The following is a 131,237-nucleotide window of genomic DNA, read 5'->3' as shown; positions in this document are numbered from 1 at the left end:
TGCACTCTGTCACACCATATTGTCATTGAACTGTAGCAATAAACCTGACTGATATTGGCTGTTTGGGCTGTTGCACATATGTCATAACGAACCAAAGTGCAGTCGAGCAATTGACTATACAGTTTAGTTCAAGTGGTGGAGGACTGTGCTATAGGTCTGAAGGTCCCAACCCTGCTGATGCCCCATGTGGGGTCACTATAGCTCTACATGATAAAATTTCTGTTTTTAAAATTTGTATGTTTTTTTAAACATTAGGACATTACATGTAAAAAAGTATGTTTAAAGGAACATTAAGGTTGCAAAGTCAAGCCCTCTGAAGTTAGGAAGTGCCAAAATTAAGGTTGCCTGTTCAACCTTAACTCTGCCCCTTTGCGTGTATCCCTTATGACCATCTTTAATTACACAATCACATTTTTTTCCACAGCTTCCCTGCCTCCTTCAAGATGAATTCAGACTTAAACCACAAAGTCCCAAAAGCCTGTCCCAGAGCATGGCTCTTACCTCCGAGCCTGGGTGAGCGCAAGGGATCCTTGACAGCGCCCTTTATCAGCTCCTAGGAGGTGTCCTGTTCTGGGATTTGGCTTATAGTTTCCCAGAGTCAGCTGCCTCCAAGCACTGCTTCAGCTATCTTCTAAGGAATCAGCTGCATGGGGGATGGCAGGAGAACCCCCATTTCAGGGAGGCTATCCTGCCCCCCCGACGCCTTCTGCCTGAGGCCCCGCCAGAGACCCGAGTGCCCCCACCCTCAGCCAGAGGAGCCACGGCCCATCCACCCGCCCCAGCCAGCCCCCGCCCCCCAAGCGCTGGGCCGGCCCCAGCTGTTGGCCCCACACTGGCCCCAGCACTGCCCCAAGGTGCCCCAGCCATTGGCGGGCCCAAGCTCAAGGTGGCTGGCTGGAGCTGAGTCCCTGGTGCCCCTCTGGCTTCAGGTAGAGAGGGAGGGTGGGGCCTCAGGTTGCAACGTGGGTGGGGCGACGGCCTAGGTCAGTGGAGGTTTAGCCTGCCCTGGCCTATGATACCTGCCACCCATGACCAGCTGCCTGAGGTGTCCTCCCCGCACCAGGTGTTTCTGGTTGGCTTATTTAGCAAGCCAACTCCAGGCTTCCTTCCAGGCAGCTCCTTCACACCCTCTCTCCCCCTTGCCTTTGCTCCTCCCAGGCACCCAAAATGAGTGGACATTTTTGACCATTTGGGGAATAATCCCTGCACCTCGGTTCCCTTTGTGTGAAACGGGGGTAACACCCCCTTGCCTCAACAGATGCATTCATTAGTGTCTGCAAAGAGCGCAGACAGTACGCTGTGAGCATCACAAAGAAGCCCATGGGGGAATTAATAATTCTTTATTCAGAGCAGGGTTTGGACAGTGAGCAGAAAATAATGGATTGGGCCACACGCTGAATGAGGAGGATATAAAGAAAGACTGAATGAAGGGTCATTCAGTCAGCACTGTCCATTCTGAGCACTGAAGGAGGCAGGGGTCCTGTGGAAAAAATACCCCATGATCATGTAATTAAAGGCTATAGCATAATGCATACACACAGGGAGGCCTGGGCACCCTTAATACAGGCGTATCCTAGCTTTTGAGTGCTTGATTTTGCAACCTTAACGTTCTTTTAATGTAATTTGTTTTGGGGCTGTAATTCCTATCTGCTGCCCAGTAAATGCCCAGGGGAGCTGCTGCGTAACAGCTTCCTGACCAGAGCTGTGCGGTGGCCACACGGGCCAGGGCTCGTACATTCGTCTCACTTCATAGACTTGACCAGCGCATCATGGGCCACAGACCAACCCTCCCTTCGAATAATCACATCATTGGCCATCACAGATAACCCCTTTCCTAAGGATCCCCAAGACCTTTCCAAGCTACCTCTTCACCCGCCTCCAAAATGCGGCCACCTCTAGGGTGGAACGCAGCAGCGGGGGAACCAGCGCACAGCAACACTGCACTGAAGTTTAGGACAGGATGTGGAGAACCCCTCACCCCTGGATGCAGCTGAAACACATGGAGACTTTTAGGGGAGTAGAATATACTTAGCCTCATGGGAACTTGGCCAGGACACTGAGGTTAACCCTACAGGTCTTCTAGAAAGGAAACTCCTCTTTGGGCCAGCTGGCCCCCATCACACAGCATCTGGGCAACTCATGTGCACTCCTGGATTGTATCCCACAGCCGCCCCCCGGGAGGGACCATCCCCAGCTATAGGAACAGAGCAGCAGGGTAGGTGAAGTAACTTGGCAGAGATCACATAGGACGCCTGGCACAGAGCAGGGAATTGAACCCAGGCATCTGCCTACTAGACCGTCCCTCCATTCACCACTGCGGTCACCACAAAACCCCTCCTGCCTCCCACTAGCTGGGAACAACTCTCGGTAAATGAGCACCCTGGGCTGGGTTTGAACGGGCCATCTGGAGTTTAAAAAGCTCTATAGCCTGTTACGGTCTGTGACTCCAGCCGCCTGGGTCTAATCACACCTACAGCACCTCCCAGCTGGGGTGCACCAAGGCCTTTAGTAAGACATCTTAGCACATATTTAGTGTTGGTCTCAAAGCAATTTACATGGTTCGGTACCAGCCCATTTCACAAGTGCGGAAACTGAGGCACAGAAAGGCAACGTGACTCATCCAAGCTTGCACAAGTAGGAACAGAACCCAGGTGTCCTGACCCCCCCATCCTTTTATTCTGATCTGCCCAGACCATGTTTCCATGGGGAAGGACTAGCATTCCCACCCATCCTTTATTTAAGGGTGGCCACTGGGATATCCCATTCCCTGTCCTTTAGACAGGCATCTGTAGCTGAAATAATCCATTCCCAGACTTCAGTTAAGGATGGTCTCTGGGCTGGTTCACTTTACGGTAGAAGGAAACAATAGCTTCATGATCTATGATATTATACTTCCCTACAAACCACCTGTTCGGCAACGTCGAGGTCAGATTATATGTGTTCCGCTGCCCTCTACTGAACAGACCCAGAACTCAACGGTGCATCATAGGCCCTATACTGGGAGAACCAGAGGACATTCGCTTTCCAGTACAAACTATTTTACCTTTTGCCCTTGGACTTTCGCTGCCACCACCAAACGTCTAACACCGGTTACTGAGAAAGAGTTCGTTTGGAAGCCTCTTTCCCCCCAAAATCCTCCCCAAAACCTTGCACCCTCCTTCCTGGGGAGGGTTTGATAAAAATCCTCACCAATTTGCATAGGTGAACACAGACCCAAACCCTTGGATCTTAAGAACAATGAAAAAGCAATCAGATTCTTAAAAGAAGAATTTTAATAGAAGAAAAAGTAAAAGAATCACCTCTGTAAAATCAGGATGGTAAATACCTTACAGGGTAATTAGATTCAAAACATAGAGAATCCCTCTAGGCAAAACCTTAAGTTACAAAAAGACACAAAAGCAGGAATATCCATTCCATTCAGCACAGCTTATTTTCTCAGCCATTTAAAGAAATCAGAATCTAACACATCTCTAGCTAGATTACTTACTAAGTTCTAAGACTCCATTCCTGTTCTGTCCCCAGCAAAAGCATCACACAGACAGACCCAGAACCTTTGTTTCTCCCCACCTCCAGGTTTGAAAGTATCTTGTCTCCTCATTGGTCATTGTGGTCAGGTGCCAGTGAGGTTATCCTAGCTTCTTAACCCTTTACAGATGAAAGGGTTTTTCCTCTGTCCAGGAGGGATTTTAAAGGTGTTTACCCTTCCCTTTATATTTATGACAGCTGTGCACTGCTAGGTGGCTGTAGATTTTTATCAGGTTATAGCAGGGATTCTCAAACCTATTTGATCGGACCCCCTTTCTTTGCATCTGTCATTGTTTACGCCCCCCCCCTGTCCCCCAAATTCATATACCACCACCCAGCTCTGAAGGCAGAGTGGAAAGCAGCAGCTGCTGGCTGGGCGCTCAGCTCTGCCAGCAGCTCTGCCATCTGCAGCAGCACAGAAGTAAGGGTGGCAATGAGAAAAGTGATATTTGTCAATATAGAATCCTAGAAGATCAGGGATGGAAGAGACCTCAGGAGGTATCTAGTCCAACCCCCTGCTCAAAGCAGGACCAACCCCAACTAAATCATCCCAGCCAGGGCTTTGTCAACCCGGGCCTTAAAAACCTCTAAGGAAGGAGATTCCACCACCCCCCTAGGTAACCCATTCCAGTGCTTCAACACCCTCCTAGTGAAATAGTGTTTCCTAATGTCCAGCCTAGATCTCCCCCACTGCAACTTGAGACCATTACTCCTTGTTCTGTCATCTGCCACCACTGAGAACAGCCGAGCTCCATCCTCTTTGGAACCCCACTTCAGGTAGTTGAAGGCTGCTATTAAATCCCCCCTCACTCTTCTCTTCTGCAGGCTAAATAAGCCCAGTTCCCTCAGCCTCTCCTCATAAGTCATGTGCCCCAGCCCCCTCATCATTTTTGTTGCCCTCCGCTGGACTCTCTCCAATTTGCCCACATCCTATCTGTAGTGGGGGGACCAAAACTGGACACAGTACTCTTTTCACAGCAGACTTAGCTTACTAATCACCCTTACTTCTACACTGCTGTTGCCACCCCTGGGGCTGACAGCCAAGCCTTGCAACCTCCAGGTGAGAGGTTGGGGTGCAGGGAGGAGAGCCTGAGCCTGGGCTATCTCCTGATGAGGGACTTGGGGAGGAAGGAGAGCCCGGGTGGTGGGGTGCATGTGTGCATGGCCCTTCCATGTGTGCATGGCCCTTCTGCATGAGCTCCAACCACCCAGGGCTGACGGCCTGAGCTCTACACACACAAAAAGAAGCACACAGCTCGCATCTCCTTTGACACCTTCCTGCGCCATAGTCTGAGAACCGCGGGTTAGAGCCCTGCCTCGCATCTGGCATAGGAGTCTGATGTTCTCACAAGTGTGGCCCTGGCATCAACACCCCGCCCAGACACAACCCACTTAGCCCAGCGTGAGTGAATGTACCTCTGTATTCATACCCTACATGCAGCTGCAAATAATCTTTGTGCAAAATATGCCTCGGGAGGTATCATTGGAAAACTAATAACTTGCTGGGCAATAATATCATGGTGTAATGTGTTTAGCAGCATTGTATGTAAAGCTATGAACATAAGCTGAAATCACGACTGAAGTGTGTTTACCAGATAAGTCTGGGGAGAGGGGTGAACCTGTTTCTCAAAGACAAATGACACGCTGATGCCTCTAGCCAGGTGTCATCAAAGGCCATCACCTATCAAGTGGCCATCACCTATCAAGTGGCAAAGGGATAGCTCAGTGGTTTGAGAATTTGCCTGCTAAACCCACGGTTGTGAGCTCAATCCTTGAGGGGGCCATTTAGAGGTCTGGGGCAAAAATAAGGGATGGTACTTAGTCCTGCTGTGAAGGCAGGGGACTGGACTCGATGACCTTTCAATGTCCCTTCCAACTCTGTGAGATAATAATAATCAGGAGATATACCTACTATAATAAAGCAATTGGAAAAACACGGAAAGGAAAAGGGTGTATGAAAGTGGTTGCTGGGGGAGAAGGAAAATCAAACCATCAGTTCTTAAGTTTTGGGGGAGGGATAGCTCAGTGGTTTGAGCATTGGCCTGCTAAACCCAGGATTGTGAGTTCAATCCTTGAGGGGGCCATTTATGGATCTGGGGCAAAAATTGGGGATTGGTCCTGTTTTGAGCAGGGGGTTGGACTAGATGACCTCCTGAGGTCCCTTCCAACCCTGATATTCTATGATTCTTTGGCAAGGAACGGGTGCAGAAACAAACAGGTCTGCATCTTAGCAAACAAGAGCAGGGAACCTTTATCACCACCAGACTTTTTGCCTCCATCCTCACAGCAGGAATGAACTTTATCTAGGAGTAACCCTCAGGAAAATGCATTTCAAAGGGGGAATGAACTATAAAAGGGAGGGGCAACCCCCCTGAAGGGATCTCTCCCTGTCCATCTCGCTCTCATTCAGGACAAAAGGAACAGCCTATACACTTTGGGAGCAGATCCTGGCCTAAAACGTAGTCAGCAATGTTCCTGGGAACCCGTGGTAGGGATTTCACCTTGAACCAAGTTTAGTTTGTTAAGCTTAGTACTAGGAAGCCTTTTATCTTTATTTTTCTTGTGACCATTTCTGACTTTCATGTCTTAATACGGGCGCTCCCTTAAAACCTCTCTCTCGGTAGTTGAATCAACGTGTTTTATTCTTTCATCAAAACTAATCCAATATGGTGAACTGTGTGGTTAGCTCCATTTAGGGTGGCAGACTGTTGTATCTTGATCTCCGTAGAGAGCAACGGACCTACTATATCTGGACTGTCCAGGAGAGGGCTGATCAGTGCAGAACACACTTTTGGGGGGAAATCCAGGACTAGGAGTGTGTTGGGGCCACCCTGCTGGTAGTAACCAAGGCTGGTGGAAGACAGAGTGTGTCTGGTGTTTGCTGACAGGCAGCTGGGGTCATAGTTGCTGGACCAGGGCTGTGGCTAGACACAGACACTCAGGGTGTGACCTGCATGCTGTTTGGCTGCTTGTGTGGAGCCCAGGTTGGGAGCTATAGCAGCAAAGCATTGTGGGACACCCCAGGTGGCAGGGCAGGGGTGACACAGCCCTTCACTGGTCTGGATTGCACCCCAGAATGTCATATCAAGGGCTTTAAAAGAAACCCAGGGGAAACCTGTGTGTGACTCACAAGCCAGGCAATTCAAGGGATCTCGGGGAGAGTCAAGGGCTGCAGCATTTTTTAATTAGCAGTGTTCAGCTAATGAATTAGCTGTTTGCTTCTCCCATTAGCAGTGGCGCTGGATTCTGAAAGTAACTGCAGCAGGTAGAAAGCTCCCTGCTGGACACAGAGAGAGTACACAGGCCGCGACATTAATGCAGGATTCTTCTTAAGCCCTCCTCTCTTCAGTGCATGAGGGCCCCCCCCCAAGCCTCCCAAGAGCACCTAGGAGAAAGAGAAAGTCGCCTATACTCAAACCTTAGCCAGGATTGCGGGCCTCAGACTCAGATGAGTCACAATAATGCAAAGCTCCAGAGTCCTGCTGGGTTCCTTGCTGCATCTGGGTGCCCACTTCGCCCTAGGCTTGAGGAACACCTTCTGTATGTACCTGCCCAGAAGACCAGGGCCTTTTCTCTAGGACAAACACGCAGCAACTTGGACCCACATTTCTACCACCTCCAGGGTTCGGCAAGACAACTCCCCCTGCCTGAGGCTGAATGCACCTGCTCCAGGTGACACGGCTGCGGAACCTCAGCACTGGGCCTCAGAAGAACCAAAGGCCGACGTCACTGTTTCCCATGCCAGCTCCACGGCACGCTGAATTCAGCGCTCTGGGTTCAAAGGATGTGGAAAAATTGGAAAACATCCAGCGGAGGGCAACAAAAATGATTAGGGGACTGGAACACATGACTTATGAGGAGAGGCTGAGGGAACTGGGATTGTTTAATCTGCGGAAGAGAAGAATGAGGGGGATTTGATAGCTGCTTTCAGCTACCTGAAAGGGGGTTCCAAAGAGGATGGATCTAGACTATTCTCAGTGGTAGCAGATGACAGAACAAGGAGTAATGGTCTCAGGTTGCAGTGGGGGAGGTTTAGGTTGGATATTAGGAAAAACTTTTTCACTAGGAGGGTGGTGAAACACTGGAATGCGTTACCTAGGGAGGTGGTGGAATCTCCTTCCTTAGAAGTTTTTAAGGTCAGGCTTGACAAAGCCCTGGCTGGGATGATTTAGTTGGGGATTGGTCCTGCTTTGAGCAGGGGGTTGGACTAGATGACCTCCTGAGGTCACTTCCAACCTTGATATTCTATGAGTCTATGAAAGGCCCTAATGGATCAAAACCTGGCTACCTCAGGGCGCAGCTCATCCTCCATGGGGCAGGACCAATGCAGATAGAGCCCTAGATACGGGGAACAGGGGTGCTCAGCAGCTGGTCACCTTGCCAAAGGTGGAAGCAAGGGAGGAATTCCTTGCCAGCAGAGATCGGACTCGGCTCAAACCTGCCGGTGTGCAAATCCCACCTTCTCATTCTAGCCTGTCCCCCAGAAAGCCCAGGAGAGAACAGCAGTGGATAAACCATAGTCCAGTTCTTGCTCTGGTGAATCGGCTCATGCGCACGAGACGAACCGCAGCATCATCAGGAAGCCAGTCCCTAGGTGACGTTCCACCTTTCCGCGAGAGCGTGGAGTCTCGCCCCTTCCGAAGGCACCAAGACACTTTGCGCCCGACTGCGCCCTCACTGGTGCTGTGCTCTCCCACGGGCGTGGCTGAGTCTTCTGCGGGCACATGCCCTGGCTCTTCACGCCACTGTGAGCTGAGCTGCTCTATGGTTCTTTCCCCCCGTGAATTGTGGGACAACTTGTTCGTCCTGCTGGGCATGCAGGGGGCATGGTGGGAAGGCGCTGGAGGACCTCAGCACTGGAGTGGTTTACCTTTGCCCTCATTGCAAAGTGGGCGGGTTACCCATCCGAGTGGAAGCCACGCCCACGCTCTCACCCAGCCCCACCTGGGCCAGCTAGCGCGGTTTGAAAGCACCACTAAACTCAGGCAAGAGGGTCTTAGGTAGGGGTGGGAGGGCATCCCCCCAGGTAAGCGCTAATTCTGCAGAGACGACAAACCATGGAAACTCTCTGGGACAGGGGCTATGTCACTTTGTTCTGAGTTTGGCAGCACCCAGCAGGATGGGCCCCTCTAATCCATGACTGGGGCGCCCAGGTGCTACCACAACAGAAACAGACAAAACCATGGGGAGAGAAGCTGCACGTTAGCAAGAACTCCCCCGGCTCAGCAGAGAGGGTTTGCACCGGTGATGGTTTCCAAGCACTCTCTCCTCAGGCTCACCAGGACCAGCAAACAGGGTTTGGAGCCCCGCTGCTGTGTCTGCCTGGGCCAGACCATTTTGGTCTGACCAAAAAAAAAAAGGCTTTTTAACCCAAACCAAATATTTTCAGTGACAATTTTCATTTTGATCAAAACTTTTTGTTTTTTTTAAAAAAACGGGGTCGGGCAGCCAAACGTTTTGGAGTTTGAGGGATTTCCCCACCTTTTCCGGGGGGGGAAACAAGAAAATGAAAGGAGGGGAAAGAAACGTTGTGGAATCCCCATCACTGGAGGTTTTTAAGATTAGATTAGACAAACCCACATCAGGGGTGGTCTTGGTGGACTCGATCTGGCCTTAGCATGGGAGGATGGACCAGATGACCTCTAGAGGTCCCTTCCAGTGATAAAAAACTGGAAATTTGTCATTTTATTGAAGAAAAAAACCACAAGGAATTCAGGGGAAAAAGTCAAATGAGATGATCTTTTTGGTTTATTTTGAAATGCCAGCCCTTGTGTTAATTAACATGCTTAACCAACATGTTTGCGAAGGACACATCAATGTCCTAGTCTGGAGAGAGTCTCGGATCTGGGCATGGGTTAGTATCCCCTTGTTTCAAAGGTTCAGCAGGGCTAACTTAGCTCAATGCACATGACTGCAGGCATTCTCCTGAGTTCAGTGCAACCAGTACTGACAGGTCAGAGCGGCCGATCCCTACCTCTGACTGCAAAAAAAAAAAAAAAAAAAAAACCCCGTTAAAAAAGGGAAATCCAGTGGAGAATGATTAACAAGCGGCTGGTGGGACAGCATGATGTGGATGTGGCCAAGTCCAGCTCCTATCTGGGTGCCTCAGAAAGGTTGAGACACTTAAAGAGGGAACATTCTCCTGTGCTCAGGGTGGAGAGCAAGGCTGATCTAATGATTAGGGTGCTTGGGAGACATGGGCCCAAGGGTCTGCTCCACCACAGATGCCTGGTGTGACCGTGGACAAGCCACTGAGGCTGCCTTGTCTCAGGTTGCCATCTGTACAATAAGAATAACAGCACTGCCCTGACTCACAGGGGTGCTGCGAGAATAAATACACTAAAGAGGGAGAGGCCCTCAGAGACGATGGTGATAAAGGTCAGACCTAAGATAGACAAATGAGGTATGACCAGGGGGCAGTGAGATTACTATGGAGCTTTGATGTTCAGTGAACATAAGAACGGCCACACTGGGTCAGACCAATGGTCCATCTAGCCCAGCATCCTGTCTCCAACAGCAGCCAATCCCAGGTGCTTCAGCGGGAATGAACAGATCAGGGCAATTATTGAGTGATCCATCCCCTGTTGTCCACTCCCAGCTTCTGGCAGTCAGAGGTTCAGGGACGCCCAGAGCATGGGGTTGCATCCCTGAGCATCTTGGCTAATAACCATTGACGGACCTGTCCTCCAGGAACTTATCTCTTTCTTTTTTGAACCCTGTTATACTTTTGGCCTTCACACCACACCCTGCTAACTAATTCCAGGGTGTGTCTGTGCTGCAATAAAAGACTAGAGGCTGGCCCGGGTCAGCTGACATGGCTCGCAGGGCTGGGGCTGCAGGGCCGTAAAATGGCCGTGCAAATGCTTGGGCTGAAGCCCGAATGTCTACACTGCTATTTTTAACCCTGCAGCCCAAGCCCCGTGAGTCCACGTCAGCTGATCCGAGCTCCAAGACTCGGGTTTTTTTATTGCATTATAAACAGACCCTCAGTGCTTAAGGAGCTTGCCAGGGATCTGCTTTATTTTGTGGCTGCTTCCAACTGGCTGCACGTAACAAGAGCTTCACAGCACCCTGGCAAGAGCCTATGGGTGAAGCTCGGCTGTTAAAGGCCAGGCCCATCCGCGTGGTCGGAGCCTAGGAACAGAGCTGTGGGAGAGCTGCTGCCATGCAGCTGAGGCAGGGGATCAGCGCCAGGGGCCGCACGGCCAGAACTGGGGGCCAGAGCCAGGGGTCAGCACCTGCTGCCCTGCGACCAGAGCCAAGGGGTGGGTGCCCAAAGTCCCGTGGTTGGAGCTGGATGCCGTGTGGCTGTGGGTCGCCGCCGGGGGCCAGTGACTGCCACTGCACGGCCGGAGCTCGGGACCGGAGCCAGAGCCTGCTGCCCCGCAGCTGGAACCAGGGGCCGGAGGCTGAAGCCTCGCAGCTGGAGGCCAGGGCTGTGTGGCCAGAGCCGGGGCAGGGGGTCAGTACCCGCACGGCCCGGCTCCTGACGTCCCGCTGCTGGGGCCTGCTGCCCAAACCCCCTCCCCACAAGCTGGGTCAAGAACTCACCTTGCTCCTGCAGTGCTGTGCCCCACCTCTCCCCAGAGGCGGTGCCGGGGGCACATCCAGGAGCAACAAGGATGGGGGGAGGGGCCGATGCTTCGCGCCCCCCCATCATCGCCCCGAAGGCTGTCGGTATGGCACGAAAACCCCGTTGGGTGGCAGCGTGCGGCCGCATTTGAGAAACGTTGCATGGGAGCGCGTGCCAGGAAAGGGAACAGTGGCAGAGGTAGCCGGGGGTGCCATTCGGATGCATGGGCCTGGCACGGACTCTTTGTTTACATGCCAGGAAAGTAGCTGAAAGGGCCTCGCCGGTGGCCTGGATGTCAGTGCAGGAACTTGGGGGAAGGCTGGGTGCTTTGTGTGGGGAAGAGCGGGGTGCACGGGGGTGGGGGAGAGCCATCTATCACTTTGCTACAAAACAAATCGGAGCTGGCCCAGTCCAGGCTGCGGCCAGCCCCATGCAGTCTGTCTCTGCTGCAGAGCTGGATTCAGTGGGTCTGAGCTGGGCTCTAGGGGGACTGGGGGCGCCAGCTCCTTTCATCCCAGGAGTGCCCTCTCTCAGCTGCCTATCACCCTGGGGGTGTCGCAGAGCGTTCAGAGGCATTAATTAAGTCTCTCTGCCCACCGTGGGAGGTAGGCAACACGCTGGGAGATTTGAAGGAACTTGCCCAAGATGATACAGTGAGTGAACGGCAGAACAAGGAACAGGAGTTGTGACTTCTCCTAGCTCTAACCACTAGACCCCACTCCATCCCCAGAGCCAGAAAAAGAACCCAGGAGTCCTGACTGCTATGCCCAGGCTCTAACCACCAGCCCCCATTCCCTCTCCTGGAGGAATTGGTAAAATAGTTTCTCCCTCCTGGGATTTATTCCCCATCCACACCCCCAGCCCTACCATGCTGCCTAGTGCTAAAGAGAAGCCAGGCAGACAGGAAGTGGGACCAGGATTTCAACTGTATGGCAGGCTGCTCTGGTCCTGCTTAGTACAGACTGTTCTCTCTGTCATGCAGGGGCATCCCCCTGTCCCGCTCGAGTGGCTAGACAACATATAGAGCGGAGGTGGTCCACAGATAGTCCCCTCTAAGGTGCCCGCTTGGGGTGGCCGCACACGAGAGAATGAAGGGCCACCCACCTAATTAGTGAAGCCATGCAGGCTTGGCTCCACTAATTAGGTGCCTGGACCCTGGAGAAAATGCACATGTGAGGTGAGGTGGTGGCCTCGGAGGGAATGGGGGTAGGTGGGAGGGAGCAGTGGGGTGAGAAGAGGGGTGGGGGAATTTGGGATGTGCAGGGCTGTGGCAGCCAGAGAAAGAGGCGACTTTCCCCAGCTCCAGGGCTGCCCTCCTTCCCAGCCCCAGCTCGGGGGCTGCCACGGCGGGGGAGAGAGGGAGAGACCCCCCCTCCTTCCAAACCCCAGCTCGGGGGCTGCCACGGCGGGGGAGAGAGGGAGAGACCCCCCCTCCTTCCAAACCCCAGCTCGGGGGCTGCCGCGGTGGGGGAGAGAGGGAGAGACACCCCCCCTTCCAAACCCCAGCACCGGGGCTGCTGCGGTGTGGGAGAGAGAGAGATAGACCCCCCTCCTTCCAAACCCCAGCTCGGAGGCTGCCGCGGTGGGGGAGAGAGGGAGAGACCCCCCCTCCTTCCAAACCCCAGCTCGGGGGCTGCCGTGGAGGGGGAGAGAGGGTACATCCATTGCATTAGAAAGGGGAGACTATTGATATTAAAATATGAGTTGTCTGCTTTTATTTGTAGAACAAAAAAGCGTTAATTCTTATTAAGGGTTTTTTTATAGCCCTTTTACGCAAAGTACTTTACAACAGTTAGCCAATGGTACAAATAACATTGGGAAAGATCATTAAGCGGCCTGCCAAGACCCACAGCAATTTTCAAGTGGTCCGTGGGAAAAAAAAGCACTGATGTAGAGGTCTGTGAGCCCACTGATGGCCCGGGATCTTTCGCTGTTAGATCCAAAGGTCCTGGGTTCAACTGCCACACACGCTCCAAACCCCGCGGTGTTGCTGCCCAGGCTGGATCTGCCGCCACAATGAAGCACGAAGAAAACTTCCCTGTAGGTTTGCCCGTTGCTCACGCTCATCTGGCCCTCTCCCGGACAGGACATGCCATTACCCAGAGCCCAGTCCAGCGCGGGGGCTCAGCTGCCACCGAGGCAGGTGGCTCCCAGTTACACATATCCCTGCACAGCCTGGGAGGGGGGTTGCATGGGGATTTGGCTCCCCAGCCTGCCCTTTCTCTTCCCCACGCCACTGAACCAAGGGGCGGCCAGCCGTGCTCCAAAGAGAAGAGGAGCTGCGCCGTCATGTGGCTCCATCTCGAGATCACCAGCCGTCTTCCAAGGAGGGCAGGTGCTGGGCCACATTCCCCTGCCCAGCTCCGCTAGTTCACTTCACTTGTGCCCTGTGACCCTTTCCCTTTCCTTTCACCCCCTCCCCTGGTTCTTGTCATGCAGCCAGAAAGCAGAAGATCGGACGTCCGAAGTGCAGGCAATGCCACGTTGATTGGGGTTAGTTTTAAGCAAGCGTCTCCATAGCTCTGACCCCGCAGAGCCTTGTTTCCCGGGTCCCAGTCCCCAGCTTCTTAGCAGGCATAATTATACCTGAAGTGCCCGCCCTAGGTCCCACCCCTTACTGTTTACGGTTACGTTCCGTCTTGAGGGGTTGCGAGTCTGGGAGCCACCTCTTTTGGATCCCATGGGAGGGGTGAGGAAGCAGGCTGTGTTTTGATCAGGGACAGGCATTTCTTTGGCTTTTAGTGTTTCTTATACCTCCCCCACATCCCCCTGGCCCCTCCTAACTGGTTGCTTGACCTTGGCTTGAGAGAGGCGCCAGGCAGCCTTCCAGTGTACGCTTGTAGATTACACTTCCACCATCCCAGTGATACTTTTGTTCTGTTTCTTATTTTTTTCTCATTATATGAACAAACCCATCTGGCTGGGCAGAAGCAACACCCAGCGTCTTTGTTCACATGTTAGTAAGGATATAAGAGTATCAGAAATGAAACCCCAAATTCTATCTCAGGTTACCAAACAGACCGTCCTGGCCTGGGGCGCCCTCCCTCGCTCTACCAATGCACTCATTCCTAGTGGCCTCCCTTAGATGCTGAATGGGAGACCAGACGGACCTTCAGGGCCTCCGCAGCAGAGGACTCCCATAAAAGACAGACAGATCAGAAAGCGCTTTACAAAGGATGTCAGGCTCATCATCCCCATTTTACAGAAGGTGAAACTGAGGCACAGAGCTGCAAGGTGACTTGCCCAAGATCACCCAGCAGGGCAGTGACAGATCCGAGACTAGAACCCAGGTCTCCAGCTACTAGGCCACTCTGCCTGCATGGATCACTCCTCTCCCTGGCCCAGGAGAGATCACCCATCCATGGAACCACACGCATAGGCTCTGGGTGATCACCCGCCAATGGCCCAGCCCCCAGAGGAGCCTAGGCTAGGGCGTGTTACTCAAACCCTGCTCTAACTCTGATTCTTGTTGGGCAGGGCCTCGAAGGACAATGGGCTACCTGCAGCCCTGGCAGCATGGCAATGAAAACGAACGGGTGACAAGCAGCAGGGTCAATAAATCATTTGAATGGGTATTTTCCGGCTCATTGTCCCTCTGGCCTGTGCTGCGCCTTTCCACGGCTTTCAGCACAGACACAAATAAGGAGCTCGTGTTTATATAGGACCACGAGCGTGCTGGCACGTCACAGACAACTGGGTAAGCAGGGCTCAGGATTGGGACCCAGCAGAGACCTGGGCTCTGTTCCCCGCATAGGCAGACAGCTGCTGTATGACCCTGGGGAAGACACTTCCCCCTCCTACCCCCAGTGCCTGTCTCCACTCCCACCCTGTGTCTGTCCTCTGTTTAGCTGGGGAGCTCTTCGGAGCAGGGCTGCGCAGCACAAGGGGGCTCTGAGCTTGGGCAGGGTCTCAAGGAGCTTCGGATCAGAAATCAACAGGACTACTCCAGGAGTAAGGCACGACTCAAGGCGAGCAAGGGTATCGGGCACAGACTCAAACAGTCTGAATAGACAACGCAGGGAGACGGACGTCCCAGCATTTCGCTCCCCTCAAGCCACCCCGGCTACAGGAGAGCCAGGTGGATTCTCTTTCTCCTTGCACATCAGCAGCCCACGCGCTTGCTACATTCCAGTCTGGGAAGGCAACTTGATTCCTTGGGATGACGTGAGAAGGAAAGAGCCCAGCTTGGCTCTCAGCTTCAGGGGCAGGGCATGTTAGGAAAAGAATCTTTTGACTTATCAAGTGACTACTGGAGACAAACATGGACTCGGACTTGCTTCGGGGGCAGAGCCAGCCTTTAGAGGGGCTGGAGGCTCAGCGGACCGATCAGGGGCAGGTGCTCCAATCTAGCACCGGAGGCAGCGTGGAAGGACACAGATGGTGACAGCAATACCTGGCTACTTGTCTACCAGCTCTAGGCCCTGATCCTGCTGTTGGCTTTGCTAGTGAGCACCCCGGTGGGGCCTGGGCCATACCCATCGCACCATGGAAAGAAGCTGTGAGTGATTTAACACGGAGCTTGAAAGGTTCACCTCCCTCCCCGAGGGACACAGCAGAGGCGTGGCTGGGGAGTTCGCTATTAACAACCGTTAATTACACATTATGGTCCTGCTCCCATCTCCTCGGCTCAGAGGATCACGAATGGAAGGAAGCGTCCCCTATGGAGAAGTGTCGGGGGAACAGTTACATGCCAAGTATCGGAGCAAGAGCTTGTTGCTGACAGAGCCCACGGCCTATGAATTTGCTGGAGGTTTTTTGAATAAAACAGCTGGTTTGCTTGGTGTTTGTGGTTTTGGCAAAATCCCAAGCTGAGCTCCCTTCCCCCTGCTGATTTATCACTGGAAGGCAGAGCCCTTACAGATAAGACATCAGGCTTTGAAAGGTCAGACACACCCACTCACCGTAGCGTGAACCTGCTCAGCTTTCGAAGCCAGGAGGGTGCTGGGCGAGCCCAGCCCCAGGAAAGGGAGCTGAATTTGGATCACCCAAGTGAAGCTCGAGCCTTAGACCCCAGCAAGGTGCGAGAGGAGATGCTGCCCAGTGCAAAGGTCTGACATTAACAAAGCCAGTCTCCGGCGAGACAGGAGGTTAAAGTTCAACTCCCCGTTTCCACTCAGTCCAAACTTCTGACCCCAAGTAAGTCACGCCTGATGGAATTTGTAAAGCGTTTTATTGTAACTTTACCCTCACAACAAGCTTTTATAAAAAAGTAGGTGACCTCAAATGCAGAGGGAAGAACAATATTAGTCTGAACCCGTCCCACGGAGTGGCTGGATCAGGTAGCTGGGAATCAGGACTCCCGGGTTCCAGGCCCGGCTCTGGGCAGGGGGTTGCTGGGGCCTGATTTTATTCACAGCTCGTGGGGGTTTGTTTTCGGTCCCTGGGCTAACCTTAACTTCTCTGGCTCAGTTTCCACAACTGTAAAATGGGGATAATATAACATGACCTACCTGAGAGGGGCATTATGGGTTTTAATCCACGTTGGTAAAGAGGCTAGAGGTGGACATAGGAATAGTCAACCTCAGCTTGTAGCTAACTGAGAAAAAATGTAGGCGACAGCGTCCCATTGGGGTGAGAGGAGAGGAATCCCGGATAGAAACGAAAGGGAGCACGGCACGGGTGGGGCGAGTTGCGGGGGATCCCCTAGAAGGGACACGCATGGTGGGACAGCGACAGTAAGTGGTGCCAGCGGGCACCAATCCTGCACAGATTGCGAGGCCTCTGCTGGGGTGGCAGCACCGAGGGAGATGTCACGTGGCCAGCGAGCCGGCTGTTTGATCATGAATCAGCCGGAGCCAGGTCTGTCCATGACCACGCCCCTTCTTGTGGAAGAGGTTTCCGGGGGAGGGCGGTGTTTACTCGGCTGGCTCTTAGGATTCGTGGTTGGCTGCATTCAGGGGCTCGAACACAGGTAGTTTCCATCGTGTATTTTGGGGGGCCTGTGGGCTCTCGTGCCACCATTTGACCGCATATCACCTTGGCACCGAGCCATATTCTGATTGATCCAGAGCTGGGTGGAGCAAAGAGCAGTGACAACAGATGCAGTGAGCACCTGGGGCAGGCAGGAGATACATCAAGGGCACATGGACCCTTGGCCAAAAGAGGCTTGTCAATGAACTAGTCTATAAAAGTCTTTCAAGACAGCTGGACATGTCCAGATTCCCTAGAAGCAGGAGTTCAGATCCCAGCAGGGGCAGCTTAGTTTGTCGTCTTCCAAGGCAGAGTTCCATGCGGGGCAGATGTGAAATGCAGAGGCCCCAGCTGTGCGGTGTGGCTATTAGAGAGCCTTATAACTTCCTTCTCAAGAAGGTTTGCTCAGTGTCCTTGAACAGCCTCTGCCAGCGCTGTGCATTGCACTGGCTAGCTGCCTTGCGCCACACCAGAGGTAGCTGCATTTTAGTAACACCAGGGGGTATAACAAGTGAAGCATCCTGGATCTATGGGATGAGTGGCACCATATGAATTCAGAATTATTACCACTTGCCAGAGGGAAAGGAGTGGGTGGAAGAAGAGACACTAACGGGGGTAGATTTAAGGAACCAGTTCTGGCTCCTCTTTCTCTGCATTGACCTGCTGGAGAGGGGTTAATCCAGCAGGGCTTGGGCAAGCTCCTGCACGTTTAGACACTTCTTCAAACTTCTTGGGTTGGCCAAACTGGGCTGGATGCTCATGGTACGATTCCCGGGTCACCGTGAGCACGGCCTGGGCCTCCCAGTCCCAGCAGAAGTGTGGCCAAGGCATCACAGGTTCCATGGGGCCTTGCAGAAAATGACCTATGCAGCCATGATTGGATCCTCCCCCTCCTCTAAGCTCCCTCATGCCTGCCTGGAGCCCCCCGACCTGTGGACAAAGCCAGCCTGGCTCTTTCCGAGGTGCCAGAGCTTCTGGTGCGACACCCTGCGCCTGGTGGTGGAGCAGGAAAGGTACTGTGGGTCTGCTGGCAGGGAATCGGGGGAGGTGTTGTGCCCATGTGCGGGGAACAGGGACCCCAGCAGAACAGAACTGTGTAACACTGCCCAGGCCTAAGGCTGCGTGTCACTGGTCAGCCCCACCCCTGAAAGGAAGGAGTGCCAGACAGCTGAAGGGGAAAAGAAAAAAAAAAGTGAAAGATTTTATTACTACCTGTCATCACATCCCCAAGCCAGCAGGGCCCTGGCGCATAGGCCCCTGTATGGTGTGCAGTGAGGGACAGGCCTCGGCCCCCGTTGCACTCACCAATGAAATGGACGTAGTTCCTTGGCAGAAAAGATCCTCCCCGCATGGAGCCTGCTCTGGTTGGAGGTGGGGGAAATGCAGACCCGGTGGGGGGCTATCCAAAGCCGGTGGCTCCAAGAGCTGCAGTGGCAGCTTGCAAGAAGGGTGTAGGCTTCGGCAAACGCGCCCGTATGCTCACCCGGGATTTCAAATCAAACTGCTGTCGGCTGCGGTTTACAGCCAGGGCCGAGCGTGGCCTTCACACTGTGCTTTGGCCACCCCCAAATTACCTGCATCCCCAAGGAAAGGGCTCCTGCTGCTCGCCGGGCCTGGAGGAGCATCTCCAGGAGCTGCCTGGCAAGCAACTGCCAAGCAGCTCTCTCTCTAACCCAACCCAATGTCCCATGCTGCCCGTCTGGCAGGCATTCCCTGGCCAGGGCCAAGCGTCTTCAGGAGGAGCACGCGGCTTCCCACTGCCGGAATATCCGGAACACCTTGCAGGATTTTACCGAGAGGCTCTGCAACAAGAAGGAAACAAGGGGACAATCAAAGGTCAAGTCACTCCAGCAGGGAGTCGCACCCCAATGGCCCAGTTGGGGGGGGTTCCCTCTAAAGCCACAGGAGAGAGGACACACTGAGAAAGTGGTACCGGACAGAACCACCGGTCCTTTCATCCAAGGGTCACACTTGCTGTACAGACATGAGCCCTTATTAGATAACCCATTTTACTGAAGGGGAAACTGAGGCATGGCATGGGGCAGTGATAGAGTCGGTGCCAGGAATAGAACTGAGACCTCCTGATTCCCAGGCCTGGGCACTAACCTCCAGCCTATGCTTGTTCCACCAGCCTGATAAAGTATCTGTCCAACTCTAGGAGCTTTCAGCGGCTTGCCCAGATGACAGCTGGACAGACACCCAGCAATTCTGCCCATGACACAAATCGCTTGAATCTTCAAAGACAAATGCTAAAACCCCAACCCCCATGGCCCTGCCCCAAGCTAGAACAAAGGCCATTCTCCAGCACAAGCGGTTTGTCATTTTACTCCCCCCGACGCCTGCCTTTTGGGGTAGCTCGGGCCAGTTTTGGCTAAGATAGAGGTAGCGATGTCAAAAACCAGGCTTATAATGGGAAGCTAGATTCAACCTTCTCTACAGAGACTATCATCTCTCCATAGCTATGCCGACAGTCCCTCTCTGACATGGTGGATTTATATACGCATGTGTGCTGCATACGGGGTTGCTGTAAATATCTTCAGCACCTTCTACACTGTCCGGGCTCTGGTTTCACCTTCACTTTCCTCCTGGATAGACAGACTCATCTGACTCCATCTGTGTAAGTTACTAGCAGCTTCAGGCTCCTGCTAATTCTTCCCTTAGAGAGCTGGAGCAGTTTGAGTCAGTGGGTTTGTGGAGCTGGAAAGTGGATGATGCTCCAGCTGCTTCTGAATGGACATGCAGACGCCAGCCAGCATGCGTCAGTCAGGGCTACTAGAATCAAAACCCTTTCTGGCGGATCAGAACCAAGCTGCCCCAAATTTTGTATGTAGGATCTCAGCCCAAAGTAGAACTTTAATGCCAAGTTTGGAGCAAACTGGAGTAGGCCTTTGGGAGATCGGGGGGGGGGGGGGTTCAAAAGTTGAGGTGGGTTTCAGTTTTGGGATCTCAATTCATAAAATCATAGAAGATTAGGGTTGGAAGAGACCTCAGGAGGTCATCTAGTACAATCCTCTGCTCAAAGCAGGACCAACCCCAACTAAATCATCCCAGCAAGGGCTTTGCTAGAGCTCTCACCACAAGCTCTGCGTCAGCTGCTCTGTTTGATTTCCTGGCCGCCAGGAGAACATTCAGCACCACCCGCCAGCCAGGCTCCGCCTTCACAGACGTCAGCTCCAATTGGTCGCTGATGTCCCCTGAGATAGCCTTCTCCTGGACTGGGTTGACCCAAGGGCACCAGTCGCGGTGCTGAGAGCTGGGATCAAAGAAGCTTCTAGTGGGAGTGTCCTGCAGGGAGAGGAGTGACGACTTGTTTTAAAGAGACGTTATTAACAATAATACAGTCAGACACTGATTTAAAATCACCCCCAACTCCAGCCTCCAAAGCCATGCTGGGGAGCCCTCTCCAGGGCAGCAGAGAACAGCAGAGCACCACCACCTAGGACACGGGTGTCATTCAGCTCCAGGGATGTCTGGGGAAGGATAGTAGGTTCCACCCCACAGCCTGGGTGGAAAGTATTTGATAACTGCCAGGGAAAGAAGCACATTCAGTGGACCCTGCAGCAGCCCTCTCAAGTCTCCCATTCGTGCACCTGAGCACTGAGCTGGAGGGGCCGTCTTTAAGAGTATTTCCATGGCCCTTCTGTTGAGGTTTAAGGGAGCAAATTCACCGCAATGATGGTGCTTTGACAAGGTGACACCTGTCCCACCAGCAAGGATACCACTCCATGACCCTGATTCGTTACACAAAGGCCACCAAGTAGCCACCAGAGGGAAGCGACTTCCCATCACAACCAGGCCTATCTGGATTCAAATCCACAACCTAGAGGTATCTTCCTTCCAATCCCGCCTGGGCCTGCAAAAGGATCTGACTTTGCCAGATTTGAGAAGAGGCAGAAGGTCTACTTTCCCCAAGCTGGATAGAAAGATGGAAACTAACTGGAAGGGGTGGTGGTGATGTTCTCTCTGCTTCAGGGGATGTAGCCAGGACAGAGTAACACATGGAAGAGGAAGCCAGTTGCAAAGACATTGCCAGCAGCAGGGAAAACCTGACCTGGGTTCTTGAGAGAGTGGCAAATCCTCTCGGGCGCGTGGCCAGGCACTCACCGAACTACTGGAAGAGCAGAGGCGTGCCCGCTTGGCTCTCCTATGGGGGCTGGATGGCACCTCCACGCTGTCCCCCTGCCCCATGCTGCGGGTTACTGGGCGGCTCCTCGTTGACGGGCTTGATGCCTCTGGCTCGGCCCGGTCCACGGGGCTCGAGCTATCCCAGCTCCGCATACGGGCTGTCACGGGGGACGGGCTCTTCTCGTGCTACCAGTGGGAAGGAGGGAGGGGAAAGTTAGCTCCTGATGGACAGCAGAGTTCCCACGGCCGTCAGCACTTCCTCAGCTGCTGGAGGAAGGGACCTGCACTCGAAGCACAGGAGATCCTCGTGCCTAGTACTGCTCAGCCCAGCTCTAGAGCCTGGTTAGGTGCTGTAGGGAGCAGATCCGAGTGGCTGGCACATCACTTACCTCTCTTCCCCAGTCCGACCGATCCATACACAGCCAGCCTTACCCAAACGCAGCTTGACGCTTTCGGGGAGACCTTTGTTCGGAGAGCGCGTTTCCAGGGCTGGCCCCAGACAACCAGCCTGAAAAGACCCCTGTGTGCGGGACGAAAGACAGCACAGGCCACTGCCCACAACAAACACGGCTTGCTGCCCCTCGCCTTCCACCTGCAAGGCCCTGCTGAGGCTTCCTGACCTCTGACGCCAGCACCATTGCAGGAGAGGTGGACGTGCTGCACTGAGCCTAGCTGTCATACTTCCTCCTGCACAGGAGGTGGCGCTGTGCCCGGCGTAAGGGTTTTAGCACTTTCGGCAGAGTCCACGCCAAATTAGTTTGCAGCGACGTGAGTGACGGATCCTAGGGCGTGCAACTGTAAAAATGCATCAAAATGCAACCACCACCCAGCCAGGAAATGAGCGTTTACACGGGCGCTACAGAACGCCCAGGGATTTATTCCGCGCTCATCCCCAGGCATCTGAACGCGGCTAGCCTTCGGACTCCCTGAGCAAACGACAGCATTCGCATCCCCACTCCGCAAAAAAACCCGCTGGGGCTCTCGAACAAAGGGGATTCTCCCCACCCTCTAGGCTTTGCCCCAGCTAGCTCACCAATGGCCTGGATACAACTTTAGTGCTATTCCCAAAGCGGGCAGATGCAACTAGACACTCCCAGAACGAGCCTGCTAGCTGAATTTTCAGGGGTAGCTCTGGGATGACGGACAGAGCGCACGTTGGAGGCGTTTTCCCTGACTCATTGCGAGATTTTGACCGCCCCAGAGAGGTCTATAAATAAAAACAGTCAGAGACCAACATTTTCAAAAGCCGCATTGGAGGTGCCTGGATTTCAGAGACCCATGGGGGCGGATTCCCATTGGCGCTGAGCACCTACAGCTCTGAGTAGGTCACTGAGAGCTGAGGGTGCTCAACACTTTGGCAAACCTGGCCTAAGATGCAGGCAATCAATGGCCACTTTGGAAAGTTTGGGCCGTAGAGAAAATTCCAGCCTGTGGGGCCCACAGTCAGGCACCTCCCACCGGCACTTTAAAAAGAGACAGAAGTAACCCCTTCCTCCTCTTCCCCAGTGGTCTCTCCCAGGGACCTGGCTTCAATCTGCACGGGTGAGAGGGACCGGTGCTCACAGCACACGATGCTCCCTGATTTATAATGAAATCCTTCAGTCCTGCTGTTTTCGCAGCTTCATCTCCCGTCACTCTGCAGCAAAGCTGGGGCTGCTCTGTGAACTTGGTCTTGATAACGGCACCAAAGCTCTCTTTCATGCCATCACACAAGAGAGGGATGAAAGGATGCAGGTCCCACAGGCCTGCAGGGGGTCGCCCCAGAAAAGCGGCGAGACTGGAAACATGGCAGCGCGACAGAGCCCAGGCTGGGGGAGAGCTGCCTTGGAGCCTTGAGGAGACTAATCCGACCCTGAGCGCAAAAGCGCCAGGGTATCAATAACCAGCTTAAAGAGATGCCTGGTGCTTGGGCATCGGAACCAGATTCCACTGGAAAGAATGCTCATGTCTGCAGATCTGGCTCAAACAAGGCGCCATCTTCACTGGGGGGCAATGGCAAAAGGAGGCTGCCAGCGACTGTGTTGTAAATCAGAAATCCACCACAAGTACCCACCTGGGACCAGATCCTGACCCCAGTTAAAATGGTGCAAATCTGGAGTAGCCGCAGAGCACGGTGCTGTAATATAGTCAGACACTTCTCTACCTGCAGAGTCCAGGCCAAAATTTAGGGAGACCCCCCTGTGATTAAGCAGCATGGGCTAGGTTTAGTTTCTGGAGTTGGGAGCCAGAGAAAACTACTGGGTTTTGTCCACATTCAGTGGCCTCTTTAAAGAGTCCCCGGCACGTTCATCACAACTGAGCCCAGCCTCTTGTCTAGCACAAGGGCCAGGACAGTGGCCATTTGGGGGGATTTATCCTCTCAGCAGAATGCGTGATTCCCACAGCCTCCCCCCCATCAGCCATCCCCACCAGGTGGCACTTGGAGGCTGCTTTCCAGCACGATTACAGCAGTGCTAAGGGAAGTCCCTACCTGGCCTTAAACTACCTGATCATGTCGCTTTAACATTCCCAAGAGGGATGTTCTAATTTCAGATCTATGCAGGGAGCTCCACCCCAGCAAACCAACTCGCTGGTGGAGGGCTGCCTGAGCTCTTTGCAGGCAGGGACCTGGCTTCAGTTGGCCAAAGCAGAGGGGGGTCACTAGAGTGTGAGAAGCCCACTCGTCTTTTCTGCTGCAGCCGTCCCAACCCACCTGGCTCAGCGGCCATGAGCAGGACCCAAACCAAGATCCCATGAGTGGCAACACATGGGGCTGTCACTAGACCAGGGGCGGGTGAACTTTTTGGCCTGAGGACCACATCGGGTTTCCAAAATTGTATGGAGGGTTGGTTGGGGAGGCTGTGTCCCCAAACAGCCAGGTGTGGCCTGACCCCTATCCAATGTCTCCTGCTTCTCACCCCGTCGGGACTCCAACCCCATCCACACTCCCTGTCCCCTAACCGCCCCCGGAGCCCCTGCCCCTAACTCCCCCCCCACTGCCCCATCTAACCCCTCCTCCCATTCCTGACTGCCCCCCCATGACCTCTGCCCCATCCAACCACCCCTTCTCCCTGACTGCCCCCAGAACCCCTGCCCCCCCCACCGCCCCATCCAACCCCCCCATGACTGCCCCCCCAGGACCTCTGCCCCCATTCAATCCCCCTATTCCCTGCCCTCTGACCCCTATCCACAGCCCCTCCCCCGACCACCACCTCAAACTCCCCTGCCCTCTATCCAACCCCCCATGCTTCCTGCCCCCTTACTGCGCTGCCTGGAGCACCAGTGGCTGGCGGCTTTGTACCTACGCTGCCCGGCAAGAGCTCGCAGCCCCGCCGCCCAGAGCATTGAGCTGAGGCTACGGGGGAGGGGGAACAGCGGGGGAGGGGCCGGGGGAGCCTCCCAGGCCAGGAGCTCAGGGGCCGGGCAGGAGGGTCCCGCGGGCCGGATGTGGCCCGTGGGCTGTAGTTTGCCCAGCTCTGCACTAGACCATCATGCTGGCCCAGACATTTTTCTCCTTCCCTAGGACGTACATCTCACTCTATACAAACAGTACGTCTGAAGCTGGGATAGTAAATACACTGCCATGAAGGTCTTCGATACACATTGCAATCACAGGTCTTTTCACAGGGCCACAGGGCTTCAGCGCACACAGATTTGCTAGTTGTCTCAATCTCTCTCCAAACCTCCTTCCCAGAGAATCCTGGAGGGACCTCTCCGACCGAGAGAGGTGAAGCTTACCTGCTCTGAGCCCGGAGGAAACGTCGTATCCTGGCTCCTCGTGATCATCCTGCGGGGAGATGTGGGCACCAGTGGGGCTCGGTCCGTGCGCACCTCTGTGGGCGTGGTGGGAGTGCTGCCGAGTCCAAAGGAAGAGTCCAACTCGGGCATGGAAGACTCAATCTGATGGAAACCCCACAGCCCCACCTTCCTCATGCAGCGGGAACACGTGATCACCGGGAGGTGCATGGACCCTGACGAAGGGCTGTGGGTTGGAGGCAGGGTAGAGCGGGGTGAGGAGAGAAAGTCAGGAACAAATCTAGGCACTCCCTCAAAATGGATACCGATTTTTAGAACAAGCAGCTATATTTGATCGACTAAACATTTAGTCCAGTGGTCCCCAAACGTCTGAAAGCTGAGCTCCCACTTCCGGGAAACCATTGCACACCCCCGTCAGGCGTTGTTAAAGCCTGCACATTTTAAATCTATATACCAACTTGCACACACACCTCAGTTAGCTCTTCGCATGATCCTTCCTTTCCTTTCTTCCATGCTTTGATGATCAGTGAAATAATCAGCAGTGTTGACATCTTTTTGAAATACCATCATTGGCATCTAAGTTAACGGGGCAGTTGACAGCTCAGAGCTATAGTTTCAGGCTCTCTGTCAACTCAGGCAGATGTCTATCTCTGCAGCAATTACCTCACTTCATTGTTTGGGGGGTTTTCTGTGCAACCATAGCAGCTAGAGGATGACACTCGTTAAACATTGGAAGCTCAGGCCCTGGAGAGGCAATATTGGAGAGGACAGTCCTTTGTGTTCCAGACCCCTCAGTTTCTGATAGGTTTCATAGCAAATTACAGCAACATGCTACCTACAGTTTGAAGCACGTGTATGACATTTACAAACAGCATTTTAGCTTTCACCATCAGATATTAGTCACCTACTGACCTGTAAGCCCAGCCACAGAGGGCCAGGATGCAGGCAGGGACGTGTACTTGAAAGATGTCAGAGCCCAATTTCATTGATGTTTTCTCCCCTTCGGTTTTGCATTCAAGTTCCTCCTCGATCAGATGCAGGAGAAGGCTGATTTTATCTTCTGTCAAGGACTGCAGAGGACACACAACTCAGTCACGGTCTGGGCGGGTCACAAGCCATGCTTGTGCTCCCTCAGACAGAGTTCCAATACACGGGACACACTTGGAGCAAAGACTGTCTCTATTTGTACAGTACCTAGCACAGTGGGGCTCTGATCTCAGTACTACTGTACTATAAATAAATGATTATAATGTTGCAATCAGGAAAATGGCTATGGAAAAAATGGCATCTTCTTACTCCTCAGATGAGTTTCCTGGGTGTTTCCAGAATCAGAGCGGCTGACATTAGCGACCATTGTAAGTTTCTACTCCTGTTAGCTCTTCAGAACCAACACAGAGAGGGGGATGGAGTCTATCCTGCCTCATGCACGATCAACAGAATCATCAACAAAGTTCTGAGCGCTGGACTAACCTCCACCCCCCAGAAGGCTGCACAGGTAAAATGGAAAGTGGAATGTGGCCTGCAGAATCTTCGTTACTGGCGATGATGCAGGAGCCAGAATGAACCCAGCTTGACTCTCAGATCCCAAAGGGTAGGGACAGTGCGTGTGTGTGTGTGTAAACTGAGTACATTGATGGGGAATTGCTGAGACGCAATAAGGAAGGAGCCCCAGGGTCCCATTGTCAGGGAGGCCCTTTTCAGAACAGAGATTTAGAAAGGAGACAGGTGAGATACAGAAATGTGTTCATTGCCCACTGCCTATGTCCCTTATGGATTTTAAGCCTAAGCCAATATATATACTATCCATGGAGGTAGTGAAGTCAACCATTTCCACTGTTATTCCTTTCCACCCAACTGATGAACCCTTGGTTCCAGCAAATAAGTTCCACCCTGGTGTCATACTGAGAGACAACCAAACACCCGAATATAGCAATGGGCCTTAGCACATGGCTGATGGGCACTAGACCCAGTGCTCTGGGCAATCATTAGAAGATGAGCGTTTATAGGCTGCTACTTTCTGGTTGCTCTACCTTACAATCCCTGTGCAGCTAACGAGACAAGGCTGGTGGCTACTTCCTGCTCAGGACACCTCACTGATTCATGCAAGTTACTGTTATCGAGGTGAGGGTCTGCTGGTAGGCCTGGCCTCCTTCCCTCTGCAGCTAAGAGCATGCTGTACAAAAAGGAGTCCACGGCCTCCTTCCCATGAAGCGTTTCCACATGGAGCAGTGGGAACCTGAGGCAGATGACATCTTTATGCACATTTGCAACATTGTGACACAAAAACCCACTTTCGGGGGCTGCCTCCCCAAACTGTGCAATTAGTGGACACAATTTTTAAAACCATCTTGAAAAAACCTGAGGAAATTCCACACCAAAACCTTTGTTAGGAGAATGCTGCGGTTGCAAAATTAAGCACTCAAACATCAGCGAACACCTCGGGTTACCCATGCAGACTATTAAAACTGTAGGATGATGCATGTGCAAGGGGCAGAGCTAAGGTTACCCAGGCAACTCTCAACTTTAGCCTTTCTTGGCTTCTGAGGTCTCAACCTTAATGATATTTTTTATATGGATTTATATAATGCCAGCATGCCAGGCACTTTCATCTAACCCCCGCCCCACCTTTCTCCCAATGGTGAACGCAAACTCACCATATTTTTCAGATCCTCCGGTTTCAGAGAGGGCAGCTGAAGTTCTAGCTGACACAGGCTTTGAAAGCGATCCAGGAAGTCACTGATAAGGGCTATGGGCTCACCAACCAGTAAAATGGCAAAGCGATCTATTGGGAAGCAAGAAGCAGGAGGCTTCAGTTTCGATACAGATCCCTGCACGCTCGTCATTTCAGACAGAAGAGGAATCAGTGATGCCAAATTAAAAATAAGGGTCTTCCTGCCATTAGAAGGCCAAGCACAAAAAGGAGCACGGACCTACTATTTTGTTCTTTTTCAGGTCACCTTTAAGCCTGATCCATTGCTGAAACGTGGCCCAACTTTTAGTGAAGCGAGGGCTTTAAAAAAAGATAAATTCTCTAACCCCTTTACAAATGCCCTGAGTCCCGCAATCCCCTCCACGTCCCAATTACAGTTTTTAACAGTCATCTCTCTCTGTAAAAAGGGACTGTAATAACCTTGAAGGTACTTAGAATCATAGAATATCAGGATTGGAAGGGACCTCAGGAGGTCATCTAGTCCAACCCCCTACGTTCAGATGTGAATTTAAACAGCTCTAATGATAGTGGTATAATCCCCGTATGAGTATTCTGGAATTTGAGCACCTTTTGCAGTTTAGTTTTTGCTGCTTTGGACGGGGTTTAAACTGAACTGCGAAGTGCCACTCTTGTTCCAGAATAAAAATAATAAATAGCAATCCCTAGCTCTTCTGGGGCACTCTTCATCAGTAGATCTCAAAGCACTTTACAAAGGAGGTCAGTATCATGGTCTCCATTTTACAGGTGGGGAAACTGAGACAGAGGGCAGGGAAATTACTTGCTCAGGGTCACCCAGCAGGGTGGTGGCAAAGCCAGATCTCCTGAAGCCCAGTGCAGTGTTCTATCCACTAGGCAATCCTGCCTCCAGAATAAGAGTGTTCACACAAGGAGTTAGAGCTTATTTACATGGGGTAGTTGACCAGAATAGTCCCCCAGGTGGACATTCTTGTTCCAGAATAAGGCCTTTCCTACAGGGAGACACCCAGGAAAGTTTATCCGAATTAACAAAAGGTGTGAATTTAACCTGCTTTAACCTCATGTGGGCATGCTCATTTGGAATACGAAGCAGCCCACTTCTCATTGGAAGTGGATTAAGCTATGCCAGAAAAAGGCACCCTCCTGCTGGAATGAGAGCGTCCACCTGGAGAGCTACTGTGCTTTAAATTCACAGCCAGCCTTACTCTGCAACAATTTCCCCTTGTGTAGACAAGCTCTTAGAGACACCTCCCATCCCAAACCAGATCTGTGCCAGGCCAGGTCATGGCATCAAGGGACCTTGTGGGTGCTGGGGTGAGGCAGCCACTCAGCATACACAGTAACCCCCTAAAGTGAGGGACATGGTCCAGTGGCTAGTGAGAGTCAAGACTCCCGGATAATGCTATTGAAGGCAATGCTATGAGAAGGCCAGTACAAAAGGAGAGGGGAGTAACACTAGAAAGAAAGAAAGAGAGCACATTCTTGGACTGTTGGCCAGGTTAGACTTAGTGACACCTACCTGGGCAGGGGCTGTCGGGCCAGAAACAGAACTTCTCATGGGCCGTACACAAAGCTTTCTTCAGTTCCGCACACCTCTCCTTGTCTGAAAGGCAAACAGCACTAAAATTTACGTAGCTACGGAATAATCTTCCACAGGAAGCATGTTGAATGTTTCAATCTAGTTGGACAAAGCTCAGGAGAAGAGGGATGGCTGGATGACAGCTAACAGCTGTAGCTCTAATGTCTAGGGTGCTGTCATTTTGATTGATATTTGCATGGATGGCTGCATACAAATCTGGCCTGCAGAAACCCTGAAAAGTTACTTACTGCAGATGTTAACATCTCATCTTAAACCATCTCCTGTTCCCTTCCCCTTGTCCTATAGCAGGACCGCATCCCGTTGGGGGCAGACAGCCTCATACTCTCTGACCCACCAGCTCTTCTTCCCTGCAGATAACTCTACTGGGCCCCACACTCATTTCTCCCTGCCCTGTCTTACCTTCGGACTTGCTCTCTCTTCCCACACTGGTTCATTCTCTGAGGGAGCAGTCAGGAACCAGCAGCAGTGGGGAGCAGGGCAGGTTACGAGAGAAAGAAGGGGAAATTCTCAGCCAGGCAAAACCTATTCCACCTCCCTGCAGCCACAAACCCTCCCTCTCCCTTAGCACATTGCCCCCAGTGCTCATCATGAAACAGTAGGAGTTTGCCAGTGTCCAGGTGATGGGGACTTGGAAATCAAGAACTTGACCAAAAGAAGCAGAAAGCTCCAGTTTTAACTGCGGGTGTAGGTTAATATGGTCTCAAGGCAAAGGAATGTACAGGGAAGGAGAGCAAGTTAAAGGGCAGTGAATCCATCGTACTCCAAAGCTAAGGGAAAAACTTGAGATTGGTTGCTAGACTAGAAAAAAACAACATAAAGTGAAGATAACAGGTAGAGAGAGTTTAACTGCTAACAACTCCCCATAAATTCTTTGTTACAAAGGAAATGCCAGACTGGCTCAGAGCAGTGGCCCATTATTATTTGTATTGCCATAGCATCTAAGAACCCAAGGCATGGACCAGGATATCTTTGTGTTAGGCGCTGTCCAAGCATAGAACAAAAAAGATAGTCCCTGCAGTGGGCAGTACCAGCTGCTTCAGGACATGGTGCAAGAAACCCTGCAGTAGGCACTTATGGAATAACCTGCCCCCAGGGAAATCTCTTCCCAGCCCCTAGTAGTAGAGCTCAGTTGATGCCCTAAAGCAGGAGGTTTTATGATCTTTAAAACCCAAGGGTGTTTTTAAACTTGGGTGCATGAACTTAAACCTGCTAAATAAGTGGCTCCATTTTCAGAGCTACCGAATAGCCCCAGCTTCTATTGAAAATACCAAATGTATATGCCCAAGTATGAATTTAGGGGCCTGCTCTAGGTACTTTGATGTGAAATCTTTAATTTTATTTCCAGATTAGGAACTAAGCAATCATCTGTATGGAGAGACTGTTGTACGTACACTTGTTTAAGTCAAATGCCAGCTGCAAACTTGCACAAAGGAAGGCCTGGCAGCTGGAGCACTTCAGCATGTCACTCTCTATATTGGTCCATCCATATTTGGCACATATCAGAGGGGACAGGTCATGAGGTTTGCCTGCCCACTTCAAAGAGTGCTCATGTTAAGGACAACAATACAGAGATATCACAACTGTATTCAACTAAATACTTGGGCCAACCAAACAATTCACCTGGGTTTTTATTGAAGGACACCTTTTCCACTTTTTAAGAAATGGAGTGGCTGGGTGAAGAGAAATGCATGGAGGTTGACTGACATGAGAAATTCAGGGTTGGTTTTTGGGGGGAGTGTATGGATAGGTCAGCTTTTGACACAGAAAGCTCAGCACCAAAAAGGATATAGTAAACGTTTCTACTCTGCTGAAGAAGGCTTCTTTACTAGTTGTCTCCAAAGGAAGAGCATCTGTTTGTGAAGATCCATTAGTTGATTCTGACAAGGCAGATGTGTCCTTTCTAAAATAAAGCAACAGGTCAGCAAGCAAAGTCCCTTTGTCTTCTGCGTAAAGATTTAATTAATGTTCTAGAAAAATGCATATTACAGCAATGAGTCCAGAACACCTCTACCAATCTCACCCTTCAAGTTTAACCTCAAAACAAATTTCTTCCAAAAGTCCTACAAACCCTAGATTCTAAGAAGTGTTAACAAAACAAAGGTCAATTAAGTGGAACAAAGATGTACACTAAACATCAGCGCTCAATCTCCTGACACTGATCAGTAACAGCTGGTGACATGCATTTTCCATGAGGGTTCCCACACCTCTTTTCCAAATCTGGTGAAGTAATATGGAAAACTGATACTAAATCTGAGAACTTTGTGATGAAGCAGCATGAGTCTGTGGCTTAAATTGCAGCAAGGGAGGTTTAGGTTGGACACCAGGAAAATCTTTCTATCAGGATAGTTAAGCACAGGAACAAATTGCCTAGGGAGAGTGGGGAATCTCCATCATTGTCTAACCTGTTCTTAAAAATCTCCAAACACCTGTCAGGAATGGTCTAACTCAGTGGTTCTCAAACTTTTGTACTGGTGACCCCTTTCACATAGCAAGCCTCTGAGTGTGACCCCCCCCCTATAAATATATAAAAAAGTGTTTTTAATTTAACACCATTATAAAAGCGGGAGGAAAAGTTGGGTTTGGGGTCGTGGCTGACAGCTCGTGACCCCCCCATGTAATAACTTCATGACCCCATGAGGGGTCCAGACCCCCAGCCTGAGAACCCCTGGTCTAGCTACTACGTAGTCATGCGTTGAGTGCAAGGGCCTGGACTTGATGACCTCTGAAGGTCCCTTCCAGTCCTACAGTTCTATGATTCTATGACAGGGCACAAGACTGGGAGCAAGATCACATTGTTCTCTTCCCATCTCAAGGCTACATTAGCTTCTGGGGTGAACAGAAGACTGAGAGAAAAAGTGTGAATTTTGTATTTAATATTTTCTTTTGGTAGCATCCAGAGGCCTTGACTGAGCCTGGGCTGCTTTTGACACCATCAATAACGCCCTCCTTCTTAAAATCTTGTGCTCCCTTGGTTTCTGTAATTCTGTCCTCTCCTGGTTCTCCTCCTATTTCTCTAACTTTTCCTTTCGACACCTCCTTTAGTAGGTCTTCCTCCTCCTTCTCCATGTGAGAGACCCCCTTATCTTGTCCTCTTCTCCCTTTATATCTTCTTGCTAGATGGTTTCAACCACGATCTTTTCACTGATGAATTACAAATCTTTGTCTTCATTTGTGAGCCTCCATCCAATTCCACATCAGAGCCTGATGCATAGAATTCACCTCCTTAATATGTTGCTGCCAATTCTAAATTAACCGTTGGCCAAACCTGAACTTTTAATATCCTCTCGGAAACCTTCCCCACTCCACCCATTCTTGGTCACCTTTAAAAAAATACCACAACCCTCCATGTCACCCCAGCCAAAAACTTGGGGGCCCATCTTCAGCTCCTACACTTCCTCACCACTCATAACCAGGGCCGTGCTTAAGACTAGCCACGCAGGGAGTCAATTTTGATTCACAATGGGAAAAGAAATCCACTTGAGAGCCAGCCACTGTAAACACAGAGGCTAGTGCAAACTGGACCCAACCATGGGGCTGCGCTGACAACGTGCCAGCTACAATCGGGCCCATCGCAAGGCAAACACCGGCCTCCTCCGAGATGCCAGGGACGAACGGGCAGACGCCTGCCTTTGGCCAGGCAAATAAGAGGCCCAGACTACAATGCTCCTAAAGCCCCTGCCAGGTTCATCGCCCCCCCTCCACTCCCCGGACCGTGAGGGACGGGACCACCCGGGGGCCCTCGCTCCAGCCCGGCTCGAAGGGGACACCTCGCCTGTCTGGGCCCATGTGGCCCGAACGGTGCCCGCGCTGGCGGCCCGGCTGACCCGGTGTGGGGCTGCTGCCCCCCGCCACTGAGCCCAACGCAGGAGCCACGGGGGGTAACCGGGGAGATGAACCAGGGGCAGCTGTTATGTGTCCCCCCCAGATCCCCGCTCACCCCTCCGGGCCGGCCTCCTCCGGGGCGATCCCCCCGTCTATCAGCTCCCGGATCTTCTGGGGGGTGACGGCTGGGGACTTCGGTTTGCCCCCCGGCCCCTCCTCGCCCTCCGGGGCCGCAGCGCTGGGCGCCGCCATCTTGGTCCCGCACTGTGTAATCCTCCCCCGCGGAGGAGGGAAACAAGGAGCCGGGGAACTCCCGTTCCGGGCCCACATGGCGGGCGCTCCAGGGCCCTCTCATCTCCACCCCCACCCCCGGAGTAAGGGGAGTCGCCTCCCAGGGCAGCCACTGAGCCAGATCCTCCCGCCCCCCTTGCCTAGGGTGACCAGATGTCCCGATTTTATAGGGACTGTCCTGATATTTGGGGCTTTGTCTGATATAGGCACCTATTACCCCCCACCCCCGTCCCGATTTTTCACACTTGCTGTCTGGTCACCCTACCCTTGCCATAGGGGGAAGCCTCCAGATCCATCCCCACTACAGGGAGCCTCCCGGAAAAGGAGACAGGGCTTGGGAGGAGCATAAGGGGAGTAAAGAGGAGGGTGTGTCTACACTGCCGGCTCTATAGCGGGGAGCGAGGGCTACAGCGGGGAGCGAGGGTTACTGAGGGTGCGTCTACACTGCCGGCTCTATAGCGGGGAGCGAGGGCTACTGAGGGTGCGTCTACACTGCCGGCTCTATAGAGGGGAGCGAGGGCTACAGCGGGGAGCGAGGGTTACTGAGGGTGCGGCTACACTGCCGGCTCTATAGCGGGGAGCGAGGGTTACTGAGGGTGCGTCTATACTGCCGGCTCTATAGAGGGGAGCGAGGGTTACTGAGGGTGCGTCTACACTGCCGGCTCTATAGCAGGGAGCGAGGGTTACTGAGGGTGCGTCTACACTGCTGGCTCTATAGCGGGGAGCAAGGGCTACAGCGGGGAGCGAGGGTTACTGAGGGTGCGTCTACACTGCCGGCTCTATAGAGGGGAGCGAGGGCTACTGAGGGTGCGTCTACACTGCCGGCTCTATAGAGGGGAGCGAGGGCTATAGCGGGGAGCGAGGGTTACTGAGGGTGCGGCTACACTGCCGGCTCTATAGCGGGGAGCGAGGGTTACTGAGGGTGCGTCTATACTGCCGGCTCTATAGAGGGGAGCGAGGGTTACTGAGGGTGCGTCTACACTGCCGGCTCTATAGCAGGGAGCGAGGGTTACTGAGGGTGCGTCTACACTGCTGGCTCTATAGCGGGGAGCGAGGGCTACTGAGGGTGCGTCTACACTGCCGGCTCTAGAGAGGGGAGCGAGGGTTACCGGCAATGCAGAGGTACAGCTGCACTGCTGTAGCGTAGACACTATGGCGATGGAAAAGGAGTTTTTCCATTGCCGTAGTTCATCCCCCCTGAGAAGCAGTAGTTAAATCAATGGAAGAATTCTTCCATTAACCTAGTTGCGTCTACAGTTGTATTAGGTCAACCTAACTATGCCGCACTGAGATGTTTTACAGCCCTGAGCAATGTAGCTAAGTCAAATTAAGTTTTAGGTGTAGACCAGGCCTTAGAGTCACCTGTGCCTCTAGGGACAGGAGGCAACCTGTTTCTCCCACTGCTGTCTGTCCGGAGCGAGATGTCTGACTCCATAATAAATTGTCTCCATGACAGCAGCATCCTTTTTAATAGGTCATCCCATGTCCTCCATGCCTTCTCTTCCCTCCAGATGGGATCCAATCTAAGATGCACCTGGTGCTTTCGCCCCAGGGTAACCTGATGACAGACCCACACCACTGTAGCCATCTCTGTCTAATTACTGATTCCACAGTCTGCTGACCTGCTCTGCACAACACTTCCACATTAATTACACAATCTCTCTAATGAATTCCCAACATTCTAGACCCACAAAGGCGTTCTGGTTCCTAAGTTCCATTGAGATCAGTCCGTAGCTCTTCTTCAGGTCTGGGTTGGTCCAATAAAAGATATTACCTCACCTACCTTGTCTCTCTCATTGAAATCGGTGGTACTAAGGAGCCTAAATACCTTTGTGGATTTGAGCTGAAGCCCCTAAAATCTCCTCCTGCTTCCTGGCCCTCTCTTTTTGTGGGAAGATCGCTCCCCTTACTTGTGATTAAGGCAGAAATCCCCAGATCCCCTCGATCCCAGTATTGCTGACCCCAAATCATGACTCAGGCCCCAAAAACTCATGAGTTTTAAAAATGATAATACATGTTGGATTTGTTTTATTTGCCTTCTGGTTTCCAAGCTTTTAGGCATCACATTTTCAAGCTTTTCCCTGCAATCACAAAGGCTAAAAACTTAAAATTTTAAAAAGAGTCTTGGATAGTTGCATGTCTCCAGGAGCTGGGTGTTTAAGACAAACAGCAACTATCATGAGACTCCCAATACAATCAGAGGAGTTTGTGACACTTTGGAACTTTGGGGCATTCAAAATCCAAACCTGGATTCTAATTTTGCACAACCCCAATTTCCTGAACCAAAACTAGATCAAAATGTCACTGACTTTGGGGAATTGGAATCCTGGACGCACAGCTAAATTATTTGTTTGTTTGTTTAGCCTTTTAAACCCATTTCTGCTGTCAGTGAAAGGAATTTGCAAATATCTGCTCATCAGTTTTAGCCTTCCTCCATTCAAATGGTCTAGATAGAGTATCCCTGGAATACAGTGTGACCAGAGTCAACTTTGTGTGGGAGCTGAGCTCCATGCAGACTGAGATGGATAGAACTAGGGAGATTTTAAATGTCATTCAGTGAAATACATGACAAAGATCCTTCCCCAACAGAAAGAAAGAATGTTGAAAACTCTCTTAAATAAATAAATAAATTCTTTCAGAGCTTGATCCATTCATTGTGATATTTTACTGCTGATGTAGCAGCACCGGTGTGTTGTTGTGCCTTATGGACTTGTTAGAAGATACTGTCCCTGACCTATGACTACCTGAAGAGCAGACAATCTAAGGCCCAGATTTTACAATGACCTCAGAAAGGTTGGACTTCTGAGACGCACATGGAACCCCTTTGACTTCAGTGCGGCTTTGTGGAGGGGTATGGGTCTACCAGCATGGAGATCCTCACAGGGTCAGGGCCTATAAAGATAGATAATACAGCAATGTGGGCATCAAATAGAGGCAACTGAAGGATAGAGGTGTTGAGTTTCTATGTCAATGTCTGCTGCACAAACGCATTGCTAAATTAGATTAACTAGGCAGGCAAGGAAGGAGGAGAGATGTTGCCAGATGCTGATGCTTTCAAATCCCAGGAAGTTGAGAGCATTCAGTGCTTGGCAAGGGCTGTTCACTGCTAGCATCACAGCCATTACTGCCCCAGGGATTCAGTTTCTAGGAAAAGACCGGCAGTAGGAACAGAGTCTTGTATCTGCAGTAACTCGCTATCCTGGGATATCATTGAGGCCAGGAAACTAGTTGGATTCAGAAAAGCATTAGACATTTATATGAATAACATCACAGTTGTGTAAGAAAGGATAACAGTATATAAAGGATGTAAACACTGAATCTTCATGGCATAAGTCAACCACTAATGAAAAGATTAGGAAGAAGCTTCCCGTACGGGCATTTGATTGTGTTGCCGGCACCCAGTGCCGAGAGGCTGAACAACAGCTTGAGTTGGTTCGTTACCCGGTTTGCTACACCCAATAATCACAACGGGGTGGAGAAGCAGAAAAGTTTATTTGCAGCTGCAAAAAGGTACAGGGAGAATAAAATCTCAAATCCTGCACAACAGAGCAGGAAGTTACACAGGCTTTTATACATCCTTTTTTCCAGCATACTTATCCAATAGCAAGCTGCTCCAAGTATCCATATAGCCAGCCAATCCAGTTCCCAGCTAGTTCCCTGATTCTCTGTATCATTTGTTAAACTATACATAAAGCTGCTTTATTCAGCATTGTTCTTCCATATCTCCCCTGTTTGGCCTTGCTTAGTTTCAGGCAGTCTGACTCTGCAACATACTGTTGCAGATTCTCAGCATAACTGCTGTGTGTGCCTCCAGGCGGGGGGGGGCCAAGGACACTTGGGCCTAGCACACAGAGCTGCTGCGAGTGCCTCCAGGCAGGAGGGGGGGCGCCAAGGACACCGGGGCCTAGTGCGAGGGGGCTGCATCAACACTCGTGGTCTTCCATCCCCTCGAGTTACCTAGTGGCCATGCCCCAGTGTTCCCAACAACTCCCCCCTTTGAGAACACTCAACAGCCTTGGCTCTGAGTTTTCTCACTTGGGCTGCTTATTTCTTTACAATATGACTTTGCATAAGCACTTTGTGATAGCCCTGAAGAGAATGACTTATTAACTTTTGCAAAAGGGCCCTGACACATGATACCGCACAGCATAATACCAGTAATACAAGCAGTACAGGAAAGAGAAATTTCAATAGCAGGCTAAATAAACCACCAAGCCAAGACGACAAACCCCAGCCTGAAAACAAGGTTTGCAACCAATTGTTTTCTGGGGCAGTATAGGCAACCTGTGCTCCGGCTCGGGCATGGGCCTCAGCCTGTACCACCTTTTTATAGATCTTATAACTGCTATCATTTACATATACACAACATCGGGGCCCGATGAGGGCACAAACCCCTCCTTGGGATGCCAAGAGATAGTCTAAAGCCAGCCTGTTTTGGAGGGAAAACGTCCTGAGCTGCTGTACCTCTTTATTTAAAGTTTTTACTGCTGACCCTAAATTACTAACCGAGTCCTCTAACTCTAAGGCCACTTTCTCAAGTACCATCTGCAGCCTTACAGTATAGCGGCCTATGCATGCCATGGCTGGCCCAGTAAACAGTGGTGCTATTCCCAGTACAGAGCACCCTACCAGCTTCTCGGTCGTGAGGGGATTTTTCATATTGCCCGCCAATGCCTTAGTCAGTCGCCGCAGGGTCTTTTCTCGTGACTCAACAGAGGTGTCTCGGGCATTTCTAATCTTTCCTTTGGGCAGTGTGGCAGTTATGGAAAAATGAGGAACTCCATGAGCTATATAACAGCTACCTGTCCAGTTGGCTGGCAGCACCTTGTAAGCCTTTCGGCCACATACAAAATAGTGACCCTGTAGGGCCCAATAAGGACTGTTTCTTAAGGGGATTCCTGGGATATTTAAGGCTGCTTTGGCTGCTTTTTTAAATGTAAACAGAGTCAGGATGAGCTCCACCCTGACATCTGGTGGTGAGGTGTGGCAAGTTGTGGAAAAGAACTTCAGGGGCTGATCTCATTTGCATAGGCACACCCACCCTGCCTAGAATGAGGCCATAACTGCCCAAATCGTCACTTTGGCTGCTGTGGGATCCCCAGTGTCTCTGTTATTGGGGCGGGAAGAATAAATTGTTAGTACCCTGATTATGGGAACTGTGCTTGGAACTGTACTTGGCCTTTTTGTTATGATGGAGGACTCACCATCAACTGAGTAGCACTCACTAGGCAAGGGACATGGGTTCCAAAACTCTGTGAATTGAGAGAGACTTGAGACAGGTATTAGTGCCTGGTGGTGTAGGCCCCTTTTGTGAGGGCCTGAAGCACCAATTGCACCTCTGTCTCTCTCCACTGTGGAATGTCAGAGCTAATTTTGGGTCTATTAAGAGTTTTGTTACAGGTATTGTGCTGAATTCACTTCAGCCTTATAGTGCACCAGCACTAAGGCTCCCACTACTATGAGCTGAAATCACTGAGCACTGTGTCAAGTAGGGGGGAGCCGGAAGTTCTAGTGTGCAGTGGAGCCGGTCGTGAGACAGCAGTGTGTTCGTGAGACGGCGAGCTGAGCGGAGCCGGTCGTGAGACAGCAGTGTGTTCGTGAGACGGCGAGCTGAGCGGAGCCGGTCGTGAGACAGCGGTGTGTTCGTGAGACGGCGAGCTGAGCGGAGCCGGTCGTGAGACAGCGGTGTGTTCGTGAGACGGCGAGCTGTCCGGAGCCGGTCGTGAGACAGCGGTGTGTTCGTGAGACGGCGAGCTGTCTGGAGCCGGTCGTGAGACAGCGGTGTGTTCGTGAGACGGCGAGCTGAGCGGAGCCGGTCGTGAGACGGTGAGCTGTGCAGAGCGGAGCCGGTCGTGGTGGAGCGGAGCAGAGCCCTGTGGGGCAGTCAGCTTCAGGACACGTAAGGTGCCCCTTACCTCTTTCCCCCACACCCAGGCACATTTTAGCCAGATTGGGGAGTAACACTCTGCAGGTGAACTTTTGAACTCCGGGGCTGGACTTTTTTTGGACTTTGGGCGATTAGTGGATTGCTGGACTCAAGAGACGTTTGGGTTCTGGGACTCAAGAGCCTGAGGGAAAGGATGTGGCCCAAATTTTCTGGGGTGGGTCAGTGTTCATGGTTTGGTTAATGAACACTAGTTGTGGTGTTTCCCCAATTTAATGCTGATGTTGTTTGCCTCATGTTATTAAAGATTCTCTACTACACCAAGACTCTGTGCTTGCGAGAGGGGAAGTATTGCCTCCTTGAGGCGCCCAGGGGGTGTGTAAGATTTTCCCAGGTCACTGGGTGGGGGCTCGAGCCAGTTTTGCATTTGCTTTAATGAGAGGGAACCCCTGTGTATTGAACCCGGCCCTTGCTGCTATCAACTTGGCCTGGCAGAAGGGTTACATAAACAATTCATATGCCCCTAGGGGGGCATCCCATCCTCCTGACTGGGTACAAGTGGGGGCATTTCTAATTGTGCCGTTTAAATTACACTCGCCATAGGGACCACTACAAACCCACCATTGGCTTGCTACATTGGAGATATTAACTGGACGGCAAGTTACATTTCCAAACCGCTTTTTTGTGGTAAGATTATTTGTGTTTCCCTAAAAGGGGAGGAACCATTACACCCACACCGTTGGCCTCCCCTGTTGGTCTTTATCCAATACCCATCAGCCCACTGTGTAATAACACAGGAGCTCTTTCCCACAGGATGCCCATAGTGATTAGATTGGTTTTGGGTAAAACATAACACTCCCTTAGTGAGTACTGCAACTGAATACTCCTGGTCCTGATAGGTGGCTTGCTGTAAAGAGGTCTTGTTCCAGAACGGTGAGTCCGTTCTTTCCTGCTCTTTTGTGGTGGCTAATTCTGCTAGGGTCAAGGGCAGCATGTCAAGGGGCATTCCCGTTTTGGGGGACAGTGGAGTTGGAGCACATACCCAGCAATCAGTCTGGTTTGTTAAATTAGCAACATGGTGCGCAAGCAAAACAAAGGAGTTATGCTCCCGATATGCACAATTTGGAAATACCAATACAAAGAATAACAATGTTACCCAATTAATTATTACCAGAGTCTTTCCAACCCAGGGTCTCCAGTACCTGGGTGGGCCCATTTTAGCATTAAGGTGCCCGCTATTTGTGTCTTTTAAACAGTAGCTTTAGCCTGAGATCGTCACTAGATGAGGAGTTAGCAGGTTGGATGGTCCACTGTTCTGCTGACGAGGGGGCAGGTACTGCCTTCAGACGAGAGTGATGGATCCAGTTCTTGTGTCCCTCGATCTTTGCCGCTGTATGGGAGATCAGCAGGACGGTATAGGGTCCTTTCCACTTTTCCTGGAGAGGCTCGTCTTTCCAGGTGCGAACAAGCACAGAGTCACCGGGCTGTAAGGAGTGAACGGGAGAGTCCAAGGGGAGAGGCTGGGAATCCTTGGTATACCTGTGAAGAGACAAGAGAACAGCAGACAGGGAACACATATACTGTGACAAAAAAACATTACCCAACTCCCATTCCCCTGACAGAACCGGGGTGCCATTCATGGGCCATGCCCTTCCAAACATAATTTCAAAGGGACTGAGCCCTAATCTACCCTTTGGGAGAACGCGGATACGGAGTAGGACGAGGGGCAAAGCATCAGGCCATCGCAGTGAGGCTTCTTGGCACACTTTTGAGAGATGCCGTTTAAGGGTCTGATTGGTACGCTCCACTACCCCACTGGCTTGCGGTCTCCAGGGCGTATGGAGTTTCCGGGGGATCTGTAAGGCATGTGAGATGCTTTGGATGATTTTTGACGTGAAGTGTGTCCCGTTGTCAGATTCCATCCACAGGGGGAGTCCAAAGCGAGGAATGATCTCCTTAACAAACTTGAGGGCCACTGTCCTGGCAGTGCAGTTACAGCAGGGGAAGGCTTCTGGCCATCCGCTGAACCGATCCACTATGACAAGGAGATATTTGAACCCTTGAGTCCGGGGAAACTCAGTAAAGTCTATTTGCCACACTTGTCCAGGGCCCGGAGTGGGTTCTAGGGCAGCTGGTGGCACAGGATGTCCCGGTCGGGGGTTATTCTTTTGGCAGACTAAGCAGTCCGCTTGTACCTGGGCAGCCAGGGGTCGGAGTCCGGAAGTGATAAAGTATTTTCCCATTAGCTGGATAAGTGCTTCCCTGCCAGCATGAGTGGTTTGATGTAGTTTCTGCAGCACTGGCCGGATTGGGCCCTTTGGTAAGAGGACCTTCCCTTCTGGGGAATGGAGCCATCCCTCCTTTTCCCGGAGACCGAGTTTGTCAGTTAGCTGTCTCTCCTCCCCAGAGTACTGAGGGGTTGGAAGCTCCCCTACTGATGGGATAAGGGCATGCATATGGGCGTTCTCAGTCTGAGGGGATGGCAGGGTGGCAGCATGCTTAGCCTCTCTATCTGCCCGGGCGTTACCTCTGGCCACATCTTGATCCTCCCTTTGATGGGCTTTACAGTGTACCACCGCCACTTCCGAGGGGAGTTGTACAGCTTCTAGGAGCCGGAGGATTTGGGGCCCGTACTTGACTGGGGAGCCCTGGGCTGTCAGCATTCCCCTTTGCTTCCATAGGCCAGCATGAGCATGCAGCACACCAAAAGCATACTTTCAATCAGTAAAAATGTTGACCCGCTTTCCTTTTGACAGTTCAAGTGCACGGGTCAGGGCTATTAGTTCGGCAAGCTGGGCAGAGGTCCCAGCAGGCAAACCTTCAGCTTCCACAGTGTCATGGAGGGTCACAACAGCATAACCCGCCCTCCTTTGCCCATCTATTACAGTACTGCTACCATCAGTGTACCACTCATAATCTGCATTTGGGAGAGGTACATCCTTTAAATCCGGACGGCTGGAGTACTGGACATCTATGATCTCTAAACAATCATGTTTCTGTTCCTCTGTTTCTGGCAAGAGAGTGGCTGGGTTAAGGGAGGGGCAAGGCTGTAGGGTGACTTCAGAGTTCTCTAACAGCTTAGCCTGGTACCGAGCAATCCGAGCCTGGGTGAGCCAAAGCCCTCCCTTTGCATCCAATAAGGCTCGGACCATATGGGGAGTATAGATTTGCATAACCCCTCCCAATGTTAGCTTCTCGGCTTCCTCAAGCAATAGGGCAGTAGCTGCGACCGCCCGTAAACATGCCGGCCAACCCTTTACAACCTGATCCAATTGCTTAGAAAAATAAGCCACAGGACGCTTCCATGCTCCTAACAGCTGTGTAAGCACTCCTAGGGCCACCCCCCTTCGTTCATGTGCATACAACTGAAACGGCTTAGAGAGATCCGGCAGGCCCAGAGCTGGGGCTTCCATCAATTTTCTTTTTAGGATTTTAAATGCCCTGTCAGCCTCTGGGGTCCAATAGAAGGGGTCATGATCTGCTCCTTTTACACAGTCGTACAGGGGTTTAGCCCACAGTCCAAACTCTGGGATCCATATCCTGCAAAAGCCTGCCATACCCAGAAATGCCCTGAGCCGCTTACGGTTACTTGGGGTAGGAACTTGACAGATAGATTCCTTTCTTTTTTTCCGCTTGAACGCTGACGCTCCCCTTGCCTTAGCTGTAACCTGATCCCTCTCCACCTCAGACAACAGGGTTCTCAGGAGGATATTACAGTCGTCTCAATCGGCTTTTGACTACTGAGGCACCCCTTAAAGACTGAAATAAACCTGCTTGCGTTTGTTGAGAATTCCCCAGCCTGTGTTTTAAAAGCTGCTAGGTCTATTGGATTGAATGGCACATGGGTGTAAACTTGCATAGTGGTAGCCTGACGTCCGTCTGCCCCTGGGCAAGCCACAACCGTCTCGGTAAGCAAAGGATAGAGTCCCACTGAGGGGGCAATCTCTGTAACCCGAGGCATCCTACCCTTATACGGTGGGGGTGTGGGGGCCGAAGGGGACACTGGCTCTGCCATTACAGTGGGGGTGGGGGTCTGGGGACTAACATTAGCTGCTACCAAACCAGTTGGAGTCAGATTACAGCGCTGTAAAATATCTGGTCGAGTACATAAAGTCAGAAACAAATGCGCATATATATGTTCATTCCATTTCCTTGTTCTCTGACAGAACAGGAGTAACTGAAGGATCGTGTTGTAATTAATTGACCTTCCTGGTGGCCACCACTCCTGGTCCTCTAGTTGATATTGAGGCCAGTCAACTGTACAGAATCGTTTTAATTGGCTCTTAGTCATCGGATCCGCACCAAATACCTTCCAGTTTGCTAGAATGCACTCTAGGGGCGTACACCATGCCCTAACCTCTGAGCTCTGTCCCTGTCCCATACCTACAGGGTAACTCTGGGCGTCCCCAGGTTCCAACAGAGCATATAATCCGGATTTTAAAAGGATCCTACCTTATCCAAGGGACCGGTTCTTCACCGTGGCCCTGCACCTGCTCCTCCCCCACGTCTAAGAGACCGGTTCTTCACCGCCATCCACAACAGCTTCTCCACTATATAAGTGCGTTGCACCGTTGTGCCCTCTGGGGTCGATCAAATCGCGTCTCCTCCGAGGCCCCCGATGAACTCACCGGTGCGCGCTGGGCGTCGGTTCTCGCCGCAATCCTTGACCTCCAGGAGGGGTCCGGGCAAGGCTAAATTGCAGCCTCGTCGCCCACCCAGGGACGCCAAAAGCTGTTGCCGGCACCCAGTGCCGAGAGGCTGAACAACAGCTTGAGTTGGTTCGTTACCCGGTGTGCTACACCCAATAATCACAACGGGGTGGAGAAGCAGAAAAGTTTATTTGCAGCTGCAAAAAGGTACAGGGAGAATAAAATCTCAAATCCTGCACAACAGAGCAGGAAGTTACACAGGCTTTTATACATCCTTTTTTCCAGCATACTTATCCAATAGCAAGCTGCTCCAAGTATCCATATAGCCAGCCAATCCAGTTCCCAGCTAGTTCCCTGATTCTCTGTATCATTTGTTAAACTATACATAAAGCTGCTTTATTCAGCATTGTTCTTCCATATCTCCCCTGTTTGGCCTTGCTTAGTTTCAGGCAGTCTGACTCTGCAACATACTGTTGCAGATTCTCAGCATAACTGCTGTGTGTGCCTCCAGGCGGGGGGGGGGGGGGCAAGGACACTTGGGCCTAGCACACAGAGCTGCTGCGAGTGCCTCCAGGCAGGGGGGGGGGGGGCCAAGGACACCGGGGCCTAGTGCGAGGGGGCTTCATCGACACTCGTGGTCTTCCATCCCCTCGAGTTACCTAGTGGCCATGCCCCAGTGTTCCCAACAATTGCTTAAAGGTCAATTATAGGGGTTTTACACTTCCCTCTAGAGCATCTGATACTGGCTGCTATGGGAGACAGGAGACCAGATACAGCTGTGTGACTAATGTATTGCAGGTATTTGCAATATTTTTCTCTTCCGTCTCCCATGGAATAATTATTAGTGAATAATTTTTTCCATCATTCGATCAGCTCTAATATGGCAACTACAATTAATAATTATTTTATTTTTTATTATTTGCATTGTCGTAGCCCCTAGGAGCCACAGTCATGGATGTGGGCCCCATTGTGCTAGGCACTGTACAAACTCAGAACACAAAGATTGATCAGGCTGCTGCTATGATCAGACCTATACTAGGCCTACACAGAGTGTGGCATTATATACGAATATATATTCAACAACTGCCACAAGGCAGGAGGGAACCCAGTGAATGCTGCTAACAGTGCTTGGTGTGGGACATGCCCCCCTGCCTCAGCACCCTGGTTCTCCTAGATAGATACCAGCCCTACAGCTGAAGACAAGGTTCTATGGTTGGTGATCATTTAGGAGTCGGCTGCCGATTGCTCCTGCCTGATTCCGTAGTGGCGCCCAGAGGACAAGAAAGAGTCGAGGGGGGCGGTTCGAGGACCTCGGTTATCAATTGCTCAGGACTGTCTCTACCCCTCTCTTTGGTGACGTTCCTCTCTTTCCCGTCCACCTGCCAAGACGCCGGTCTCCTATTGGCTCCGGCTATTGAAAGCCGCTGCTGATTGGCCTTCCCGTGGGCGCAAGCGCGCGAAGCCCTTCCATCCTCCCCCCAGCGGAGGAGGGAGGGAGCGGGCGGGGGGCGGAGCCCGAGCGGTGCGGGGAGCGGAGTCGGTCGGGCCATGTCGGCGGCGGAGGGCGGCTGGGACGGGAATCGGCGGCGGGGGGGCGCTGGAGGCAGCGGCTCGGGCGGAGGGTGCAGCGGGGACGGGCCCGGGGCGGCGCCGGCCGGGGGGCTCCTCAACCGCTTCGTCCAGCTGCCGGCCAGGCCCCACCTGGCAGGTGAGTCCGCTCCGGCCTCCCCCACAGCGCCTGGGGCAGCTCCGTCCCCCCTCCGTGAGGCAGCTCCGCCCCCCGCGCCCGTGGGGCAGCTCCGCCCCCGAGCAGCCTCCAAGCGGGGGGGGGTGACCCCATCTGGGGGTCCCTGATAATGCGGGGGGGGCGCCCCACCGCCATGGCACTGCCCCACCTGGGGGGGTGGGGGCTGTCTGTGCTGCCCCGAAAACGGGGACACGCTGGGGCGCGATCGGCTTGAAATGGGGTGGGGCTGTCCGTGCTGCACTCATGGGTCCCTCCATCTTTCAGCGGACACAGGCCTCCCATCCAATCCCTAGGGTGCTGCTGGGGTCCTGGTTTCACAGCCGGGTCCAGGGAAGTACTGAGAGGTCCAGTCACTTGCCCAGGGTCTCTCACAGAATCCTAAAAACAAACCCTAAGGACTGAGTCAAGCCCTTTAATTGCATGAGCTGTGAACAGACTGTGTTTGATCTCAAAGGTGCTTTGCTACTACAGCGATGGACCAAGGGAAAGTGCCTGGTTAGAAAACCAGACACTGAATCTGCGCAGCTGGAAGCAGAATCTATATGCTCTGACTTTAAGACTGCTCTGTCTTTGGCTACAAGATCATTCTTTCATTGTATTTGTCATTAATGTAACTGACACCAATTCAAATGATCTCTTTCTGATGCCAGCAACATACAGTAGTAACACTGACAGTACCAGTGTGAGCTGCAAATTTAGGTGTAAAGAATGTTGCATCTACCAAAGAATGAGTAAAGCAGCTACAAATTACCTTCATACATACTACTGTTTAAAAGGCCAGCACTTTTCATAAATATTTTATTAAACTTTAAAATCAGCTCTACTAAATTTGTCTTATAAGACAATCATATACGTTTGGTTCCCTTTAGGAAAAAGAAGAGATAGTATCCCTGTTTCTTTCAGTTGAAACCAATTTTGCCTAATAATGTGAAGTCACTAACTTCCATTGTTTTCAGTGGATGTCAGGAGCCTAAATACCTTTGTGGATCTGGGCATAGGTGGCTTCAAAAGAGTTAATCTGTTTGTAAAGGCATTCCTTGTCTTTTAAAAACAAGACTTATTATTTTCTACAGTACTATCTGTTCTTTGCAAATGTCAGAGATCAGGTTGAGCTGTCTTGGCAATGCACTCTTCTGATGGTCCTGTTGATTTCTGCTGAATTTAAGCTTTTATAGTTTTGGGGGAAAAAACTGAATGTGAACTGTTGGAGGGCTGTCTTCCTGAATCTGTAGAAAGACAAGCAATCATTATGGAGAAGCGTGAACTATCCCTGTTTATCTCAATGTAGTATTTGCTCTGAACGTGATTGGTAAAAAATGTCAAACTTATCTTGGCTGATCGCTCTTGCAGAAACATCCAGTGATTGTGGATATGGTTTGGGGGAAAGTTGTGATAACCTACTCAGTCTGATACCTACCAAATGTTTCCATTCACAGATCTCAAATGTTGGCTGGTATGTAACTATTTGCTTTGAGGTGTTTGTACATCCAGCCAATTTGCATCTTCTCTCTACCATGACATCATCTGCCCTGATTTAACTGCCCTAGATTTCCATAAAGTAAGGTGGGATCCTTTTTTGAGTAGAGGTCATTGACATGAATTTATGCCAAAGGCTCTTAGCACACTGTGGAAGGTGGCACATTTGCTAAGGCTTTGCAAATCTTTCTTCACCTTCAGTAAGCCCTGTATTCTGTATTATTTCATACAGTTGTGTGTTTTTTTTTCTTTTGTTTTTGTTTTGCTGGGGGAAGGAGCTAAATTGCAGAAAGTAGAACTAACATTACAAAAGTGAAAGTGCTCTGGGATATTTTCTATTCCTGGCTCAGCTGCTGATTCATTGTGACCTATGGAAAGTCTTAACCTTTATGCCAGTGTCTGCATCTATAAAATGGGAATACTTTTCTCTTTTGAGATCCTTTCAGGAAAAGACTTGGGGGAGGAAGATTAAAATTGTACTTATAAAAGTAACTTGTTCAACAAGGGAAAAACTCTTTGAAGTAATAAAGTAAAAATTCTTTAAAATCCATTGTAAAAGGATTATAAAAAGAGTCATACTGTATCTAGAATCTGATGCAAAAGTCATGCTGATAGACCTGTATTAAGAGAGCAGATATTTGTCCATACAGCAACTGCCAAAAGCTGTACTCGTAGCTTAACAGTTAAAGCTGACTTGAAAAATTAATCCTTTTTGCTTCTCTTACATATAAAGAAGGCCTGAGGTCTTAGAAGGTGGTGGGGGGGGGGTTTGGGGTGTGTGTATGTATGTGTGTGTGTTTGTTTTCTTGGAGGATTTCTTGGCTGCGGGTTGGGAATATGAGTTCTTGTATCTTAATTGAATGTTTGGCATGTGGAGAAAAATTGTCTGTGTTAAAGATTCAGGTATTTGCTAGGCATGGAAGATTGAGATATTAACAAAGAGTTTTAAATGGTCTGATGAAAATGTCTTCCCTTCCTCAGTCTTACTTGGCTTTCACTTTCTTGTGATGACACGTCACTAATTCAGTAGTCAACATAGTCTTCTGTGGCAGACAAAATCTGAATATCTAATGTGTCTTAAAAAAAGAAAGAATGTCAAGCCCTTCAGACTTTCTGTATATGTCATAAGGAAGGAGGAAAATAGAGACCACCTTGTTTGCAGGTCCGGTTTAACATTCACAATACAAATTCTTCCCTGTCCCTCTTTTTAGACCCTAACTTACTCCTGTTTATTACTGTATTTACTTGGTCATTCTTTTTGTAACTAAGCATTACAAATACTGCCTGACCTGCTTTATGACGGGATGCAAGCAGTATCCTGTATGATCTAAAGTTTCTTGTTTCTTTTTTGTTTCCCATATTTGGGATTTTGCCAGTGGAATGGGATTATATAAAATTTGTGGAAAGCAACTTAAAATATTCTGTGCAATGTTGCATTTTTTAAGTAACACAAACACAAGCTTTGGGTGAAAAGTTTTTCTCTTTCATGCACTGGTATTCTGAAAAAACACAATTCATACATAATGATAATTCTAATCTAAATATCCTATGAGATTCTTGTGTGTGAGGCTTATGGCCAAGCTGATCAGTCAGTCAACATTGTTTTCAGAGGTTTCCTTTACTCTTAATGCTGGGATATTGTGTCCACTATAGTCCTGTAACTATCTCACTAATCCTGGAAGGTACTCCGTGATCAACTGCACAACTTAAAAATTGCCAAGGTGTCCAGCTGTGATGGAAGGTTTGGAAGATAAGTTTGAGGAACAGAATGGAGAAATAAGCATGTTCACCAAGTCTTGAAGTGCTGCTTCTGTAGCCTGATCAGATTCAGTGGGGATAGACATCTTAGAAATAACATAAACAGAAGAGACAGTTACAATTTCTAAAAAGGTTGAGGTATTGAAGCAGGAAGGAGAGGAAGTTGAGTCTTAGGCCTTGTCTGCATGGGACTTTTGAACGTGTTTGCATTCTCTTGAATGGGTTTTAACTAAAACAGCTTCAAACTTGGTTTGTCTGGCCACTGTTGAAAAGCTGAAACTGCCTTAAAAGGTGAGGGTGGGACCTAAAAGTCGGTATCAATTTGCCCTTTAATTGGTGGTTTTGCGAGGGCTAAAACTTTGGTTTTGTCTTCTGTAGGGGTCATGCTCCACAGACCTTGCTGATGTCCTCCAGCAACAAAGAAGAAAGTTGGAACTTGACATTCCAAATTTTGAAAATGTGGGTGGGGAAAAGAGTATTGAGGGCATGTTTATGCAATGTAAAGAAGCAATAAAAAGCACAAACAATTTTTACTTTACAATTAATCTTCTAGAGGATACTACACCTGGAAGAGTAGGTTGAGCAGTGATGCAAGTTGTGAAGGGAGATGTTGGAATTGCCATCCTTGGAGCTATATGAGGCAAGATCCAGACAACTGTCTGTCATGCTCTAGGAATAATTAAATCCAGCTATGCTGGAGGGGGGTTGATCTAAATGATCTCTTAGAGGCTCATTCCAGCCCAGATGAATCTGATACTTGCTTGTAAAGTATAAAGGATTCATGGTTGTCCTTGGAAACCATGGGGATCCATATGCGAATTGTCTTAAAATATATTTGGACACTGGTCCCTCACAAGAAAGTCTTCAGGTGTTTCAGATAGAGCTTAACTCTCCAGTTAAATGTCAATATTCCTCATCTGTATCCAGTTGTTTGCTGGATACAACTTTAGGGAAATGGGAATGAAGTGGAATGTGAATACTGAAAACATTTGCATCATGTGACCCTTACTAGGGCTGAAAGTGAGGGTTTAATGCTCTTTATCAGTGCATGCTGTCTTTAATTGGAGTCCAGCAGCCTCTTTTTGAATTCTCGTGCTCTCAGTTTTGGCAGCCTTCCCATTCTAGGCTGGAAAAGTGTGAAACTTACTTTTTATTTCACTGACCACTCTAAATGCTTCGACTGGAATAAATCCTGGATGTTGGTCCATTTCAGCTCAAATGCATGAGACTCTTGTATTCCATCAAAGTGAGGAAACATTTGTAGCTTTGTTTAAAGCAACTAAAACTGATCACAAATTTTACTAGTTTATACAATACTGTGAGCCTGAATCTGGATTGCCTCTCTTACAGCTTTTGGGTGGCTGCCCTTCCATGCTTCTATTTAATCATGGAGTTGCTCTAAGAAACTCTCCATTTCCCGATAGTTCAGTCTTCAGTCATCATAGGATGACTATGAGCTGCCAATGTGATATGGCTGTGAAAAAAGCTAATGTCGTCTTGGGATGCATCAGGAGAGGTATTTCCAGTAGGGATAAGGAGGTTTTAGTACCGTTATATAAGGCACTGGTGAGACCTCACCTGGAATACTGTGTGCAGTTCTGGTCTCCCATGGTTAAGAAGGATGAACTCAAACTGGAACAGGTACAGAGAAGGGCTACTAGGATGATCCGAGGAATGGAAAACTTGTCTTATGAAAGGAGACTCAGGAAGCTTGGCTTGTTTAGCCTAACCAAGAGAAGGCTGAGGGGTGATAGGATTGCTCTTCTATAAATATATCAGAGGGATAAATACCAGAGAGGGAGATGAATTATTTAAACTCAGTACCAATGTGGACACAAGAACAAATGGATATAAACTGGCCACTAGGAAATTTAGATTAGAAATTAGACGAAGGTTTCTAACCATCAAAGGAGTGAAGTTTTGGAATAGCCTTCCGAGGGAAGTAGTGGGGGCAAAAGATCTATCTTGCTTTAAGATTAAACTCGATAAGTTTATGGAGGAGATGGTATGATGGGATAACATGGTTTTGGTAATTAAATATTCATGGTAAATAGGCCCAATGGCCTGTGATGGGTTTTTAGATGGGGTAAGATCCAAGTTACCCGGGAAAGAATTTTCTGTAGTATCTGGCTGATGAATCTTGCCCATATGCTCAGGGTTTAGCTGATCGCCATATTTGGGGTCGGGAAGGAATTTTCCTCCAGGGCAGATTGGAAGGCCCTGGAGGTTTTTCGCCTTCCTCTGTAGCATGGGGCACGGGTCACTTGCTGGAGGATTCTCTGCTCCTTGAGGTCTTCAAACTACAATTTGAGGACTTCAATAGCACAGATATAGGTGTGAGGTCTTTTTTAGGAGTGGTGGGTGAAATTCTGTGGCCTGCATTGTGCAGGAGGTCAGACTAGATGATCATAATGGTCCCTTCTGGCCTAAATATCTATGAATCTATGAATCTTTGGCTATACCAAACTTTCACTTTTGGGGCAAGTTATCAAACAGTCCACCGTCTCCTAATAGTGGAGGAGTCAGCTAGACCTGGTCTAACTGAACATTATAATGCAGCACTTTCATTTTATGTTAGTTGGAACAAGAATGATGGCACCTTGGGTCCATTTTATGCTAGTGTCTTCATCACAAGCAGGCAACACGTACGGTAGAAATCAACCTCCAGCTGTTTGTGTGTTGGGACTGTAGATAGCAATCACTGGGATAAGATTGCATGAAGTGTTGCAGTATTGTTTTTCTTGCCTAAGTATTGCTCAATTTCAACAAGCCGTTTACAATGCTTGGTGGGACAGATTACAGTGGTTTAAACAACTCATCTGGAAAATGGTGTATTTCACCAGTAATAAACGGTTCAGGTGCCTTTCGTGAATTTAGTTAAGCTGCCATGGTCATAATCCTGGATTGTCTTTTAACGTGTCTGAAGAAGTTTTGTTATCTACCTATAACGAATCCATAAGCATTTGCAAGTCACATACTGCACCAAGGCACTGTTTTGTGCTACCTTTCGAAGAGTTGTGATATATAGAGCACCCACTTCTGCCTGCTCAAGCCTTGAAAAGTTAATTGAAAATAAGCATGCTGCATGTGTGCAACATGCCTTTCAAATGCTTACCTTGTTCAGATATAATGAGGCCATAGCTCATCCTTGAGAATTAAAGACCGTGACAGCTTGCGTTGGATGCTCTTTTAGGGCTTGTCTTTGCTGCAAAGTTAACTTTAGTGTTGCCTCAAACTAGAGTCTTGTCTACACACACAAGCCCTTAACTCAGGCCTGGTGGTGCTTTTAACTTAATTTGGCTGGCCCAAGAGGGAGGATAGGCTAAAACCATTAGTGAGCACAACTTGTCAGCTGATAACATAACCACTCTGTAGTGTAGATGTAGGCTAGTGCTACCCAAGTGCTGCTCATCCTCCCAGTTCCTTCACACACTTTGCCCCATGTGCTCAGAAAAGACAGAGCGGTTATCTCATGATTTGCTGAGAGAGAATTAATTGAGCAGTTTTGATTATTGCAACACACACAGCCCTGGGATGTGTCCCCAGAAGTCTTAGTGTCGCAAACAAATGAGTGCAACACTGGTGGAGATGCAGCAATTTGAGTGCTGTAGCAACCAGTGTGGTTGCTCTGACTCAAGCTAGATAAACTCGAGAGGAGTAAGTGGAGTGTAGATAGCTTGAGTTAACAGCAGTGAAGACATGCCCTAAGAGGGAGTGTCTTGCATGTGTAGAGAATGAGAATTCTTGTGGCCAAACTTGATGCAACTTAACGGGGAAGAAGACGTTCTTCAAATGCGCAAATGGCAGCTAGAAGCCTAAGTGCTTCTGACTTTGAAAATCTCCCTCTATCTTTCTGGGACTGCAACTAGGGTGACCAGATAGCAAGTATGAAAAATTGCGACACTTTTTTTCCAGGCGGGGGTGGAATTGATACCTATATAAGACAAAGCCCCTAATATTGGGTTGTCTGGTCACCCTAACTGTAACAAGTAGACCTTACAGGCTGCTACTGACTCTTATCTTGCTCCTATTCTTTCCTTTTTACATACTGTAGTTTCTTTCAAAGGCGTAATGAACAAACTGTCAAGTGAATTGTCTGAAACCTACTGTCTATGCAATAGATCAAAGCAAACCATAAGCATTTTGTGTCCTGTACACACAGATCTGGATTAAACTCAGTGGATTGTGGGGAGGGGATGTTGAAACTTGAGAACTAGAATTCCAATTTCAGGAGTTGCTTCTGTAACACAATCCTTTCTAGGCCAGTAACTGAGTCTCCAACTAGAGAAGGTGAGTGAGGTAAAATTCTAAAATGCCCATGGGAGGGGTTGGAAACTAAACTGATGTGATTTATTTGCAGGGGAAACGTCTTTGTTTAAGCCTGTGAAAATAAAACAGAACAAAAATAATCTAAACCCTCTGCTTTTGCTTCCATGGTCAGAGGAAAACTTCCCTCACTTTGATCACCCCTCTGGTAAGAGTGCTCCCACAAGCAGCACTCTTTACGGTGGCGTGGCATTTTTTTAACCAGGTGTGCTTAAAATGCAGTTAGCATTTCTAAGCCTAGAGCTGCAGGCAGCCATCTTGCTGAAAAGATTATCACCTGTGACTGGCATTCTGAGGGCCCTATGAAAGAGACACTAACCCAGTCTCCATCCTGCTTCAACAGTGAGTTCCGATTGCTTAAACGTTGTTAACCGTTGTTAAAGTGAGTTAAAAACTGATTTAGCCTCGCCTGCCTGCCTGCAGCTCTAGGCTCAGAAAGAACTGTATTGAAAAGCCTTGAAATGTGTTTTATTTGCCGTGACAAGGAGTTCTTACCGTGTGAACACCGATCCTGTTCGGCTGAGCAGAGAGAGTGCAGCTTTCCTTTAAAATTGGACACCTGTGGAAGTTCTACGTCAGCTTCCAGTAAAACCTGATGATTTAGAGCAATAATATGGCTGCCTTTGTGTGGCTCTTAGGGCTATTTTTCATTCCTATCCTGGGATTAAACTCCACCACACTGCATTCGAGTTTGCTTGTTGACTAATTTCTTATCCCCTGGACTCTTGATCAGGAGTATTTTTCATTCTCTGTTTACAGACACCTGATAGCTGCAGGGCAGTAAGATGTAAGTAGGGCGTCCATCTGTGAAGCTTGGGTAATATCTTGCTGAGAAGCTCCTCCCTCTGGCTGCTGGGAAGACAGTGTGTGTTGAGGCTCCTATCAAGGTGCTGTTCCCTGGACCCTGCTCAGGGTCTCCATCTTCTGTATCTGTCTGCAGCTAGTAGCTGGCTGGGGATGGAGAAGTCACGTTTCTGGACTGGACAGAGCTTGCCAGAAAGAGCTTTATTCCTTCCCCCACATCCCAAGCCTCACATCCTAGATGTGGGGTTGGCAACATCATGCCTCTTTGGGGAGAAGGGGGTGTATCCTCTTCCCCTGTAAATAGCTCCAGCCACTTGCACCTCAGCTCTTCCCAACAAGGGGATGAAACAGATGTGATTCTGATCAGTTTCACTTCTGTCCACAGGGTTCCCAATAGCAACCGTGAAACTGACCAGGTTCTTGTCTGCTTCTTGGGACAGCTAAAGCACAGTAGCAAGCTGGAGTGTTGTCTCCACAGATTTAGGAAGACAGCACTGCATCAGTTCCCTCTGTGACGATAACTACCAGGGCACTAGGCTTAGTAATTCAGTTTAAGAACAACAAAACTTAAATTCTGCAGAAATTGATGGTTTAGGCCCCTTTCACTCACTAGGAAAAGTTTAATCTTAGTCGATTAATTATTGTTTTTCAGTTAAGCTCTGCTTTAACAACTCAGTCCTGTTAAAGGGACACTGACTGGATTTCCGGCACTTGGTCTCAAAAACAAGATTAAAGTGGCCTCCCTTTTGAAAATGAAAATCCTAATGGAAGAGTTAAGGGATACTGCGCAAACACCATATAGTACCTCTTCATAAATCCTAACTAGGGGAGAGATTGTTAGCTTATGGGGCAGTTACTACTCTATTGTATATGTCTGGCCAGTGGCAGGATGCCAACGTTTCTTTTCCTGAGATTAAAAAAAGATAATAAAATGGAAAGCAAATTGCTTTGTCCACTAAACTTGTCGTCTTGCTGCTCTGCCTGAGGTCCCTCTTACTGTACATTTTTGCTGCCTGTATTCAGTGGTTGAGTTGCTTTTCGTTGTGCCTTGCAGTTCAATTATATATGAAAAAAATTATACAGAGTGGTTGAAATATGGGTGGGAAAAAATCCAGTTGACTTTAGAATGCAGTCACGTCATGGAAAAGTGACTTGATTAGTCCTAACTTAGAACCCTTTTGAGGTATGGCTATGTGGCAGTATTTCAATGTCACGCTGTTTGCCTGAATTCTTCTCCTCCTCTGAAAGTTCCTGATGCCTTGCTTGGTTTTATGTCAACCAAATTAGCTTTGGAGCCTTGAAACTGGGAAAGCAGAACTGACAGTCCGCTCTGCTGTTCAGAACTTTGTACTTTGAAGCTATTTTGTGTAAATCATTTTTTTTCCCCCTTTGGTGCATAAATTTCAATCACTTCCTTTTCTGATATTCATTGCAATGAACCATGCAATGAATATGCTTCATATTATACTTGCATAATGCAGGTGACAGGGTAAAAATTGGAAACTTTATATCCGATGTCTAGTACTGGAGTTTTCGTCTCTCTCGTACTTGGGTGCAAATTGATCTAAGGCTTAGCAGAAATGGTGTTTATCAGAGGGTATGAGTCAGTTTGTTCTGCATAGCATGGCTGTGCCCTGTCTTTTATACCCCATTGTATTGTAATATCATGCCATCTTTTCCCAGACATCTAAGAGTAGAAAGGGCTAGTACATTATGAAGGATTGGTTGCCTAAGGAGCCCAGGCAGGGAACATTCTTCTCTCCAAAGCCTTTGGCTTCACATATACTTGAAGCATACTTCTAAGCAAAGTAAAGAGGGGCTCTGGGTTCCCCAAGCATTACCTGTTTGCATAGAGTGGCAATCCTGTACTTTAGCTTCCAGACTACTGCTCTAACAAGATTTGCTAAAAGGAGTAAAGGAGATAGTGGTGAAGTGGCGCTAGTCTAAGATTCAGTTATTGTCAGCTGGTGGGGTGATAGTTATATTACTAGAGTACGCGGAGGAACCAGTCTGAATTGAGGTCCCCATGGCAGTGGACTCCGTCAACATAGTAAAAGGCAGCGCTCTGCCCTAAAGAGCTTTCTAACTCCTTCAAAAGACAAAGCAACCAGGTAGATGCTGTCCACAATGGAGAGGGTATGGGTGAGGGGTAATAAGAATGGGAATGCATTGGTACCCAGATGAGCAGTGTGTATGAGGGATAGGTGTCAGGGTGTTTTAAAGATGCAAATGAAAAGTTTAAGGAGTAGCTGTATAGTCTGAAATTGAACTGTTGGTTCTAAACTGGCAAGAACCTATTTGGATGGTAATGTTGGCTTCTGATGTCTTTTTCTGTTTATCTTGGCAAATAAACCTCTCTCTGTTTTTAATCTCTTTATGAGAGAGATCTTGGAATGACTCATACAGATATGTGGATCCAATCCTGCTGTTGCTTATTTATGCAGAATACCCATTAACTCCATTGGGTTCTGCGTATGCCTAACCAAGGATGGAATTTGGACTCCAATCTATTTGTATCTAAGCACTCCTTTGACAACTTCCTGATTGATCTGTAGTTAATCTGGAGCTTTATTATGGGTTAGTGAGTTTTATTTTACTAACTTTAAAGGTGAACTGGAAAAAATGTTTGCTTTTTTTTGTGTTTGCTTTGATATTCAAAAGTTTGAGATTTTTAAAAAATTTTCTTTTCTGCTTGTCTTTTACATACAAATACAGGTGGTTTATCGTCTTCTTTTCCCTGGAAGACTCTATGGACAAATGGAGAGATGGTAGAATTATGTTATCAAAAATACCAAGGAAGTAAAGGGGAAGTGATATTTATTCAAGCTCTAAAACCAATTTAATTCAATGCCTGACAAGCAGTTGAAAGACAAGGTTTTTTTGTTGAAAAGATTCCATGCCCTGGACCTTCCAGTTCTTTGTTCTCTAAAGAAACCTCCAGCAAAAAAATGAACAAGGAAGAGAAGATGCTTCTGACTTTAAACAAATGAATCAAAAAACTCCTGTTAGACTGTCTTCATTATAAGCAAACCAAAAAGGATCGATGTTTCAGTTTTTCCTTTGCAGATCACCTTTAAAGTATCAGATAATCTTAATTCAATAAAGTAATGTAGATTTGAGGCCAATAGCCTTTTGGTTACTGATTTAATACATGTATCAAGTGACTCTTGTTTGTGCACTAACATTTGGTATAGTTTCTTCATTGGCTAATAAAATTTTATTGAACAAGGATAGCAGTATTGTATAGGAGACCAGTCCTGGTAGGCAATTGTCTTTCATGGTAATAATGGCCAAAATGTAGCCTGTATGCAATTTTCAGCTTACCACTGTCGCATGCAAAAACCTCTTACTTTGTTCAACACACATGTTAGTGTATGTTACTCAGCTCTGCAAAGCATTTCAGTTACTGTAAATGCTTCCTTTGCAGTTCCAGAAGCATGAAACCTTGTCAGCAATGCAGAGTAAAATGTTAAGTGTGAGGGGGAATTGAAAAGGGAAGTTGGTCACATTTGTTCTGTTATACTCAAGCTTGGGTCTCAATACCTGGAAGAGATTTGACAGATGGTTAAAATGGGAGCTATGTCTGTATCAACAGAATTTGAATGAATTTGGCTTGATGTTTATTTGGCTTGACTGGTATCATCTGATAATAAGCGTGGATCAAACCCACTTTTTCTTTGAGTAATTCTCACCCCAGTGCTGAGATCACATCGCTAAACCTATTTGTTGACTAATCCAAATTTAACCAGTTGGCTTGGATTAGTGTCACACATTAATCCTGTTGGCCCTGTAACATAGGGTGTGTTAAAAATACATAACTGCATCAAACCATTCCAATGATTTGCTGTAGGGATACAAATGGAACTTTTAACAGACTGTCACATCTTGTTAATTTCCGTAATGCTGCCAAATTCATGAACACATTGGAAAGACACCTGGGGCTGGTGAACTTGAGATATGTTCCAATAACTGTAGATATTGAATGTGTCAGGATTATACTACTTTCCACTAATCTAGTCCATATCTGGTGATTTCTCCCTGTGGTGAAGAGATTGATTAATGCAGATAACTGAAAAACATGATTCAGAATACAGAGTAGCAGCCGTGTTAGTCTGTATTCACAAAAAGAAAAGGAGGACTTGTGGCACCTTAGAGACTAACCCATTTATTTGAGCATGAGCTTTCGTGCCGCAAGTATGCCTTTTCTTTTTGATTCAGAATAGTATCCTCGGGATCCCTCTCATCAGTGTAATGCACACGTGTGCCACAGATGGAGCTAATGACAAGATTTGTCACCAGTTCATTGGGTTTTATCTCCTACTTGCTGCTCATTGGCTTTGTGAGTGATGAGTGCTATGAAAAGCAGTTTGAATCCTAGAAACAACATAAAACAGCTGATGAGTTTTAGCCACAAGGTGGCAGCACTCCACTACAGATTACTGAATTTGATCAGAACAAGTAAAAAGAACAGGAGGACTTGTGGCACCTTAGAGACTAACCCATTTATTTGAGCCTAAGCTTTCGTGAACTACACCTCACTTCATCGGATGCTCACGAAAGCTCAGGCTCAAATAAATGGGTTAGTCTCTAAGGTGCCGCAAGTCCTCCTTTTCTTTTTGCGGATACAGACTAACGGTTGCTACTCTGAAACCTGTCCGAACAAGTGTACGCTGCACAATAGTGGTACCTTCATCTGGCAGACCTGGAACCAGTTTAAGCACATCTGCTTCTTCTGGGTGGTAAAAGCTGTTAACCTTTCTGGACCGGTAGTTTACATCATGTTAGTGATGATGCTTTATATTTTTCATGATTCTTAACTTGCTGCTGTTATTGCTGAGTGTGTGTATCTGACTCATTGCTGGTAATTGTGGTAACAGGCTCTAAGAAGAAAATACGATTGGTCCTAATTAGACGCTTCCCTCGATCTCGTCCCATCCTAAAGGTCCGTAAGAGGTCTTTCAGAGCAGGTGGGTGGCGCTGATCACCGATCACTGTGTGGGTGATGGGAACCTCTTCTAAATTCTGCGCTTTCCAAATGCTGCTTAAGGAGTGCTTGTGGTTTGGGTGTGTATAAGCACGGGTGTTTAAAGGTGTGCTTGGTTCATATCAGTATGTTGCTTGCTGATCTGACTTTCTAAAATGGGGAGTTTTGTGAATTGCATCTTCGAAACGAGCACTTTTGTACTCTTGCCAAATCACTTTGTATGTGACCTCTATCCTGTGTAGAAAACTGATAATTGAAATGCACTAGATCCAGTCGTCATGAGACCTGCTACATGTGCCTTAGGACCTCGGCTTCATTCAGCAAATGGGCAGTTGTTCAATGTTTCTCTTTACTCTCCACATTCAGTATCAGGCCCCTGCTCTCATTTACTGTACACTATCCAAAACCTGCACTGAATACAAAATTAATCATTTCCTCTTGGGCATCTCTGTGGCAGTCTCCCCTTAGGATTTGTGTTTCATAAACACTGATGAAGTTATCTTCATGACACTCTTGTGAGATTACGTGGTGGCATTCCCATTTTGCATGTGGGAAACTGAGAGATTAAGGCCAAAATTGCCAAATCTCCTAGGAGCTGCTAGGAAGCCCAGAGATGGAGCATCCTCAATAAAGAATGTTTGGCGAATGTAGCTGCTAAACTCTGACTCTCTGAGCATATGTGAACTGGAGTTTTTTTCAGTTTAACTTGGTCAGATTTGGGCAAATTCTCACAGGCACGGAAAAAGGCACATCCTTGACCCAGGGTGACCTTCCTGCCAAATGTCATCTCCCTGTGCCAAAAGCATGGTGGGGCTCCAGCTTCTCAGTGATGGCTGGAAGAATTTTTTTTTTTAAAGGCCCAAACACTGTATTTTTCCCCTGCTCTCTTTCTTGGAAACAGCTGAACTGTTCTAGCTGAAATTTATATATAGAAAAGCCAGAGGCAAACACCTGGCATGGGAAATTTCAACTCGAAGGGCTAAAATTATCAGACCCTGGTTTTGGTTATTTATAAAGGAAAGTGTCAGGCAATCTGAGTTATAGGTGATACTATCTTCACTGCCTATCCTAGTGTCAGCAAGCTGGGACTTCGCTCTTATATGGGTGTAGCTCTTGTATGTTCAGCTCCAGAGCATCTGACTGCTGGAATAAATTGGCCCACTGAGTTAGAAATGCAGTTAAAAGGCCTTTCCTTGGGTAACAGCCCTTTACTCTGAACTCTTTCTACCTTTGCTTATCCAGAATGTTGTTGGAAGAGGGGCTCCTAGGGAGAGACTTCCTGCAGTTAGCTTTCCTTGCAACAGGCGGCTCTGGGGATGTTTTGAAAGCCGCAGACAGTGATGGTTACCAGTGGGCATTTCAGCAAAATGGTGGAGTTAGAGAAACACAACCGGCTATTTTAGCCACGTCATCTGTGGCTCCAGGTCATGAGGAGGAAGCACGCTGTGTGGTCATAGCTGCAAGGCTAGGCCTGATTCACTGTGTGTATTGAACTAAAACAAGCTGAGCATTGTTTTTGGATCGCTTGTCCATGGGCAGTGAAGATTTCTAGTATCACTCTCCAGGAAGAAAGTGGCTGTCCCAAGTCTTAGCCTGTGGTCTTTAATCTGTCAGGAAGATGTAAAATTGCCTCTGCTACCGAGCTTATTTTGTTTAGCACTCTCCTTCCTCACCCCAACATTTTAGCCACTAATCTGAGGGGGATTCATGTGTTGGCCTGTGCTGGGGTTCCCTTCCGTGTGAGTGTGGAGTGGGGCACAAGGGCAAAGGGGGGCGTACAGGAGAGTGAATCTGAACCTGCGTTAATGACAGCTCTGTTGCATGGTGGCAAAGTTGTTGCTGCCTAGTAGTAGGAATGAGGCCTACGCAGAGCATGGAGATCCAAATTTTATTTGGCACCAGCATGATCTTCAGTATGTGGTGTCGCCTTGGATTTGCCCGCGCCCTGCCCTTTTTACCTTCTGCTCTAGGGAAGGAGCAGGCATGCGAAGGTCTTCCATTTGGGGAGGTACGTGTCCATTGCCTACCCTTTCCTGTAGCCTGTGTTCTCTCTTGGGTTCCCGACTGTGCTCCAGGCAGTATTATTAAGGCCTTTGTGTTGGTCTTCCAGGGGATTGTTACTGTGCTGTTCTGAAGCTTAATTTAGTTAACTGTTTAACTCCGTCCCATAGATGTGCAAGGTGCGAAAGACACACACAAGCGACAAGTCCCTGCCTGAAACACAGCCCCACAGGAGCGAACGATAAAGCGTAGTGTAGGAGTTAAGGAAGAAGTGAGGCTAAATCATGATGTGTTCACTGTTCCCTCCCAACATTTTACTATAAACCTTTGGGACAGTGTCTGGAATGAAATCCAAGAAAGGGAGCTCTGAGGAAGGGTTTGAAAGATCATGGAGGATGTCCTGTGTATAACAGAGCATCTGAATAGGCAAGGTCCGATTGGACGAGTAGAGTAGTCTAGGATGAGATGTAACATGCAGGCCCTTGAAGACAAGGTGTTGAGAGAAGACCTTTTCAGAGAGGTGGATCTTCTCATAATGGAAATATCAACTCCTTAGCACGTGCACGCACGCAAAAAATAATAATTGCCATTTAACTCTAGCTGTTACAGTTGGAAGCTGAAATTTCATCCACTGCAGCGTCCGCCTTTGATCCCCCAAAATATGCAAACCTAGCTCCTTCCTTCCTTGGCTCCCCAAACCTTGCTTTCTCCCTTCTGTATATGCTTAGTAAAAATAACTTCTTCCTGCTCCAGGCCACCGAGCCCCACCAGCAAGGAGCGGCCATCGTTGTGTAGCAGATAACGCCAACCTGTACGTGTTCGGAGGGTATAACCCGGACTACGATGAGTCTGGCGGGCCAGAGAATGAAGACTACCCTCTCTTCAGGGAACTTTGGCGATATAATTTTGCAACAGGCGCATGGCATCAAATGGGCACCGAAGGCTATATGCCTAGAGAACTAGCATCTATGTCACGTGAGTACAAGAATCCAGTTGCTGCATGTGAAATCTATTCTAGTGGAATGCCCTAGTGCTGTGCAGATCCAACTGTGTAAAGACAGTGTGGTGTAACTAGAGCACAAGAGAGAAGTGAGAGAGCTGTGCTCTGTTTTGACTCTCCCATGGACATGCTGTGTGTCTGTGGGCAGGTCACTGTTACTGTTGTCCTCTTTCACCTCACCCACCTGCTTCCTAATGAGCGTTTTTAAAATACCTGCCATAAATCTAAAACGAGTAGTGATTCTGAGTGCCCACTTGAGACAACTTGACAGGGCCTGACTTTCAGAGGACAAGTGCCCAGCGCTTGCTGAAAATCAGCCCTCTCTTAAGGCATCCAAAAATTGACCTCCCAAATCACTAGCTGCCCTTGAAAATGTAGGCCCCGTCACCATAGCAAGCAGGCACTTAGCTTGGGCCTCCTTACCTTTCTCCTGTGCAGAACTCCAAGAAACGTTAGCTCTTCGTCCTCTCAACAGAGACAATAATAGCGCAGTCCCTTTCCATTCTCCCAGAGCGGCGTTTGACCCAAACCTGTGCTCCTTTTTTCTAGTTGTGTTGCATGGGAACAACCTGTTGGTATTTGGCGGCACCGGGATCCCATTTGGGGAGAGCAACGGGAACGACGTCCACGTCTGCAACGTGAAGTACAAGCGATGGGCCCTACTCAGCTGCCGAGGGAAGAAACCCAATCGAATATATGGACAGGTACCAAGTGAAACCTAGGGTGCAAAGGCAACCCTTATTAAATAGCTTTCTAATGCCCCAAGTGGATGGGGTGCAACTCTGCCCCACTTCGCTTAGAAGATACGCATGTGCGAAGCTGCCTGTTCATTGGACGTTCAGTGGTTCTTTGTCTAGTGCCTTCCCCCTCCCCTCTGCTTGTGGCCAGGCCTGTTGTCCTTCGAAGGGTGTGTCTACACTTAAAGCCCTACAGCAGCACAGTTGCAGCGCTTCAGGGTAGACGCTCTCTACAGCGACAGGAGGGGTTCTCCCGTTGCAATAGTAATTCTCCTCCCCAAGAGGAGACGGTGTGAGGTGGACAGAAGAATTCTTTTGTCGACCCTGCTGTCTACACCAGGGGTTAGGATGGCATAGTTACGTCTCTCAGGTGTAAAAAATCCACCCCCCCCACCCCCCCGGGAGACAAAGCTAGGCCAGTGTAAGTTCCCAGCGCTGACCAGCCCTTGGACTTTGTCAAAGATCAAAAGTATAAGGTCAGAGGCTTGTCGGTGGTAGAGCAATAGGAATTGACGCTTGGAAGTTTTAAAGGAAGTTTTGAATGGAAGTGGATTGGCCAATGCAGTGTTAGTGCATCAAAGTCGACCAATGGAAGGGAGCTTCTGTGGCTGTTTTTTGTCTGTTTCTGTGGTGTGGGAACTTCAGAAGATTTTATGCTCACAAACCACAATGTCAGATAGAAAAGTCTCTCTCTCATGCATCTAATATTCTTATTTGTAAACCACTCTTTTGGTACCACTCGTGATAAATCTTGGATTAAATAGCCTGGTATGGATGAGCACAACCGATCCCCATATGCGCACACATAGCAGATATCATCTCCACTTGCATCTAGGTACTGTCCCCAAGTGCGGGATGTATAAAGCATATTCACCATCCCCAGTTCGGCACTCACTGAGCTGCAAGATACTGCCTGTGTGCCAGAGAAGCGTCCACATCTCTGCTATGGCCTGGGATCATTTCTGCCACCTCCTTCTGACCACACCTTTGCCCAACGCTGTAAATGGATGGACATTTAAAATACTCTCTTGAATTGTAAAGGCTGCCTCATCTGCTATCTTGCATGTGTTGTTTTCAATGCCCAGGGTTTTCATCCTTGTCACTGATACATGCTAACTATATGTATGTGATAAAAAGCTAACCATTCTGGTCGTTGGTCAGCCCTGTATGGACTCACAAGGTTAACTGTGGTTGGACTTGAACATTCAAACAGCCCCTAGTGCACTGATCCGTCTTTTTTTTTTTTAGTGCATTCAGAATTCAGCAGTTCTCAATGCCTTGCTTGCTATTCAGACTGTCACTTTCCCTCTTTAAATCCTTCCACTTACTTCATTTTGCCTCTCCTATCAAATTTAAGCTTCTCGATGTGACACTGGGAATGTTCTGTAATATTTTTTCTGAAGCTGGTGTGTGCCTCAGTTTCCCCAATGCGCTGCAGGGTTGCCTGGGGGTGGAAAGGGTGGTTTGCTCTCTGCAGAGGCTCAGAGACACAGGTTGGAATGGCTTCTAGCTGTCTAGAGCTTAGGTCCCATATCAGTGGAGTATCTGAGAAGACTGGCAAATCAATCGTCAGGACTTCGATACCTAGCAATCAACGACCTTAGATGGCCCACCTCTCTGCAGGAAGCCAGGCAGTGTTTGCCCCGGTGGAGATCAAAGGACTGGGAGGGCGCTAGGGGGTGGTTAAGGGTTGGGTGCTGAGGGCTTCTGGGGACACGCACCTGAGCTGGGACAAAGAGGTCAGATGGACTGTGCTGTACTCGCTTTTCTCTGTGCTCCCCGTGTTCCCATCGACTAGTAAACTCGTCGGTGTTACGGTGCCAGCTTGGTGTCACTGCAGATGCCGATGGAGGAGGTTCTTTGCTCCCTACGACTGTGCAGGTCTCCCTTAGGGGTCTGCCTCAGTTGGACTCGCTAAACGGAGCTCCCACGGTGCAGCAGGGCTGCTGATGGCCCTGCTGTCCAGGCTGAGGAGGCGGTGAAGCTCTGGAGCAAGCGTGGGACCCCTAGAGGTCTAGCACACTGAAGGGGTTCTGCCTAGAGACTGTTCCAAAGCTGGGGCCGTAGCGCCAATCTTGTGGATCTGTGACACTCTTCTTCCCCTTCAGGGCACTGCTCCATGTTACTTGGCTACTCTCCTTTCTTACCACTCTGCCAGGAATCCTGTCTCATGCTCCCCATCGCTCATCTTTGCCTTCTCCCAGGCGGCTCCATAGGCTCAGAACTCCTTTAGCCCCATGCTCCAGGTGCCCCTCTCCTTTCAAGTCCCCTTCAAACTCCCTCCTGCTATAAAGCCTGCATACGATAACCTCACCCTACAGTGCGCTTCAAGATAGAACCAGTGCAGTAGGGGGTTGCCTATTTAAAATGTAAGAAGCCCCTCTGGGTAGGACTCAGTATGTTGGTGATTAACTGCTGCTGAGGGACCAGTCTGGAGGGCCTCAGCGTTACGCTAAAATGAAAAGCCTTGTTCTAAACCAACTTCTCGCCTTCCCTTTGTTGGGTCTGTTCATGCAAATGTCGTCATTGATTGACCAGTACTGAGCAAACGACATGCTGGTTTATGGGCTTTGATATGGCTCTTTCTCCATGAAGGTGCACTCATTTCCCTGTGTGGAAGCCACCCCCACCTGCTTTTCTCCTGTCCCCATTTTCTGGGAAGTAGCTACCTGGCCACCTCTACACTGACTCCATTAGGCCCTGTTGAGCAGCTCCTGGCTGCCTCTTCCCCTCCTCTGCTGCATTACTTCTGGAAATGTGGTTTTTTAAGTGATAAAGGGCCAGTTTTCTAGCGTATACATGGGTCATGAAGAACGGGAAATCTCCCCTTCCTTCACTCACTGAACTAACACGTCACTTCTAATAGGCCTGCCTTCTTTCTTTCCTTATCTTCCAGGCTATGGCTATCATTAATGGATCCCTATATGTTTTTGGAGGAACAACTGGTTACATTTATAGCACAGATCTACATAAATTAGACCTTAACACTAGGGAATGGATACAACTGAAACCAAACAACATGCACTGTGACATGCCAGAGGAGAGGTGAGACGCTGACGGTTTTATATGCCCTGCGAGCTTTCGTTTGTTCCAAGATGCGTATTTTGAAAGGAAATTTATGGTAGACTTGATACGAAAAACTACTCTCTGCTCTAATGGCAGATGCATTATCTCAAGAGGGCTTTGACTAGGGAACACACTGTAACTTGTCTGAAGTGGGAGAAACGGAAAGAGCTAATGGGCACGTTTATTAGCAATAGTGGTGTGTGTCTGAAGACTTGCACTTCTGGTATATGGATCCCAGGAAGGAAGTGGCAAACGCCTCAGTCTTGACCCTAAAACTAGACTGTGCAACACAAGAACAGTTGCAGTGCTCTGGGCTGGCTGGTGGGTGAAGTGTGGGGGAGGGAAGGAAGCTGTATGTGACCCATCTCTCAGCTGATCCTGTAATGTGATGTCCGAGATCAGAAGAAGATGGAGCTAGGTTTATGCAGGACAGTTGCAACGATACCGTACTTCTCTCAGGACTTGGGTTTGCTGTCTGGGTTGCTTGTGAAAGATCCCAAAGCACCCAAGTAAAACTCCTGCCACTGCAGACTGCTTTAGGACAGCAGGTAGGCTGTATCAGCCTGAGCCACTCAAGCTAGTCGTGTTTAGAATAGCTTTTAGTGCCGGACTGCAAGGGAGTTATCAACTTCTTGTGATGCTAAATGGACCTGGCTTTGCACCCTCAGGTACAGACATGAAATTGCACATGATGGGCAGAGGATTTATATCTTGGGAGGTGGAACTTCCTGGACCGCTTATTCCTTGGATAAGGTAAAGAGATCAAAATAAATAAATGGAAAGACCTAGGCATTTGGCAGTGGAGGGTTTGAGACAGAGCAGGGCACAATCAGCACTCTCTCTCTTCATCCCCAGCATGTCATCCTAGTTTGACACTAGGGAAGGTGATAAGAACTGGGATAACCAGAAGAAGGGAGAAGAGCCTGTTATAAGTGTACTCCTAGGGAAATTCGGTGCAGCTATGCATGCGCAGAATTCATGTCCCGTGCAGATTTCTTTGCTTCCCTCCGGATATATGACTTTTTGATGAGGAAGCAAAGGGAGGCCACCAGAGCAGTCATGCGCCCCTCCCCAGCAGCATAAGCGCATTGTTTCAGGCAGCCAGCAGAGACGTAAATCACTGCGGGGGAAGCCCCAAGAACAGGCCCGGCACTTGCGCTGTGTCAGGGTCAGGTGCACCCTCACTGCCAAGTCCATATCCTGGGGGGCGGAGGGACTGCAGGGTGATCTCCCACCTCTGTGCAGCCGGTCGCCTGTGCTCCCCACTGCCATGTTGGAGCCTCCCCATTTATTTATTGACCAATAAAATTTGCAGAATTTTTCTTTTTTTGGTGGCGAATTCCCTCGGGAATATAAATGGCGGCGTGATTAAAATGTTGACTTGTGAAGGAATGAGTGTACTACCAATTTGTTGTGTTGAATCCCAAATTAAGAAGTCATTTGGTAGATTCTCAACAACCACAGCAATTTCCCAAAGTAACTTGTAGTTCTGTTGAGAAGGATCAACTTAATGTGGTTAAAGGGAAATGATGTTCTGCTCGAGCATCTTTCCAGACATACCATCTGTGCCAAAATAAGGAGGCATTGATTCATTAAAAGGAACGGAATGATACTGGGATTCAGGTGTGTGTCTGACTCTCTCCTATACTCCACCACCCCCGACTTGTGCTCCGTTTCTAATGGTAAATACTTTGTCTTCACTTCCTCGTTTTGTGGAGCAAATAGGTTTAGATGCCAAGACACTTGATGGATAGGGAGAGGACTCTAAATGATGCTACATTTTCAAAAACTTTTTCTTTGTCACAGTTCAAATGATTTGTCCTCATCTCCCTGTTCTTTGTGCTTCGTATCTTTCTTCCTAGATAAGTATATCTTGATGCAACTAACTACTGCTGGGAGGGGGGGAGAGGGGGAAATGATGTTAAACTCTGCGCTTCTTGCCTTCAACTGTGGGATTTCCTCCCCTGCCCCCCTCCAGACTAGATTTAACTATTACAGACAGTCACAAAACACAAGTTTGACAGATACTTTTCTGCCTGGGTTTTATTGTGGGCACTGTTTTGTGATATCTTTTTGTGTCAAAACCAGGGTGAAAATGATTTAGAGTGGCTGGCAAAGGTAAACCATTCTTGGCACTGCTTTCAGAGTAACAGCCGTGTTAGTCTGTATTCGCAAAAAGAAAAGGAGTACTTGTGGCACCTTAGAGACTAACCAATTTATTTGAGCATAAGCTTTCGTGAGCTACAGCTCACTTCATCGGATGCCTACTGTGGAAAATACAGAAGATGTTTTTATACACACAAACCATGAAAAAATGGGTGTTTATCGCTACAAAAGGTTTTCTCCCCCAACCCCACTCTCCTGCTGGTAATCGCTTATGTAAAGTGATCACTCTCCTTACAATGTGTATGGTAATCAAGGTGGGCCATTTCCAGCATTTCTGACCTGGAAATGGCCCACCTTGATTACCATACACATTGTAAGGAGAGTGATCACTTTACATAAGCGATTACCAGCAGGAGAGTGGGGTGGGGGGAGAAAACCTTTTGAAGCGATAAACACACATTTTTTCATGGTCTATGTGTATAAAAACATCCTCACTGCATTTTCCACTTTTATGCATCCGATGAAGTGAGCTGTAGCTCACGAAAGCTTATGCTCAAATAAATTGGTTAGTCTCTAAAGTGCCACAAGTACTCCTTTTCTCTTGGCACTGCGTATGGCAGCTGAAGATAGTTTCCTGATGCTTTAATGTGTTGCATATCCTCAGTTGTTTCTGTCCGTGTTCAGTGGGACTGAAGGATGCTCAGCACCAGACCAGGATTGGGTCTTGTGCCAGTAGCTGCCTCTCCCTATTAATTTTATCCTGACAGCACCATATGAGCTAATGTGTCACCTTTGTCCTCCTTAAGATCCATGCATACAACCTTGAAACAAACACATGGGAAGAAATTGCAACGAGACCTCATGAGAAAATAGGTAAGTCTGGGATTGCAGACCTCTTACTCTTTTATGTAAAATGGATGGCAGGGAAGATTGCCTCCTAGTAGCAGATGGCACTCAGAAATTCAAAGCCTTTTGTAACGCGGCTGTGTACAAACGGGTCTGCTGTACCTAACTCCACTCACTTTGTTACTCCAGCAGTTGGAACAAAGTGGTCTGAAGTCTTTTTAGCAGTTTTAACCTTGTCGCAAACTGGTAGAGTTGTAATGGTCAACCCCTCCCCGGAGACAGAGCCAGACTGGCTTGTCATTTTCCCGCTCCTCCCAGAAAAGTCACCCCCCCCACTTCCAGAGTCTCCTGCCCCTTTAGCAATAGGGATCATCCTAGCTTACAGAGCTCTGACTCCTGTCCTCTTATAGCGATCCAGAGATCAGAGCTCAAGGTGGGGGGCTGTGAGATGTTCTCCCCTGCCCCGGAAAGTGGATTAGAGTCACATTAACCACGTTGGCCCTTGTGGCCTATTGCTGAAACCTGAAAAGTGGAGAATTTGGAGATCATGAACGTGGCAGCCATGTGGTGAAGATCTTAAAAAATCAGATTTTTTTTTTCTCCCCCAAATAAAGGAACTGGCTTATAGCTGTATGACCCAGCACTGAGCTGTTCAGTGGCATTTAGATTTCTCAGTTTGATATTCATGACCATGCTCTTTTTGCAGGTTTCCCGGCAGCCAGAAGATGCCACAGTTGTGTACAAATAAAAAATGGTAAGAATAGCAATTGATCTGTTTCAATGCCTCATGTACACTTAAAGAGAACTTGTCCCAGCAGTGGTAAGAAATGGGATGGCCTGGTCTCTGTAATATGGGAAATGCTGTCTCAGATCCTACAGGAGACCCAAAGAAAAGCAACATTCGGGGGGGGTGTAATAAAGGGTTCAATCCAGCAAAATACTTGCCATCTTCTGTGGGACTGAGGACACAGCACCTCGTGGGACCAGCACCAGAGACTCTACAGTTTATCAAAAACCTTAACTTTCAGTGTCAGTGAAGTGCCACCAGCAGGAGGCGATAATACACATAGATGTTCACAAGAGAATTTAGTTACTCCTTGTGCTCAGTGGAGCCAGCTGGATGGAGCTTAAGGAGTGTCTCTTACTACTCCCAGTCACTTTAATTTCTGGAATATAACATACTTTATTTATTACAAATATGATTCTGAAGAGTCCAGAGCTGTAATTATATGCAGCATATAAACTACCATTTTAGGTGGTGATTTGTCTTTGAGTGTATTACAGCCTCAACATACAGCACTTTACAACATAGCTGATAACATGATCCACACTTACCAATGAGAGCCCTTCCTCCGATCTGTCATTAACCTCGCTGCCCCAAGAAAAGAGGCAGAGTCAGAACTTTGAAATGGAGTTCTTAGAGGGTTTATCAGGCACAGGGGCCTTTTCGTGATGGCCTATAAAGCTGTGTGCAGATTAGATTAAAAGACAGTATCAGAGTTGAGCCTGGAACCGCTCATGCAGTAACAAATGAGAGGCCATTATATAAGCTTGCAAAGAAAATGCATTGAGCTTTCTTGGCCTGTGGTGGTGGAGGTTTCTGCTCTCTTCTCTCCACCCCCTCCAGGTGATCTCACTAGAAATCTTACTTTGCTCCATTGCAGAGTTTGCAATGTAGCCTTGGAGAGGGGGGAGGGCAAGCATATGAGATTCATACTCGCTCCATGATGAGCGTTGGCCTACAGCCATGAACCGCCTTGTGAATTGCCTCTGACAAAGCTGAGATCCTCTCTGTAGCCCCAGCAGTCCATGTGACGCTTCTGCCCTTCTAGTTCAGCAGCAGCAGCCATGCAAGCTGGTTAAGTAATTGCTCACGTGCAACTTCTGAAGAAATTAAAGTCAAAATAGTGACTCTCGACGTCCAAGTCTTTCAACTGAGGCTTACATGTTAAAAGAAATGGGAGCCTAATCAAACCACACCACAATTAACCTAGTCTCAGGTTGATTTTAAGACTTTTTTTTTTAAAGCAGCAACCCTTGAGCATGGGCGCTGCACTCGCTTCTCAGGCAGGGGCGATTCTATCTTGTACCTCACCGCGTAAGCAACTGCTGTAATTGCCATCTGGCTGTTGTGGGCGCAAATGGGCTGGGAGGTGATATGTGCATAAGTGAATGGCAGGGGAGGTGTCCACACAATCTGTTAGCTCTGGTCCCTACCGTGATAGTTCTGAGAAGGTCTTCAGAGCTCACATTGATTGTAAAGTGGACATTCTTTCTGGAGCTGTTCTAGAGGACCAGTTGCTGGTTTCAGTTAGTGTGTGTGCTGTAACTCTTAAATGAATTGGCCGTGGCTGATCATCATGCGAGATTGGTCTCTAAGCATTGTGTGGTTGTTGTCCCTTTTCTATAGATGTGTTTGTCTGTGGGGGATATAACGGAGAAGTGATATTGGGAGACATCTGGAAGCTAAATCTTCAAACTTTCCAGTGGGTGAAACTCCCAGCTGTCATGCCTGAACCAGTTTATTTTCACTGTGCTGCTGTCACACCAGTAAGTGGCTGTAGTCTGTCTTTCCCCTATGTGCCTTGTTAGATACAGCTTAATTCATTCACTTACCTGTTCAGACACGTGTGTGGGTCTGGAATATAGATACCAAGGCCACAACGGACCATTGTGATCATCTAGTCTGACTTCCTGTATAACGCAGGCCAGAGAACGTTCCCAATAAAACTCCTAGAGCAGAGCTTTTAGAAAAATATCCCGTCTTGATTTAAAAATAGCCAGTGATAGAGAATCCACCACGATGCCTGGTAAATTGTTCCAGTGGTTAGTTATCCTCACTGTTAAAAATGTACACCTTTATTTCCACTCTGAATTGGTCTAGCTTCATCTTTCAGCCATTGGCTCATGTTAGGCCTTTCTCCGCTCGATTGAAGTGCCCGCTATCCAATATGCATTTCCCACGTAGGTACTTCTAGACTGCAGTCAAGTCAGTCCGCAGCCAGGCTCTAGCCTTGACAGGAGTCTAGCTTTACAATAAGAAAAGGAGTACTTGTGGCACCTTAGAGACTAACCAATTTATTTGAGCATGAGCTTTCGTGAGCTACAGCTCACTTCATTGGATGCATACCGTGGAAACTGCAGCAGACTTTATATATACACAGAGAATATGAAACAATACCCCCTCCCACCCCACTGTCCTGCTGGTAATAGCTTATCTAAAGAGATCATCAGGTGGGCCATTTCCAGCACAAATCCAGGTTTTCTCACCCTCCACCCCCCCACACAAATTCACTCTCCTGCTGGTGATAGCCCATCCAAAGTGACAACTCTTTACACAATGTGCATGATAATCAACTTGGGCTATTTCCTGCACAAATCCAGGTTTTCTCACATCCCCCCCCACCCCCATACACACACAAACTCACTCTCCTGCTGGTAATAGCTCATCCAAACTGACCACTCTCCAAGTTTAAATCCAAGTTAAACCAGAACATCTGGGGGGGGGGGGGGGTAGGAAAAAACAAGAGGCAACAGGCTACCTTGCATAATGACTTAGCCACTCCCAGTCTCTATTTAAGCCTAAATTAATAGTATCCAATTTGCAAATGAATTCCAATTCAGCAGTTTCTCGCTGGAGTCTGGATTTGAAGTTTTTTTGTTTTAAGATAGCGACCTTCATGTCTGTGATTGCGTGACCAGAGAGATTGAAGTGTTCTCCGACTGGTTTATGAATGTTATAATTCTTGACATCTGATTTGTGTCCATTTATTCTTTTACGTAGAGACTGTCCAGTTTGACCAATGTACATGGCAGAGGGGCATTGCTGGCACATGAAGGCATATATCACATTGGTGGATGTGCAGGTGAACGAGCCTCTGATAGTGTGGCTGATGTTATTAGGCCCTGTGATGATGTCCCCTGAATAGATATGTGGACACAGTTGGCAACGGGCTTTGTTGCAAGGATAAGTTCCTGGGTTAGTGGTTCTGCTGTGTGGTATGTGGTTGTTGGTGAGTATTTGCTTCAGGTTGCGGGGCTGTCTGTAGGCAAGGACTGGCCTGTCTCCCAAGATTTGTGAGAGTGCTGGGTCATCCTTTAGGATAGGTTGTAGATCCTTAATAATGCGTTGGAGGGGTTTTAGTTGGGGGCTGAAGGTGACGGCTAGTGGCGTTCTGTTGTTGGTGAGTATCACATACCACACAACAGAACCACTAACCCAGGAACTTATCCTTGCAACAAAGCTCATGCTCAAATAAATTGGTTAGTCTCTAAGGTGCCACAAGTACTCCTTTTCTTTTTGCGAATACAGACTAACACGGCTGTTACTCTGAAACCTAGCTTTACGATATATGGCATGGAGCCACTGGCATCAGTAAAGAGGAACATATTCAGTGGGCTTAAACAAAATCCAGCATACAGGGGAGACTAAGGCCAGAGATGAGTTCCTGCCTTTAGAACAGGAATTCCCTGTCATTCTGACGGTGTACCCAGCGGGGTGCTCTCTGGCTGCCACGGCACACTGCATGCTGTGCTTCCAGAAAGCAGCGATGCTGTTCTAGTCTTCAAACTGTGTTAGCCCAAAGTAATGATTCTTCTCTGAACATCAGTTGCCCAGTCTATAAAAACCAACCTACTGCTGTGGCCTTTGGTCCCCTGAGGGACTGCAGGGAGTTGAAGGTAAGCAGGTGTATAAGTGCCTTGAGAAGACTTTCGCTGTGTTAAGTGAGCGAGCATCGGAAAGCAACCTCCAAACCTGCTGGACAATCCAGGAATTAGAAATCATGGATCAGCTGTAGGATCCGTTTTTAACTAGCTATTGCATAAGGATGATTTGGTATCCTTTAAATGACTCACTGTGACACAGTCTTAAAGGGACACTCTCAGGACTTCTGGTGATATTAATATGTTATCGTATTTGTAAGATTCTCTTACAGGCGTTACCTTTCTAGCTTGTCTCTCTCACCAATAGAGGTTGGTCCAATCAAAGATATTACCTCACCCACCTTGTCTCTCTAAGCTTACCTTTGTCCTATGCTCTGTAGGCCTGGTCATTATCCCTTAGACATAAATCTGCATGACTTTAGTGGGACATTTGGGAATAATGGTTGCAGGAATAGGTTCCCCTAGTCATAGTCTGACAAGCTCTTTCTTCTAATGGCCCTCAAAATTACATCGCCTTTTGAGATCAGCAACATTGGTGTCCATACCATCCCTAGAACGTAAGTTGTGCTCCCTCTGCTGGCTCATCAGTAGCACAGCACAGACCTTTTCTTGAAATCAGAATGACTCCTTGGTTCTAAAGATCAAATAGAAATGTAGGGCTGGAGCAGCTCGCAAGAAGTCAGCTAGTCCATCCTCTCACACTGAGGCAGGACCAACTATGCCTAGACCATCCCTGACAAGTTTTTGTCCAACCTGTTCTTAAAAACCTCCAACGATGGGAATCCCACAACCTCCAGTGCTTAACTACCCTGATAGTCGACATGTTTTTCCTAAATCTCCCTTGCGGCAGAGTAAGCCCATTGCTGCTTGTCCAAATGCTTGGTTCTCTCCAGATGTGGATGGCAGGGTTCTTCTGAGAAGCACATGAGCTTCAGAAGCGTAGCCCCACACGCAGTGAGTAGTGAGCTTAGCTCTGTGCGTGAACATGAGTAACTTCCCTCTTGTCCTGTTTCCACCCAGGCTGGCTGCATGTACGTCCATGGAGGGGTGGTCAACATCCACGAAAACAAACGGACTGGCTCCTTATTTAAGATGTGGCTAGTAGTCCCCAGCCTTCTGGAACTGTCATGGGAGAAGCTGTTGGGATTTTTCCCTCATCTAGCAACTCTCTCCAGATCGCAGCTTTTGCACCTTGGCCTCACACAGGGACTCATTGAGCGACTGAAATGAGAACTCCTCGCTGTTCTCACTCTGCCCTAGAAACACTAAAGAGACCCCCCCCCCCGCCCTTTATGGATGCCGCTGCTAAGGAGATGGGAGGACCCTGCTCTCAGCGCCTTACTCAGCAAATACGTCGGATGCCTTTCGGTGAATGTTTATTTGGTGTTTATGGAAATCAGCTTTTTATTTATGGATCTCTCTAAATACTTCAGGAACGAAGATGCTGTTCAGATCTCGTTCATAACATACAGCCACCAACCTGCTGTTAGCACATGCCTGTGGCCTAATAAATGCAGGGAAGGGGCTTAGAAATTATGGCAGCTCCTGCTTTCACATGGTGTTTAACTTATTGTTTCTAAAGATGCATTTAACGGAGTAGGAGACGCTAACTGCACCAATTCAACCACATGCGGAATGAACAGTCCAATTCCCCTTTGCTCACAGCAGCATCCATCCTCTGAATGCCCGAATTGGCTCTGCCTCTGTATAGCATTCGCTGCCTGAAGATTTGCATGTGTGTTGTGGGCATGTGATCATCGTCTTTGAGTTCTGGGAGATGGCTGGCACGGGGGAGCAGCAAACGAAGATCGCCAGCGCAGTTTAAAATCTCGGTGCAGGGTGGTGTGGTTTTAAGCAACAGTGTAATTGTTCCTCACCTTTTTCATATTGAAACGTCTGCCTGGAAGGGTGGTTAAAAATCGCCGCTTATGGACTACTGTGTAGTTTTCTCTAAACAGGTGGTGGGAAGGGGCAGTGTGTTATGCTGCACCTTCCCCTTTCTGCCCATGTTGCACTCTGAAAAAGCGAACTGAGGAAACTTACTATAGCGATTTTAAAGCTGTCTTTAACCTTAAGTATGTCATGCCCTCTGTATTCAGGGTCTAGTCCATCTGTGCCAACTCAACATTAGTTACCTAAGCATAACTTGGTAGCCTGTTTGTTTGTTCTCTCAGGCATTGGAATTTTTTCTGAATTGCCTGTCCAATGCTTTGTTTTATTCCTTTTGTGTGTGGCTTTTTTTTTTAACTTCTGTGGACAGTTGCTTCTGGGGAGCTGCAAAATTAACTGCTCATTTTTTCACAGTGTTGTCTCTTGCCTTGCTGTGAATACTGTTCGCCTTTCTACAAAAGCGGGAAAGGAAGAAATGTCGATTTCCTGGGTGTCTTTCTCTTCGTGCTCCATGTCACTGTGAAACCAGCTCGAGAGAATGTACAGAACTGGTCATCAAATGTGGAGCAGCTGAACTAGGCTGAGACATTGGGTTTGAACAAAACAATTGTATTTTGAAGACCATTTTTGTTAAGTGCCTTTTTTAGTAGTTTTTCCAAATGACTCTCCCCCTCCAATGTCTAAAGCCAATTTTAGAGGTTTGCTTTTCTTTTAAGAGGTTGCAGTAGTGTTCAATAAATCCCAATAGCAAACCCCACAAGATGGATCTGAAGGCTGATGAGTCTCTGCGGCTACTTTGTGCTCCCAGCTCCACTGCTCAGTAACGACCTAATATATGTTGTGTTGTAAGGTTCCCTAAGTTTCTTTTGCAGATTCCCCTGCCCTATCATTTTGGGTCAGTATTTCACCGTAATTTAGCTTCTTCCTTTCATGGCCTCAGCGAAATAAGGGATGTGGCAGCTTTTCAAATGTAAACATCTTTCAGTGCCTTGTAATTCAAACCCTGTTTGTTTGCTCTGTGCTTTTAACGCTGATAACCATGCTGTCTCAGGCCCCCTTCAGTGCAGTTTAGCAGGATGCTCTCGGCTGCAAGGAGAAGCTAGATGTCTTCTGAGCCTGCAGGATGGCTGATGATATTCATGCAGAGACCTGCTTAAGACCTCCTATGTGGTTTCTCCTTATACGCAGGTGGGATGGTGCTCGCGTCACTTGATGGCCAGCATGTTGGCCTCTCAGTCTCCCAGATTTGTTCTAGTCTTGTCAGTCTTCGGAGGACGATCCCCATGGGCAGAAAGTGTGGGTTTGTGTGTGGAGGGCACGGATCAACATTTCATTTCACTTTCTGTCCTCTCTCCGGGTACTAGTCTGAGCGACAGCAGCTGACGCTTCCATCCACTGGCATAGCTGTATGCTGCTGTCTGAACTAAGAGCTCCCAATGGAGCTGGATGTCGGGGACCAATAGCCAGATAAGCCCATCAGTATCTAGCTATGCAGGTTCTGTGTGCAGGTGGCTGTTCGTAGTAATAGTGCCTAAGATGTCGAGCTGGTGAGCGCTCAGTTCCTGGGCTTCCAGTCCCTTTTCAGTGACCAAGGCTGCGGTGTGTGAGAGCTCACCAAGATGTCTGAAGCTCTTCTCCTAACCCCACTTCCAGAACGCTCTCTGGAGGCCCAACTTGATGCTTCCATTCAGCTTCCATCCACCTGAGACTTTCCCTTTGGCCTAATTCTGGCGGCTCCCATCTTCTCTTGCAAAGATCTCACATCTACACCAAGCCTTAGGGTCTCCCGTTTTTGGCCAAGAGCATCATGTTCAAATGGCAACACAGCACAAGTTCTGGCTCTTTCTTCCCGAGTCCCCGGCGCTTCTTAGGCTGAGCGCTCTTCCACTCCTCCAGCAATTCCAAAGGCAGCATTAAGAGGAATGTAGTGGATTTATATACACGCACGCTCCTGCTCTAGATGTTCTTGTCAGCTCGCATGGCCTCATGGGCTCTGCTTTACACTGGCCTTCCTAAGCCTGTCTGTGATGTGATTTGCCTTGCTGATGCCGTTCCTGACTTAAAGCAGCACTGAAGACAACCCAAGTCCACCCCTGCCTCTGGCAGTCTTTGTAATCTACTTTCACTACTGCAGATTCTTACTTTTACTGCAGATCTCTCAGCGCAATATGGTCAATGCGACTAGACTGCGTGTGGTATGTAGCGTTTTGGTGAAGCTAGAATATAGGTCCCTACAGCACCTTGAAACTTGGCAGCATGTTCACTTACCTCTTCTACACCAGCACCTGGGGCTACAGCTGCACATCCCTCTCTCCCAGTGACTTCCGTGGGAGTTGGATCATGCTAAGAACATCAAGGACCAAGCCCTGAGTAATGAGCCCATTTCATCCTCTCCATTGTAGACCAATAGTCTGATCTGTTAATACTTTGATGGCCTCCCTGCATCTCCTTCTGATTCCTCAAAATAAAGTGGAGCAACAATGATTCTCCACTTGATAACAGTAGTCTCAGCTGAGTTGCTGAAATCGGAGACTTGTATTCTCTATTAGCACTGTACTTTCCAGTGAGCTTGAAATGTGACTAGAAATACCCAGTATTGCTGGGGGGGTTTCCAACCATAAAAATAGTACTTGTATGTGAGGAGAGAGGGTTAAGATGAGCCCTTTAACCTGCTTAATAAATTCTGCAGTTTGAGCAAAGGGGATTCTTGGGCAGAAAAATACGGCAGTATCTGATTTTCATATTACAAAAAATCCTTTTGGACACTGCACTTCTGTCCCATATGAATGTCTTTAGGCTAGTTATTTTGATCTTTGGAGGCAAAATATATTCTTTATTTTTTGTGGGTTAAAAAAAAAAGACTTGAAGTACTGCAAACCGAGCTGCATCCTGCAGAGAAACCGTGTTCCTGCATAGTAAAATAAGTGTGGTTGAAACATTATTTTACATCACAGCTTCAGCTACATTTTCCCCTCCCTCCTGTTGCTGCTAACTTCCTTTGCTTGGTCCTCCTGATTGTCAGGAGAGAACCTCCTTTCCCTACAACGGTCAATAAAACAGGATCTCTTCCCAACTTCCACGCCTCATTTGCAGCCCTGATGGGTGAGATGTTTGGAGCAGTTTTGTGTAGTGGCTTAAGCGTTTAAAAGCGAACAGCAAGCAACGCTTTACCAACCAACCAAGCCTCTGAAGCGTGTCTGCACAGGCTTAAATAGAAGTCTGGTATTTTATAATCACAGGTCAGTAGTTCTTCCCTGGACAGTGAAAATGCCAGGCTTCGGTTCCCCTGTGCTAACTGACAGCTTCACTGTGCTGCCTGAAACAGGTGTCCCTGTTCTGGGACACGCACAGACTCGAACTCTTCCCCCCCCCGTTTTGCTTTTTCAATTGTGCCTCATTAAAGACGTGCAGTTCTCCTCTGAGCTCATGCTTGTTTGCAGCTTTTCTGGTGCAGCTGGAGGATTTGAGTAATAAAAGCCATCATTGTCTCTAAGCAATATGAACTTTGTCACATTAGAAAACAGCCTGGTACCAAACCCTGTGAACAGCCGGAGCAGGGCCTGTTGTGGGGGAGTTCTCCGAGGCCTGATAAAGGGGTAGTGGCACTCTACAAAGGGAGGATACGTTCCTGCCACATCTCCGTAAAGAACAGCTTCCAAGCACTGCTCTTGCTTTTCCTTCCCAGGGAGGTGGGCCAGTTTCAGGAGCTAAGTAGGGCTGGTAGGCCAGCTGGGGCAGATGGACTAGCGAATTCAGTCTCCGGTAACCTTCACTTGGTTGGTGCTGTTCCTACATGTTAGGAGTGAATAACCCACTAACTCCTGGGCTTTGCCATTGTTTAGAGAAACAGGGTTGTAAGTGTTGCAGCCTGTTACTCTCTTCTCTCTCTCCCTCCCCCCCTGTGATGCAGAGTTCCCCCAGCTAATGGCTTGAGTGGGAGTGGGGGCTCAGCACCTCTGAAGCAAGCCCCTGTTGTGTAAAACAGGTCCAGTGTTGAAGTCCTTACTTGGCTTTTCCTCTGACAAAAAGGAATGAGTGATGACTGCAGTGTTTGACTAAAATAACCCTTCTAAGTCCTAATCACACGACCCTATGCCAAAGACTTTCCCAGAGCACTGCTGTGACCCTGTGTTCCAGCTACTCTGAATGGAGGTCTCCTGGGGAACTAACGAGAGATGCTGACATGACCTGACAGCGTCTTTTTAGATTCCAAGTGTGCGGTTTCAAATCCTGTAAGTGGTTCCCTTGGTGCCAGGCTGACTAGCAGTTATTGCCCTGCTCCAAGCAGGCTCTGCCTCTACTTGCTTCTCTGAGCAGAAACAGTCTAGTAACAGAGCGCTGGACCAACATGTATTCAGCTGTGAGGGGATTGCCACACAAAACCAAACACTCTTCGTTGCTGTGTCAGTTAGTCCACGCCTAGAACAATGGAGGATGCAGGAATCGTGCTGCTCCTCCCATGTTTACAGTGTGTGCTGGCCATAGATCTGTTGCTATAAAATGTCTTGAGTTTTCATCCCATGACATTAACTCAATTGCATGCTTCCCTTGCTCTGGCTTTTCTCCATTTATTGCCACTTTAACCTGGTGCCTGAGCCTCATGGGTGATGATGGAACTGTTGCTGTGATTTTTTAATTTTTTTATCCTCCCCCTTTGATCAAAAGCCATCGGCGGCCAGTTCTAGACACTAGTAGACCCAAGGGCAATGTTCTCATGCTATTCGGTATGGATGCAGAGTCCCATGTGAAGTTACCTTAGCTGTAGGGGATGAACTGGGGACAAGTCAGCTGTGTAAGTGTAGTTTCTTTCTTTGGTGTTGAGGAATGAACTTGTGCCCTCTTTCCAGCTGGGGAGCGTTTGGCCAGCCTCTGTGTTTGCCTGACATTCAGTCGGTGCCCCCTAGTCCTGTTCGTGTGTTTAGTGTGGGAGTCTGATATGCATGCAGCAATGGGTGGTCATCCCTTCTGTCGCCATGCCAACATCCTGAGGTGTGAAGCTGTGCTGGGTTTGTGGGAGGGCGAAGGGCTGACCAAGAGATGTACTTGCCTGTATTTATGGACCTTGTCAGTGTTTTTGCAGTTTTTTTTTTAAATCCAATAAAAAAAACCTCTGTCCAAATCACATGCTGTGTCCCTTCACCTCTCCTTTTCCTCTTCTGTTGGCCAGGGTAGAGACAGAGCCAACACAAACGGCAAAGTGTGCAGCATTCAACTCAGTCATTTCACAGCAGTGGACATGTCGTTGCGGTGTTGAGGGAGAAGGGGTAGATTCTAAACCCATTTCTTACTGAGGGACTTTGTGCTTTATAGCACTTTATTATCTCAGGATCTAAGCAGACAGCTCTTAGGAGTAGAGCTAAAGTGTGTTACTCAAAGGTAGCTCTGAAAGCTGCTTCCTATACCCCAAAGTTTGGCTTCCCATGGTGGTTGAAAGCTTGGCATGAGACTCCACTGCCTGTCCATAGTGGCCCCAGCCCTCCTGGTATCATCCTTTTATTAAGTATGCTACTAGCATCCAGCGTGGATTTAGCACTGAAGCTAGTGTTGCAAGATTATAAATAATTCTGCATTGTTGAAAGTTGCTTCTAGTTTGAACCTCAGCGATCAGTCCTGATGCATTCTTGTTCCCTCCCATTGTCTTCCATGCTAGTATCTGCAGCTGCTAATATCCTTTAAAAAAAAAATCTTTCAGGGCGATTGCATTAATAGCTTTTCTACTTTCACTGTCCCTTGCAACCAACCCTCTGAATGCTCCTGTGAAGTAGGTATTGTCCCTATATGTGTCAAAGCAGAATTGGGAGCGGAGTTTTTGTCTTTAAATCTTAGGCCTGAGCCTATGCCTCACCCTTGCTGAGATCTAGAAGCTACTAGGGCCAAACTCTTGTTCCCAGAGAGTAGTTATTAGTGGTATGCAGTCATGATGGAAAGGCATAATGAATGGGGTCCTGCAGGGATCAGTTCTGGGTCTGGTTCTGTTCAATATCTTTATCAATGATTAGAAAATGGCATAGAGAGTACATGTATAAAGTCTGTAGACAATATCAAGCTGGAAGTGGTTGCAAGTGCTTTGGAGGATCGGCTTAAAATTCAAAGTGATCTGGGCAAACTGGAGAAACAGTCTGAAGTAAATAGGATGAAATTCAATAAGGACAAATGCAAAGTACTCTATTTAGGAAAGAACAACCAATTGCACACATACAAAATGGGAAATGACTGCTTAGGAAGGAGTACTGCAGGAAGGGATGTGATCATAGTGGATCACAAGCTAAATGAGATAGTGTAACACTTGCAAAAAAAAAAAAAAAAGCAAACATTAAGATATATTAGCAGGAGAGTTGTAAGATGAGAAGTATTTTTTCCACTCTACTCTGCTGATTAGGCCTCAGCTGGAGTATCGTGTCCATTTCTAGGTGCCACATTTCAGGAAAGATGTGGACAAATTGGAGGAAGTTCAGGGAAGAGCAACAAAAATGATTAAAGGTCTAGAAAACATGACCTATGAGGGAAGATTGAAAAATTTGGTTTGTTTAGTCAGCAGAAGAGAAGACAGAGAAGACATAAGGTTGTTACAAGGAGGAGGAAGAAATTATTCTTAACCTCTGAGGATAGGACAAGCAGCAGTGGGCTTAAATTCCAGCAAGTGAGGTTTAGGTTGGACATTAGGAAAAACTTCCTGTCAGAGTGGTTAAGTACTGGGATAAATTGCCTACAGTGGTTGTGGAATTTCCATCACTGGAGATTTTTAAGAGCAGGTTAGACAAACACCTGTCAGGGCAGGCTGAGAGAATAGTCCTACCATGAGTGCAGGGGACTGGACTAGATGACCTCTCGAGCTCCCTTCCAGTCTTATAATAGCGATGGTGTCACTGAAGCATTTGCTTGAGTAGCCAATGCAGTTATCACCATTAAACTAGCTGACCCTAGATTTCCAGGCATGTACTGGTGCATTAGTCCACAAGCCATGCCAGCATTTCTGTGCATGCACTTACTCCATGCTTGGAGCCTGGGCTGGGCCACTGCACCAGTCCAACTTGGAATGAAATTGCTGCAAGTCCAGTTCCACTCATGCAGGGAGCCCTCCAGAGCATGCCCCCAATACTGCTACCCAAGCTGCAGTACCACCAATGATCACCTGTCAAGCAGAATGCCTGCAAGCCTGACAGCTGCAGGGGTGCCTTGGGTCTTTAACCCCCCTGCCCAGAGCAGTAATGGAAAAGACACCATTTGACATGAACTTTATGGATCTATCACTGCAGAAGTAGGGAATCTGCTTTATTGCAACCAAACTTAGTTCTGGAGGTTGTACTAGGAAACTGCTGGCTGCCACTGAATGATCCCCTAGTGCTCTCTCTATAGGGTCTTTAATAAAAGTCCTTGGCCTGGGAAGAAAGGAGGCCTTGGGATGGAGATGCAATTTCTTAGATTCCTGTTTTCTAAGAGAACAGGAGACTTGCTAACAGCTTTGGAAGAGGGAAGGCAAAGCCTCTGTTGGTTTGTGGGTAGGAGATATTTGCCCCAAGCGTTACCTTGCTCATTCTCAGTCAAGCCCAGAACTCACGTTAAGTGAAATGCTAAATCCACACCCTTGGTTGTTTTTTTAAGGCAACAGTTGAGAGGAGGTGGAGTGGTTCTTTTGTGCTGGTCTGTACTTCCAATTCTCTCCTTAAAGGGGCCCACAACATGGAGGCAGTAGCCTGTGGGCAGTAGGGGAAGGAAGAGAGCTAGAGGCACAAGCCTCCTGTAGTAATTAAATCACTCTTTATAGAGCATCAAAAGTCTCCACCTTACTGTCAAACCATCATCCCCTTCTTGTGGCTGATCCGTAGGAAGTGAGCCTGCTCCTGTTACTAACCCTTCCACTACTAGTAAGGGTTAGTAAGTGTGTGTTGCACAGGTAAAGCCCTGTACAAACCGTGCTGATGATCGGGTGGGGGAGAGAGAGAGAGAGAGAGAGAAGGGCAATCTGAATTACTCCAGGGGAACCCAGTTGGGAAATAAATCCTTTTAAGGCACAGTTTGGGATGTAAAGTCAGGTACCCCAGAGAAGGAAGCTTTGGGTACTTGTGCTTAGCTCAGCCCCCAGGTGCCCAGACATGGATTGTTCTGGGCTGGGGCCTCACCCTCTGGAGTACTTTTTTGTCCTCATTCAGTGAGTGGTCGCAGGACTTATTTACTGCACTGACTAATTTCCTTACTGACATTGCTAGAGCATTCTCACACCACTGTCCATGCTTCCAACATTAGCTCCGCCTTAGCCCAGGGAGCTGGTATTAGGCACCTGTGAAAGCTAGCGAAATAAGACCCAGACACATGAAGGCCAAAATTGTCAAGGGTCCATTAACTACAGGCACCCCCCTGGAGACACCTAGAGCCAGACATTGCAGCATATTTAGTGCAGTATGGCCAAAGCCCAGCTCCACTTGCCCTGAACGCTCAGGGTACGTGGCAGTCTAGCCCCAGCCGCTCCTGTTCAGTGTCAGTCTAGCATCCTCTAGGAACATGGGGGCAGAGGTAGGGATAGAGTCTCCCCATCAAGGTCTTCAGGCACAGTGGAAGTCAGGGTTTGTCTGATTTAAAGCAACCCAGGCTTTAAGTTGCGGCACACATGGTTTTGAAATACAAAGGGAGCAACTCCTATCAACCATGCTCTTAAAACCTAAGAAGAGATACCAAAGGCTGAGCCCTGTGCCCGCGGCTGGCTTATTGACACCTCTAGTGCACAGATCTAGGGCTAATGCAAGACCGCTCTGCCCTACCAGTAGTGCTGCAGTGGGACACAGGCTATAACCACTGCTCTAGAGCGGGGAGGGAGATTTAAGAAATGGCTTCTCACCGAGAAGCCCAGACTAGGGAGCAGCAGCAAAGTTTAACAAGAACTCACCTGACAGAAGCATCTCTTTAGACCATTCTGCCTTCTAGTCTGTACTAACAGAGGCAGAAGATAGACTCCGAGCAGAGGACAGAGGCCTTGAGTGATGGCGGGATGTTTACTCCAAGGAAAGGGTCTCTTAACAGTTGGCTTCTCCCACCTCACATGGGTTGTGCTACATGGAGACTGATCATCAGGCCTAAAAACCTATATTGTCCCTGAGTAAGTTAGTGGTGCGAAGAAACCAGATAGGTCAGTCAACTACAATCCCCCATATCCCTGCATGTGGCTGCCTGCAGAGACCCTTGTTTGCCCCTTTAGATACAGGACCAGATCCAGCTTGTACAAAAACTGCTTTAATCAGAACAGTTGGGGAAAAAAAAAAAAAGGATTCATTTCAAATTACAGCAAAACCCACCTGTGTTATTTCTACAGGCCAGTGTTAGAGGCTGCCATGTGCATGACAAGCAGGTAGCATTCTGAAAAGAGTCCTCTCCTGTCCTCCCAGGATAGGTCTGTTTCAAGACAGCACCTTGGAGAGGGCACCACTTTCCCAGCAGCAAGAGAACAGCGCATCCTTCAGAGTCTAAAGAGGACTCTTCTGTTCCTCAAAAGCCTTTGCCAACAACAGATTTCCCTCTAGCCACAATCCCAGACTGAGCTGTACTTTGGTACACAAGGAAGCACTCTGCCATTAAGGCTTCTTCTTCGGTTAAGAAGGCGTAACAGACTACGACCACCACCCCCACCCTTTTCCAGTGGTTAGCAATTCCCCAATTCCATCCCATCTTTTAAAACAGCTGGTGAAGGAAAAACAAAACTCCGGTGGCAGGTTCTTTAGCTTCATGCAACTAATGGTTTTAGAGTAAAACCAGACCAGCCGAGTCCCTGAGAAACACTCAACATTTGTTAACAGAAGCTGCCCTGGGGGGTGGGAGGGGGAAGTCTTCTCCCAAGAGAAGAACACAAGGTCCATGGAGTCAGGCCTCAGCAGCCAGCAGGGGAAGGAGCAAAGAAATACACAGCTAGGAGGATGAAGTAGACCATCACCAGCACTGTACCTGGGGGAGTGAGAACCGCCATGGTTAGGAACTAGAGGGCTGGAATCACACACTCAGTGAACAAGACTTGGGAAGGTGGATTTTGTACTAGATGGAACAGCTGCCAGTCTGCTCTGGACAGAATCTGGACGTTCACACTGGGACAAGTGCTCCAGGATGTGAAACTACACTGTATCTCCAAGTTAAGGGACAGTTTAAGCCAACATTTGAGTGCCAGGTAACAGCACGTTATGACAAAAACCTTCTTTGGAGCTGCTTCCTGTGGGAATTGAGTCATCTACCAGTTAGAAGAATCCACTCCTGGGGCAGCAGATTTAAGTTCCAGTTACTGAGCCAGTTAACTGTGGAAACCCAACACCACATCATGAATGATCAGATGGTCTGAAGCTCCTACTGGGGAGATTCGTACGAAGGAAAGGGCCTCTCTGCTCCAAGAGTGGGATTGCAGTTAAGACTTTTTAACCTTAGAGCAATCAGATCTGGAGTCAGAGACAGACATGGGACACAGGGATGCCCCTTTTACATGGTCAATCCCGGTTCCTGAATGAGATTGCTCAGGAAGCATGGGAACGTTTGTAAGCGGCTATGGGAGGAGTTGGATAGGATTAAAATTCTCATGGGAGAAGAAGACTGGCCCACATGGACGGTTACCTTGGAAGTAGTCACACTTGCCATCCATGAAGATGTAGTTCATGAGGACCACGCTGAACATGCTGGAATAGACATGGAGGTCACTGAAGACAAGTATGAAACCTGTCGGCTGTGGAAAGGTAGAGAGCAGTTTTCAAACCCTTGGTAAGTCAGCCATGGTTATGCCCTGCATGGACAGTCAAAGTAAATTCAGAAAGTTTGTTCTGCCCATTTAGACAGTCCCAATTCCTTACCCAGAGACTCTTGAAAGACTGTTTTCCACCCACTGCAATATACTCTACCTGCAGCAGTGTGGACAAACAAGCTATGCACATAGTGCAAAAAACAGTCACAAGAAGCTTAGTATTTTCAAGTCCATGATCAGGATAAAAATGTATTAACCTGCCACGTTCCCAGTCCCTGTGGGACAGCAGGAGGACTGGTTTTAGTCACTCTGGTTCACACACATTAGCAATAATCTCACCTGTCCCATCTGCTCCCCCTTAAAAATCTAATGAGCATGTTTGAGACAGTGAGGGAGTTGTTAATTTGACTGTGCAGTCAGCCCACTGCTTGGGAACCTGGGGAATAGAGACTGGCTCTCCAAAAATCAGAGATGCTGGTGCAGGGAACCCTGCCTTGCAACTGCCTCCACCATTCCTACTCTAAGGATAGCGTAGCTCAGTGGCACCATTTCTCCAGTACCTTTCGCCAACACCAGCATGATGTTCCTATTTGAGTGACATTCTTAGGCGTGCAACCGTCAAACCCCTGCAACCATGGGCGCTTCCTCCTTCCCCAAAGCCCCAGTGTCCACAAGCCAAGTGGAGAAAACCATAGTAACCATGAAGTCTGGCTCCAGCTCCATTACTTACGTAGAAGATTGTGAAGAGCACCAGGATGGGAATCTGAAGCATGCAGACCTGGACAGCAATACAGCTCCCAATCTCAATACTAGGGAGGAGGAGCAGACACACCATAAATTAACCTGTATTCGAGGCTTCTAACACAGCATCTAGAGCTCCAGCAGGGAATACGGAGCCCCACTTCATTATACTGCACTCTTTTCCTGCACGCAGTAGCACCAGTCACACGTTTGAGGGGACCCGGCTTTCAGGAAGGGGCAGCGCTGTGTACCGCTCAGCTGTGCAGGAGGGCCATGTTCGATTTCATTAGGAAAAAGGATTTTTTGGGATCAGTTTCCAACATGGGCTGCAGGCCAGGTCAATCCTGCCCTGCGGACTCTGGTATGCTCAGCACCACCAGGCAGAGGAAAAGACAGGCTAGTGAAGGAGAAACAGAGCTCAAGAACAGGTTTGCAGAGTTGGAAAATGAAGAAGGTGGAAGGGCACGGAAGAAGAGAAGAGCAGCTAGTCCTATAAGAAAAGGGGAAGAGTCAATGGAGACTACACCAAATATGAGCCCCAGGAGGATACAGGATGGGTTGAAGAGGATTACAAGGGAGAATAGGAATGGAAAGAACTTGCAGCCAGAGGGAACAGGGGATAGACTGGAGAATAGCACCATCACCAGGAAAAGGCAGGTCTATGTGATCGGGAACTCTTTACGGAGAAGAATAGACAGGCCTGTAACCAGAGCTGATCCAGAGAATAGAAGGGTGTGCTGTCTTCCAGGTGCTAAGATATGGGATGTAGACCTGGAGGTTGAAAAGGATCCTAAAGGGAGCAGGAAAGAATCCCCTAATTATCCTTCACGTGGGAACAAATGATACGGCTAGATTCTCGCTGGAAAGTATTAAGGGAGACTATGCTAGGCTGGGGAAGACGCTTAAGGAAATCGAGGCTCAGGTGATCTTTAGTGGGATTCTGCCTGTTCCTAGAGAAGAGCAACAAAGGTGCGACAAGATTATGACTATCAACAGATGACTTAGGCAGTGGTGCTACAAGGAGGGCTTTGGGATGTATGGCCACTGGGAGGTATTCATGGACAGAGGACAGTTCTCTCGGGATGGACTTCATCTGAGTAGGGAAGGAAATAGACATCTAGGATGGAGGCTGACACAACAGATTAAGAGAGCTTTAAACTAGGAATTAGGGGGAGATGGTTGGGAGATGTCCAGGTAATCTCCACGCCGGATTTTAGCATTGAGAGGGAAGAAAACAAAGTAAGAAAGGATACAGCTGTGGGTAGGAGAATGGCTATAAGGAGGAAGGGCAGCGTGGATACCAGTCTAATAGGTTATACTGGCTGTAGAATGACCATGCCTAATAGGGTACAGAGTGTGAGCGAGGCCAAAACAGCAAAAATGAAGATGTTTGTACACCAATGCGAGGAGCCTAGGTAACAAAATGGAGGAACTAGAGCTCCTGGTGCAGGAAGTGAAGTCAGATATTATAGGGGTAACAGAAACATGGTGGAATAGTCGTCATTACTGGACCACAGGTATTGAAGGGTATGTGCTGTTTAGGAAAGACCGAAATAAAGGTAAAGGTGGTGGAGTAGCATTGTAGATCAATGAGGAGGTAGAATGTAAAGAAATAAGAAGCAATGAAATGGATATGACTGAGTCCGTCTGGGCAAAAATTACATTGGGGAAGAAAACTATTAGAGCCTCCCCTGGGATAGTGCTTGGGGTGTGCAACAGACCGCCAGGATCTAATTTGGGTATGGATAGAGCCCTTTTTAATGTTTTTAATGAAGTAAATACTAATGGAACCTGTGTGATCATGGAGACTTTAACTTCCCAGATATAGACTGGAGGACGAGTGCTAGTAATAATAATAGGGCTCAGATGTTCCTAGATGAGATAGCTGATGGATTCCTTCAGCAAGTAGTTGCTGAACCAACTAGAGGGGATGCCATTTTAGATTTGGTTTTGGGGAGTAGTGAGGACCTCATAGAAGAAATGGTTGTAGGGGATAATCTTGGCTCAAGTGATCATGAGCTAATTCAGTTCAAACTGAACGGAAGGATTAACAAAAATAAATCTGCAACTAGGGTTTTTATTTCAAAAGGGCTGACTTTCAAAAATTAAGGAAATTAGTTAGGGAAGTGGATTGGACTGAAGAATTTATGGATCTAACGGTAGAGGAGGCCTGGGATTACTTTAAACCAAAGCTGCAGAAGCTATCGGAAGCCTGCATCCCAAGAAAGGGGAAAAAATTTGTCGGCAGGAGTTGTAGAGCCAGCTGGATGAGCAAGCATCTCAGAGAGGTGATTAAGAAAAAGCAGAAAGCATACAGGAAGTGGAAGAAGGGAGGGATCAGCAAGGAAAGCTACCTTATTGAGGTCAGAACATGTAGGGATAAAGTGAGAGATGCTAAAAGTCAAGTAGAGTTGGACCTTGCAAAGGGAATTAAAACCAATAGTAAAAGGTCCTATAGCCATATAAATAAGAAGAAAACAAAGAAAGAAGAAGTGGGACCGCTAAACACTGAGGATGGAGTGGAGGTCAAGGATAATCTAGGCATGGCCCAATATCTAAACAAATACTTTGCCTCAGTCTTTAATAAGGCTAAAGAGGATCTTAGGGATAATGGTAGCATGACAAATGGGAATGAGGATATGGAGGTAGATATTACCATATCTGAGGTAGAAATGAAACTCCAACAGCTCAATGGGACTAAACCAGGGGGCCCAGATAATCTTCATCCAAGAATATTAAAGTAATTGGCACCCAAAATTGCAAGCCATTAGCAAGAATTTTTAATGAATCTAAACTCAGGGGTTGTACCATCTGATAGGAACTATGTTAGCAATTCTCCAATTTTTAAGAAAGGGAAAAAAAGTGATCCGGGTAACTATAGGCCTGTTGGTTTGACATCTGTAGTGTGCAAGGTCTTGGAAAAAATTTTGAAGGAGAAAGTAGTTAAGGGCATTGAAGTCAATGGTAAATGGGACAAAATACAACATGGTTTTACAAAAGGTAGATCGTGCCAAACCAATCTGATCTCCTTCTTTGAGAAAGTAACAGATTTTTTTAGACAAAGGAAACACAGTGGATCTAATTTACCTAGCTTTCAGTAAGGTGTTTGATACCATGCCACATGGGGAATTATTAGTTTAATTGGAAAAGATGGGGATCAATAGGAAAATTGAAAGGTGGATAAGGAATTGGTTAAAGGAGAGACTACAACGCTCCTACTGAAAGGTGAGCTGTCAGGCTGGAGGGAGGTTACCAGTGGAGTTCCTCAAGGATCAGTTTTGGGACCAATCTTTTTATTACTGATCTCGGCACAAAAAGTGGGAGAGTGCTAATAAAGTTTGCAGATGATACAAAGCTGGGAGGTATTGCCAATTTAGAGGACAGGGATACCCTACAGGAGGATCTGGATGACCTTGTAAACTGGAGTAATAGTAATAGGATGAAATTTAATAGTGAGAAGTGTAATGATATGCATTTAGGCATTAACAACAAGAATTTTAGTTATAAGCTGGGGATGCATCAATTAGAAGTAACAGAGGAGGAGGAGGACCTTGGAGTATTGGTTGATCATAGGAGGACTATGAGCCGCCAATGTGATATGGCTGTGAAAAAAGCTAATGCGGTCTTGGGATGCATCAGGAGAAGTATTGCCGGTAGGGATAAGGAGGTGTTAGTACCGTTATACAAGGCACTGGTGAGACCTCACCTGGAATACTGTGTGCAGTTCTGGTCTCCCATGGTTAAGAAGGATGAATTCAAACTGGAACAGGTGCAGAGAAGGGCTACTAGGATGATCCGAGAAATGGAAAACCTGTCTTATGAAAGGAGACTCAAGGAGCTTGACTTGCTTAGCCTAACTAAAAGAAGGTAGAGATAGGATTGCTCTCTATAAATATATCAGAGGGATAAATACCGGAGAAGGAGAGGAATTATTTAAGCTCAGTACCAATGTGGACACAAGAACAAATGGATATAAACTGGCCACCAGGAAGTTTAGACTTGAAATTAGATGAAGGTTTCTAACCATCAGAGGAGTGAACTTTTGGAATAGCCTTCCAAGGGAAGCAGTGGGGGAAAAAGATCTATCTAGCTTTAAGATTAAACTTGGTAAGTTTATGGAGGAGATGGTATGATGGGATTACATGGTTTTGGTAATTAAATAGTCATGGTAAATAGGCCTAATGGCGTGTGATGGGATGTTGGATGGGGTGGGATCAGAGTTACCCAGGAAAGAATTTTCTGTAGTATCCGGCAGGTGAATCTTGCCCATATGCTCAGGGTTTAGCTGATCGCCATATCTGGGGTCGGGAAGGAATCTTCCTCTAGGGCAGATTGGAAGAGGCCCTGGAGGTTTTTTGCCTCTCTCTGTAGCGTGGGGCACGGGTCACTTGCTGGAGGATTCTCTGCTCCTTGAAGTCTTTAAACCACGATTTGAGGACTTCAATAGCTCAGACATAGGTGAGAGGCTTTTCACAGGAGTGGGTGAGTGAAATTCTGTGGCCTGCGTTGTGCAGGAGGTCAGACTAGATGATCATAATGGTCTCTTCTGACCTTAGTATCTATGAACCTTCCCACCAAGGGACCGGTATGAGATGCAGTGCACCGACACACACCCCTGGGGTCTGGAACATACCTCAGCCTGGCCCTTCTCAGTGCATCTCCAAAAGCAGGGAGGGGGAGATCGGAGATACTTCACCCTGGAGTTTGTAATGGGCCGTTTTAGACATTTAAGGCTCTAGGAAGACTGGACTCTCTCTGCTTAAATAATCTGAGACAAGGAGCAGATGGCTCTTCCCCCTAGATACCATCCTTGGAAGCCAAGTCCTTTATTACAGTGAGAAGTGGAGAGCTACCAACACCTCCACATGGAAATCCACTGCTGGCTTGAACACTGGAGAGTGGCTTGGTGCGTCAGATTAATTGGTCCCCATGGTCAACTCCAGCCAGGGGCAGCTCCTCTTGGAGCATCCCCCTCGGTGAACTAGAGCATTAGGCACATGTCCCAGCCTCTCAGAGCATTAAAGGGAGTTTCCTACTAGAGAACACGGTGACGAGATTAGCATCTATCCATTTGCTCTATTTGAAGCCACGGGCTAGGACTAGCCTCTGGCAACTCATGCCAGCTCTTGCAGAAGCCCTGCGGGATTCCGGGGACTCACTCACCTCAAGCTTAGGTTGTTCTGCAGGGCAAACTGGATTCCATTGACTATCTCAGGGAGCTCGGGCACCATAGCCAGCACGGTCACCCCAATAAAATACTGCCAAAGAGAGCAAGAGAGAGCCATCACAGAGCTAGCGAACTGCTCTGCTTCCTCCACAGCCACGCCAGGGCTGAAGAGAATTAGATAATCCATTGATGGACCCATCTTCCATGGCTACGAGCCAAGATGGGCAGGGATGCAAGCCCAGGCTCTGCGTGTCCTAAGCCAGTGGTTCTCCACCTTTCCAGACGACTGTTGCCCCACCACCCATGGCAGAAGCTAGAGCCCCACCGCCCGGGGCTGAAGCATGTAACTTAGCATGGGGGCCCTCTGTGGTGTGGGGCCCCAGGCAACTGCCCTGCTTGCCACCCCCTAAGGCTGGCCCTGCCCCTGCAACCCCCTCCCCCAAACCTGTCCCTTGACTCGCCTGGGGGTTGCGACCTCCCAGATTGAGAAACACTGATCTAGAGGAGTTGCTGTACCACCAGGTTGAGAGCTACTGTCCTAAGCCCCTGACTGCCAGAAGATGGATCACGGTTCTGTTCATTCCCTCTGGGGCACCTGGCACTGGCCACTGTCGGAAGACAGGACACTGGGCTACAGGGACCATTGGTCTGACCCAGTCTGGCCATTCTTATGATGAACTAGCCTCCCTAGTCTGACACAGAGCATTAGGTGCACTAGCTGCATTCAAACCCAGTCACGTGGCTAAACGGGGTCAACTCTCCCGTGACTGAGTGAGGCTTCCCCTTCAGAAGTTTGGGTGTCAGCAACCCAGGATTGCCTGCCTGTCAGGCAAGGGGCCAATGCAGGTGAGCAGAGACTGAACCTCATGGGGGCCTCAGGAAAGGGAGCTTGAAAACAACACAGTCCCGCTCTCAGCGGAGAGAGAACTTGCTGGTTAAGGACTGTGTTAGGCCAGGCTCTTCCTGCTAGTCACTAAGCGGCCCCAACTCCACACCTACCACATCAACAAGGTTACATGGCCCATCAGCTGAGCACCAGACAAGTCCTTTACCTGGGGCCATCGGGCTGGATTCCAAAGTAACATCATTCATAGTGACATCGGCATCCGGCCCTACAGCCTGCTCTGTGTGGGGGTGGCTCTGGGTTCTAGGCTTATCCCATGCATTCCAATCCAGGCTTTACGGGGCTACTCATCCACTCCACTGTGGTTCCCGGCAGGGTGGCTGCAGCACCACCGGCCCGTGGATCTGGGCAGGCCGAAGGCTCCTTACCTGAGACACAGTGGAGTTGGTGAGGATGGGGCTGATGTGCTCCGTGGCTAGGTCCGCGCAGGCGGACATGCACAGGGTGGAGAGCAGGAGAATGATCAGGGCCCTGCAGCGGGACCAGTGGACCACGGCGCTGTGATGGTGACCGGGCACTGAGGAAAGCAAGGAGGCATGTGAGCAGAGACAGATCCCCTAGGCACAGACCTGGGCTCAGCGATTGGGACAGGCCCCCCCATCTACCCATCCCCACTCAACTGGTGCAGCCTATCGACACTATTAGCTGTCCAATTATTCCCCTGGGTTAGTCCTTCCAGGGAAGGGGGAGATATTACCGCCCAAGCTTTGGGTCGACACAGTGTTGCTCCCCAGTGGTCTCCAGTCTGCCACCCAGGTCTGGGGGTTAGAGCCCCTGCATCTACCCACTGTGCTACTCAGGCACTTCCATGGCACTGCAGGGCAGGTTCCAGATACCAGGTCCCATCCCCGCCTTGTGCACAGAGCCAGCGGCAAGGCCAGGAATAGGACCCAGGAGTCCTGGCTCCCAGTCCCCTGCTCTGGACAGCAGAGAGCACAGAATCCATCTACCGTTCTCCCGTCTTTTCTGTAGTGGGCCAGAGGAAAGGTCAGCCCAGCGCTCTGGGCCGGCCGCGGTGGGGACTTACTGTGGCAGTCGCTGATGTGAATGTCGTAGATGTGCGAGTGAGTCTTCAGGGTGAAGAAGAGGCCGATGAGGTAGGCGGCAGGAAGCACGAGGGACACCGTGTACACCAGGGGCCTGCAACACACCAGAGCTGCAGGGAGCTGGAAGGAGAACCCCCCCCCCATTTCCCCTCTCCCACCAACTCCTGGGAATTCACCTCTGGCTCTTCCCCGGGGGGGGACAGGGAGGAGGGGTTTGCTGCCTTTGGTCAGACTGGTTTCGGTCACTCTACAATGACTGGGGGCGGGGGTGAGACGGGTGCTACTGTCTGTCCCCCCTCCCCGGGCTCAAGGTGCTCAATCCTCAGGGCTCTGGCAGCATCCAAAGCCAGCTGGCTGCTAGAGCCCCCTCCCCGCTTCTCTCCGCTAACCCTCTGGGTGCCCGGTCTTGCTTTCGCAGGCATCCGAGGGGATGCAGCAGCTTGGGGGGGGAGGGGCAGGGGGGAGAGATATAGCTCATCTCACACAAGTGGCCCCCAGGGGAGCTAAGCCCACCCTCCCTGGCCAGGAGCCCTGCTCTCTGAAGCAACTTGCTGGAGAAAGCCAGGGTCAGAGTGGCAAGTGCGCTACACAAAGGAGCTGGCAGAGCAAGCAGTGGCCAGTGAGGAGGGAGACCTAGGAAGGATTAACCCTTCCTCACCCACATGGGATTTGAGTGCCCTAGAACAGAGCACCCCCCCCTCCCCCGCGAGTACTAGCCGATGGGAATCAGATGTGGCCATTACATTAACATCTCCATGCTGCACTGGGTCATCCTGCTCTAGCATCAAAGGAGCTGCAGAGATAAACGGGCCCTGTTGTGTCCATGGCTGATGGGACTTCGGGGGGGGGGGAGGCGTCAGCTAAGAAGAGAGCAGCACGTGTTCCCCAGACACTGGTGACAGTCATCTCAACCCACCCACCCCCCGGAGACAGGTATTAGGCCCATTTTACAGGTGATGAGACTGAGGCCACATGGCTAAGCCAGTGGCAGAGCCCAGATCAGCCCCTGCTCCCATAGAGCAAGCTGGCTTGGCCCTCCAGGCAAGGCACCGAGAAAAGCATGAAAGCAAGGCAGCTTGGAAGGTGCTTGGGCAGCCCATTAGGGATCATCACAGCTCTCATGTGCTTCTTTAGTGGGGCCAGGGCTGACCCATTACGTCCAAGCAACAGGACAGACCGTGAGGCACTTACTGGACATGTTTGTAGTACAAGGTGCCATTGTTCTCCATCTGAAAAACAAGAACCACAGGATAGTTTGGTTGATTCTCCTCTCACGTGCTCAGCGTAGGATGGTTTATGAATGGTGAGATGATACACTGAAGCCATGATCTCCACACTCACCCCCGTCTCCCTCCCCACAGATGCTAGCGAACAGCAGTTTGTTCGTCAGACTGGAGCAGAGCCCCACGCAGTGACCAGGAGAAATGAAGGTGACTTACCTGTAACTGGAATTCAACTGACTCTGCATATTCCCCACTAACGGGAAAGACTCCGGTACTGCTGAAACTAACTTGGAGACGGGAACAGAGTCCTAGCTGAACAAAGACTGAAGCAGTGCCTCGCCAAACCCTGCATCCATTAGCAGCCAAATCCAGAGCCTAGTGCTGGCTGGAAGCGTGCACCGAAATCCAGACTGCAGATCTCAGCAACTAGTGCTTGTCTCAGCTGAGTGAAGGAAGCAGCCTCAGTGCGAGTGGAATCTGTGCAATTGAAGCAGGGACAGGAACTTTTGCTGGCGTGTAATACTCAGCAGTCCCCTGGGAAGAAAGTGTACGCCCTATGTTGTTCTTAGCATATGAAAAACAAAAACAATCTTGAGGTTTTATGAAGACTTAGTTCTGTCCGAATAACAGGCGAGAGCCCTTTTAGCATCCAATGTATGGAGGACAGATTCTCCTTACAATGGGGCTTGGTTGTGGGCAGTGGAAGTGAAATAAAACGGACTGATTTAATCGGAGGGGGAAGAAATCTGATGTCACCTTTGCTAAGAACAGGATCAGGTCTAAGGATTGCTTTGTCCTTGTGAAAGGTGGATCAGCTATGCGTGCGTGCAGTTCACTCATTCTCCTGGTGCCTTGAGATAGTTAAAAATGATGAAAAACCACTCAGCCAATGGTTTGATCAGAGATTTTATCAATGTGGTCAAAACCAAACTGAAGTCTCAAGAGGGCAGGGTCTCTAACAGAACAATACACATTTGATATAAATCTCAAACTTTTTAACCAAAACATGAACAAACAGCTGTCTACAGTCAACTAAGTAGGATACATGGAGTTAGCTGCCAAATGGACCTTTAAATTATGAGATATGCAACCCCGATTTTTTTTCTTTTCAAAAGACATTCAGCATTCCAGAACACAAGAAATGAAGACAGATCTAGGAGAATCAGACTTCCTCTGCACCCAGGCCTGAAACCTGGACCACTGTAGATGGCAGCAATTTCTGGTGGACCATTTTTTAGAGTTAACTAGTATGTCCTGCACAGATGAACACCAGTGCAGATTGCAGGGCCAGGTGAAAAATCCTGCTCCCCTCTTGGGACAGGAGACCGAGGGAGGTGCAGCACGACTGCCAGATAGCTGAAGGAGATTGGTAAACTACTGCCAAGGAGGCCAAGCCAGTGCAAGGAGGATCATCCTGGCCGTGTCCTGACTTATCTTCTGCATCAAGGGAAGCAGAGGAAAGGCATACATCAGACACCTCTTCCAGTGCAGCAGGAGAGCATCTGACAGAGAGATGTCCCTGCCTGGTCTGGAACAAATGACGACACTGTTGAACCTTGCTGTGAACAGGTCCACAAACACCTGGAAGATAAGGTCTCTGAGGCAATCTGCATTTGTTCTCCCCAGCCAGATATAGGGCTGAAGGACAAATGTTGAGGCAGAAACACCTCTGCGCACAAGGGGGTGGAATGAGCACCCCCTGCTTGCTGAGATAGTACACTGTCAATGTAACACCCATTACTGCCTGCACAGCCTTCCCTTGTAGATGAAGAACACTGAGCCAGATGAACCGCTCTTAGTTCCAGTACGCCGATATGCAACGTTCTTTCAAGACGACCAGGACCCCCAAATTGTTAAGTGTCCCCCCACCCCCCGACTCCAGCTGCATCAATAGTCAACGTCTGGGGTGGACCCAGAGAACGGAACTGCACACCCTTGAGTGTGTTTGTCCTGTTTTTTCACTATGAGGGTGGTGAAACACTGGAATGCGTTACCTAGGGAGGTGGTAGAATCTCCTTCCTTAGAGGTTTTTAAGGTCAGGCTTGACAAAGCCCTGGCTGGGATGATTTAACTGGGAATTGGTCCTGCTTCGAGCAGGGGGTTGGACTAGATGACCTTCTGGGGTCCCTTCCAACCCGGATATTCTATGGTCGGCCACCAGTCTAGCAAGACCACGACATTCCAAGGCATGGTGATCCACTGAAGACTGTTCTGACTTGAACTGAGGTCGGGGACATCAAGTGCTGAATAGGTCTCATTCTCAGGTAGTCAAATGGAGTCCTGTGGGTAGTGGCTACCCTAAACCCCCATGAGACCCAGGAAGAACTTTATGCTCCGTGTAGGGCAACTTTGAATCTTTGATAGACATTTTTCAGAATGAAACAGTCGGTCCTCAGAAAAGCTCTCCCTTCTACGGAGTCGAGTATGGCACCCATAAAAGAAATCCTGTGTGTAAGACAGAGGATAGTCTTTGGGAGGTTGAGGAAAAATCTTAGGTCTAAAGAACAAGAACTGCTTGTGGTGATTATGTGGCTCAATGGGCGCACAGCAGCCAAATCGATAGTCAACTGTCCAGGTAAAAGTAAACAAAAAATACCCTGATTCCTCAGATGTGCTATCACCACAGACAGGCATTTTGCCAATTCCCCTAGGTGCTGTGGAAAGGCCAAATGAGAGCACCCTGTACTGGAAATGGTGCCCAGACACCACAAAATGGAACACACTTCCAATAGCTTTGTCAAATCATGATTGGAAATATGCATCCTTTAGACAGAGTCACAAGCCAATCCGGGACCAGCAGTGAAGGGATTATGGAGTCCAGTCAGCATACGGAACCAAAAGCTTCCAGATGCTCTTAAAATTGGGAATCGGCCCAAATCACCAAATCTCTTCCTTTTGCACCAGCAAGATAAGCCAGAGTAAAACCTTGACCCCTCTCTAGTAAGTGAGAGCCTCCTTGACAACTCCTACTAGAAGCAACATCTCCACACTTGCGAGAAGGATTGCCTAGTGAAAGAGTTCCCTGGAGAGGGATGGGGAGGGGGAGTTGGGAGGAGGCAGTCTTTCCAGTTGTATGGCATAGCCCTTTTCCATGATCTCCAAGACCTGTTGATCTGATATAACCTGCTTCCATGTGTTGATGAAGTGGGCTAGCCTGCCTCCAAAGGAAAGGGTAGAAGAGTGCTGGTTGGTTGGTTCTTGACTCTCAAAGGTCTCACCAAAACAGAGGGTGGACTTGTCTGGGATGAGGATGCAGGCAGTTTAGATTTGGAACCTTGTTTGAAAGGCCTCTTTCCAGAATGGCTCTGTGAGGCTGCACCTTGTTGACGTGTGACTGGATGACCGAAGGTTGGGGTAATGCTGCCGCCTCCGATACTGGCAAGAGGACTGGAGGGCCTCCTTTGAGTAGATGGCATCGACCCCAAAGATTGAGTTGTTGATCTTATCTCTTTTAGTTTTACCAATGGTCTTTTCACGGAAGAGACTCTCCACTCCAAGACGACGCTCTCCCAGCTGACTTCGAGCATCCATAGCTAGGATGGAGGATCAAAGCAACGCACGTTCCTGATGGTCACACCTGATGCCAACGCTCTGACATCAGAGTCCAAAGCACTGAAGGAAGCCCTGAGGGAGTGTCTAGCTACTTTCTGACCCTTCAATAAGATGGCATCTACTGGCTGTGTCTGGTCATCAGGCAAGACCTGGAGAAAAAGCAACACTCCCCCGCTCTGTCCCCCATTGATGGGATTGGTAATGGGCCAGGACTGCCAGATAATTTGCCACCCTAACACGGAGGGAAAAGGAGGAGGGCATCTTTCTCCCCTTCCCCCACTGGAGTGGAGTGTAACTGTCCAGACCCCCTGTTGCTGGCAGCAGCCAGCATCAATGAATTCGGCACAAAGCAGGTATGGAAGGAAGATTCCCTTCAGAAGGAATCTGGTATAGTTCATTAGAGATGGGTTGTCAGTGGGCCCCGCAGAGGTGGCTGGCCCTCACAACTCATCCAGGACAGGAAGAGATATCCTACTCTTCGCAGTGGCACTGAGGACGTAAGATACTGAGAAGTCTCTTCCTCCAGTACTGCAGGGAGATTTGAATGGACACCATGGGATTCCCTAAGTCATAGAAATGCACAGTATCCCCAGAAGGAGAAAAGCCTGATGCCACCCCTGCATTGGTCGAGTGATAGGTACAGCTTCACCATCAGGTCCTAAAAGCTCCTGTCCAAAGAGAGCAGCTCTTTCTTCATCCTCCTCAGACAGAGAGTCCCTGGTCTCTCTGTAGTGTCAATGGAACTGGGGGAGCAGGATCGGAGGATCCCTGGGCTTAAAGATTTCTTTGCAGATGAAGTGTTCCCTCTCCATCCATGCGGAGGATAAATTGGAGAGGACCTGAGGTGGTCCCTCACTAAGGCCCCAGGACTGCCAGGTCTCCCCTACTACTGGGTGTCAGGAACATGCCAATAGGGGGCAGACCAAAAGGGTGGTCAGAATCTCACTGCAGGTCAGTTCTTCCTCTATACTCCTCCTGGAGAGGGTCCAGACCTGGACCCGAGAAAGTATACCAAGGATAGTAACCGATGCAGAGGGAGGAATGGGGATTCTGCTCTTTGCGGAGGCCCTGTAGGAAGCCTAAGAGCCAGCGGGATCTGGTCTCTTCTTCCTAGGAAGTGATGAAGAGGACAATCCTGGAACCAAGGAAACATGCCTCCTTTTAGGAGCTGTGCGCCTTGCACCAGGATCCAAGGCATGCACCCGAGCAGAGAGAGACAGAAGTGGCCAGAACTGGAAACGACCGCAAATCCCAAAGTTTGGCCACCATTGGATCCGATGACCCGTGTGAGCTCCTCTCTTTAGTTACTGAAGCTGGAAGTGGAACAAGTTCCTGCTTCGGAACTGTTGTGGCCTTAAAGAAAGAAAAAAAAATCGGATGGATCTGCTAGCATTTCTGGTTCCCACGAATCAGAACTCGTGCTGGCGGTCTTGCGTCTACGCTGCTTTTTCCTCGGTCTCAGCTGATGCTGCAGCGACGGTGCTGAAGGCCCTAATTCAGAGGCACTGCTTACATGTGTCTTCCAGGCAACTGCAGGACCAGGGGCTCTTCCAGCCGCAGGGGCTGCGTCGGGGTTGGACTGCCGTGAGGCATGAGGTACAGCACCAGCCAGGGCAGCTGAACTGGTCCTCAACCTGTCTTCCGGAACCGGACCAGTGGGAACCAACCACCCAGCCCTCAGTTAAGCCACACGATGCCTTGGGGCTTGACTGAGGGCTGCCGGAACTGAGTCCGGCCCAGACAGGGGCTGTGGCTTCTTGGAACCCTTCAGCTGACTGGAAGCAGAGGCGGCCACCAGGATAGAGGCTGAACGTTTAGACCTTGGAGCCGGAGTCTGAACGGATGCAGAGGGGCTAGTGTTGAGGGCTTCCTGAAGCAGGGAGTTGCAGATGAATCTCCATCCTGGCAGGCACCCCCTATATTGTCCTCAGTACATCGGGGATGCTGAGGGGAGAGGCGGGCATGAGAGCTCTAGCTGCCACGGCTGGACGAGGGTTCTGCTGCAAGACGCGCAGTACCTGTAAGTGGGAACGTGCCTTGCCACTTGAACACCGCCTCCTGCTCAGAGCTGTGCCCAGTGGGTATCCAGTCACCCCTGCTCAGACATGAACCCCTGGAAGGCCCATAACACTAGTGCAGCTAAGGGACAGCAAACTGGAGTCTGCTCCTCGTGCAGCAGAGTTTAGTTCTCTTCCGGTCAGTTTTACCTGTACAACCCTGCTGAAGACAATGGGGCTGCACAGGAATCTGAGGAACTCTTGTGATCCTCAGACCCTCTTTCTGGAGACTGGGCACAAGATGGCAATAGCATGCGAGCAGAGAGTCAAGCTGGGTTGAGTTTGCAGTTACCAAAAGGACTGTTCTCCCCTAAGTTAGCAGGGTAGGCTGGAGAGACTGATCTGGAACCTCACAGTGACTTTAGAGTCTTACAGAAGACTTTTAGCTCCCCATATGCCTAGTGGAAGAGGAAGCAAGGAGTCTGGGTGCGTGCAGTGGAGAGAAAAGTGATCAGATTAATAAGAGACCTCCCCATTCCATGTGATCTCAGTCTATTCTCTCCTCAGCAGCCTCACCCCAGGCCCGGTGCAGGATGCAAGCGAGGAATTAGGAACGCCAACTCCCAGAAGCTAAGAATTGGACCAACCTGCTCTGTAACTCTGGCTGGCACACCAGAGTGTTTGAGTCCTGAAGGCGCACACAGAAAACCCTCCGCACGCAGCTCAGTCCTCAGTGGTTAGTTACCACCAAGCACAGGAAAGTCTGTCGGGGTGACCACCAATGCACCCCAAGGAGCTGGCCTGTAAAGATGCAGATCTCAGGGATGCCTCCACCCCAGAGGTGGCTGCATTTCAGTGTACAGGACCAGTAGTTTTGTACAGCATTTGTGCTGTCCAGAAAAGCAAGGCCCTTCTCTTCTTCTTGAGCAGCTGCCTGCTGATCATGAGTGCAAGTTTTGCTAGTTACTTGAATTCAGAACATCCTGTACACCAGGCATCACAGAATGTCCCAGTCTAGCAAGGGACACCTTACCCCTGACTGGGTCTTTCCTGTTCCCAACCCAACCTGGAAGCCCCTGTAATGCAGGAACACCCATTTTGCAGCAGCCACCAATCTCACCTGGAGGATTCACAGATCAACAAGGGCCAGACTTCTCTGCTAGATACACCCTGCCCCCATCAAGGGGGCAGACGCTGCTAGGCAGCCATGGGCACTGCAAGCTTGAAGAGGCCAGTGATCAGGCAGCAAATCCCCTGCATGGCTGGGCAGAGGTATCTGCAGGTCAACAGGCCCTGTACAAGAGCTAATACACTGACTTAGGTGCCCAGGTTTCCACCTACCAAGTCAAAGTGGCAATTCTGGCAGAGGTAGTGTCCCGCTGGACTCTGGGTAATGTTCTGGCATTCACCACAGACCAGCCTCCCATAGACTTTGGAGAACAGCGTTGGAGCAAACACGCCTGTCAGGGGAAAGAAAAGGGGATTGGAATGGATCCGGGAGAGGGGGTGGGGTCACATGACACCTTCGGCTAACGCTGGCAACAAGGCCCAGGGCAAGAGGAAAAGGATCCAAGAGAGACATCACGCTTCCACTGGGAAGCTGATCAAGACTTTGGCCACAGAGACTGAACGAGCTGCAGAGCAGAATCCCACTCTGCTGTGGGCCAAATAAGTGCTGATTCTCCTCTCCAGCAGCTGGCTAAGAGGAATTCCCATCTATCTCCCTTCATCTGGGCCATACCTAGGAGATGGGCCATTAGGGAATAAAAGTCCCTTTAATAGGCTGTTCCCAACCCACCAGGGAGCCCAAGAACACACATCCTCTGTCCAAGGAACAGTACACACTTTCCCCACACTGCCCTGCCAGTGTGCTCTGACCAATACCTACGGCCCCACTCTCTGCACAGGAGTAGAGTTTGTGTCTATTCAATCCCTGGCTTTTTGATAAAAAGCAACACATTCTGACTGCATGGCCACTCTGATGTGGACACCTGCCCGCTCCCAGGACTTAGGCAGAGCCAAACCCATTTTAGGTCAGCCAGCCTGATGGAAGTAACAGCCCTAGGAGTCCAGGTGTCCAGTACCCAGGGGAGGTAAGAGGGGCAGTACATTCTGCTCAGGGCACCCCACCTCTAGCTCTAGGAGCTGCATTATGCACAGAAGGTTGTCCCACCCAGCTCCCTGGAACTGTGCGAACCTCCCTGCAATGATGGGCCGCAGCATTTTGTGAGCAGTGTGTAACTCCAGACACTGTCCCAGATTTGCCATAGGCGCTGCCAATTGAAGGGATAGAGCGGAGATGGATCTCCGCAAAAAACCCGCCTGAAACAAGGTCATAACCCCCAGGGGATGTGCACAGGGTACATTTATCCCCCAAGGCTGAAGCCCTGCAGCAGAGCTAGGCTTCACTGGAGAGGCCTCGAGATCGGAAGATGGGGACAGGCCGTAACAGCCAAGCCCTGCACAACAGCATGGTCAGTGGATGCGGCCAATACATTCAGGTTAGGAGACGGTGCATTGCGGTCTCATTCCTGGACCCAGGGCTTCAGCACTTGGTCAATTTCTTGCTTACCTCCCACGGAGAGGAAGAGCAGGGCAGAGCTGACGCCTGCCGATCTGCTGTTAAACCTCTGCTCCTGGTGGCGGATGCCTCCAATCACCATGCACAAGCCCTTGAAAGGAACAGAGGACATTCTGTTATCATCCCGAGCCATTGGGCCACCTCACCTGGAGTGCATTTCATTGCAGCCCAGCTAGCAAGGTAACCCTTCCCCCCACTCAGTTGTGTTTCCCACAATCACTTGCACGAGAAGCGGCTTCGAAGAGGAAAGAGGTCGGCCGGGGCGAGTCTGAACGGAGCGCTTGAGAAGAAAGCTGCCCGCTCCCAGGGCCCGGATCGACAGCGGAGCCTGGAGCACAGCTCCAGACCACGAGCCTCAGGCCAGACTCACCGGCACAAGGAGGACACAGCCCAGCAGGGTCCCCGTCAGGGCCGACTTCACAATCTCCTCGTAACACTTGTTCCCTTCCCGGGAGCCCTTGATCAGCGCCGTGATGTAGAAGGTCAGCTCTATGATGGAGCCAAAGGAGGCGTTCACCACAGCCCCCACCGCGAAGTTACTCTGAGCTGAAATACTAAGTCACACGAAGGCAGGGGGGTTAGCTAGCAGAGGGAGGCTCGAGACAGACCCTGGGTGGAAACAGTCGGATGGATCATTCAACATGAACAGCAGAATTCTGGCTACTGGTGCAACCTTCTATGTTGGAGCCACATAGCTCCCAACCCTCACAAAGGGTCTTTTTTTAGGGCAAGATTGCTTGTTTTAGGGAGGGTGCCGTCCTCCTCTGTCCACCAAATCTCTCCACCAGCAGGGCTGCAGTTACGCCCCTTTGTGCTGCACTCAAGCTAAACGGAGCAGCACTGAAGTGGAAACCCGAGGATCAGCCAAGAGCTGCTGGAAGTGGGGTCCCTTCTGCAGGCAGCGCTTGGAGTCAATGCCTCAGTCCAGTGCTAGGGGGCTGGACAGCTTAGCATCATCTCGGCAGGCCTTTCCATCGGGGGTACTGCCCGTGGCCTCCCTTTCTAGGGCGGCCTGCAGGGTTAGTGTAGGAGCAGGGGCAGATTAGGGTGTTAGGGGCCCCTCCCCTCCTGCAATCCCCCTGCTCTGCCCAGTGCTCCAGCCGGGGCTTGCCCTGCTCCGCCTAGCTGGAGTGCTGGGCAGTGGGGTGGAGCGTGACAAGCCCCCACACCCCAACTGGAGAGGGTCTGGGCAGAGGGTGCCCATTTTTCCAGAGCCCCCAGGCCTGGGCCCCATTGGCCCAGTGGCCAATCTGCCATTGCATTGGGGGGCTGCATATTCCACCCCAGAGACAGCAGGGGCGGTGCCTGGATACAGAGCGATGAGCCAGCTACGCACAGGGACACTCCACCAGGAGTCCAAGAATCCCACTGGAAGTTCATGCCTTCAGCTGGATTGCACAGCGCCTATTGAAGGACTGATCTGCCCAAGCAGCAGCCAGGACTCCTCCCAGCAAGGAGGGGTGAGATGGGAGGGGACGAGAGTCCTGTTGTGCCCTGTTACGCCGCTCACTGGCGAGACGTCATGATGTAGCTTCGGAACGGGACTGGAAATTAACACAAGGGATTGCCCCCTGCCTGGAGAAGGCACGGCCTCACCTGGCAATGGCCATGCCGATGTAGTACGAGAGGGGCATGATGGAGAGCAGCGAGAGGGTGAACTTCACAGCAGAGCTGGTGAAATAGTTGTGGCTGTCGACGTAGCCCAGAACCAGCGTCACGATCACAAGCGGCAGCAGGTCTGCGTTGCGGCCAGTCAAGGGGCACTTCCAGGCAATGTTGTGGCTCCCGTCACGAGTACCAGAGCGCCTCGCCTGGGGATGTGCGTAGCCTCCACGCCCCAGGAGGGAGGTTTTGCAGAGGTTAAATAACCTGAACAGGGGAGTCCATGTATATGGACTGAACCCAGATCTCCCAACTCACAGGCTTGGTCCTCAGCCACGAAGCCAACACTCACTTTTCCCCTACTACCTGGCCATGCCTCATGGTCAGAGAGCCCAAGAGTCTGCTGAGCACATGGTACGCCGCTCGCACCTCTGCCAGCCTCCATCCGAGGCAGGGTCCTTCTCCCCCTACCCTGTACTAGCCATGCCAGCTGCTCTGAGCCAGCTGAAGGATTGCCTTGAGCGGATCAGGGATCTGCAGAGAACACCAGGCAGCCGAGAGGCTGCACCCACACCTCTGTAGGAGGTTCCTGTATGTTCAGTGTCTCCATATCCCTTCTCCGCCCCAGGGGAGCCCTGGGCTGCCTGACACGCACTACCCAGCAACACCGGCATTTCCCCAGTGCTGGCCCCGGAGCCAGGCGTCCGTCTGAAGGATACTGACGGCGAAGACGTTGATCCCGTCCACGGCGTATTTGTAGTAATAGGCATTAACGGCCCGGTAGCAGCACAGAACCACTTCGGCTTCCAGCGGCACCTCTGTCTGCGGGGTCAGAGAGCCCAGGCGTTAGGTGGCTTCTAATTCGCAGCAAACCTCACTGTTCTCGGCAGCGCTGGGAGAGACGTCTCCAGCTGAGGTTGCCTAAAACTTCCCATTTCCTGGTGTCCCCCAAGGAGGGGAGGATTGTTTGGACAAGGGGAAATGGCCAAGGATTCCCTGGGCTCAGGAGGCTCTCCCCTGCCCTCCTTTGTGGGATGGAGGCACCTTTAACGAGGGTCTTATCAGAGCCACTCTACTGTGCCAGCCAGAGCTCTGGAGCAGGCTGGTCTGGAGCCCTGTGCTAGTCATGTCGACCGGCTTAGCCCTGCGCTCACCTGCACTGGTGTCAGGAAAGGGATATTGGGGGTGGCTTGAACCCAGCCATCCTCCAGGTTGCCCTGCTGGCTGCTTCCCCCCCTGGCCAGCCTAGCTCTGCATGAGAAGCAGCCAACCCGCCCAGCCCTTCTGCAGCTGCTCGGCCTGCTCCTATGTCCAGGAGATTGGGAAGCATGGCACTGAGCCAAGATGAACTCTCCTCCCATGCAGATGGTGCTGGGATGAGGAGAGCAGTCTCTCCAAAGTCTTCCCAGTCCAAACACCATCCCCCCCATACAGGGATGGGAGAGGTTAGCAAGTAACGGGCCACTCTCTAGATGCCAGGCACCCCCCTGCCCTCCCAAGGGGCGAGCTGGAAACACGTTCCAGTCACTGCGGAACCAACCTTCCTCATCCTCTGGACGTGCACGTGCTCCGGGGGCAGGAGCAGGACTTTGGTGACGGTCCGAGCGTTCATCTTGGCAACGGGGATGATGAACACAAAGAGCCAGGCGATGAAACAGACCAGGCCATGGGCAAGTGCGAGGACTGGGTAGCCCAGCAAGAGCCAGATATACGTGTTCACACGCCGCTGGTGGGAAGAGCGAAGCAAGGGCTGCGTGAGTGGCCACGGGCAATGCACTTCCAATCAGGAGCCATCGGGGCTCCCCAGCTGTTACTCGGATCTGCTGGGACATCAGCGCAGACCATTACGCCCATGCTTTGGTTATAGGGACCATACAACTGGAGGAGACCTACTCGGATCCTGTTTCTCCATCTCTTGGCCCAGGGAGTATCGGGGGCAGGGATTCAGAAGCCAGAGAAGTTTCCCTGCTGGTTCTTTCCCATTCCGAGAGGGTATTCAGAGTGCCACAGGACTGCACTGATACAGACCCAGCAGCGTGAGCCAAGCCACAGCTGATCCAGAGTAGGAAGGGCCATGTCTAACTCCCATCCAGGGGTGGGGTGGGGGGCATTTAGACGAGGAAGGGGAACCCAGCTCCTTCTGGCCTCTCTGCTGCGGGAGTCAGGTGCAGGCACCTACTGGGCTGATAGCTGGGGAGAGGCCTTACAACTTGAAGTCACAGCTGAGCTGGTGCGTGCCAGTTTGTAGCAGCCATCCCCTGAGCTGTCCATGCCAACAGCACAGGGAGCAGCTCGGGATGGAGCATCTCCGACTCCTCCCTCCGCCCCGGGCAAAGGGCCTTACCCAGTGCGTGGCATCAGCACGGCTGCCAGACTCCTGTGGAGTGCCGGGCGCCAGGTCATGGCGGATGAGGAGGGGGGTGCTCTCTTTCGCCTCGTTCGCCTCCGAGATGACTTCACATTTGTTGAACTTGATGCTGCACTTTCGAGAGTACGTTCTGGTCTAGGAGACGGGAGAGCAGGTCTTCAGAGAGGGGCAGAGATTTGGGGGTGGGGGAGAGTACTGGAGGGGACATCAAAGGAAACCAAGAGGCAGAGAGGATTCAGCCATGAGTAAAGCAGCTTTCCTCTCCCGCAGAGGCTGGTACTGGAGGCCGAGGCTCAGGGCCTGCTCCAGCTCCCTTTGCCAATTTTACATTTGTTCTCTGCAGGTCATGTGATTGCTGCTCCATGCTGGGTCAGGGCCCTGCGTTAGAGGCAGAGAACTGCACCTTCTGCCACGGAGCACGCGATCATTGCTACCACGGTAACAGAGGCCCCGAGCTGCATTGGGTACCTATGCAGGGAATCGTTCCCAACATGGCTCCTTTTCTGGCCAGGATGTAGAAGGCAAGCAAGCCAGCTTCCCCCTGGAGAGGGAGGGAGGGGGCGGGGAGGAGTCTATGCTCGTGCAGTTTTGTCAGCCAGTTGGCTAGGGATCCCCAGTTCAGAACTGGGCACGAATCCTGGCACAGCGAGGAAGCAGGTCGTTCATTTTCCACCCCACCGCTCCCCTCTACCTTCTGAATCACTTTGCCAAATGGCCAGAGAAAATACCCAGCGAGTTCCCAGCACAGCTTCCCTGTGGGGAGAAAGGAGATGGCAGTCAGCTGGGACAAGGCTCCCTGGGATATTTCCCCTTGGCCGGCAAGGCGCTCCCTCTGAGCCAGAGGAGGATTACCAAGGCTGTCCTGGGGGATGGGCCTTGCCTAGGTGGCAGGGAAGGTGACCTGCCCTCACCACCATGAGGAGTGCTGGGTGGAAGGAAGCTCACGGCTCCTATGAAGCGCTCTTGCAGTTTAGCCTAGCTGTTTCTGGGGAGAGGCGAGGCAAGACCGACAGGGTCCAGGAGACAGGACTCTTGCACCAGAAGCAAACTGCCTGCAGTAGCCGCAGAGCTAGAATGGAGGCAGAGCATCCTTCAGTTCTCTGGTCATTGGTAAGGAGACGCTGACTCCTTCCCCCAACAGTTCACCCTGGGGCTTCTGACCCAGGGCCACCAACAGCCTTTTGGTCGGAGGTCCTACTACCTACCAGGAAGGGAAGAGGAGACCATGTATCCAACGGAAACAAAGGATTACCCACTAAGGCCATCCCATCCTGTCTACCACCCTCCCTTGTTGCACTAGGCTGCCTAATTCTTTCTGGGGCCCTGGAGAACAGGAAGTGAAGTCCCAGTGGATGGTGGCCCTTGGCCTTTTCATCCACATAACGCCCGATTAAATCTAGCCACCCTGGAAGAGAGGAAATACCATTTTACAGAGGGGGAAGATGAGCAGGGTTTAGTGATTTGACTTCATGCCCCAAGGGGAGTGTGATCACAGCTCTGGGAGTAGAGCCCAGGAGTCCTTGCATTCAAGCGGTGGCATACAACTTCTCACACTTCCATGAACGGTTTATAGGGGTCTGCAGGCAGGTTTGGGAAGCCGGCTTTTGGGGACAGTGGTCTCACTGCAGCAGGGTAGTGAGATTTGTCCCCTGGATGTTTTATGTAAGAGTTTCACAGCAAGTTCTTTTGCTGCCTACTTATCCATTTGAGGGGGATGACTCTTGGAAGTTGTGCACGCTGCCTGAAGAATCAGAGGCAGCTGCATACCTTAACTTAGGAAATCTTTCACCAATACAAGGTTCAGGCCAGCTGGCAGGCCATTAGATCAACTAGCCTGACCTGCTGCAGATTTTATCCAATAATTCTTGCATCAAACCCAGGAACTTGTGGTTGAATTAGAGTGTCTCTTTTAGCAAGACACTCAGTAATGAGTTAAAGGCTCAGTGATGGAGAATTTACCACATCCCCAATAAATCTGTCCCCATGGTTAATTACTAAAGGGCTGCAAGTTCTCAATCACCTGGAATCTAAGTTATTGGATGTCTTATATTGCCTCCCTACACTTTATATTGCTCCTGTTTTCCTCCCACAGATGTGGTCTAATGTTCTAAGGGGTGGGAAGAATTCAATTTTTGTTGGGTTTCTACAGCAGCTAGGACAACAGGGTCCATGACCAGGGCTCCTAAGCACTACGGCAAGACGTTATTAATGTAACACGAGGTTTATTGTAACCCACTGTTCCATGAGAACCGAGTTGGGTCTAAGAAATAAAACAGCTAGCACAGATCACTGGCAGGGATCGCATTGTGTGTATCCAGTGCACAATGGGCCCTGGCTACTAGGCCTATGACAATACACATCGCAGTTCAAGAGTCTCTGCAGAACGCACCGTATGGAGCTCCCAGTACTGTGAGGAACATCAGGGCAGAAACCAGGAGATAGAGGAGGGACAGCCACCATCCAAACAGCAGCAGGTAGAGGATGTTCCCACAGGTGACTGTGGAACCTGGTAAAGAGAAGATATAAGGATTGAGGGAGCGACCTGTGGAGAAACTAAGATATAAGCTCTGAGGAGCCCATCTGAGGGCGGCCCAGTTGGTCTGGGAGTCAAGTCTCATACCCAGAATTTTGTCCTGGTGAAAGGAGCTGAATTAGTAGCCCTAGAGACTGAAGTCCTGCTTATCTGCTAAATGTGTACAGCTGGGCTTGGGAATCCAATCGCTCACTGCCCACAAGCAAATGAGGAACACTGCCTGGTGGATGAGGTGACTAAGCCCCTACTCTGCAGAATTTAAGCACTCCCTTTTAGATGTTTCAGCCCTTATATCTGCAAAGCTAAAAGCCTGCAACTGTGATGGGATGCAGTGCAGTTTTCCTGAGTCTGCGGACAGACTTCTCTGGTACCTCTGCTGCTGCTCAGCTTTGCCCAAAGAGCAGAAGGACACTAACTGGACTGCTGCTATTCCAGAACCCTTAAAGGAGCAGTGGAAGGGTTGTGTTGATTTCACTCTGCTACCGAGAAGAGGTGGGAGACAGACAGTGGCTGGAACTGTTCATGAGTAACGAGGACTTCCCCCCCACCCCAAGGCTGAGAGGGGAAGTTAGAGTAGCTGGGATGAGAGGAAGAGCTCTCTTCCAGCATAAGAGCTACTATACTGGATCAGACCAATGGTGCATCTAGCCCAGTATCCCGTCTTCTGATAGTGCTTCAGAGAGAATGAACAGAACAGGCAATCGAGCGATCCATCCTCTGTCATCCACTCCCAGCTTCTGGCAAACAGAGGCTAAGGACATTCAGAGCATGGGGTTCCAACCCTGACCATCTTGGCTAATAGCCATTGCTGGACCTATCCTCCAGGAACTTATCAAATTTTTTGAACCCTGTTACAGTTTTGGCCTTCACAACATCTCCTGACAATGAGTTCCACAGGTTGAAAGCAGGCAGGCTTTGTACTGCAGGCTCCTGATAGCCACAGGCAATGAGGGGGAAAAGCCCCCGATTAGGATGCACCAATAGCACCCCTCTTTCTCTGTAGCTGGGGGCCTTTTGTGGGGAAGAAAGAGGGGTTTCTCCTGGGCGGTGACTTCTATTTCTGCAGATCTCTGCTGCCCTCTTACCATTTTTGTATTCTCCTCTGGCTAAGGAGCTGAGCCCCAGGCTAGTAAGCACCCAGGGAGTTCTTCTGAGCCCCAAGGTACAGCATGGGTAGCAACACCAACTCCCCCAAAATCCCTGGCACTGTATTCAACCCTGGCCCAGAGGAAACTCTGCTAGGACAGGAGAGGTGGCCATCTGCCCATTCCGTTCTTGGCTTCTCTGCGGAGACTGCCAAGTAGCACCAGTTTGGGGGACTCTTATTCACCAGGAGGGGGACTGAGACCAGGGTCATTCCCAGCTCACTGTTTGACTTCAGAAACGGGAACCACATGAGTGACGAAGCTGGTTAGACGGAAGTTAAAAAGAAGAGAGAGTCACCAGCAGGAAATGCCTGAAAGCTACATGGATGCCTTTTAAAAACACCATGAGAAAGGATCAAATGAAATGTATACTCCAATTTAAAAAAAAAAAAAAAAAAAAAAAAAAGTAAGAGGACCAAGAAATGCCACCAGGGCTCAGAGTAAAAGAAGCAGTTAGAGGCAAAAAGACATCCTTTAAAAAATTGGAAGTCAAACCCTACTGTGGAAAATAGAAAGGGCCACAAATTCTAGCAAGTCAAGTATAATTAGGCAGGTAAAAAAAACCAAACAAATTGAAGAGCAACTCACAAAAGACTCAAACTAACAGCAAAAAAAAAAAAAAAAAAAAAAGTTACCCCAGAAGCAGGAAGCCTGCCAGACAATCACGGGGCCACCGGACAACGGAACTGTTAAAGGAGCACTCAAGGAAGACCAGGTTATTGTGGAGAAGCTAAATTAATTCTCTGCATCAGTCTTCACTGCAGAGGACAGGAGGGAGACTCCCACGCCTGAGCCATGATTTTTAGGTGAAAAAAATATTGATCACTTCAATCTGGGACAGTTCCTCAGAGTGGTCTTGGAACAAATTGATAAAATTAAACAATAATAAGTCACCAGGACCAGACGGGATTCACCCAAGAGTTCAGAAGGAACTCCAATATGAAATTGCAGAACTAACAACTGTGGTATGAAACCTATCACTTAAATCGGCCTCCATATCAGAAGACTGAGGACAGCTAATGTAATGCCAATTTTTAAAAAGGCTCCAGAGGCGATCCAGGCAGTTACAGGTCAGTGAGTCTCACTTCAGTACCAGGCAAACTGGCTGAAACTATTGTAAAGAACAGAATTAATCAGACACATCGATGAACACAATTTATTGTGGAAGAGTCAACACGGCTTTTGTAAAGGGAAATTGTGCCTCACCAATCTATTAGAATTCTTGGGCGGGGTTCCAAACATGTGCACAAGTGTGATCCAGTGGATATAGTGTACTTGGACTTTCTGAAAGCCTTTCACGAGGTCCCTCACCAGAAGCTCTTAAGCAAAGTAAGCTGTCATGGGATAAGAGGGAAGGTCCTCTCATGGATCAATAACTGGTTAAAAAGAGGTTTCAGAGTAACAGCCGTGTTAGTCTGTATTCGCAAAAAGAAAAGGAGTACTTGTGGCACCTTAGAGACTAACCAATTTATTTGAGCATGAGCTTTCATGAATTAAAAAGACAGGAAACAAAGGGTAAGAATAAATGGTCAGTTTTCAGAATGGAGAGGTGTAAATAGTAGGGTCCCCCAGGGATCTACTGGGACCAGTGTCGTTCGACATCCATAAGTGGTCTAGAAAAAGGGATAAACAGTGAGGTGGCAAAGTTTGCAGATGATACAAAGTTACTCAGGATAGTAATGTTCAAAGCAGACTGCAAAGAGTTACAAAGGGATCTCACGAACCCGGGCAACTGGGCAACAACATGGCAGATGAAATTCACTGTTGATAAAGGCAAAAGTAATGCACACTGGAAAACAATCCCAACTATACATATGAAAAGGGGTCTAAATTAGCTGTTACTACTCAAGAAAGATTTTAGAGTCCTTGTGGATAGTTCTCCGAAAACACTCGCTCAATGTGCAGTGGCAGTCAAAAAAAGCTAACCATGTTAGAAACCACTAGGAAAGGGATAGATAATAAGACAGAAAATATCAGAATGCCTCTGTATAAATCCATGCTTTTGCCCACACCTTGAAGATTGTGTGCAGTTCCCCATCTCAAAAAAAGCTGTATTAGAAATGGAAAAGGTACAGAAAAGGGCAACAAAAAATGACTGGGGTGTGGAACAGCTTCCATATGAGGAGAGATTAAAGAGCCTGGGACTGTTCCCTTAGTCATCTTTCTTTCAAGCTGGAGATGACGGAGGTCTATAAAATCATGAATGAGGTGGAGAACGCGAATGAGGACATGTTGTTATTTACCCCTTTAACACAAGAACTAGGGGTCACCCAATGAAATTAATAGGCAGCATCTTTAAAAACCAAACACAAGGAAGTACTTCTCCACACAATGCACAGTTAACCTGTGGAACTTGTTGCCAGAGGCCGTTGTGAAGGCCAAAAGTATAACTGGGTTTAAAAAAAAAGAGCGAGATAAGTTCCTGGAGAATAGATCCATCAATGGCTTTTAGCAAGATGGTTAGGGATACAACCCCTTGCTCTGGGTGTCCCTAAGCCTCTCTCTGCCAGATTCTGGGACTGGATGACAGGGGATAGATCAATTCTGTTCATTCCCTCTGAAGCATCTGGCACTGGCCACTGTCGGAAGACAGGATACTGGGCTCGATGCACCACTGGTCTGACCCAGTGTGGCCGTTCTTATGTTCTTAACCACCAGGAGGGACTTAGGTCACGGACGTGAGCCAATGATCAATCAATCAATCGATCGATCGCTCACATACACCCCACTGTTAACTGAAGTGAAAAAGCTCTTACTCTGTTACTCCAAGCGGTGGGATACATATGACCCAGGATCTGACCTGCACTGCTCAGCTCAGAGACAGACCAGACAGCTCAAGCCCTAGCTCCCAGCCTTTAAAGGGACGCTCCAAGCCGAATGGGCAGCATGCCCTCTATTTCCAAGATGTGGACAAACATTCCCCTAAAGTTACACTGCCCATTCAGGGAAGCAGTCACGTAAGCAATGGGAATGCAGCACATTAATCAGCTAACTAATGCATTGTATGAGCCAGAGAAGAACGTGGGGGGAAGAAATCCCACCGTGTTGAGTACAAACATTCTGCTGCTGTCCACAGGTCCTTGGAGGTGCCATTTCTACTTGCTACAAGAGTCACAGACATGCACCATTTCCTTTGGGGGCCCAGGACACCACCCTCCTTCAACAGAGAGGGAGAGTTGGTCACAGTTACAGGGCAGTGGCTGCCGCAGTCACCCTGCTGCTGGTCTTGTGGGCAGGCCTGGTGTATGTTACATTATGAATGCCAACGCATGGCCACCATTGCCTTCTGCTGAGGGCAATAGAGTGCTTCCCTTTGGCGGGAGGTGGTCTTAAGGAGGGTATGCACAGAGGCCTGGATTTGGAAGCGGTGGCCCCCACTCGGTGGCACTTTAAACACGAGGGCTGGGTCAGTCCATAGGAGTTTGTGACAATCACCTTCCAGACGTGCTGACAAGTTAGAGGGTTGATGGATTCCAGGTGCCCCTCACTGGCCTTGCAGATAAATATGATCAAAACAGAACTCTCAGGACTGCTAGCTGCCCAGGGGAGAGGGGGATTTAGAGATGCCCTTACCAGAAAGGGGGAGTTTGGGCAGGGCATCATTTCCTACCTGTGGGGCTTTTCACAACGTTCAGATCTGAGTAGAGCTCTTTCACGATTTCCGACCGGTCTTCCCAGGGCCTGGCTGTCACGTGGCTCTTCCATTTCTTAAAGCCAAACTGGGAAGCAGAGAGAAACAAGTCAGACCCCAAGCGACTGCACCTGGCCGGTGCTGCTGTTCCAGAGAGCATGTTCCACTCCTTCCAGCTAGTCAGAAGTGCTGCGGGCTATGGGCAGATATACGGAGGGGGACGGAGGGCAGGAGGCAGTGGCTGCCCCACATTAGGATTGCGGTTCCTAATTCACAGGAGGTTGAGAGAGACCGGAGACAGTAGTTCGATCGCACAGGAGCATGTGGGGAGGGGTGGGGGGAGAAGGCAGAGCTGGCGCTCCTCAGACTAATCAGGGAGCCAGCATGCCAGGCTAACTCCAGAGACCAGGAGACAGAGCTGGTGAGGGACTTCTTGTAGAAATGAGACCCCAGCCAGGGCAACCAAACATCAGGATACAGTTGTCTGGGACTAGCCGACTGAGACTAGCCACCAACATAGTAGTGACAACTCCCCTCTGCCCACACCCCTGATTGCGCCCCAGAAACCTCAGTCAACTTCTTCACTGCCCAGCCCGGATGAGAAAAGCAGTGGAAGATCCTGTGTGTGGTTAACACACAACATCATCAACAGTGAATACCAGAGCCAGTTAATCCTCGCTAACGAGGACAGACAGGGTAGGTAAGACAAACCAGCAGCACCGTGTCTCATGAGCCTGGGTCAGCTGACTCAGACTTGTGGGGCTGTGGGACAGCAAACAGTGCAGATGTTCCAGGCGAGGGTCTCAGAGCCCAAGTCAATTGAGCCAGGCTCAGACTCGGTGCCGGGGTTTTCTTTGCATTGTAGATGTACCAAAAGGCATTTTGCCTTCCTGTGACATGAGGGAGGGGTGGTAAAAATCCATCCTCAAATCCCAGAATTCCCTGGAGAAGGGCATGGCAGGTGTGAAGGACTTTCCCCCACAGAATGTTCGATCAGTTCCAATTTGGACTCCATGGCCCGAGTTACCTGTACTGTGTTTCGGTAAGCGAAGGCAGCGAGAATTGGAGGGAATTTCGAAGTTCCCCACAGCACAGCGGAAGGATGGCCTAGCGGCTAGAGAACAAGCCTAGGACTTGAGACCTGGGTTTAATTCCCTGCTTCGCCACAGACTCCCTGTGTGACCTTGGGCATGACCTTTACTCTGTACCCGAGTTCTCATCTGAGTGGGGGGGACAAGAGCCCTGCCCTACCTCCTGGGGCACTGTGAGGATAAGCTATGCAGTGAGGTGCTCAGGCACTAAGGTAATGGGGTGAGAAAAGAACCTCACACAGGTAACATTGGTGCTCTCCCCCAGCCTCTGGTATTAGACACAGGTTACATGCATTTCCCACTCCTAAACTTCATGCACCCCAACCCCCTTCCAGCTGTAGATGTGGAAGTAACTAGACACAAGACTGTGGAAGTAATCTGGACACAAGACCATGACCCCCTCAGCTAAAAGGGGGACGAAGGCAAGTTAGATCACCTGGGATCTTCAGTAGTTTTTGCTCCCCGGTAACCAACGGACTACAAGGGACATTCAGTTGCCTCCAGGTCCTTAGCTTTGGGTCAGACTTTATAAACCCAATGGAAACTGGGCACTGCGTTGCATTGCTCACGGCCATCTAATAACGTGCTTGTAGCCAACATATGCTGATGGGGGAGTAATGGATGGTGTAAGGCTGGGTCTACATGATCATCGTACATAGGTATAACTCCATCATTCAGGGGTGTGAAAAATCCACACCCTGGAGCGACACAGTTATACCGGCCTACCACTTGGTGTAGACAGCGTTGTGGCGATGGGAGAGCGTCTCCCATTGACAAAGCTACCAGCTCTCGGGGGGGGGGGGGGAAGAAGGGGTGGAGGACTTATGTCAACGGGAGAGGTTCTCCCATTGGTGTAGTAACATCTTCACGGATATAAAATGCTGCCTTGTAGCAACTGCAGTCCTGCCCTAAGCACGCCCCATTGATTGCTTTATGAACAAAGCTTCTGTACGAAGCGAGACAACTGTGTGTGGGGACGGGGTCTCAGAAGCCAGCTCATTTCTGTAGCACTTTGGCACCACCAGCGTCACAGGACTGAGGAGAGCACCTTGTCACCTGTCTGAAGTTCAGACTGCCCAGAACAAGCCCTCAGAGTGCCCTTGTGCTGATCTGTTCTCATCCCGTCTGGAGCTGGTGGCTGGTTGCTGTGGAGCATGCCGCAGAGTGGTTTTGATGAAAAGCCGGTTTGTCATTCCCAGCTAGCTACTGCCCCAGATGAACCAGACCCATTCCGTGCGGAGGCAGCATCAGCAGCCCCAGACCCATGCAGGGCTCAGCAGTTAGGGCTACTTTGCTGAGGTCCTCCAGATTACGTTCAACTGAAATTAATCCAGATTAACGAGCGAAAGGGAGTGAGAAAATTACGATTTTACAGGACAAACAATGGTTGGTTTTCAGATGCATGACTCGCCAGTTTTGCAATTTCACGTAAGTCAGAAGGTGCTATTATGAGATCAGGGCTTCCCCAATGGAAGGGCAATCAATTTGCACAAAGTTAAAGGCTCTGATCAGAGCTACGTCATTCATCAATGATGTGGGGGATGGAAGGGGAAAGGACAGTTCCCACTTTTGCCACACCTAGGGCATCTACCTTTCTGTTCTATTCTACATTGGTTCGTACAACCCCACACAGCATCCACGCAGCTACCATCAGGGCACCGAACATGACTAGTGTGTCCCGTGTGGTTCATTCATAGAATATCAGGGTTGGAAGGGACCTCAGGAGGTCATCTAGTCCAACCCCCTGCTCAAAGCAGGACCAAGCCCCAATTAAATCATCCCAGCCAGGGCTTTGTCAAGCCTGACCTTAAAAACTTCTAAGGAAGGAGATTCTACCACCTCCCTAGGTAACGCATTCCAGTGTTTCACCACCCTCCTAGTGAAAAAGTTTTTCCTAATATCCAACCTAAACCTCCCCCAGAGGGAAAACTGTGTGATCAGTGCAGGGCCGGGAGGAGTTGAGCCATTCCCAGATTCAGATACAGGGTGTTTTTTGTATTTTATTGGTCAATGGGGCAGCTTTTTCTCTGCACCCAGGAAGGTAAAGCACCATTGCTGTTGAGCCTGGGAAGAAGAGAGTGGCCCCCAAACCCACCACTGTGACGGAGATCGCCTTTGCATGCATCTCAAGCCCCCAAAGTTCCTCCCAGAGTCCACACTCTCCAGGATGCTCAGACAGAGTGGTGACTGTCATACAAGTCCCTGCATCAGAGGTCCTTGCTTTTGCTCACCTTGATTCTTGCTCACCTAGTGGCCTTCTTTGTTCTTAGTCTATAAAGAAAGAGGACTACATGGTGGAGGTCAGAGCAGGACAATAAACTCTTCCTTTGGCCGGTTGGCCTCTGCCTCACCCCTTTGGCTTCCCACAGGGTATGAGGGTTTCCCCTTCACCGCCAGGCACCAGCCTCGTTAGATGAGAGTGCTCCCTTGGAAGCAAGCCCTTTGTGGGGTTAGGTGCATCTGCTCCCCAAGGTCTTCTCTCAGGTAGCAGGCTCCTCCTGTCCATTAGCCTGGGGCAGCTAAAACCTTGATCTAGACAAGTGAATTTAGTTACTGACTATCTGGAGAAGCTAGTGTTGTGTACAGCACCTGGGCTGACTGACTTGTCCGACCCATGGCTGAAGAGGAGAACATGCCACGTACAAGGTGACTTGTGCCGCATGTGGCTTTTGAGAGGCCCTATGTGCCAGCCACAATCTAGGAATATAGGCCCATGTTAGATGTGAGTGAACTATGGTTTTAAATTGGAGGTGGGATATTGGCATAAGCAACAGGCCCAAAGCATGTGACCAAAATGGATGAGGTCATGAGACAGAAGAGGTGTGTGACACTTGTAGTGACCCTTAGAAAAACCAGTTCTCTTATTTAAGTTCTGTTACCTTAGGCCGAACCTAAGACATGGTTAATTGGGTACCTGGTTCAGTCAATTGGCTAAATGAGAAATGCCTTCATCTTGCTTTAACGAAGGCCCATTACTTGGCAAGGATATCACTTGTTAACAGGTACAGGAAAGTAAACTCTTTAAAAGGGTCAGGCAGATATTAGCAATGAACCAAGTGGGAGTCAACGGTGTCTAAGCACCCCTGGGTTTAGCCCATTTGTAAGTATCTTGGGCAAATGCTTCTGTTGCTGATTGGATGTAGCGAATTGCTTATTAGTTAGGCATGTTTAGAGCAATTGTACCTTTCGATTTAACAAAGAAAATATGGTTAAATCAGTGTTGCCGTGATACCCTGCGTAAATAATAATTACAACACATGATCTATGGAAGAGGCACAGCTGATGCGAGTCAGAAAAGGTATTTAGCAAAGCAGCAGGCCTAACATGCAGGTCACTGCCACTAACAGTATAAGAAACATTTAGAAGAGAGACTTAAGCAGGAGGCCAGTTTTCAGCCTCAGATTGGCCAGACGGGGCCTCTAGGAGTTACGCTCAGATTGGCAGCCTGGGTGTAAGAGGAGCGGAATTTTAGAACCATCAGAACACCCCGATCAGGCAGTGCTGTTAACCCCGTTTTACAGATGTGTATGAGAAGTTTAAAATTAGAGAATTAAAGTTAACTTGAGTTTGGTTAAGGAAATGTGCGTGTTGTAAAGAAAGGCCCTGACTAGCAAGTAGCAGGAAGGCTTTGGAAATAGTTATAAAGCCAGAAGGAATGAGGTAGGGTGGATGTCTGGTTCAAACAACAACTAATAAGATAAGGGGACGTTTCTACAAAGGCGGCCTCTGAGCAACAGGTTTAACTGCAAATGATTTTAAATCAAACCAAGAAGATCAGTCTTAAAATGAACCAACTTGGCCCTCCCCCAACCCACACACCAGTGTTAAAGCCGATGTGAATCCAGGTGCAACGGGAAAACTGGTGTACAGCAAGAAGGAGGGGAGGAAAGACCTTGGGAGGAGAGGAGGTTGTAAATCTTATCTGGATTAAGACTGGAAACCAGGGTGAACGTCTCAGGTTGGTCTTTAGCTGAAGTCAGTCATTGGCAATGACATCACTTGTTTGTTAAAGGATATACAAAAAGTAAACTCAAAGGGTTCATTGCTAATACCTGCCTGACCACGCTGGAGCCGACCAGTATGGGGCGGAACACCCCTGGGTTTAGCCCATTTGTAAATATCATGATCAAGTGCTTATAAATATGTTTTGTTACTATCTGGATGTAGTAAGCTGCTTAATAATTAGGCTTTTAATAATAGTTTGAGTGACATTGGGCAAGTCACCCTATGTGCAGCGGCAGTCAAAAAAGCAAACAGAATGCTGGGAATCAAGAAAGGGATAGATAAGACGACAGAAATCATGTTGCCTCTATATAAACCCATGGTACGCCCACATCTTGAATATTGCATGCAGATGTGGTCGCCCTTTCTCAAAAGATAGATATTGGAATTGGAAAAGGTTCAGAAAAGGGCAACAAACATTATTAGGGGTATAGAATGGCTTCCGTATGAGGAGAGATTAATAAGACTGGGACTTTTCAGCTTGGAAAAGAGGCGACTAAGGGGGGATATGATCGAGGTCTATAAAATCATGAGTGGTGTAGAGAAAGTAAATAAGGAAGTGTTATTTACTCCTTCTCATAATACAAGAACAAGGGGCCATCAAAAGGAAATTAATAGGTAGCAGGTTTAAAACAACCATTTGACCTTTGGAATTAATAAAGGCATTTATGGTTAAATTGTGTTTGGTGATTTCCCATATTAATTTCAAATAATAATTCCAGCAGACGGGAAATTAAGGCACAAAGGTTAAGTGACTTGCCCAATGTCACAAGAAGTCTGTAACAGAGCAGGGAATGGATACCAGGTCTCAAGGCCTAGGTTAGTACTCTAACCACTGAGCCACCCTTCGTCTCAGACACTGGAGTAAGACAACCGACCCCATCACCCCAGTGCTAGACCCCCGTTGCAGGAGTGGGTTTTTACAGACTAGGCTCCTCACAGAAACAGCTGACACAGTGCCCCGGACTGTGCAGTGCCCACACTTCTGTAGGGAATCCGAACAACTGCCCTGAGCGAAGGAAAGAGCCTAGCAGCCACAGCGGAGAACAGAGAAGCACTTTCTGAAGCACCCTAGCTTGAGAGCATATGTGCCAGCAGAGAGGTTGCAGCCCTCATGGAGATTCTGGGCTTTCAGCCACTGATGCATGACCCCAAAGAGAGAAGGGTGCGGGTGAGGAGGAGAACACAGAACAAACCTTATAGTTGTTGGAGAGTTTGTTGGCTTCCACCTCGTTTTCCGCAGTGATGGTGGTTTTCACCAGGCAGCCGTCACAAATTTGCACCTCGTCGGAGAGGTGCTGGCAGCAGGCAGGTGTTGAGATCACTGCGCAAGAGACCAGCGAGGAGAAACCCAAGATTTAGACACACATCACCCCCAGCCAGAGCCCCACAGCCAGCTATAGGGCTGCCCTGTAAGGATCCTGCATGTCTGGCCTGTAGGGCTGCTCAGAGAATCATAGAATATCAGGGATGGAAGGGACCTCAGGAGGTCATCTAGTCCAACCCCCTGCTCAAAGCAGGACCGATCCCCAATTAAATCATCTCAGCCAGGGCTTTGTCAAGCCTGACCTTAAAAACTTCTAAGGAAGGAGATTCCACCACCTCCCTAGGTTACGCATTCCAGTGTTTCACCACCCTCCTAGTGAAAAAGTTTTTCCTAATATCCAACCTAATTCTCCTCCACTGCAACTTGAGATCATTACTCCTCGTTCTGTCATCTGCTACCATTGAGAATAGTCTAGAGCCATCCGCTTTGGAACCCCCTTTCAGGTAGTTGAAAGCAGCTATCAAATCCCCCCTCATTCTTCTCTTCTGTAGACTAAACATCCCCAGTTCCCTCAGCCTCTCCTCATAAGTCATGTGTTCCAGTCCCCGAATCATTTTTGTTGCCCTCCGCTAGACGTTTTCCAATTTTTCCACATTCTTCTTGTAGTGTGGGGCTCAAAACTGGACACAGTCTCCAGATGAGGCCTCACCAGTGTCAAATAGAGAGGAACGATCACGTCCCTCGATCTGCTGGCAATGCCCCTACTTATACAGCCCAAAATGCCATTGGCCTTCTTGGCAACAAGGGCACACTGATTCATATCCAGCTTCTCGTCCACTGTAACCCCTCGGTCCTTTTCTGCAGAACTGCTGCCTAGCCATTCGGTCCCTAGTCTGTAGCGGTGCATGGGATTCTTCCGTCCTAAGTGCAGAGTCCTGCACTTATCCTTGTTGAACCTCAGATTTCTTTTGGCCCAATCCTCCAATTTGTCTAGGTCCCTCTGTATCCTATCCCTACCCTCCAGCGTATCTACCACTCCTCCCAGTTTAGTGTCATCTGCGAACTTCCTGAGGGTGCAATCCACACCATCCTCAGATCATTTATGAAGATATTGAACAAAACCGGCCCCAGGACCGACCCTTGGGGCACTCCACTTGATACCGGCTGCCAACTAGACATGGAGTCATTGATCACTACCCGTTGAGCCTGACAATCTAGCCAGCTTTCTATCCACCTTATAGTCCATTCATCCAGCCCATACTTCTTTAACTTGCTGGCAAGAATACTGTGGGAGACCATGTCAAAAGCTTTGCTAAAGTCAAGGAACACGTCCACTGCTTTCCCTTCATCCACAGAGCCCGTTATCTCGTCACAGAAGGCAATTAGATTAGTCAGGTATGACTTGCCCTTGGTGAATCCATGCTGACTGTTCCTGATCACTTTCCTCTCCTCAAAGTCCTTCAGAATTGATTCCTTGAGGACCTGCTCCATGATTTTTCCAGGGACTGAGGTGAGGCTGACTGGCCTGTACTTCCCAGGATCCTCCTTCTTCCCTTTTTTAAAGATGGGCACTACATTAGCCTTTTTCCAGTTGTCTGGGACTTCCCCCGATCACCATGAGTTTTCAAAGATAATGGCCAATGGCTCTGCAATCACATCCGCCAACTCCTTTAGCACTCTTGGATGCAATGAATCCGGCCCCATTGACTTGTGCACGTCCAGCACCACTTCTTTCTCCACAGAGGGCTGGTCACCTCCTCCCCATGCTGTGCTGCCCAGTGCAGCAGTCTGGGAGCTGACCTTGTTCGTGAAGACAGAGGCAAAAAAAGCACTGAGTACATTAGCTTTTTCCACATCCTCTCTTACTAGGTTGCCTCCCTCATTCAGTAAGGGGCCCACACTTTCCTTGGCTTTCTTCTTGGCTAACATACCTGAAGAAACCCTTCTTGTTACTCTTAACATCTCTTGCTAGCTGCAACTCCAGGTGTGATCTGGCCTTCCTGATTTCACTCCTGCATGCCCGAGCAATATTTTTATACTCGTCTCTGGTCATTTGTCCAAACTTCCACTTCTTGTAAGCTTCTTTTTTGTATCTAAGATCAGCAAGGATTTCACTGTGAAGCCAAGCTGGTCGCCTGCCATATTTACTATTCTTTCTACACATCGGGATGGTTTGTCCCTGTAACCTCAATAAGAATTCTTTAAAATACAGCCAGCTCTCCTGGACTCCTTTCCCCCTCATGTTATTCTCCCAGGGGATCTTGCCCATCAGTTCCCTGAGGGAGTCAAAGTCTGCTTTTCTGAAGTCCAGGGTCCATATTCTGCTGCTTTCCTTTCTTCCTTGTGTCAGTATCCTGAACTCAACCATCTCATGGTCACTGCCTCCCAGGTTCCCATCCACTTTTGCTTCCCCTACTAATTCTTCCTGGTTTGTGAGCAGCAGGTCAAGAAGAACTCTGCCCCTAGTTGGTTCCTCCAGCACTTGCACCAGGAAATTGTCCCCCACATTTTCCAAAAACTTCTTGGATTGTCTGTGCACCGCTGTATTGCTCTCCCAGCAGGTATCCGGGTGATTGAAGTCTCCCATGAGAACCAGGGCATGTGATCTAGTAACTTCTGCGAGTTGCTGGAAGAAAGCCTCGTCCACCTCATCCCCCGGTCCGGTGGTCTATAGCAGACTCCCACCATGGCATCACCCTTGTTGCTCACGCTTCTAAACTTAATCCAGAGACTCAGGTTTTTCTGCAGTTTCATACTTGTGCTCTGAGCAGTATACTGCTCTCTTACATACAGTGCAACTCCCCCACCTTTTCTGCCCTGCCTGTCCTTCCTGAACAGCTTATATCCATCCATGGCAGTACTCCAGTCATGTGAGTTATCCCACCAAGTCTCTGTTCTTCCAATCACATCATAATTCCTTGACTTTGCCAGGACTTCCAGTTCTCCCTGCTTGTTTCCCAGGCTTCGTGCATTTGTGTATAGGCACTTGAGGTAACCTACAGATCGCCCCTCTTTCTCAGTATGAGGCAGGAGCCCTTCCCTCTCACGCGCTCCTGCTTCCTCCCGGTATCCCACTTACCTCAGGGCTTTGGTCTCCTTCCCCTGGTGAACCTAGTTTAAAGCCCTCCTTATTAGGTTAGCCAGCCTGCTTGCGAAGATGCTCTTTCCTCTCTTCGTTAGGCGGAGCCCATCTCTGCCTAGCACTCCTCCTTCTTGGAACACCATCCCACAGTCAAAGAATCCAAAGCCTTCTCTCCGACACCACCTGCGTAGCCATTCGTTGACTTCCACGATTCGACGGTCTCTACCCCGGCCTTTTCCTTCCACGGGGAGGATGGACGAGAGCTAGTACAATATTATTTATTTGTATTACCATAGCCCCTTTGGAGCCATGGCCAGGATCCCATTCTACTAGATGCTGAACAAACACAAAACACTGAGACAAAATACATTTGCAAGTCTCAGCAAGAAGAATGTCCCAGCATCAGTTTGCTGCTATTTGTAAGGTCAAATTATTAGTTATTCACCCCGGGCAGACAGCTGATGGATATTTGGGTGAGTGGTTCTAATCCACACGTCGCAATCAGGGAGTAGAAGCAGTGCCATATGACCAGCCAGACCCCATGAATGGGAGACACTCAAGCCACCCACCACTGTTCCTCCAAACCAGTGGTTCCCTAAGCTAGGGCCTGCTGCACATCACAAAATCCGGAGCGCTTGCTGGGGGTGCGTGGAGAGCTGGCTGCTCACACGGTGCTGGCTCCAGGAGCGAAATTGGAGAAGACATGCTAAAAGATCCATTCCTCATAGACTTTAAGGCCAGCAAGGAGCAATCATGATCATCTAGTCTCACCTGCTGAGTACAGGCCACAGAAACTCACCCACCCTCTCCTGTGGTAGGCCCATAACCTTGGGATTTAATGTGCCAGTTCCTTTAATATTCTTGGATGGAGATTTTCCAGGCGCGCCCCCTCCCCTCCCCCAATTTGGTCCCATAAAGCACTTTCCCTGCATTACTTTTCTTGTGAATTTCTAGATTTTTCCACTGCAACTAACAGGAGAGGAGGTCCCCGAGCCCCATCTCTCATTGGACAGGCGGTTCCCTGCTATGGGGACGTTTGAGGACCCCCATGGCAAACAGTTCAACACAGCCACATTCCCAAAAGTCACAAGTGCTTTGGAAAACACGCAATAGAAATGATTCATAACCAGTCCTTCCAGCCAGTCTCAGGAGCACATGAGAAGGGACAAGACAGCCCCGTCGTTCTCTGTGGATTTTGCGAGGATGTTGCTGTGACCAGAGAGAAGGAAAAGGACTAAACCATGCAGACATGAGAAATAACAAAGAGCTGATTACGCATTTGTCAAATTCAGTACGCCACACAGGGGAAGTTACCATGAGAGAACTGCGGGGGTTGCACCCAAGGTGTATGATTATTAGCTAATTGCATACCCTAAACACTGCCCCCACCCCCCTACGGTCAGCATTCCCACTGTATGGGCACAGGAATGGTGGGAGAGAGGTAAAGCAGCCATGGCCCAGCGTTCTTGGCACAGACTGTGCCTCGAATAGCGGCTTTTGACGTAGAACTGTTTAACCCTTTCATTGCTGCTCCCCCTGTTGCTGTTCACGGAAGTCAAGGGAACGCCACCGTATTCTACCTACAGCATTCGCAAGCAGTCCCTTGGCAAGAGCATTATTCCTCCTATCTAGCTAGATGCAGGTCATGAGAGCACTCCTTGTCTGAAGTCTGCTCTGGCCCAGCATCACTTCCTTGCTCTCTTCATAATCACTTTTTAAGCATTGGGTATTTTTGCAACCAGAGATCAGTCTCCTCCCCTGGGTAGGTGCTAGGTTAGCCTGCCAGTAGAGGAATACGTTACAAGAAGTTTTATTTCAAGATCTTTGATGCTAGAAAACCTGAAGTGCTTGCTATTACAAATAAGCTATACTCGCCATGCTAATAGAATACCATTTACCACAATAGGATTTCAGGGAATCCACCCATATAACAAGCATTTATTAGTTAGAGCCCAGGACTCCTGGGTTCTGTTCCCAGCTCTCCCATCCACTTAAAGTCACTATGTCCCAGATCTGCTCCTCTAAGAGAAGGCAGATTGCCTCTCCTCACACCATGAGAGGCAGGCATCACTTGTATTTGCCAAGCATTTAGATCCTTCAACCAAAGGTGCTAGGTGAGTGCCACAGGGTTCTGGTGTGACACCCCAGAGCTGGAGAAGGTGGTCAGAGACCGACCCCTTTGCACTTGGAGCCCCCCTTGCATTCCCCGGGCTGTCTGCACAGTTTCTGCTGCAGTGCATTTCTTAGCTACGGAGCATCAGCCACCTCATCCTCTCCTCTCAAGAGGGACTGAATGAGAAAGGCGCCCTCTATAACCCTTTCCCATTGCCCCAGGGCCAACTCTGTGCAGTAAGCCCAGCACCATTCCAGGCAACCCTTTCAGCTCTGCTTACCCGGCAGTATCCTGGGCGTCATTATGCTATGCTGATGGGATCCCGAATGCATGTCCCCAAGGTCTCCATGGGTGTTGTTAATGGCAGCACAGTGCCGGTCACACAGCGACCCTCGCCGATGGGGGTCGACCCGATGCTCAAATTCCTTGTGGAAATCTGAAACGCATACGGTAAAGGGAGAGTGAGCAAAGTAGCCAGTCGCCATCGGGGTGCAGTGCTTCTAACCGGGAGCCGTTATGGATCCCAGACTGTCATTATTAGGAACAGGCAGGATGGGGGAGAGAAATGCTGAAGGTGAGAAAGCACGGATGGAGGGGAAGAAAGGCCAAATCAGAAGAGACAATAGAGAAACTCCTCCACGGCAACAAACACTGGAGGACTTTTTCCAGTGAGCGTCACTTGCTGTATTCTGTCGAGCTCATAGACTATCAGGGTTGGAAGGGACCGCAGGAGGTTATCCTGTCCAAGCCCCCTGCTCAAAGCAGGGCCCATCCCCCATTTTTGCCCCAGATCCCAAATGGCCCCCTCAAGGATTGAACTCACAACCCTGGGTTTAGCAGGCCAGTGCCCAAACCACTGAGCTATCCCTCCCCCCCTTCTCGCTTAGGTCATCCTTGGGGAAGGCACCCCATTTTTACAGCTCTGTGGACTTACACAGCAGCCAGTAGATGCATCAAGGAGGAAAACTCAAGTGGGAGGCAGTATTTTTGTTACATGGAATGTTTGCTTCCTGCTGGGTTAGAGGCAATGGTGGGTTGGCGGTCTCTAGACGGGGTAATCTGAAGGTTACCTTTGGGCAAGGAAAGGGGGCCCAGGTTCCACCCCTCCCTGCAGACGTTATAAAGCCCCCTTGTTTTCCTTCTGACGTTGGCAGGTTTGGCCTAGATAGATCCATTTCAGGGTGGGGCTGGAAAAACTCTACTCTTGCTACCACCAGAGCAGAGGACAGATCAAGCAACCCAAAAATTCCAGCCAAGTTACACGCTCACCCAACAGAGGTCCACTGTGAATCAGATGACAGCTAGGATAACAAAACACAGCTCACAGGGCTGGTTTGGAAGTGGCTTCACATGATCGTCACCAAACTAACCAATTATACTGTCACGGTTACACCAGTTTGACTGACTGACAAGGTCCCTGGGGCTTCAGAAACAGAGCCTGGAGCTGGTTTAACCCATTGGTCACCTCCAACAGCATACGGCTTTCAAAGCATTTCAGTTTCCCCTTTATGTTTAGGGGATCAATCCTCCTCCCCCTTCCTCCACCCTATTTGTTGACAAAAGATGCTAGGTAAGGTCAGTTTCTAGGGGTGTCAAAGGGCAGATGATCAAGCTAGTTTCCAGCATGTACCCCATCTACCTACCTCTAGGTACAAAAAATGGGACTTCAAAGTTGGTATTGTCTAAACCTGCCATGGGTCCCCAGAACACCCCTACACACAGAAATATTGTCCGACTGCCCTTTGCAGTGCCTAGCACTATATTGTACAATGCTGATCCACCCTGCTAAGACAGGCTGAAGGCAGAGGCGCCAGGAGAATAAAATCTGGCTACACATCTGGTCTTGAGTCACAGCTATTCATGCTTTATAACCAGTTCTTTCAAGCACTAATACAATAGGGCAGCTTAGACAGACAAAGAAGGGGCACTTTCAAGATAAAGCCATACATTTAAAGGTTACTTGTGCATGGTTTAGATAATGGAACTGAAAGAATTTGAGGAGTCTAGTTTATTTTTCACCAGTGTTGCCAACTCTCACCACATTATTGCCGGTCTCACCATTTTTATATTTTTTTCCTTAAAGACCCAGCTTCTGGAATCATGCTATTGCACGAAAATATCAGCTTTCATGTAAGTTTCTAGTCCTTATGGTTGCAGAGAAAAGCTTGTAAATTTAGAGCTTGTGCACCCTAGAGACCGGGGGGAGGGGGGGAAGAACCAGAAGGTAATTGAATAACTACAAAATAGTTTTAAAATCTCACGATTCTTAAGCCAATGCCATGATTGTTGGCAGTCTGGGGTTGACAATGCTTCTGCGCTCATCCTCAAGTCTCCTACCTGGAGGAGATTTAAATTGGCCTTACAGACTCCGTTCTGCTTAGACTAGATTCACAGCAAGCAGCACACCCAAGTTGGTTGTTGTTTCCCCAAGCGTGGCACGCCGCAGACTGCCCATAGACTGAGCTTCCCGGCCTAGGCCTGGCCCTTGCATCTAGCACACGGGGTGGGTGCTACCAGAAGCAAACATGTTTCACTCAGAACACACAGCAAGATACACTCGCTTGGTTAGCCCACGTTTTATATCCCAGGAAGGGTTATGCACCCCATGCACAAACACAGCCTGGGTTCAGGGTCTCCCACACCAGCAAGATGCTGCATTAGCACCCGCAGGGGCATCCGCACCTCATAGAGGTTTTCCACTGGGTTTCAGAGGTTGTTATTCGGTGCCAAGGTTTATAAAGCCTCAGATGCTCAGTAAATTGGGGACCCGAGTTAATCCAAGATCCCTAACCTTTCTGTGGGGCAGGGCTCTATTTATACATCAACAGAAAGGAGCCAGAGAATTATTTGGCGAGCTCGAGCCAGCAGGTGTCCGCCTTGCTCTGCCCAGGAGAGGGTCTGGGCGGCATCGCGGGAGCCAAGACTTAGTCCGGCTTGGGCCGGGGCTGCAGCAGCCCCCCGGTTTTCGTGCACGCCGGCGAGGGCTGGGGCCGGGAACGGGAGGCTGCTCCCCGGCCTCTCGGCACGAGCCGAGGGAGCAGGCGCGGCCCGTGGCCGGCTAGCGGGACTCTTCCCCCTCCAGGGCAGCCTGACGCGCGGCACCAGACGGCGGCTCGCCCCGCCGCGCCCCCAGCCGCAGCCACGGCCCCTCTCGGGGCCCAGCGAGCTCCCGGTGCAGCGGGGACGGGAGCTCCCCCGCGGCTTGCAAACCAACCCCCGGCCCCCTTGCAGGCGCCCCCCGGCCGCTCACCGAAGGTGTCGTGCGTGTGGCGGCGGCGGCCGGGGTCCGACTCGTGGGACATGGCAGCTCCCCCGGGGATCAGCACGTGCGGCGGCAGCAGCCGGGCCTGCAGCCGGGGGATTTAAAGGACGGCGCGGAGCATGCGCCTGGCACCGTCCCCCCCCGCCGCCTCCTCCGTCTCCGGGGCGAGGAGGGGAACGTGTGCGCCCAGCATGGCCCGCCGGGGTGTCCTAGGGGTGCCCGGACCCTGCCCCCCGCGCCGGGTGCGCGGATCTGCCAGGGGTGCCCGGACCCTGCCCCCCGCGCCGGGGTGCGCGGAGCTGCCAGGGGTGCCCGGACCCTGCCCCCCGCGCCGGGGTGCGCGGAGCTGCCAGGGGTGCCCGGACCCTGCCCCCCGCGCCGGGGTGTCCTAGGGGTGCCCGGACCCTGCCCCCCGCGCCGGGGTGCGCGGAGCTGCCAGGGGTGCCCGGACCCTGCCCCCCGCGCCGGGGTGCGCGGAGCTGCCAGGGGTGCCCGGACCCTGCCCCCCGCGCCGGGTGCGCGGAGCTGCCAGGGGTGCCCGGACCCTGCCCCCCGCGCCGGGGTGCGCGGAGCTGCCAGGGGTGCCCGGACCCTGCCCTCCGCGCCGGGGTGCGCGGAGCTGCCGGGGGTGCCCGGACCCTGCCCCCCGCGCCGGGTGCGCGGAGCTGCCGGGGGTGCCCGGACCCTGCCCCCCGCGCCGGGGTGCAGTCACGGGGGCCCAGTTGTGCGTGCATCTTGCACCTCCCCCCGGAGCGCGTCCCTTGAAGAGCCCAGGGCTGTTGCCAGTCCCGGGGCCTCGGAAAATCATGTGTCAGACCCCCCCCCTTCCTCAGATCATGAGATTGGCTTAAAAATCGAGGGATTTTTTTTAAATGAAACCCGGGTTCTCTTTATTTCCCTTCCAGTTTCTGAGCCTGTAGGGTGCTCTCGGGGCACCCATCTGGCTGACAGCAGGAGCCTCTCCTGCGGGGATGGGGCCGCAAGGAGGGGCGCCCCTGTCCTCCCCAGGCAGCTGGGGCTCCCCCTGGCAGCAGCCCCGCCGCCAGCGCTGACAGCGGTTTCTTAGTGAGGTTGAGAAGCCCGACTCACGCTCATGACTCAAGGCTTAATTTTACTTGGAAATGGGGTGACCCCTTTTCAACATGCAAGGCGGGACACACGGAGGAGCCCCAGGCATGGGTGGCACCTCCTATAGGCTGGGGAATGCTGTGCCTCTCCAAACAGCCCCGCCTGGCCTGCCCAGGCGCTGCCCGGAGGACCCTCCTGCTTGCTCACTTCCCCCTTGGCCCCAGGCAGGCGACTACTCTTCTGGGAAGGGGGCTGGGGCTAGGGTGGCTGACCTATGGCCGGCACTTGGGGTGGCTGGGGCCGCACAGCGCTGGGGGCCCTGGGGCCAAGCTGATGGCACTGGGGCTGCCTGCCCTGTGCTCGGGATGGAGGGGGGGTGTTGGTGGGGCTGCGGCGCTCCGGGGCAGGGGGCTGCACTGTCTGCCCTGGGCTCTGGGGCTGGAGGCGCTCAGGCAGCCTGGGAGGGGCAGGCTGGACCGGGGGCTCGCCTCCCCGAGCCCGTGGCTCACCCACTGCCCATGGGCCCCACCCCTCCCTGTGGCCATGCCCCCTGCTCCTCATGGACTGCCTGAGGCCCTGCCCCCTGGCTAGGCCAGAAAGCCAGAGCTGCCAAAGACGCTGAGGGGGGGAAGCCCCGGACCCTCCACCTGCCCTGGGCCCAAGGGCAGCAGCCGGCCCATGTCTCTGCCCCCCAGGGCAGGTGGGGGGTCCCCACAGCGGCCTGGGCTCCATGGGCGCCTCTTACTCCTGTCCAGCTCCAGTTTCTGACCTGGCAGGAAGAGAAGGAGCAGGGGCTAATGCCCACCTCGCACCCCCACCACCCCCCGGAAGCATGTATTTGAGTAAAATTTGAAATATTCATTACCTTGGTGGGTAATATGTTCAGTCCTTTGGGGCTGATAGAACTTTTTGTATGACAAACAAGATTTTCAGTAATCCTCATTGTATTTG

At 49.6% G+C, this 131,237-nt stretch overlaps 3 protein-coding genes across 4 annotated transcripts; 1 reads left to right on the top strand and 2 right to left on the bottom strand.

Annotated features, from left to right (window-relative positions):
- Positions 1-16,249: 16,249 nt before the first annotated feature.
- Positions 16,250-33,268, bottom strand: ZC3HC1 (zinc finger C3HC-type containing 1). Its single transcript, XM_084616929.1, has 10 exons — positions 33,092-33,268; positions 30,943-31,054; positions 30,546-30,696; positions 29,074-29,157; positions 27,523-27,650; positions 25,781-25,938; positions 24,851-25,094; positions 21,113-21,319; positions 20,084-20,293; positions 16,250-18,810 (listed from the first exon to the last, which is right to left on the bottom strand). Exons 1-10 carry the CDS (start codon positions 33,226-33,228, stop codon positions 18,742-18,744), a joined length of 1,500 nt encoding a protein of 499 aa, XP_084473055.1. The 5' UTR covers positions 33,229-33,268; the 3' UTR covers positions 16,250-18,741.
- Positions 33,269-45,348: 12,080 nt separating this feature from the next.
- KLHDC10 (kelch domain containing 10) lies at positions 45,349-75,754 on the top strand (the record flags this gene model as incomplete). 2 transcript variants are annotated; one of them, XM_084620136.1, is made up of 10 exons in its annotated part: positions 45,349-45,508; positions 58,789-58,878; positions 61,650-61,871; positions 62,446-62,600; positions 65,530-65,678; positions 66,368-66,452; positions 68,612-68,678; positions 69,358-69,405; positions 71,062-71,201; positions 74,337-75,754. In XM_084620136.1, 10 exons carry the CDS (start codon positions 45,349-45,351, stop codon positions 74,544-74,546), a joined length of 1,326 nt encoding a protein of 441 aa, XP_084476262.1. In that variant the 3' UTR covers positions 74,547-75,754. The 2 variants fall into 2 exon arrangements, with proteins under 2 accessions (XP_084476262.1, XP_084476263.1); XM_084620137.1 differs by lacking the exon at positions 58,789-58,878.
- Positions 75,755-84,454: 8,700 nt separating this feature from the next.
- On the bottom strand, positions 84,455-129,308 carry LOC311523426 (uncharacterized protein). Its single transcript, XM_084633393.1, has 20 exons — positions 129,207-129,308; positions 126,237-126,392; positions 120,691-120,818; positions 114,381-114,489; positions 109,482-109,598; positions 107,784-107,845; positions 107,069-107,227; positions 106,265-106,450; positions 105,444-105,546; positions 104,719-104,860; positions 103,493-103,676; positions 103,114-103,213; positions 101,883-102,001; positions 94,961-94,998; positions 93,751-93,863; positions 93,092-93,240; positions 91,816-91,910; positions 86,642-86,720; positions 85,788-85,896; positions 84,455-85,136 (listed from the first exon to the last, which is right to left on the bottom strand). The coding sequence occupies exons 1-20, from the start codon at positions 129,256-129,258 to the stop codon at positions 85,063-85,065; spliced, it is 2,274 nt and encodes a 757-aa protein (XP_084489519.1). The 5' UTR covers positions 129,259-129,308; the 3' UTR covers positions 84,455-85,062.
- Positions 129,309-131,237: the final 1,929 nt, after the last annotated feature.

This window comes from Lepidochelys olivacea (assembly GCF_965140295.1).
Source record: "Lepidochelys olivacea isolate rLepOli2 genome assembly, chromosome: 1".
Taxonomy (NCBI): domain Eukaryota; kingdom Metazoa; phylum Chordata; order Testudines; family Cheloniidae; genus Lepidochelys; species Lepidochelys olivacea.
Note: the sequence above shows the minus strand (reverse complement) of the source record. Positions and strands in the feature narration are given on the sequence as shown.

Coding starts and splice junctions, on each gene's coding strand:
- ZC3HC1 (XM_084616929.1), bottom strand. CDS start 33,228: ATGGCGGCGCCCAGCGCTGCGGCCCCGGAGGGCGAGGAGGGGCCGGGG. Junction 21,320..24,850: donor TTCCTCCGGGCTCAGAGCAG/GTAAGCTTCACC, acceptor TCCCACTGGTAG/CACGAGAAGAGCCCGTCCCC. Junction 18,811..20,083: donor CAGCTGACGCAGAGCTTGTG/GTGAGAGCTCTA, acceptor TTCTTGTTGCAG/AGCCTCTCGGTAAAATCCTG.
- LOC311523426 (XM_084633393.1), bottom strand. CDS start 129,258: ATGTCCCACGAGTCGGACCCCGGCCGCCGCCGCCACACGCACGACACC. Junction 109,599..114,380: donor CGTTGTGAAAAGCCCCACAG/GTAGGAAATGAT, acceptor TCTCTTTACCAG/GTTCCACAGTCACCTGTGGG. Junction 107,846..109,481: donor AGTACTGGGAGCTCCATACG/GTGCGTTCTGCA, acceptor TTCTCCCCACAG/GGAAGCTGTGCTGGGAACTC.